The sequence below is a fragment of the Arachis hypogaea genome, chromosome 13 (assembly GCF_003086295.3).
Source record: "Arachis hypogaea cultivar Tifrunner chromosome 13, arahy.Tifrunner.gnm2.J5K5, whole genome shotgun sequence".
In the NCBI taxonomy this organism is placed as follows: domain Eukaryota; kingdom Viridiplantae; phylum Streptophyta; class Magnoliopsida; order Fabales; family Fabaceae; genus Arachis; species Arachis hypogaea.
The window spans coordinates 94473652-94617830 of record NC_092048.1 but is presented as its reverse complement, the minus strand read 5'-3'; the positions used below and the strand labels follow the sequence as shown (position 1 = coordinate 94617830).

The following is a 144179-nucleotide window of genomic DNA, read 5'->3' as shown; positions in this document are numbered from 1 at the left end:
AAATTGACACTAGACTCAAACAAGAAACATCAAATTTTTTATTTTTATGATTTTATTAATTTTTTTTTTGTATTTTTTTTCGAAAATTATTTTGGGAAGAATGAAAAAGAAGAAAAAATTTTTGTATTTTTTGAAAATAAGAAATAAAAGGCTTAAAAATAAAATAAAATTACCTAATCTGAGCAACAAGATGAGTCGTCAGTTGTCCAAACTCGAACAATCCCCAGCAACGGCGCCAAAAACTTGGTGCACGAAATCGTGATCGTTCATTCCTTTGTAATGGTATCAAAGACTTAATACGCACGTTCATAATCTTAGTTCTTTGTCACAACTTCGCACAACTAACCAGCAAGTGCACTGGGTCGTCCAAGTAATAAACCTTACGTGAGTAAGGGTCGATCCCACGGAGATTGTCGGCTTGAAGCAAGCTATGGTCACCCTATAAATCTCAGTCAGGCATATTCAAATGGTTATAGAGTTTTAATAATTAAAAGATAAATAAAACATAAAATAAAGATAGAGATACTTATGTAATTCATTGGTGAGAATTTCAGATAAGCGTATGGAGATGCTTAGTTCCTTCTGAATATACTAGAATAGGATTTAGTAATCCTTTTGCGTCTGTCACTACACCCAGCACTCGCGAGTTTGAAGCTCGTCACAGCCATCCCTTCCCAGATCCTACTCGGAATACCACAGACAAGGTTTAGACTTTTTGGATCTCAAGAATGGTCGCCAATAATTCTAGCCTATACCACGAAGACTCTGATCTCACGATCAGGAGGCTAAGAGATATGCATTCAAGCTTGCTTTCATGTAGAACGGAAGTATTTTTCAGGCACGCGTTCATAAGTGAGAATGGTGATGAGCATCACATAATCATCACATTCATCATGTTCTTGTGTGCGAATGAATATCTTAGAGAAGAAATAGGCTTGAGTTGAATAGAAAAACAATAGTACTTTGCATTAATTCATGAGGGACAGCAGAGCTCCACACCTTAATCTATGGTGTGTAGAAACTCCACCGTTGAAAATACATAAATAAAAATAGGGTAGACATGGCCGAGTGGCCAGCCTCCCATGGAGGTCTCAGAACGTAAAAGTTACATAATTTGTTCCAGAGATGTGAAATAACTCACTAAAAATAGTTTTTATACTAAACTAGTAACTAGGGTTTACAGAAATGAGTAAATGATGCCGAAATCCACTTCCGGGCCCACTTGGTGTGTGCTTGGGCTGAGCATTGAAGCTTTCACGTGTAGAGGTCTTCCTTGGAGTTGAATGCTAGTTTGTAACTTGTTTCTGGCATTTAACTCTGCTTTGCAACTTGTTTCTGGCGTTTAACGCCAGAATAGGGCAGAAAGTTGGCGTTGAACGCCAGTTTGCGTCGTCTAAACTTGGGCAAAAGTATGGACTATTATATATTTCTGGAAAGCCCTGAATGTCTACTTTCCAATTCAATTGAGAGCGCACCATTTGGACTCCTGTATCTCCAGAAAATCCACTTTGAGTGCAAGGAGGTCAGAATCCAACAGCATCTGCAGTCCTTCTTCAGCCTTTGAATCTGATTTTTGCTCAAGTCCCTCAATTTCAGCCAGAAATTACCTGAAATCACAGAAAAATACACAAACTCATAGTAAAGTCCAGAAATGTAATTTTTATTTAAAAACTAATAAAATATATTAAAAACTAATCAAATCATACTAAAAACTATGTAAAAACAATGCCAAAAAGCGTATAAATTATCCGCTCATCAGCAGTCGTGAATTCTAGTACTTCCCGTTTCATCTCTCTTTGCCCTTGAAGAAGAACACCAAAAGTGTCGTGCATTGAAGGTTGAGGTGGATATGAGGGCTCATTACTTGGGAGGAAAGGTTCATGATAAGAGGGTGGTTCATCACTCTCCATCTTTTCCACTTGTTGCACAGCACACTTCAATTCCTTGTTCTCAAGTTGAGATTCTTTAGCCATGAAAGCTTCGAGTGCTATTCGGTTTAACGCTCGGTCCAATTGACGCAGGGTTGCTTGAAATTGATCCATTGTTTCCTTGAGACGATCCCTTGACTCTTGTTCTGCTCGGATATCATAAGTAGGATCATAAGGCTCTTGGATTGATGGATATGGATGTGGTGTATATGGAGGTGGTGGTCCTTGGGAGTAACTGAGTTGGAATTGGGGTGGATCTATGTATGGCTCATATGGCTCATAGGGTGGTTGATATGGTGGATAAGGGTTAGAATCATGTGATGGTGTTTGGTAGTAGGGAGCTTGTGAGTATGGTGGTCCAGAGTTGTGTTGAGGAGGTGGTTCATAAGCATATGGTGGGACTTGTTGGTAAGGGGGTCCACCATATTCATCATCTTGGTACGCTCCCTGGAATGGCTCTTGACCATAGTAATTTAGTGGAGGTTGGTTGTCATGAAGAGGTCCACCATAACTATTGTCTTGGCATGCATTGTAGAGCGGTCATCGTCCATGGTACTTTGGAAAGTGCTGTTGCCGAAAGGGTTGATCAGATCCTCGTGGCTCCTTCCATCTGTGATTGGTTTGACCTTGATGCATGTTCCTATTATAGCTTCCATTCCTTTCAACAATATTTGAACCAAACTCAAAGCGACGGGGGTGAGAGTTCATATTAACTAATAAAAAAATTAAAAACAAAAATAAAATCAAATAAACAAGCAAAATAAAATATTTACAATAACCAATAATAAGGCACACGTTTGCAATTCCCCGGCAATGGCGCCATTTTGAAGATCAGATTCCTGCTAGTAAAGAATTTTATATAAAAATAATCATATTATAGGTATAGTTTCTAAACCAACAGAGAATCCTTTCGTACAAAAGTTTGGTTGTCACAAGTAACAAAACCCAATAAAATTTATAACCGAAGTATTCAAACCTCGGGTCGTCTTCTCAAGGAATTGCAGGGAAGTATGATTTACTATTGGTTATAAAATTGTGTATTTTTAGTTTGAGTTTTTTTTTTAATTAAAGAACAAGTAATTTAAATGACAAGAAAAATAAATAAATTAATAATTATAAAAATCTCTTGGAAGGTATAAAGACTGGAAATCCTATCCTAGTTATCCTTATCAGGTGTGATGAGAATTGTTATTGCTCCCACTTAGTTAACCCTTACTAAATAAAGGAAAGTCAAGTGTATCAATTAATTTGATCCTCAAGTCCTAGTCAACTCCTGTGGAAAGACTAGCTTTAGAGCGATCCAAATCAATCAGCAATTCCAATTTTCAATCTACTGCTGAGTCTGATAACTCAAGTGTTACCAATTACTTAACCAAAGCAAAAGAGAAATTAAATCTAAATTAAATTGAAAGCATCATAAATAGAATAAAACAATCATAAATCTAAAATACCTTAAAATATATTAAATAGAACATTCAAATCTTAACATGAAAAAATTCATAAGCCAATTTAGGAACATTAACAAGTAAAAGCATTGGAATAAATAAAAGTAGAAAATAAATTAAAGGAACATTGAACCTGTGATTGAAGAAAATAAAGGAATCCTAATCCTAAATCCTAAATCCTAAGAGAGAGGAGAGAACCTCTCTCTCTAAAAACTACATCTAAAACCTAAAATTGTGTATTCTGAATGTTGTGTATGTTGTCTGAATGAACGGATGCATTCCCCCACTTTATAGCCTCTAATCTGTGTTTTCTGGGCCAAAAACTGGATCAAAAACAGCTCAGAAATTGCCCCCAACGATTTCTGGTACGTACAGGTGATGCACGGAAAACTTGTCTCTCAACAAATCTCCCATCGGCAAGTGTACCGAATTGTCGTCAAGTAAAACTCACAATAGAGTGAGGTCGAATCCCACAGAGATTAACGGATTAAGCAATCAATGGTTAATTGATTATCCTAGTTAGACGAATCAGATTGGAGTGATAAGCAACAAGAAAATGTAAATTGACAGAAAAGTAAAGAAAGCAATAAAGTGCAGAAAGGTAAAATGGCAAGAAAAGTGAATGTAAGAACTAAAAATAAAATGAACATTGGGATCAAGAGATATTGCAATCCTATGGATCAAGTTCATTCTCATCTCTTCCTCAATCAATGCACTCATTGATCTCCTTGGCAATCTTAAGTGATCGAATTACAATTCCTTGTAATTCAATCTCTCAAATCTTGATCAATAGCCAATTCCTTGGTCAATTGCTCATGAGAAGAGATGAGGTATGGTCACTGATTATACCACATGCATTTTCCAAATCAAGTGTTGGAAGGATTATAGTCACATATCCATCCACACCCAATTTGGTCCAGCATAAGAAAGCATTTCTAGCTTGATCTCTTCATTCCTCTTCCAAGGTTCAGAAGAGATCCAAGTATGAATAGTTTCTTTTCCAAGATAACTACCCAATTGGATGAAGATCGAAAGCTTTCAAGTAAAATTAAGAGAAAAGAAAGAAGAAGAAGAATAAGAACTACAATTGATCCATTGAATCACAATAGAGCTCTCTAACCCAATGAAAAGAGTTAGTTGATCATTGCTCTACCAAAATAGAAAAGAAAGAAAGTGCAGAAGAGTAAAGATGAAGATAAAAACTGAAATTGAAAATTTAACATTCATAAATGAAAATTACAACTAAAAGAAAAACTACTACTAAGAAAAGAAAAGAAGAGAAAAGGAAGAAGAGTGGTTGAGGGGAGGGGTCCGAAGACCCACTCCCCTTGGAGTGTGCCAATTCACAGAAGTTCGAATTGGTCTTCACTCTCTCCCCCTTCCTTCAATTTTCAGAATTCCAGAATGACTTGAATGTAAAAACTAAGGCCTTTATATAGGCTCTCCTAAATTACAAAATGAAATTAAAAGCAAATTACACTTAAATGAAAATTCCTATTCTAGATGCTTCTTGTGGCCTTGGTTGACAATTGTGGGCTTGCTTGCTTGAGCTTTGAAGTGGACTTGAGAGAGAAGTGAGTTAAGTTGAGGTCCAGGTGCTAAAGTTAGTGCTAAAGTTAGCCACACTAACGCTACAAGTGTGACGTTAGTGCTAAAGTTATTGTGGCTAACGTTGCACTTGCTGCCCAGTTGGTGTTTTTGGGGCTTAAAAGGTACCTCTTGTTTGTACTCAAATTTCATGCCCACTATAGAGTATTATATATCGTTGGAAAGTTCTGAATGTCAACTTTCTAACGCAACTGGAATCACCTCAATTGGACCTCTGTAGCTCAAGTTATGCTCCTTTGAAGTGGACATGGTTGCTGGCATATATGCCAACGTTACTGGAAATGTTGATTGCCAATAACGCTAGGGATCAGGGCTTCATTATTGCCAGTTTCTGAAGCTCAAACTTAGTGTCCACCCCATACTATTATACATTGTTGGAAAGCTCTGGATGTCTACTTTCCAATGCCTTTAAAAGCGCATCATTTAGAGCTCTACAACTCGAGTTACACTTCTTGGAAGGTGAAGAGGTCAGTTGACCTTAATACAGGTTGATACCATGTTCATCATTGTACTTTAGGGGCAGGTTTTCTCCCTTAAATTTAGTGTCAACCATGTAGTGCCATATATGCTTGGAAAGCTCTGGAATCCTAGTTTCCAATGCCACTGGGATCACCTCATTTGGAGCTTTATGGCTCAAGTTATGCGTGTTTGAAGAAGGCATGGTCAGGCTGCTAGGTGCCACGTTAACTTCCACGTTAACTAAGTTAACGTGGGAGTTAACGTGGCTCATGGTGGCATGTGTGGCTCCTTCCAACGTTAGTGACAATGTTGGGTGTCACTAACGTTGGCGATCACCTTCTTTTTTTTTTCACGTTAGCTTCCACGTTAACTAGGTTAACTGGGAGTCAACGTGGCTCATTGGGGGCTTGTGTTCTTCCAACGTTAGTGACAATGTTGGGTGTCACTAACGTTGTCGACCACTTTGTTCCTTCAAGTTAGCTTCCACGTTAACTAGGTTAACATGGGTGTTAACGTAGCTTAATGTGCTTTGACCAACGTTAGTGACAATGTTGAGTGTCACTAACGTTGGCTTCCCCCCTTCCTTCTTAACGTTAGAGGCCACGTTAACTTGGTTAACGTGGACTCTAACGTGGCCACTCATGAGCTTGGTCCAACGTTAGTGATAATGTTAAGTGTCACTAACGTTGGCTCCATTTCCTTTCTTCAAAGTTAATGCCACTAACTTTTCTCACTAATGTTGTGGCTTTCCTTCCTTCCACGTTAGTGCCCACGTTAGTGTAACTAACGTAGCCACTAACGTGGCTCTTCTCTTCTTCTTTTGGCCTGAAATCAATCAAACAAAGTGCATCAAATTCTTGCTCTTAATCATGGGATCATGCATCATTCAATTTATCATATAATTCATGCAAAAAATCCTCATGAAATCATGTAAAGTGCACAATGTATGCTTGAATCAAGATGTAAGTGAATATCTACCCAAAACTAGCTTATTTCCTAAGAAAATGCATGAAACTACCTTAAAAACATAAAAAAAAAAAAAGGTCAGTGAAACTGGCCAAAATGCTCTGGCATCAACAGGTCGCTGCAAAGTCACGCAGAAGCGTCGTCCACGCGTTAGCGTGGATTGGGTTTTTGCCAGGTCACACGTCCACGTGATCCACACGTTCGTGTCGCCTGGCTTCGGGGAAGCTATGGCAAATTATATATCGTTGTGAAGCCCCGGATGTTAGCTTTCCAACTCAACTAGAATTGCATCATTTGGACCTCTATAGCTCAAGTTATGATCGATTTAGTACCAAGAGGTCAGGCTGGACAGCTTTAGCAGTTCCTTCAGTTTCTTGTATTCCTTCTACTTTTGCATGCTTCCTTTCCTTCCTCCACGCCATTCCTGCCCTGTAATTCCTGTAATCACTTAACGCACATATCACGGCATCTGATGGTAATAAGAGAGGGTTAATATTAGCAAATATAAGGCCAAAGAAGCATGTTTTCAATCATAGCACAAAATCAGGAAGGAGAATGTAAAGCCATGCATTTTGTATGAACAAGTGTATGAAAGATTGATAAAATCCACTCAATTGACCACAAAATAAACCGTAAAATAGCGGTTTATCAAGTTCATAAATCAAATTGGGAAAATAAATAAACTAAAGTAATAGAATAAATAAAAGTAGAAGAGAAACTAAATTAAAGGAACATTGAACCTGGAATGGAGAAGAAGTAAACCTAACCTAAGAGAAATCCTAAATCCTAAAACCTAGAGAGAGAAGATATTCTCTCTCTCTAGAAACTACATCTAAAACCTAAATTTGTGAATTATGAGAAGTTGTATATGATTCCCCCATTCTGCAGCCTCTATTCTATGTTCTCGGGCTTAGAATTGGGCCGAAAAGGAGCCCAGAAATTGCCCCCAGCGCTTTCTGCAACTTTCTGCACGTGGCGCATGTCACGCGTACGCGTAGGTCACGCGTGTGCGTCATTTGGCGAAATTCCTTTTCACGCGTGCACGTCAGTCACGCGTACGCGTCGCTCATCTTCTGCGCTAGGAACGCGTGCGCGTCGTCCATGCGTGTGCGTCGCTGCCAACTCTTCAAAACTCCATTTTTCGCGTTCCTTCCACTTTTGCATGTTTCTTTTCCATCCTCTAAGCCACTCCTTCCCTATAAAGCCTGAAAATACTTAGCACACAAATCAAGGCATCGAATGGTAATAGAGGATAATTAAAATTAACAGTTTAAAGGCCTAAGAAACATATTTTGAATTATATCACAGAATAAGGAATGGATTGTAAAACCATACAAATTATATGAATAAGTGAGCAAAGAATTGATAAAAATCACTCAAATGAGCACAAGATAAACCATAAAATAGTGGTTTATCAGTCGCCAAACCCAACTTCCCTCAGGTAAGTGACGATGGCGTCCAGGCGTGCAAGTGTGTGACTAATCTGCCTAGGCAAAAAAAGGCGAGGCCTCTGTATAAAAGAATAAGTTTTATAAATATTCTACTTCAAACTAAATTATGTAGCATATTCAAATGTATTCTAAAAAATATAAAATGCAACTCAGGTAAACATCACAATATAATAAACAACATAAAAAATAGTACTTAAAAATCCTTCTCGAATTCAAAACAAAAAAATTAACTAATAAAACCTTTAAATTAACTAATCAAATCAAACCAATAAGTTATTTAGCTTTCAATATGAGTAAACAATTTTTTTTTAAATTGAACAACTGTAGCCATCAGTACAGTTTATAAATACTTATAAATATCTTAATCCCTATTTCTCAACTAACCTATTCTGTGTTACCTAAACATTATTCAGTCTATTCATATATTAAAATACTAACCCCAAAAGTTCACTAGTTAAGCAAATCGCAAACAATTATTAATTTGAACAATAAAAGGTAACACCAATCTCAAAGTCAATGACTCCTGCAATGTGCCTGCTAGCGTTCATGCGATTAATGTCATGGTTACGTTCCATAACGCACTGGGAACTCAGAAATCTCAATAAAATAGCTTGAGGAAGAGAAAAATGAGAGAAATGTGGGTAATGAGTGGGGTTAGGGGAACTGTCAACGAGTTCTATTTATAGGCGTCAATGTGCCTTATCTCGTTTACAATGTAAACAAGATAAGGCACGTGTCATAACACGTGTATAAATGTTATATGTTGAGACGTGTGCGTGCTTTATCTCGTTTACAGTATAAATAAGATATATTTATATTTATCTCATTTACATTGTAAATGAGATAAGGCACATTGTAGAAATACGTTAATACTCACAAAAATGAGTATATGCGCAATTAAAATATTTATTTTATTTATTTAAGAAAATCCTCTATCTTTTAACTATCAATTAAAATTAACAAATTTTTTTTTGGAAGTCTCAATGTCTTTTGGGATTATTATTAGGGGCTATTTAGAATTTTTTTCTGTTTTTTGTTATCTTTCTTTATATACTTTGAGTAAATTTATTGTATACAAACTGAAAAATATTAATGATTTTTTTTTTTATCTATAGAAATTGAATAGAAGATATACATATTAATAAAACAAAAGATATTGCTAATTATTGTTGTTAGTCTTATCGATTTGTTACTAGTTATTTCAAAATGTTAAAATTTGAATATTTAATGTTATATCTATATGATTAGTTGACATAAACATTCTCATTTATTGTATCTATTTTAGATAAAATATTGTGCCATTTTTTTTTCATTATCTATTATATAAAATATAATATGTATTTTTTCTAATAATAATGATTTTATGTAAATTATTATAGTTAATTTAAATTGAGCACACCTAAAACTTAACATAATCTCAATAATATATCTTAACAACTTTTTTAAATAATAATGAAAAGATTAAAAAAATATATTTTTATTCAATTTCTATAAGTACAAAAGAAAAAACTAAAAATCACTAATATTTCTCAGTTCTTATATAATAAATTTAGCCAATGTGTATGAAAAAGGTAACAAAAAATAAAGAAAAATTTTAAACAACTCTTGACAATGATCACCAAAAGATAACGAGGCTCCTAATAAAAAATTCTGTCGATTTTAGTTGGCACTTAATGGACAAATCAATAGTTTAATGTGTCATGTAGGCATGTCGTTAACTCAAAGAGAAAATATTGACAGAGAGACTAACTAGTCTCACGGAGGTGTCAAAAAGGAATTTTTTATTGAGGCCTTTGTTGTCTTTTGGAGTAATTATCTAAGGCTATTTAGGGTTTTTTTTCAGACGAGTGCGATGATGACGAAGAATAAAATACAAATGATGTTGAAGTAGAAGTTTTTTAAACTATTAAGTCAATTTTTTTTTACAATTTTTATTATTGAAATGCACCATTTTTAAACCATAGAGTATATTTTTTGTTTTTAATGTTTTCAAAAATTTTAAAACTATTTATAATATTTAATTTGATTCAATTTTATCTTCAACATTTAAAATTAGCTTCAATTTTATTTCTAACATTAATTTTTTTATTATCAACTATTAGTCAAGTTTATTTTTCTAATTTTATTTCTATCATTAGAATAACTCCAGGGAACTAACTAGCTAACTTGAACAACATTTCAAAATTCTGATTCTTAAATTCCAAAAATTAGGATTAGGTTCACAAACACGTGCCACTGAACACAAACCCTCTAATCTGACCTCCCACTCTAATCACTCTCCCACCCCGATGTCATGACTATTGCACCCCCTCCACCACGTCATCACTCGCCCATGCATCCTCCACCCCCAGCGTTGTCGAATCGGCCCTTCTTCCTCTCCTTACTTACATAAAAATATCGAGTAACATAAGAAACACCTCAAATCGTATACACAAATATATGATAATACTTGAAATGAAACATCTAACAAATAAAAAATGGAACATCTCATATGAAGCCTTCTACGTAGACTCTGAACCCCTAAATAGAAAAGAAACATCCATTAATTCAAAAAAAATCTAACAAATAAAAAAAGAAACATTTCATATGAAACTTTCTACGTAGACCTTGAACCCCTAAACAGAAAAGAAACAACTAACTCGAAAAAGAAACATCTGAAACCCTTTAAAGACATAACCACTTACTCATACAAAAACATCCACTACCCTTTGGAGTGGCGTCACGAAGGAGACGCGGCTCGACACCGTAATGGAGGATACGCAGGGGACGTGACATGACAGAGGAGACACGGCAACACGGAAGAGACGGAGGACGCAATACGACTTGTGATTGTCGTAACGGAGGAAATGTAACGGGTTGGCGTGACTTGCGAGCACTGTTTCTCGCCTAACAGAATCACTGGTGTCTACTGTATGCTCTCGGCAAAGGAAAGGTGGCATAAAGGGCTCTTCGACAGCAATGATGGAGAATGCGGTACCGACGTGCTGTGGTGCAGAGGTTGACAATGCGGTTGAGGGTGTGGGAAAGAAGGGGAGTGCGGCGATTGTGGTATTTTTTTCACTTCAGTAAGAATTAGTCAAGGATCAAATTAGGGTTAGGTTTGGGTAAATGGAGTGGGATATTTTTTTTCTTTAGTGGGCCTTAAGATGTAGTTCAAATGGGAGTTGGCTGAAGTTGTCTACACCCCTAGCTGGTTATCTGGCGGAGTTGCTATCATTATCATCAACAGTTTAACACCGCCACCATCAGGAGTGATGGGAGAAAATGGTTGTAGAAGGTGTAATTATGGTGCTTTTCAAATTTATTAATTTTTTTGTGTAGGTGCATTGGTTCATGATAGGGTAGAGTGGGTGGGATGATGGTTGATGATAGGGATTTGATGAAGGTCGCTGTCGTTTGCCACTGCTTCTCCATCCTTTGCCTTCAAATTTTTGCTTACTCTATTCTTTTACAACTACAAATGTGTGTATGATTTTTTTTGTTTGCAAAATCTCAAATCCTTCCTATTTTTTATACATTTCGTGAGAAAATTGAAAAAAAAAAAGAAACTCTATCATAGTATCATGGATACCCATTTTACTCTCTTTGTTTTGTTCTATGATTGATTGCGATTTGGAATGAAACTCACTACACCGTGAGTGATTTATTTTGTTTTATACATTTATTTGTTGTTATGTTTGGCACCATCTATTTTAAAAGCTAGAAAAGAAAAAAATATACAGGAGATTTCATGAGAGAGACCTAAGCATAGTAGAGAGAGGTTTATGTTTTTAATTTATTTTATATGACTATTGAAAAACATAATGTTGGTATTTGTTTAAGTTGTGTAATTAAAATCCAGTATTGGTATTTGTATTTATTCCATTTATCTCAAGAAAGGGCAGATGTTTTGCATGGTGGGATCTTGTCAAAGATGTGGTTATTGTATGGTGAGGTTGATAAGGATGAGGATGATAAGGATAAAATAGAAAAAATAAAGTTGAATAATAGTTTATCTTTAAGAAATTAATATTGGGGGGTAAAATTAAAATAAATTTTAAACTTTGAGAATAAAATTGGATCAAATTAAATGTTAGGGGATAATTTTAATAAATTTAAAAAATGTTAAGGACTACAAAACACACTTTACCCTTAAATTATTTAACTGTTTTGTCACAATCACACTTGGTATTATTTTAGGTTGCGAGTTAAACCCCAAATTGGTCCCTGAGATTCACAAAATGCACCGATTTAGTTTCTGACTTCCCAATTGCACTAATTACGTCCTCCAGATTGCGAAAAAGGCATCAAGTTAGTCCCTCTCGAATTTTCCGTTCATATGTCTTGCCGGCGGGAGTAACGCGACAAATGATTGTCACGCTGGAGTGTCTAACGGTTGCATGATGTGGCAAATGAAGGTCTATGACCCAATTTGGTCCCTGATCCCTTTTTAAACCCTAACTCAGAAGTAACGCACCACTTCTTCGTCTTCATCATCTTCTTCGTCTTCTTCTTCTTCATCTTCCCTGCTCATTCTTGTAGTCATTGCTCTGCTGGTTGGATGATGGTTGGACGTGCAGATGAAGGAGAGGGAAGTTCTATGCGATCAACGACAAGAAGGCCAAGTCAGAGCAGAGCCTCACGAGTACCAGAGCGGTGTGGGTGTGGGAAACGTCCTGTGCTCCGATGGTTTGGAACGAATACCCACCCAAATAAGCCCTTCTTTGGATGCCCGAATTACAACGTGAGTGTTTCCTGAAGATTTGTTGTTGAGTATTTTGATGCTAACTGTTAAATTTCGTATTCACAGAGTAGTGGAAGAAGATGGTGTGGGTTCTTTCGATGGGCAAACATTGTAGAAGATGATAAAAGAAATTTGGAAGACGCTGCGGCATACAACAATGAAGAAGTGAGCGTCAATCTTGCTTTGAGGATTGGCACTTTGGAGGATGAGTTAAGGACCCAGAAATATATGATACAAATGTTAGGATTGCTGTTTTTTTTCCTATTAATTGTTGTTTTAGTTGTGATGGTAAAAATGTAAGAACTGTGTTTGAAAGCATATGTTAATGAATGTATGGGAACTCTTTAGTTTATTGGTGTGTTCTTTGTAGTTAGATTTTACAAAAATGAAATCCAAACTGAATGAACAGAATAAGTAAATTGATAATAGTAGTTGTTGATTATAAACAAAACATTGTCAATGTAACACACTATTAATTGATCACATAAGGATAAACAAAATGATACAGCCACCAATTCTAAAACAAGAAGACCTTCAAGTTTAAACTCTGTTAAAGTATTTACTACCAGAAAAACAAAATAAACCATACAGTCTGGCTATGAGCTATTCTTGTAGGGAAATAACAAAAAACCAAAAATAATAACCAATGCCCAAATCCCATATATATTCCAAAATCAGCAGCTAGAACATCCAATATCAAGTGTTTTTCTTCCTTGGTGCCTTGAACTATGGTGTTGGAACAAATTTCATGAAATTTTCCAACCTTGAAGATGTGGCCGCACTTGCTCCTTGCATGGGATCAATAGAAGTAGTTACTGGTTGTGGTGAGTTCCTCCGTTTGGTTGGTAATTTATGTGGCCTTTTTGTTGTTGGTGATGGTGCCGAGTTAAGTGTGAGAATTAGTATGAGTTAATGTGAAAAGGGAATTTATGACTAGGAAGTAAAAAACGAAGGTTTTGGACATTTTATACCTCATCTTGTGTTCCACCATAGCTTGGTTAGGATAAGTCAACTTCTTCAGCTTGTGGTGCAGCCACTGGTGGTGGAAGAGTGTTTGTAACACCTGCACCAAAAGGAACGTCAGCTGCTTGTGGTCCCGGAGTGGCAATGTTGCTTGCTTTAGCTGCAGGTGTACTCCCAGTAAAAGCAGCCACAGCAGCTTTGGCCTTGGAAGCTGCTACAACAGCAGTAAGCTCATCAGCTCTCTTCTGTTTACATCCCCTCTTGGTGTGGTCCTTTACACCACAATATGTGCATGTTGATGCCAGGGCATCATTGCCTGTTTTTCTATGCTTTTTCACTAGGTTTTCTGTTTAGTTTCATACAAATTTTGTTGATAAAGGAGCAAAAGCATGAAAAATCTCTGCATTAAGAAAATCTCAAACATAGGTGAATTTTAGTTAATATATAAGGTAAACATGATGAAATAGATCACACTAAGTGAAGTTATGATTTTGAGCATCATTAGCACACTTAGTATAGTAAAATTATCTTATATGTTACTTTGATACACTCATTTGTTTGATGATAGGCAAAATAAAAGCAGAGAAGCAGAGAAAAGCAAGGAGGGAGAACTAATGTTGGTGGCAAAGTTGGAGTAAACGTTGGTGTATCACCAACGTTGGTATAAAGAAAATACTGCACCAACGTTAGAGGGAACGTTGGTAAACCAACATTACCCCCAACGTTCTCGATACCCCTCAAAAACTGGAAACCGGAAGAATCACCATGTGTGCGTACGCACGGAGAAGTGTGCGTATACACAAGCAGAAAATTGGCATGTGTGCGTACGCACAAGTGAGTATGCGTACGCACAAGACAGTGTGCGTACGCACACAAAGAAGTGCGTTGGAGAAGAACGTTTGCATGCTAATGTTGACGCAAACGCTGAAGAAAGGCCTGGGAGCAGAATTTTAATGCTGCCAACACTGCTAAAGACCCGATACACCCCTGAATCATGCAAGCAAGCTGAGCCCATCAAACATCACTCAATCCAAGGCACAAGAAGCATCTAGATTAGGAATTTTAATTCAATTGTAATTTGCTCTTTCATTTTAGTTTGTAAGCCTATATATAGGCAGTAGCTGGATTGGAGAAATCATTCTGGATTGGAGGGGAGTCCAGAATCATGCATCCACATCCCCTGACACACACCTTTCATGCACTTTTCTTTCTTTTCTTTTCTTTTTTGTTTTTCTGGTAGTTTACTTTTAGTTTGTAATTTCCATAATGAATTTGAAGTTTCAATTTCAGTTCTATTTCTTAATCTTCATCTCTATTTTTCTGCACTTTCTTCCTTCTCTGTTAGAATAGAGCAATGAATTAAACTAACTCTTTTCATTGGGTTAGAGAGCTCTATTGTTATTTAATGGATCAATTGTAATTTTCATCATTCTTGCTATATATTTTCTCTTGATTTTACTAGAAAACTTTCGGTCTTCATCCAATTGAACAATTGTCTTGACGGAGAAATTGTTCATAATTGGGTTTTCTCTTATCCTTAAGAGAGGGATGAGGAGATCATGCTAGAAAGACTTTCTCACATTGGATTAGGTTGGGGGTTGGATGGATATTGTGACATTTAATCCTACCAATACTTTGATCTATGAAGGTGTGTGGTATAATCAGTGACCAAGTTTCATCTCTTTCCATGAACAATTAAACCAAGACATTGGGAAATTGTTCAAGATTAGAGAGATTGGTGAGACAAGACATTGGGATCCAATCACCTAAGATTGCCAAGAAGATCAATGAATGCATTGATTGAGGAAGAGATGAGGATGAACTTGATCCGGAGAATTTCAATATCTCTTGATCCCAATGTTCATTTTATTTTTCTTCATTTACTTTATGTCATTTATTTTTCTGCACTTTACATTTATGTCAATTTACTTTTTTGCACTTTATTGCTGCACTTTCCTTTTCTGCAATTTACACTTCCTGTTGCTTATTATCACTCCAATATGAACCGTCTAACTAGGCTAATCAATTAACTATTGATTGCTTAATCCATTAATCCTCGTGGGATCGACCTCACTCTTTAGTGAGTTTTATTACTTGATACGACCCGGTGCACTTGCCGGTAGTTATTGCACGTAACTTTATTTTTTGCGTATCACATGTGAATGGCTTCAGCTGTCTCTTTAGAGTAACAGTCTGCTGCTTAGCTTTCTTATTTACACTAGTACCCTCATCAGCGTCCTTTCTTCTTTTGACCAACTTACTAGCCAACCAAGCTCTATTTGCAGCCCTATTAGAAATTTTTCTTGGACATGTATGATCGTCATAAAAAGTCTTGATTTTCCAGCAAGAGTCCTCATGATCCCTTGAGGCATAAACAACCCATGAGCACTCTTCCACCTGGCACACTTCCCTACACCTGACATTATCATTCTTTACAAACTTAATCCACCTACCCTCTTGAATGGTAAACTCTCACACAGCATCCATGAACTCTTGTTTAGTATTAAACTTCATGCCCACTTGAAGTTTCATCTCACCAAATCTCTAGCCCTTTTGGAAGATGGAAAATTCATCCGATTCTCCATCAGATTCCAATTCATCTTCAGAATTAGGAGGAGTCTTCATCTCCTCCGAGTGCCACGAGTTGGCACCATCAGATTCTGTACTCGGGTCAAGAGCATCATACAACAGTCCGTCTCCTGGACTTCCTAGAAAACCAAGGTCCATCTCTACATCAGATAAGTCTACAACAATTGCATCATCATCTTGCATAATAGTGTCTTTATACATCTTTTCCTTTCCTTTGGCCATGGCTGAGGCATTCTGAACCTTCTTGACCTCTTTCCTAATTGGTTGTGTAACTAATTCATCATCATTGCTAGAGCTGGCCTCTTGCACAGGGACATAAGAGTCATCCTCTGAACTCCCCTCATCACTGGTTGATCCGTTTGTAGTTAAATCCACATGAAGAGTTTGCTTCCCTTTGTTAGCACTCCAATATCCCTTTGCATGAGATCTTGTAATTCTTTAAGTGGGTTAAATTTGGGCTTGGGTTTTGAAGTAAACTTGGGCTTGGGCTTTGGTTGAGTTTTCTTGGACTTCTGATTCTGCTTGGGTTTCTGATTCTGCTTGACAGTTGGGGTTGTATTGGGCTTTCTAGTGGGTTTTGGGTTGGGTTTATGATGGAGTTTGGGGTCTTAGGATCACCCATGGACTTGGGGTCATCGTTGATAGGTCTTGTGGTGGGGGTGTTAGCAGGAATTGGGATTGCAATTGGACTGTTTGGGATGGGGATTGGAGTAGGAGGAACTGGGTCAGGATTTGATTTGTCATCTGGAATTTCATTTAAGGTATCCTCAGGGCTGTTCTTGTTTGAGTGACCACCAGGCTCCTCTTGTGCTCCATAATCTAGACACGGAACAGCTTCATTCCCCTCCATCAGTTCAGGCGTGGAAACTCCATGTTCGAAATAAACATCGAATACTCCATCATTCCTCTGTGCATGGAAGCACATCTCCCTTAATTCATCATTAGTGGTCAGAGCTCTCAATCCAACCTCCAAGCTCCTGTCCGAAACCAGCCACCAGTATTCAACTACCTTGTCATATCCCAACTCCTTGAAATAGTTTCTGACAAAGAAGACATCAAGTGTATCCTTATCTAAATCTCCTAAGCAACTTCTATTGTCAGGTGAGTAAACTAATCTTCCATCAACATTCTTCTTAAATGTTTCACCATGATGGAACATGATATCCAGCAACTTTTCCATCTGCATCGAAAAAAATACAACATTTTATCTAACATATGGAATTAGCAAACAACAACAGATCATATTCCAAAATTTCTTACTAACAACTACTTCAGTGACGTTGCCATTATAGAAATGCCCATATTTTTTGTTCGAAAACAGAGCATTTCGAAAACCCCTACCCACACCACCCAGTGCAAAAAACCCTAGCACATAACATAGCATCTATGGTTTTCCATCAATCTACACCAAATTCCCAAGTAAAATCCATAATGATGGATACCTTACCACTATGGAAAACAGAACAACACTATCTAATATACTGCATGCCTACCTCTGTCACAGGAAATTTCATGCAGAATCTTTGCTTCTTCCTTCACCGATCTTGAGCCAACGATGACCAGGTTCCTTTGAACTCCAAATTGCTTCAGTCTGAAAAGCCTCACCAGGGCTCTCAAATGCCAAGGTTTGGCGCTTTTAGTTCGAAAAAGATGAAGAAGACGAAGTGATCGCTTTGAATATTGGGAGGGGGTTTGAACATTTTGTTACTACTTCCTAGTTGAAACGGCGTCGTCTAGTTATGGGTTTAGTGCCAAAACCCAATACGATGACGTTTCGCATCCTCCAGCATGGCAATCATTCGCCACATCACTCCCGCCGGTAAGACATATGAACGGAAAATTCGAAAGGGACCAACTTGATGCATTTTTTGTAATCTGAAGGACGTAATTAGCGCAATTGGGAAGTCAGGGACTAAATCGGTGCATTTTGTGAATCTCAGGACCACTTTGGACTAAAAAATGTTAAGGACTATAAAACACACTTTACCCTTAAATTATTTAACCGTTTTGTCACAATCACACTTGGTATTATTTTAGGTTGCTGACTGAAGTGCTAAAGCAGCATGCGCCTTCCACTAAAAAAATGACAAACTAGATAGCAAATTGCATATGAAAAATGTTGATATAGGAGGTGTCTTTCATATGAAAATGTGGGGCGTGAAAGTACATTCATTAAGAAAAGGTGAAACTCATGTACAATTGTCTTTTATGTAAAGTTGATAATTGATAATTATTAAATGATAATTTAGTTAATCATGTCAAATTATCTAATGATTTTCAGCTATTATACACTAATATAAGCAACACCTTTCCTAAAAATATACTAATATAAGCAACACATTTTCTAATGACAAGCTTGACCAACTTTATTTTTAAGATTATCATTTACCAAGTTAATCTTGGGAGCTAATCCTCATATCTCCGAATTATAACACAAATTGCATCTCTTTAATATCCTACTAGGTTATAATCTAATTTTCATAAAAGTTCAACCTACTTCTCTTAAAAATAAACATGTTTGGAGGCTCACCATATTATCAATATCCATAATAACTCTCAGTTTTATTTTATTTTATTCATACTTTTCTATCTGACATGACTATTATTTTCTAAGTACAGTTTAAGAGCTACTACTTATTATTACAATACTGATTTATAGGTCAAAAAATTATCTAAACTCAAGCTGTCTTATTCTAAAATATCACCGGGGTTGTGATCTGTTAGGTATAACACAGTTATACTCTTCCTATAAATATGTTATTCTTATAATATATGTATTTTATTTTGTTAGCAAAAGATCAGATAACAACTAAGAAATAGAATCTTACTAAAAGAAGAGATTGTTACAAAAATTAAATATATAATAAATGATGAATGAATTTTTTTTTATTTTTGAGAAAAAGACAAATAGGTCCCTGACCTTTTACCCCGCGGGCATTTTCATCCTTGACCATTGAAAAATACTTTTAAGTCCCTGACCTTCACAAAACTTGGACGGATCAGTCCCTCCGTCCAAATGCCTCCGTCAGACCCAACGAAAAAGTCTGACGTGGCTCCCGTAATGCTTGTCACGCGTACGCGTCGGTCACGCGTACGCGTTGCCTGGCAGACTTTCCTCTCACCCACGCGTACGCATCGCCATGAATTCAACAAATCCCCATTTCTTCATGAATTCTCCACTTTGCATGTTTTTTTTTTCATTTCTTTCAAGTCATTCTTGCCTTCAAAACTTTAAATCACTCAAACAAACATATCAAGGCATCGAATGGGAGAAAAGTAAATTAAATTTAGCAATTTAGGGTGTGTTTGGCTTAGCGTTTGAAGCATCAAACGTAGGTTTAGTTTTTTTTTAAAGTTTCACCTTTTAGTTTGGCTATTTTTTCTTCTTCTGAACGTAAACGTGATTCTGCTCTTCAACCCAAGTTTAGCCAAAGCTAAAAATGATAGCTTTTGCGTTTACATTTTCACGTTAGATTGAAATTTATTTTCTATCTCCCAATTTTGTCCTTCATTGTTCATATGATTAATTTTGTTACTTTTCTTATAATATTATTTTCTAATACTCTCTCATGGATATTATTATTCTTTATAGAATTCTTATTTTTTGTTGTTTATATACATTTTTTACCTATTATTTTTTGTATAGAATAATAATAGTAAAATTATAGCGTACTAAAAAAAAGTACTAAGAGTACTAAAAATATCTATATAAAAATATCATGAAAAACTTTTAGATTTATTTTCATCACTATCAAGATAAATATTTAATTTTTATTATTTTTAGTACTCTCTTTTATAATTGTAATTCTCATGTACTATATTTTAGTGTAATTTTTTTATAATATAAATTATAGTCTCATTAAAAAAGACAAATTAAATAAAAAATTAATCATAGGTAATAATATAATCATAAACGTTGGATTCCAAAATAATATTAAAAATAAGATTATTGAGAGTACTGGAATAAGAGTATGATGTAAAAGAATACTAAATTAACATTTTGATGTCAAAACTCGCAATGCAAAGCTATGATGATGCAAAAAATAAAAAAGAAAAAGAAAAAAAAATCCGACGAAAAATATTACTAACAATGACTTTTAACTTTAAGAGCAGTTTCATCATTGTAACTTTCTTTAATCATGTAGAGGCTGTATCATTCTTACTTTTCTCCCATTCGATGTATTGATATGTTTGTTTGAGTGGTTTAAAATTTTGAAGGCAAGAATGACTTAAAAGAAATGGAAAAAAGCATGCAAAGTGGAGAATTCACGAAAAAACTGGGATTTGTTGAATTTATGGTGACGCGTACGCGTGAGAGGGAAGTCTGCCAGGCGACGCGTACGCGTGACAAGCATTACGGAAGCCACTTCAGACTTTTCCGTTGAGTCTGACGGAGGCATTTGGACGAAGGGACTAATGCGTCCAAGTTTTGTGAAGGTCAGGGACTTAAAATTATTTTTCAATGGTCAGGACGAAAATGTTCACGGAGCAAAAGGTCAGGGACCTATTTGTCCTTTTCTCTTTTTTTTTTCATCCTTTTAAGCATGAATTGACATGGATACCAAACAAGTAATAATACCTAATATACAAACATATTGATATTGATTGTGTTATCTTTTGTTTATTTAAATTGAGAAAGTATTTTGTACTAGTGACTAATTTATTATCTGTTTTTGTGCCATAAATTATATCTAAGAATTGATATTTGATTAATCATTAATATATTTTTTGGAAACATGCATTTAATTTTTTATTTTTATAATTTTATATTTTTATTTAATTATGACCAGATTAACCGAATAAATCAGTGACCCATTAGTTAAACCAGTGACCAGTTGTATGACCGGGTCCATTACCGGTTCGATTCACTATGCTTTACAAGTGTTCGCCGCCACCATTCCTCATGAAGTCGACATATATCTCATCCGTCTCAGGCAAAGGCAAATTCAATCTCTAAACTGTAAACTGGACGAGTTATATCTCTCCCCAGACTTCCTATGTAGATACACAACCATTGATAATAAACTATAAGTACACCTTAATTAACTAAGTTGCACCTAAAAAATAATCTATAAGTCCTATAAACTAGTAAAATTGTAACAATTAGAGAGAATGTGTGTATTTATAAGCAGAGGATATCTAACTTATAGAGAGAGAAGTTAGAATGAGGAGGCCTCGGACTCTCTGGTTTAAACCTTTTTCAGCAAGCACCTTCCATGTTAGAGGCGTCTTCTCGTCCAGCGTCGGTGACTAATATTTTTTGTCATATATAATAGTGGAATTTGTTCAATGCACCTACGACTGATTAAAGTTGGTAGAAGAACGTTCTAACTTCAAAACTTTCATTGTTTGTAATCCCAATCCACATTATCATGCTCGTCGAACATTTTTAGTTACTCAAATGAGAGAAATACATGAAAGACATAACACGTGGTTTTAGAAACCAGCAATTTAAATATTTTTTACAGATCTCGTGTCCACGATGATAAACCTCCGGGAAGAACAACTTTTGAAAATGGGATGCCCACCCAACAAAACTAGGAATATTATATGATTGGGGGAACATATACAAATCACAAATATATGTGAACCCAGCACTTCAAGGACCCATCCCAAAATAACAAAGGATAATACGAACTTAAAGCAACTAGTTTGAAATTGCATGTCAATCCATTTGAAAACATAGTTAGAAGCCGATATCATGCCACCCATGTAAAAGAAAAAAAAATCTGGAAGGCAATTCAATGAGGTACTTCGCAGAAGTAACTTGTAGCAGAGAAGCAATCAAAGAATAACGCGAAGAATCAACCGTTACTACACATTTCAAATATACTAAAATATGCGTTTGATTCCAGAGCAGAAGCCAATCTATATTCAGGAGTGCTGGTACAACAGTCCTACTTCTGCAGCCCCTGGAGTGGTCTTCAATGGCAAGTCACATGAAAATTTTAGCTCAAAGGAATTTAAAATATAAAGACTTTTATTAATAGAAATTTGTAGATAAGTTATTTTGTATTTAAATTTTTAGTTATAAAAATACTTATTTTTAAGTTATAGCGTTTGGATAAATAACTCAAAAAATATAATTTTTTTTACATAAAAAAATAAATATTAAAATAACAATGATAACAAATATTTTTTAATATTAAATGTTGATTTTATATATCCTAATCACTAAAATTACAATTGATTCTTTATTTGCTCTCTTATTAGTTTCATTTTTAATTGGTTCTTCCCACGTAATATTATTAAAAATTGATTTTTCTACTCCACCTTCACCCATAGCGGTGTTCTTGTATGCGATGAAGAGTAATAAAATTTTAATATATATTTTGTTGTTTTTTTTTTTCCTATTAAAACTCCCTCCTCTTCTATTGGGATCAAAAACTTGCTATAACTAACTATAAAAATAATAACAAGCTATATAAAAATAAAATCACATGTGAAAAAAATAAAATTAGAACTGAATTTTCATACCACATAATATTAAATACAAATTTAATAATAAAAATAGAGTAATAAAATGATAAAAAAATTAAAATAAATATATGCAATAAGTGAATCATATGAGGTGGTGGAAGGCCAATCCTTCCATCACATGGACATTGGGCGAAAATGATGGTGGAAGGCCAGTATATAGAATCTTGGAGGGCCAATATTTCCAGCAAAAACAAAAAACATTTTTACCAAGAATGAAAGTAAATCCTTTTTGTTTTGAAGTCAAGTTTTTCGGAAGTGATAGAATAACTTATCGAAGTCATATATTTCTACTTCTTCAAAAAGTTGGGAATTAACTTTTCAAAAAGTTAAATTTTTTTTTTTAAAATGGTACCAAACACGCGTATTGTGACTTTTCACAATTCAAAAGTCAAAAAGAGTAGCTTCTGCTACTTCCCAAATGGGCTCTTAGTCTGGCTTGAAAAATCTTTCCATTAGACATCTGCCTCACAAATCGTGCAAACCGATCCCAATTCTGGGTTTCAAACATTCTTTTGTTCATTCTTACAAAGTTGAATGCAAAGGGCCGCTTTTCAATCCCATCCGAGTAAAACTTTGACATCTTCAGCACTTGGGAGAATGCATCATCATCTAAATCAGTTGTAAAATTTTGACCTTCAAGTGATATGTCACAAAGCCTAGCAGCCAGCAAAAGCTGTTTAAGAAATCCTTCAGGGCTACCACTAGGGTTTATCTTTTGCATTGTGGCATCTTGCATTTCAAAACAAGAGCAGCAAATTGCAAACCCATACTTACTAAACAGGCGAGCAATGGGCAAATATCCATCCCTGTCGAAAGTATTATAATAGCCTGCGGTTAACTCCGATGGATGGGATTGAATGGCGTAGTGCCAGTGAATGGCAGCTACTTCTGCAGATATAAGGACTTCTGTACCCCTAAATATAGTTTCAGCTTCCCTACAAATTCTCTCTCCATGCAGCAGCAGCATATTTGAGTACCATTCAAGGAAAAATTTACCATATGGTGTGTTCCAAGAGCCACCCTCATTTTTAAAGAAATCAGTATGCTCAGGATTTTGCGTCAAACTTCCCGCACCAAATGGACCACCATCTCCCCATTCACGCTTTCCAATTTTTCTCGCACAGGCATTTAGAGAAGCTAGCATGTACTGGAAGGTTCAAACAAAAGAAAAGAAAAGTTAAACTTGATGCTTATCATATATACAAGTACACAACAGTCTCCTATAAGGCAATGCATGCAGCTCCACACCTTAATAGCTAAAGCTAAACTTACCTTATCATAGCATTGGAACTCTCCAAGTCCACCAGATGAAGCCACATTTGGCTTCTGGAAAGAGAATGACGGATATCTTAGTTCACCACCAGGACCCATGCCAATCTGTACCCTCTGCAAAACAGATGAATTTCACCAAACTGCTATCAACATCCACTAATGATGACTGGAATTTCCAAACTTCATTGCTATAAACATCCCAAAATCATCAAGAACCTTACTGTAATGGTAAGGCCAAGAGAAGGCCTGAAAGTCTCCCTGAAGTCTCTCATAAAATCTGCATATGCTTGAATAGGAGTGCGTCCACGCAGCACAGGAAGAGTATCACATCCTAGGGAAATGTATTCAATATTTCTTCTTCCAAACCGGTCAGAATATGCTAACTCTGGATCTTTGTTTATCTCATCAAGCACCCATAGAGGAAGCGGTATCCTACACAAAGGGGACAAACTTCCAGAGTATGAGGCTATGTCTAGGACACAATACCTACCTACAAAAATAGTAGTAATTCACATAAACAAACAATCAACACTGCACCAAATCAGGACTAGTAAGAGTTCCAAACACTATTTGAATATAAAATATGTACAAGGCAGGAATAATTATCTTCTCACTAACTGTAAAAAATATTATTTTATTTCTTTAAAGCTACAGTATACATGGAGAAATTTGTCCATGTGAAGGATGAACAATCTTATTCATAACAACATCATAGCATTTTCGGACTATGCAAAACTGACTAAATTGATAAATGTCATTTAGGATTTAGCTCAAAGGATACAGAAAAGTTTTATGTTAATATTTGCTAACTGCCAAACCCAACCCTTCCCTTTTATCTTATTTTAAAATTATGAATAGGAGAATGTTTAGTTTGTTACTTGTTAGGAGGATAAATCATTTCGCAAAGAAAGAGTATATCTCTGGAGCAGCATTGCATTGCTCGTCTACACAGCAAAAAAAGATATTACAAGGAAGCCTCATACGCTTACATAAATAGTTATATTAAAATTCCCAAACCTGTAAATGCCTAACCAACTCAATTTCAAGGGCCAAACAGTAACTAAAACGAAACTTCACCATATCAAATATCAACAGAAAAGGCAAAGGAAACAAAAAGGCGAAATTAGCAAGAACCTTATCAATACAAAGAATGAATCAAATTTCGAATCAATTAGCAAAGAAACATACTGATTAGGATCATCAGGGCCTGTGCCGTACTGATGGAAAGCAAGAACAGCACGAACCTTGAGGCCACACATGCAAGCCATCATCACGAGCTCACGATAGCCTCGCCAATCGTAAACCCTAGGTTCTTTCCTCTCAATAATTCCCCACCAAAACTCAACCACAACGCCCTCCACGCCCGCGGCGGCGAGCGCCTTCAGCGAGAACATCATGGCCCTCGGCCTCGATATCTTCCCCTCAGGGCCCACTGTATTCACCGGCAGCGTCACGAATACCGGCGATCCCCTCGTCTCGCGCTGCGGCGAGAAATCGTGGTGGAGCTCGTAGGGCACATCACCGTTGTCGACGGAGCCACCGGCGCCGGAGGACCTGGACGAGTTGAGGCGGGAGGAAACGGCGAGTCTCCGGCGAGTGGGAAAGAAGGTTCGGTTGTAGCAAAGGTGAGCGAGAGCGAGGAAGGGAGAACGAGTGGTATCGGAGGAAGTTGAGATTAGGAATGAAGGCGAGAAGGTTGTTGCTGTTAATTGTGAAGCGAACATCACCATTGATCGGAAGGTGAAGAGAAGTTATGGAGTTAGGGTTCGGGTTTGAACGTGATTGAAATCAATAAGGTCATTTATAGCGTACAGAGGTTAATCTGTACAGAGCTAAAGATATTCTCTTTAATTAAAGGGCGTGTTGACAAGTGGCATGGTGCTCTTTGCAGGGGGAGCTTGGCAGAGATGGCTCCGCATTGAGTCTTCATGGAGCTTGGCAGAGATGGCTCCGCATTGGTGTCCGTTTTTTTTGTCATGGTATGGGCCGGATAGCCCGACCCACACCCACACACTAACCAACCCTAACCCAACTACTAACATTAATATTACAGAACCTGACTCTCCCTTCATAAATCTCCAACTAACATTTATCTACCCATATTAACAAAAAAAAAAACATTTATATACCCAAATTCAAAATAAACCACAACAATCCGCGCTCCTCGTCACTTTTTATATAACCAGAGCAACTCGGTGAAGAAAAAGAATGCTCCGAACTATCACTTCCGCAATCCGCAATGCGTACAGAGTGTTGGCTTTCCTAATCCCTATACCCTACACAACTAGTCCAATTTTGTCACACCGATCACCGATGGAATAAATAAGGCACGTTGCACAACATTTTCAACAAAATCTTCAATTTAATTCACAGCATGTACAACTTAGGCAACAAGCAGTCAGCAGAGTCATCAACGATCATCAAGCAGTGACACAGGAAACCTAATCACCCAGTGATACAATGCGATGAATTGAGCAGACCAGGAAGAAAGCTAAGCAACCATTAATATTACCTGCGATGAAGGCGGAGAGCAGAATACGGGGAAGGACGGTTCGAGGCAACGGACGACGACGACAGTGAACACCTCGAAGACCGCCACGACAGACACAACGAGGAAGAACCCTCTTTCCCTTTCCCGGAACTCCGGCGACAGGTCAATCACGGATGGGTTAGCTACTCGAATCACGAATACCAAACGATGCCGGAAGATCCAGAGCACGACAACCGAGTCAGTACCGCGGATGACGACAACGGCCGCCGATCTGTATGAATAAGGTGCGGCTGGTGACAGTTTGCGCTGCGGAACGAGATCTTGATAGCAAAGACGAGACAAGGAAGGAAGCTCCGCAGCGCAGACGACGGCGGCAGTGTTTACCTCCTACTAACGATGGTGGTCGCAAGGTGGATAGGGTTTCCTTTCCCCCTGAGGTTCAAATTCCGAAGAAAGAAAGAGAGAGAAGGGGGACGAGCCTCTCCTTCCTCTTTTGGATTTTTTTAAGAAACTCAAATGGCCCATTCTAATTCGAAACTATTCTCTTCGAAAATATTTCACCACCAGATTTGCAAAAATGGGGCCCAGCCCAATACCATCCCAGAAAAAATAAAGGGGCCACGCATACCTAACTAAGCCAGGATGAAACGGCTCGGCTATCTGTGCAAGCCAGAATGACCGTACAACATCTGATCCTGGTCTCTCATGCTAGACAGTAGACACCAAGGACACGTGTCGGCTTGCCATCCACAAACCCACCTCTTACGTCTATACCAACTTGGTTCTTTTGCCATAATATTTCACCTAGGGTGCAGTGATGAATGCATACTGGAAACACACACTACACTACCGTACAGTACTCCCAGGCTGTGGCTTTTGGTTGTGGTGGAGCAATTATATGCCTTTTTATTTATCTTTTTCGCTTTTTCTTGTTCTTGATCTTGCAAGAAAAAAAAAAGTTATTATAATTTTTAAAAATATTTATACATCAAAATTAGTTATCAAAATTAACTATAAATATATATTTTTTAATTTATTTTTTAATATATATTTATATTTCAATATATAATTATATTAATAATTAATTTTAATAACTGGTTTTAATATATATTTAGCCTTTGGTATTATTTTACAGCTTCTCCAACAGTATTGTTGCCATGCGAGTAATTTTTTAACGGATGCGTGCAATCCCTTCCACCACATAGAGAGCAGCAAGGGTTAACATTTTATTTAATTAATTTTATTAATTCACATTAATATTTTTTAATAAAACTATAATTTTAAATTAAGTCATTCTAAATAACATTTAAAATATCCTGTAAAATTAAACCTTAAACCTTTTCTTTTTTGCTTTTTAAGAACTAATCCTACGTAAATTTAAACACTATTAAAGTGTTGATATATTATGATTTTTGAATAAACCTAAATACTTCATGATTCCCTTAAATTCTGCTGCTTATACATGTAAAAACTTTAATAAATAAACCTAAATACTTCATGATTCCCTTAAAAAATTATTTAAGCTTTTGTTCTACCCAAGAATAACATAAGCATGCAATTGAGTTAACTTTTACATCCACAAGGAAGATTAGTTCTTACAAGAGTAGTTCTTTACAGGAAAATATTTTTACATCCACGATCAGCCTCTTTACCTGTGTCCGAACTAGTGGAATTGCACGATGTATCAAAATTCTACTACTCCCAAGTCTTAAAAATTTGTTTAGCTACCAAATTTCAATCATGTACATAATAAATATTTCACAAAATATTAACTGCGAGGAAACTTGGAGAAGCCCTTGAAGAAAAACTATAGTACGGCCGATGAAATTTATAGACTCATGGCAAATAATAATTAAAAAATTGACATTGGAGACACAATGATTTGAATAATTTCAAGGAACGGCTAATATGTTGTTGCATTACCTATTCCAAACACATGGAAGGACGAAGACGATTGTTTCGCTCTACAGCCAATAGTAAAAAGGTTAAAAAATGAAAAAAAGACATAATGTATTCCCCCTTCTACCCCCCAACCCATCATTATCTAAAAGACTGACCCCCATGAAACTCAAACAACCCAAATACGGGCGCAAGCCCCATAGAGAAGGCAATGTTTGCTTGTTCTTCCCCCATCGTGAAAATACCGGGTTTTTCATCTTTCCTTTAAACCGCAACTTTTCTGCCAAGTTAGCAGATAGATCGGTCATCACCCACCGACCTCCTCCCATTGCAATGCAGAAAGATAAATTTAAAAAGGGAAAAAGAAAGAAAAACGCAGACTCCAAGCTACTGACATGAAAATGCAGACAGCAAAAGGACCTACTGACTGAAACACCTTTGCCCAAAAATGGTGATGACCCGACTCATGGGATGCAGTTGAGACCTCCACGCAACAGATGCAGATATGTATGCAAGAAACAAGGACCTCTGAAACAGCAATAAAAGCCTCAAAATGAAATTGCTCGACTGATTGCCAACTTGGCCCATTCGGCAGATTCCTTGATCAAATGATCATCAGATGATAAACACTCTTTGAGGAAGTCTTTGCTGGACACAGATTGCTGGATCAACGGACCAGCACTACTGCCCAAAGTATCAGCTAGGTCGCCAAGCACGCCAATTGCTGTCTTAGTCACAACATCATCCCTGAAAGGAACCAGAGATGCCAATGGATTAAAATAACATAAATTACTAAATCCACAGAACCAATTCATAAACAGAAAATTCCAATGTATACTTACATGTCTTTCTCCATATACAAACTGTCCAAGAATTGCAGTACATGAGGAGCATAAGGCATCAGAAGCTGGGTCTTCGGGGAGCCCTTAAACCCTTGGAAGATACCTGAGTAAGCCTCAAGGATTCCATTTCTCAAAGAATTAGTGTACTCTGTCATATCATCATCAGCTCCAGACGTATGGGCTGATAGCTCGGCAGCACTCTGAAGCATGGGCATAGCATATAACAAGTACTTTTCAAAGTTCTCTCCAATCGCCAAGGCAATGTCGCCAAAACAAGAAAAAATGGGAGGCTTCACAGACCTATGCAACTGATTACTGGACAAATCTTTAAGAAGTTGGGTCATTATCCCATCACAATAGGGGAGTATTTTTTCCTCCAACGCCCTGCATACATCACCAACCACACCCACTGTGATGGCACAAACCTGGTAGTCTTCAAAATTTTGGAGACCCATCTCCAAGTACTTGTAAAATTCTGTCATATATTTAGCAAAATCAGGACCGGTTGCATAGGCTAAAGCTCCAATTGCAAGCATAGCCTCCTCATGAGCTGTCGCACTACGTGAAGCAAACACTCTTAGAAACAAAGCCATAATTTGGTCAGCATACTGCATGAAATGATACTTCGTTGGTTCAGATGAACCCAACTTCTGAATGATGACCTGCAAGCAACCACACAGAAGGCCTTGTAACTCATTTTGCCTCTCATCAGATGAGACCTTCTGATTCTCGAGAGTGTTGTGGAGCTCCAACATAATGAGAGGCGCAAGCTGTACCACCATTGGAGCTGTTTCATCATTAGAACACCTCACTACTTCATTTAAGGCTTCATAGGCTGCTGTTCTAAGGCGTGATTCTACAGCATCCTCTCTGTGAGTTACAGTGAGGAGAGCTTGAACGATATCTTGAAAGTATGGGGTCAATGGAGAGGATGCAGATCCAGCATCCTCATAACCTTGGGCAAGAAAATAGAGAGCACCACACGCCTTCTCAGCAACGTTAGGTACATCTTTCATGCTTTGGATCAGCACAGTAACAATCTGTTGGCAGTTTGCTGGTGTGATGATTGGTGTATCCAAAGCTGTGCCGTGCAAGAACTCAAACATACGTCCAAGAGTCCATGCAGTAGTGTCCTTCACATGATTACTTGGGTCTTTCATCAGTGCAGTAAGCATGAAGTTCAAAGCCATGGTCACAAGTGGCTCAAGCTTTTCAGGGGATGGACCTTCAAGAATGGAGCCGAAGGCATAAGTGGCTGCTTCTCTCTGCCTCCAATCTGGTTTAGATATATTCTCTTGAATAAATGGCATAACCAGAGGCACAATGTCATCACCAACTGTTCGTGCAACCAACCCCAAGCATGTGCCTCCAGCCATAGCAATGTTCCAAGCCCCTTCATCTTGATCTTGATCCTCGTCTTGCTTCAGCAGTGTTTCCAATAACATAGGAACAAGAAATGAAAGAGCCTGCTTAATAAAGTAAAAGCAAGGAATATCTGAATCTGCACTAAAATCACCTCCATATTCTTCTAATATATCAATCTCTTCATCACATATTGAGCTCCAAAACTCAATAGCCTGAAGTGCAACTTGCTCCTCATCCTCCTTCACAGCCTTGGCAGTGATGTTGAATATATCTTGGATATATGGAGCCAATTTTTCATAGTACGTTGAAGAAATAGCTACCAAACACTCAAAAGCTGCTCGTCGAATCTTCACATCAGGAGAGAGAGTTGTCTCACAAACTATTCTCATGATGTAATCACGCTCCATATCATTAGAAAAGTTTGCCTGAGCAAAACCAAGGGCGTTGTACAATGCTCTTACAGCAGCAAGCCTAACATCATTGTTTTCTTCTGTAGAATTCATTCCCTGAACAACCGCAGTGAGTATCTTATTTACATGATCCTGGTCTACCACATCTGGTGAGACTTCTTCACAAATGTACCCAAGAGTCTCAAGAGTTGCCTGCCTCGTAGGAGCAGGTAGCTGATGAACATTTGATAAGAGGGATCCTATCAATTCAGGCCACTGCTTGTGAGGCAACTCTATACCAGCGACCTTTGCAATAACTTGTGATACAGTTGAACGAGCATCTACAGATGGAGAGGAAAGGGTCCTCAACAACAACGCTTTAATTTGGGCTTTCAAAGTTGGGTCCAATGACAGCCATCTTTGAACCAATTCTATCTTTCTGTGTTGTTCCTTTGCATCAAGAGCATTCTTGAGAATTAGACCAGCTAGCTTCCGACTCTCAGCAGGCTTCTCATCATTTGCCAATTCCCCAGCAAGAGAATACAAGAAGCTTGGAAGATTCTGCTCCTGAAATTGTTTCAAATTCTCTTCTGCTTGTTTCCTAAGCGCTCCATCAACTGCTTGCGCATTTAAAAGAATTTGAGTAACCTCCATGGCCATCTACACCTGAAGAATACATGTATAACCACATTAAAAGGGAGCACTAAAGTGCACCTAACAGACTAGCAACAGCAATTTATCAGGCACGTGAAGATGCTATAATAATTAATAGATAAAACACTACTTAACCACACAAAAAAAGTTACAAAAAAAACGGTGAGCAAATTAATTTCCAGGGTGCACCAGATTAGAACAGATTCAGATTATGTCTGGCAACAAAAGATAGGTAATTATTTAAACACATGGCGTGCCAGGTGTACCACGTATGGAATACGGCTAGAACTAGGTGAAACAATCAAAACCAACTTCAGAAGAGAAACAGTAATACAAGTAGTGTCCCACTGAGAAGGGCATGTATCATTAAGTATACAACAACATCTACCAAAACGCTTTTTTATAAAAAGTAATCTTTAGCACACTGGACGACTGTTTCGCACATGTTCCAACAGACCGAAAAAATGCAAGGAGGAATATAAATTCGAATCCATTTTCCACATTCCCTGAGCAAAACTAATAGACCATAACTAACTCAAAAACATTCTGATTCAAATAATCGGCCAACGAACAACACAGAAGAGGGAAAAATTAGGAAAATCAAAATAGAACTGGTTCTGATCAGAAATGGAAGCATACCATACAAATTAGTCAAATAAAATACAAAAACGAAGACTGGATCACTACCACGGATCAGAGTTCGAACTAGTAATAACAGGAATAATAATGAAACAATAACAAACCAAAGTAACGAAAAGCTTGTATTTAGGGATTAGAAGACAGAATGAATGATGCGAACTCACGGCGAGTTGAGAAATGGAATCGGCTGAGGGGAGAGGAGTGAGGAACCAGTTGAACTCGGAAGAGGGGGCGCGGCGACTCTGAAACCCTAGCAGAGTGTGGGAAAAAGCAAAGACGAGAAACTGTGTTAAAATTTTGTTTCTTCAATACGCCTTTTTTATATTCGTTGTACGACACTCCTGGACTGATGCTAACTAATATCCGCCGTTGATTCAAATAGGATTGATCTCAGCCCTCCGTTTCTCCTATCAACGGCTCAATTTTGAATTGCTTACTGGATCTTGATATTCCTGCCAGAACCTTAGGATTTTAATTTTGTTAGTGCGAGCGGTGTCGAGTGGTGCCACGCGACGATCGGCGCGCGTGTTCTGCGTGGGGTTTCAAAATGAATACCATATGATATGGGCTGGAAATTTTGCATAGGTTGATTTTTTTTTCTACGCGCTGTGTCAATGGTGTCTGATTTTTGTAGTGACTACTGACTAGTGTGATCTGGAGATTAATAATTGCTATCATAGCCATGTCTTTTTCTAAAATTATTTAGTACCTACTGTATCATCACCGCTATTACTCAGATGCTTTTTATTTTTTTTAATTAATAATTAATTTTTAACCACAAAAGATTCAAAGCATTAGATAAATATATCCATGAAAAAACAAAATTAATAGTGTACCCACAAAAAATATATTCCAGTTGACAAGGTTAGTTAAAATCTAAAAAATTATTCAAAATTTTTAAATTATTTCTTTTTTATTAAATTTAATTTCATAACCTTTCTTTCTCTTTTTCTTTCTATTCCACCACCGCATTTACCTTCAACTTGACAAGTTCAACTTCGTTGTCTTCTATCAATTCACCCACCATCTTTCCCACCTCCATTGCTTCCATCTTTTACTTCGGCAACTTCCTCGTTGTTTGATTCACCACCAACACTACTTTCATCGACTCCAAAATCTCCTTCCGCTTCCTATCCTCCACGCCTCCATCTCTTCAATGGTTTCGACGCTATTGTCTGGGGTCCATCACGGCCAATCGTAACGCCTTTTTACAATATTCGAAAATAGTGATAATTTGCTAATTTTAAATGGAAGCCACATCTTTCTGTGACAATTGTTCGACCATCCCACCAATACACTTGTTCCTTCTCAAAATTTCAGTTTCGGTTAGAATTTAAGATCTGATTTTTACTCTTTTATCCTTTAGAATAAGAAAAATTTAATCCTAAATTGAAACGGTAGCATACTATAATAAAATTAGTGTTTTGAATTTTTCTGTGAATATTGTGTGCAGCCTTGTTTTGACATTACAATAATATAATCCATAGGAGGATATTGTAGTTATTATATCAACTCTTTCTGGCACACGGACAATAAAAAGAATAGACTCAATAGAGTTCATTGGTGGTGGTGTCAGAAGTGAATGTTACGGTGGCAATGAAAAGGAAAGAAAAAAGATTGTGGAATTTGGGGGGAAAGTGACGGAGAAATGTTAAAAATGATAATTTAAAAATTTTGAATAATTTTTTAGATTTTGGTTAATTTTGTCAAGTGAAATCTATCTTTCATAAATATAACATTAGTATTTTTTTTATTGCTAAATTTGTCTACGTCTAAATCTTTTCTGGTTAGAAGTTGTTATTTACTCATTTTTTTTCATATTTCCTTACTTTGGAATAATTATCACAAATATATTAAAATATAGGATTTAACTAATTAATATTCTAAGGGCACAAGTTAAAATTGCTATTAATAAAATTTTTTAAATATTTTACTTTAATAAATGACACAATAAATATATTGAAAATTTAAAATTTATATTTTTTATAATTTTTTAATTAATAATTTTATTATGTATTTTAAAGACGAATGTTAGCATCCTATAAATAGTTTTATCTAGTAATTTTTTACATTTTGATATCTCTCTATTATAAAGGTTCATTTTATTTTTTGAAGTTATGACTACTATAATTAAAATTGGGCCATGAGGTTGTAAGATAGTAATTTAGTTCTTAAGATCTATTTAATTACTCTTAGGATGTGTATAAAGTTCAAAAAATATTTAAAAGAAAATGTTACAAAAATTGGAAAGAAGGGGATCAATGAAAAGTGTATAATTGAAGAATTAGTTATAAGTTATTATATTATCTAAAAGTTACAACATAATTATACATTATAAAAAATTACTTATATTTTAAATTTTTGTATTCCTCTACTTTATTTTATTTTGTATTTTGGTCTTATATTACAGTCACGTACACTAATTAATTAACAAAAGATTTTGAATTATCTGTGGTATTCTATTTTAGAGAAATGAGGCTAACACTTAAAATTATAAATTGTCATTATCAGGCTAACACTTAAAATTACAAATCGTCACTATCAGTATATGATAAAATTATTCTTCTACAATCATCATTTATAATAGATCGCAGCTCACTAGGAAATTGATTTAAAAATTAAAAATTTTGATGAGCTTTGAAGTTCTCTTTTGTTAACCAATCAGCACACATATTTCTTTTCCTACAGTTATATGAAAATTTTAGGGTGCACTTGGTTTATATTTTTATTTTCAATGTTTTTTATTTTTTAAATTTTGTGAAAAAAATAAAAATAATAAAAATAATAAATTTTATTTTCTATTTTGACCTCTTATTTTTATTTTTTATTTATAAAAACTAAAAATTAAAAAATACTAAAAAAAATAAAAACACAAATTAATTATACCCTTAGGTAGCGTTTGTTTGCAGAGACTGAAACTGATACTGGGAGACAGAGACTCAATATTATGTTTATTGAGCTAGATACTGGTACTTAAATTTCTGTCTCCATCTTCAAAATTTCAGTATTTCAGTACCTCCAAAAAATAAGGACACTGGAGACAGAAGATTTTAAAGACGAGGACAGAAATTTTAATTATAATTTATTCTTGAATTACCCCTATTTTAATTCAATAATTCCAACATTAACCCTAATGTAAATCACCCTGTTCCTCCCCTTCATCAGCTTGCTTGCTAGGCACACTCCAATTTTTTCGTCTCGTCTTCTCTCTAGTACACGCAGTTGTAGTTCTTGTCATCTGCGCCCTTGTGTGTCCTCACCGTGTGAAACAGCTCGTACTTGGATCTCGCCCTATCCCGCCGCTTGTTCGACAGAAGCACGGCAGCGCCGCCCATCCTAAAAATACAATTGCAGAGGAGCATGGACCGCTCATTCCCGAAGTACCAGTTCAGAGTTATGTTATCCGTGCTCACCACCACCGCGTATGAGTTGGGGTTCGCCTTGAGGAGATCTTTGGCGAGGTCGATGGAGATTAATCCAGCGCTGCATCCCATGCCGCTCAGGTTGTATATTTTGCTGTTGGTCCTAAGCTTGTAGTGGTTGACGATCATGGCAGAGAGGGAAGGTGAAGGTTGTAGAAGGCTTAGAGAAAGGGGGGTTGAATCTATGGCCTTCTTTTACTTTAATGAAATAACATTTTAAAACAAACTTTCTTTCTGAATCTGTTTGAACTCAGCAGCAGAAAATTTATGAAACAATTTCATTTTGTCTCATGAATATCAGAAAACAGAACAGAGTAGGGAAGTAAGAAGTTGATACCATCATGTATCCTGGTTCGGTTGCCTTATGCAATGCAACCTACATCCAGTCTCCACCACAACAGTGGTGAAATTCCCACTATAGTTAAAGTATTACATACACCAATTCCACAAGATTGACACAATCCTTTCACACTCAAGTTCTAACCTAACTTGACTTGGTTATACTAATACCTAACTCTTCACTCTTAGTGCTAACCCAACTAAGAAAGGGATACCTCATTGGTACAAGATACAAGACACAGAATCAACCTAAAAAAATTTGAAATTACTCTAGGCTTTTCACTCAAGTGTATCACTCTGCCTCTTTTCACTCTTAGGCTTTTATTTGAGCTCTCTCATTCTGCCTTTTACCTCAAGAAATTACAGAAAGATAAACATTAAAAAGAAAATTACAATCTGTAAAACATGAAGGAGATTAATGCTTCAACAGCCTCTTTGCTATGTGATGAACCAGATTTGCTTGCCTCTGATTTAGTTCCTCATTCTGGCGGAATGCTCCTTTGACTTGGAAGCACTGTCCAAGTTGATGAACATCTTTGGAGAACTCTTCTCAGAACACAAAACCTCAAAACACTGGTTATCTCTCATTGGCTTCTGAATGAAAAAATCTTCTTTTATATCTCCTTGCATGTTGTTCAGTTGCTCTCTCCTAGATTAACCCTCGAGTTGTGTACTTCACCAACTCACCACATCACCTTTTCCAGTTAATCCTCAAATTGGAATTTTTAATCTGACTTTTTCTTGCTTGACCGAAAGCCTCAGGGAAGCATAAAGAAACAGTCTTTCAATGGTAAACCAGATCTGAACCATTGAAACACTACTTGGTCCCCAAGACACACATTTGACCATAGATTCACAGCAGTATTGATCAGAGGTAATCTTTCCCATGTATCCCAATTTGGACTGGCAGAGAGTTGGGGAAGAGGAGAAGAAAGCACGATGCATGCAAGAGGAAATAAGTTACCTTTAACTTCTGCCTTAGCTTGATTTGGTTTGATTTGGGTGATTTGACCTCTGCCTCTCTTGCTTAATGCTTCTCTTTCTTGCTTCTTTGGTGAACAGCTTAGGGACTAAGCTTTCTCAATCTTTCTCTGAGTTCTGACCGAAGAAAAAAAGTGAACGTTGCTTTACTGAAAGCAAATTGGAGGGATCGGCTTGAGAGATATCAAATCGGGCTTGGGTTGGCTTAGATTCAATTAGCCCGTTTGATTTCTTTGTTTTGTTTCCTTTTTGGCTTCCTTTGGATTGTCAGCCCACCAGCAGGTTCAATTTGTTCCATAATGGGCTGCAGCTTTATATATTGATTTTTGGCCTGCATCACTCAACCAAAATAATCAAAGCTAATTTGGTAATTAGCCCAATAATCTATTGTTTGTTATCATCAATTATGTTCGTTAATTTCTTAACTCAACAATCTCCCCCTTGATGACAAACATAATTGAAACAATGATCAAAAGGAATTCAGTTTGAATAGAATTAAGAAACTTCCCTTTGAATGTTGTCACTTGCTTTTGTGTTGCTCCCCATTTCCTTTTCAAGAGTATCTCCCCCTTGATATATGCTCTTATCTTTCTTCCTGTTTATTATTCTTATAGAGAATACAAAAAGAGTTACACATAGTTCAATTTGACTAAGGGATATTACACAATCAGCAACACAAATCCAGCCAAGTACTGAGCATGTCATAACAGCACTTTTAATCAAGTGTTTATTTCAGAAGCTGCTAAAAAAAATTCGAACAAGAACAGAGCTTCAAGATTGACCAAGACATGGCAAAACACCAAAATCAGTTCAAGTTTTGATGCCCAAAACTAAGTAAGACATATCAGCTTATCATGTAAGACAGATTCATAAACTGAAATTTACATTCAAAAATCACATGACTGCAGCTAATTTAAGATTATCGCAATGGCGTCAATCAAGATTCACAAAAAATTCAGCAGCAATAAAAAAATCACAAATCATGCTATTACTCCCCCTTTTGTTATCAAGGGTGGAAAATAGTCAAGATCAAGTAAAATCCGCATCTTAAAACCTACAAGAAAGTGTTAATGCACAGTCTAAAACACCAAATTAATTTAAAGTAAATGCAACATTAGTTAAAGTATTACAGTCATCCGGAATAACAGAAAGCAGTTCAAAAAACACAAGAGAAACAATTTTCATGAGACAAAAGCGAGCAGACAGCAGCAGCAACATGAGACAAATCTAGGCATTTGAACCCTTTTCCTCAGAATCAGCTTCCTTTTCAGCATCAGTGGCATGATCTTCATCAAGATCATGCTTGTTGAAGATTATCAATAAACTTCATGAAGACAGTCACTCTGTCTCTTGATTTTCAGAGGAAGTTCTCATGCTTGCTTGTCAGTTTTCTTTGTTCCTTACTCATGTCGATCATATGATTGGATTGAGAGACAAATTCTTGGACCATCTAGAACAACATTAAACAGAGCAGATTTTTGTCCAGTGGAGATGGAAGTGCCCTTAGTGGAAGGAGGAGGAGATTCCTCAGGAATGAACTCGTCATCTTCATCATCTAGAACCACTCTCTCAGAACGAGTAGGTCCTTTTTTCTGTTTCACTGCACCACCTCCCTTTAGATATGAATGTCTATTTTCATAATCCTCATTGGACAAGTCAATACCAAAATGCTCAAAAATACAAGTTAGAAACATTCCATAAGGAAGGGCTTTGTCTTTCTCACTTCTAACAGAGTCAAACATGTATCTTACCATCAAATAAGCAAAAGAAATTTCTGTTTTAGTGAGCAGGGCATACAAAACAAGAGTGTCAGTATAAGATACCCTTTGATATGAATCACTCTGAGGAAGTATAATGTGATTTACAATACGGTGTAACTGAGCACGTTCATAACCCAGGGCTTTATGAGTAGGGGTGATGCCATCAATAAGAGAAACATGTTTACAAATATGAGCTAAAGCATCATTGAAAGAGATACCGACTCCTTCATCCCACTTAACAGAAGTATAAGCACAAGCCCCAACATCAGTGTATTTCAATGAATCACTGAAGGTTTCATTGTTTAGCACAATGTCTCGGCCCTTGACATAAGAATGAATACTGCCCTCATGGTATGTCATGTTAGCATAAAACTCTTTGACCAAAAGAGGATACACTTGTTTTTTAATGTTAAAAAGGTGATTCCAGTTTAGAAATTCTAAATTTTCAACAAAAGGAAAATCTTTATTTTTTCAAAGTTAGTAAATCAGCAAGAAAAGAGGGACACAGGGTACGGTACTTAATAACTCCTTCATAAAAATCATTATTCATGGCAGACTTAAATCTGTAAGGGTTATAGTTGGAGTGAGATGTCATGAAGTGGGATTTATGTGCAAAGGGATCAATATCTGGTTCTTTAACAGATTTAAGAGGAAGTCGAGGTTTACCTCTCTGAGAACGCAAGGGAATATACCTTGTCTTAGGTTGAGTGGGCTCAAAGATAGGTTCGGTAGCAGCTGGGCATTTCCATTTTGAAAAGCTTGGCTTCGATGAACCAGGTTTAGAAGGAGGTTCCTTTGGTAGTGGCATCTGCTTGGCTGAAGGTGGAAACCTTGAGGGGTTCTTAGTGCGAGTCACTGGATCCGACCGAGGAGGTGAGGTAGGAGGAGAAGGAGAGGGAGTGAAGGTTCGGTCTTGAGAGTGGGTAGAAGGTTTTTGTTTTGCAGGAAGCTTGAAGATCTTTTCACGTGGAGGCTTTTGTGAAACAATTTTCTTCCTCATTTGGGTGGTTTCTGGTATTAAACAAAGAGAAGCAATAAAGGTAGTGGAGGAAATCAAAGAGTTTGAGGAGGAGTTATGAGGGGAGAGGAAGGAATGTTGGTAACCATACCCAAAAGAAATTTTCTTAAACCATGCAACAGCATCACCTCTGATTTGACTTGAAAGGACTTGACATCACAAAAAGAAAGATTTGATTTTATTAAACAATTAAAATGGAAATTAATTTCAAAATTTGAAACCTTTTGGACTTAAAGACAAAAAGAGGAAATAAAATAAAGCAAACAAGCAAATATAAAACAAAAATCATGTAGCACTCATATTGGGCCCAAAGGTGGTTTGGATTAAGAAAACATATAGGACCACCCATGTTCTGATTTTTGAGGTTGGCCCAAATGATTCAGCATGTGCAGTGGGGCCTAGAGAGTGCTGATCAGAGAAGGTTCTTCATATGCCCAGAATTGTCTCATACCTGTTTATGAGACAAAAACTCCAACAAATACATCAGCAACTTTCAAGCAGTGAATCATAGCTTATAATCCCTAGACTAGTCCTAAGTATGTAAAATCTGTCCTCAGCTAGCGGTTTAGTGAAAATATCAACTAATTGCTCCTTTGATTTAACAAATTGAATGCTAATATCTCCTTTTTGAACATGTTCTCTTATTGAGTGAAATCTCACTTCAATATGTTTAGTCCTAAAGTGCAAAACTAGATTTTAGAAATATTAATGGCACTCATATTATCACACAATAAGGAAATATTTTCAACATTTAATTTGTAATCAGCAAGCTGTATTTCTAACCACATAAGCTGAGAACAATAAGAAGAAGCAGCTATATACTCAGCCTTTGCAGTGGATAAAGCCACTGTTGACTGCTTCTTACTTGACCAAACGTTTAAGGACTTTCCAAGGAAGCAACATAAGCCAGATGTGCTCCTTCTATCAACTTTATCACCAGCAAAATCTGCATCACAATAACCAACTGCAGAAAAATCATCAATCTTAGGATACCATAGACCAAAATTTGATGTGCCATGAACATATCTAATGATTCTCTTAACTGCAGAAAGATGAGACTCTTTTGGTTTTGATTGGAATCTTGAACATATTCCAATACTTTGCACAATATCAGGTCTAGAGGAAGTTAAGTACATAAGAGAGCCAATTATTCCTCTATACCTAGTCTCATCTACATCTTTCTCAGTTTCTCCTTTATCTAATTTTGAATTAGGGTGCATGGGAGTTTCCATGGATTTGGCATTTTCCATACCAAATTTCTTAACTAGTTCCTTGGTATACTTCTCTTGATGAATAAAAATACCATTTTTAGTTTGCTTAATTTGAAGCCCAAGGAAAAAATTAAGTTCACCCATCATACTCATGTCAAATTCACTTGTCATGAGCTTTCCAAATTTAGAACAAAAGATTCATTGGCTGATCCAAAAATAATGTCATCAACATATATTTAGACTAGAATAAAAGAATCATTAGAATTCTTGATAAATAGAGTAGTGTCTGTGGTGCCTCTTTGAAAACTATGTTTCAAAAGAAAAGAACTAAGTCTCTCATACCAAGCTCTAAGAGCTTGTCTTAAACCATAGAGAACTTTTGATAATTTGAAAACATGGTTAGGAAATTCTTTATTTTCAAAACTAGGTGGCTACTCCACATACACTTCTCTATCTATCACACCATTTAAGAATGCACATTTTACATCCATTTGATATAATTTAAAACCACAAAAAGTAGCATAAGCTAAAAGAAGTCTTATGGCTTCCATTCGGGCAACAGGGGCAAAGGATTCATCAAAGTCTATTCCTTCTTCTTGGTCATATCCTTGTGCCACTAGCCTTGCTTTGTTTCTTACAATACTGCCATCCTCTCCTAGCTTATTCTGAAATATCCACTTGGTACCGGTTACTTTTCTTCCATTCGGCCTTGGAACCAATATCCAAACTTGGTTCTTCTAAAACTCATGAAGCTCATCCTCCATTGCCTTTACCCAAGAAGGGTTATCAAGGGCTTCCTTGACATTCTGAGGCTCCATTTGAGAGAGAAGAGCAATGTTTGACTCTTCACTTGCCTTTCTAGTTGAAGACCGAGTTTTAACACCATGAGAGACATTCCCAATGACAAATTTTTCAGGATAATTCTTCAAGAATCTCCATTCACGGGGTCTGGTGGACTTGGAGACAGATTCAGTCACCAAGGGATTCAAGGGACTGTTGGTTTCAGGATTTCCTTCAGATTCATGAGACAAAACGGAATTGTCTCTTGTTGGATTTCCAGCAGCTGCAGTTTCTGGTTCATCTTGTCCAAAATTTTTATTTTCATGATTCAGTGCAGTTTTATAATCCTTTTGAGCTTGATTTCCTGCATCATAGTCTTTTTCATCATCTCCAAAGGTCATAAAACTTCCATCATACTTGTTTAGTTTGATGAAGAAAGCTGACCTTCCAGTCATGTGCCTTGAGCATCTACTATCTAAGTACCACATATCCCTTTTGTTCTTGGATGCTAGGCAAATCTGCAATAAAAACTTCAAGTAACCTTAGGTATTCAACCATAATTTTTGAAAACTTTTGGACTTTTTGAATATGAGGTTTTGTTGTAAAATGGTAGTTTTTTGAAAGCAACCTCATTATTTGAAATGTATCCCAGACCTGACCTATTTGATGTAGGTTCGGTTCTTGGTGATGGCTCATTTTTACTGGTGTAAACTTCATCAAATTTCTTCTCATGTGTGGGAACATATCCAATACCAGATTTGTTGGATGTGGATTTAGGTTTTGATGAAAAAGCCACAAATTTTACAGAGGAATCATAAAAAACTGCACTTTCCTTGGTTACATAACCTAAACCAGATTTTTCAAACAATGGTCTTTGACTTGCAAGTAATTTGTCCAAGTTACTAGAACTTTGAGCAAATTTTGCTAAATCACCATTCAATCTTTTAATCATTTCATTTAGTCTTTCATTTTTAGCAATAAGCTCTTGAGAAGGATCCACAATGTGCTTTCCCTTTAAATTTTCAAGTTCAGATTTTAAAAATCCGTTTTCTTCAATAATCTCCAAGGCACATTCATTTTTCTTCACCTTTTCTCTCAAAAAATCATTTTCAGCTTTCAACATATCCTTTTCAGATTTACATTTAGTGTACTTATCCAACAGTTTTGAGGAATTTAGTGTAAGATCATCAATTATAGCATGTAAATCATCTATGGATAAGTCATAATAATTTACCTCATCAAGATGATCATTACCAGCCATGAACCAGATTTTATCTTCACCTTTAGAATCTTCTTTCTCATTCGAGTCATTCTCAAGTTCCTCCTAAGATGCCATGAGCACTCTTTTCTTTTCTTTCTTCCCTTTGTCCTCCTTCTTGAGCTTCGGACAGTTGAACTTAAAATCTCCAGTGATGGGGGGTGGATATCAGCCAATTAAGAAATCAATATAGAATTACGTTGTAAGTATAGTTCTTAATCAGCAAAAATCCGCTTATCAATTTAGAAAGGTTGTCACAAAAATTATAATAAAAATACTGGGAGTATGAGTCCCAGGTCATCTCCCAATGAGTTGACAAAAAGGTGCTATCTTATTAATCAGGAGTTTTTTGAGAAATTTGAGAGTTGAATGACAGAAAATAAATAATTATAACTTAAAAGAGAATTATATATTCAGAATAAAAAGCCTTGATTGGGGGAATGATTAATTGGAAGTTCTATCCTTGTTGGAATACTCTCAAGTGTAGTATAAAGAGGTTGTTATTTTCACTTAGTTAACCCTTACTAAATAAAGGAAAGTTAAGTGATTAAGCTAACTCTTATTCGTAAATCCTAGTCCTCTTCCTTGGGAAGGTCTAGCGTTAGTAAATAGAGAATTAGCCAACAACTTCCAATTTAACTATTCACTTGAGCATTCCAACTCAAGTGTCTCCTTTTAATCAACCCCCATGTCAAGTAGGGAATCTACTCCATTGACATGGGTATTACTTGCACAGAATTGAAAAGGGAATAAAAGGACGACATGATAGACAATAACTACAAATTAATTAAAAGTAAAAGTAATCCTTTGCATTAATAATTTCTAAAAATAATCCAATTGTAACTCTAAACAAGAATTAAGAATATGGAATAGTAAGGGAATAAGGAAACAAACTAGAATAGTAACTTCAACGGAGGTGATAACTCTTCAATATCCAAAGCAAAAGCATAAAACTAAGAATATGTGAATGTAAAAGAAAACCTAGAGGAAGAGTAATTTCTCTCTAGATTCAGATCTAAAAACTAAAACTATGCTAATGAGAATCTCTGTTGAGTCTCTGCATGTTCCCTGGCTCTAGTCTGTGTTTCTGGGCCGAAAACTAGGTCAAAATTCGGCCCAAAATCGCCCCCAGTGTTTTCTGTTATTTTTGCAGATCGCGCATGTCACGCGTACGCGTCAGTAACGCGTACGCGTCGCTGGCTGTCTTGGCGTCTCACGCGTATGCGTCATCCACGCGCACGCGTCTTTGTGCAAACTCCAATCCATGCGTACGCGTCAGGCATGCGCACGCGTCGCTGCAAATTTCTCCATGTCGCGCACACGCGTGAGCCATGCGTGCGCGTCGATGATCACTGGTTATCTCCTTAGTTTCTTGTATTTCTTCCATTTTTGCAAGCTTCTTCTCCATTCTCTAAGCCATTCCTACCCTATAAAGCCTGAAACACTTAACACACGGATCACGGCATCGAATGGTATAAAGGAGAATTAAAATACACAAGTTAAAGACTCTAGGAAGCAAGTTTTCAACCATAGAATAACACTAGGAAGGAATTGTAAAATCATGCAAATCATATGAATAAGTGGGTAAGGACTTGATAAAAACCACTCAATTGAGCACAAGATAAACCATAAAATAGTGGTTTATCAACCTCCCCACACTTAAACATTAGTATGTCCTCATGCTTAGCTCAATGAGATTAAAAGACTAAATAAGGGAAAGTAAGACTCATGAAATGCAACCTATGTATGAATGCAACTATATGCTAAGATGATTCTGCCTACTTGGTTAAAAGTAAATAAGTTCTTCAAGACAAACATAAATCGGATATCACTAATTAAAATCATACAGTAAAAACAAGTAAACTTGTAAGAAGACAGCTCATGAAAGCAGGGAACATATATATATAGAATCAAGCATTGAACCCTCATTGATAGTATATGTGCACTCTAATCACTCAAGTGTATAGGGTAATCACTCTACTCTTCTCTAGTCATGCTTTCTAAACTTTGTTCTTCATCTAACCAATCAACAAGTATTTAATGTACCAATGCAAACATCATGAGGTCTTTTCAAAGTTGTAATGGGGCTAAGGTAAAGGTGAGGGTATATATATCGCTAAGTGAGCTATAAATTGAATCCTTGATTAACCTAAGCTCTTACCTATACATACACTCTTTATACTTTTAAAATCATGCCTAGCTACCCAAAGTTCCTACTTTTGCATATTTCACATACTCATGCATCAACTTTTCTTTTAAAATTTTTTTTTATCACATATGCATTGATCTTTTATTAAACTTAGCATTTGGGGTAATTTTGTCCCCTTATTTATTTATTTATTTATTAAATGTTTTTGGTTTTTTTTTCACATTATCAATGCACATGGATTTTTAATTTTTCTGGTCTTACATGAGTAGGTGCCCAAATTCCTAATATTTTATCATAACACATTTCCTATTAACCCATGTTCCCATAGTTTTCTCATACTTGATTGACACACAATCTCTATCTTAACCTAACTAAAGATTCAATTGGGGTGATTACTTGTTTTTCCGCTTAAGACTAGTGATGTGGTAAAATATAGAACAAATGGGATTAAAAGGCTCAAAGTGGCTAACAAAGGTAAATGGAAGGGTAGGCTATTTGGGATAAGTGAGCTAATAATCAAATAATGGCCTCAATCATATGCATGCATATAAACACATTAAACATTGGACATATACGATGGAACAAAATAAAAATTATAATCATAGAGAAGAAAACACACAAGAATAAAATATTATGGTTAAATAGTTGGTATGCGAAATTGTTACTCTGCGGTTGTAAAATTTGTTGTTCGTTCTCTCCCTGGTAATGGGGCCAACAAACTGGTGCACAATACCATGGTCCAAATATAACTTTACAACTTCGCACAACTAACCAGCAAGTGCACTGGGTCGTCTAAGTAATAAAACCTTACGTGAGTAAGGGTCGATCCCACGGAGATTGTTGGTATGAAGCAAGCTATGGTCATCTTGTAAATCTCAGTCAGGCAGATATCAAATGGTTATAATATTCGAATAATAATAATAAATAAACAGAAAATAAAGATAAAGGTACTTATGTATATCATTGGTGAGAATTTCAGATAAGCGTATAGAGATACTTTCGTTCCTCTGATCTCTACTTTCCTACTGTCTTCATCCAATCAGTCTTACTCCTTTCCATGGCAAGCTTTATGTAAGGGCATCACCGTTGTCAATGGCTACAATCCCATCCTCTCTGTGAAAAAGGTCCAAATGCTCTGTCACGACATGGCTAATCATCTGGAGGTTCTCGATCATACTGGAATAGGATTCACCCTCCTTTTGCGTCTGTCACTACGCCCAGCACTCGCAAGTTTGAAGTTCGTCACAGTCATTCAATCCCTGAATCCTACTCGGAATACCATAGATAAGGTTTAGACTTTTCGGACTCTCATGAATGCCGCCATCAATCTAGCTTATACCACGAAGATTCTAATTAAGAGATCCAAGAGATATTCATTCAATCTAAGGTGGAACGGAAGTGGTTGTCAGGCACGCGTTCGTAGGGGAATGATGATGATTGTCACGTTCATCACATTCATATTGAAGTGCGAATGAATATCTTAGAAGCGGAATAAGTTGAATTGAATAGAGAAACAGTAGTACTTTGTATTATTTCTTGAGGAACAGCAGAGCTCCACACCTTAATCTATGGAGTGTAGAAACTCTACCGTTGAAAATACATAAGTGATGAAGGTTCAGGCATGGCCGAGAGGCCAGCCCCCAACGTGATCAATATGATCTAAAGATGAACTAAAAATCATAAGATGTCTAAAAGACTAGTAAAAAGTTCTATTTATACTAAACTACTTACTAGGGTTTACAAAAATAAGTAATTGATGCATAAATCCACTTCTGGGGCCTACTTGGTGTGTGCTTGGGCTGAGCTTGAAGTTTACATGTGTAGAGGCTTCTTCTGGAGTTGAACGCCAAGTTGTAACGTGTTTTTGGTGTTCAACTCTGGTTCGTGACGTGTTTCTGGCGTTTAACTCCAGACTGCAGCGTAGAACTGGAGTTCAACGCCCTTTTGCATCGTCTAAACTCGGCCAAAGCATAAACTATTATATATTGCTGGAAAGCCCTAGATGTCTACTTTCCAACGCAATTGGAAGCGCGCCATTTTGAGTTATGTATCTCTAGAAAATCCACTTTGAGTGCAGGGAGGTCAGAATCCAACAGCATCAGCAGTCTTTCTTCAACGTCTGAATCTGATTTTTGCTCAAGTCCCTCAATTTCAGCCAAAAAATACCTGAAATCACAAAAAATACACAAACTCATAGTAAAGTCCAGAAATGTGAATTTAACATAAAAACTAATAAAAACATCCCTAAAAGTAACTAGATCCTACTAAAAATATAGTAAAAACAATGCCAAAAAGCGTATAAATTATCCGCTCATCACAACACCAAACTTAAATTGTTACTTGTCCCCAAGCAACTGAAAATCAAATAGGATAAGAAGAAGAGAATATACTATAAATTCCAAACTATCAATGAAACATAGCTCCAATCAGATGAGCGGGACTTGTAGCTTTTTGCCTCTTGAATAGTTTTGGCATCTCACTTTATCCATTGAGGTTCAGAATGATTGGCATCTATAGGAACTCAGAGTTCAGATAGTGTTATTGATTCTCCTAGTTCAGTATGTTGATTCTTGAATACAGCTACTTTATGATTCTTGGTCGTGGCCCTAAGCACTTTGTTTTCCAGTATTACCACCGGATACATAAATGCCACAGACACATAATTGGGTGAACCTTTTCAGATTGTGACTCAGCTTTGCTAAAGTCCCCAATTAGAGGTGTTCAGGGTTCTTAAGTGACAAACCCCATTTGTAGGGTTTATCTTGTATTGATTTTTGGGGATTTTATCAACTTTTACCCACATTTATTCAATGAAATAGCATGATTTTATAACTTCTCCCTTAATTGTGCTTAAGAGTGAAAACATGCTTTTTAGGACTTAAAATAGCTAAATTTAATTTACCTTGATTCCATTAGATGCTTCGATATGTTTGTTAAGTGATTTCAGATTTAGGAGGCAAAGATTGGATTAAGGGAATGAAGAAAAAGCATGTAAAGTTTGAGAACTCATGAAGAAATGATGGAACCAAAAAGCTGTCAAGCCTGACCTCTTCGCACTTAATTGACCATAACTTGAGCTACAGAGGTCCAAATGATGCAGTTCCAGTTGGGTTGGAAAGCTAACATCCGGGGCTTCGAAACGATGTAAGATTTGCCATAGTTGCATCGCGCATAGGGGCGCGCACGCGCACGGTACGCGGACGCGCCGTTGGTGGCATATGACTCACTTGATGCAACACGTGGCCAGCGATTTTAGAAGCCTTGTGGGCCCAATCCAACTCATTTCTGATGCTATTTAAGCCAAGGATTGAAGAGGGATCAATGTACTTTTAATCATTAGTCATAGTTTTAGTTTTAGAAGTAGTTAGAGTTAGAGAGAGAAGCTCTCTCTTCTCTCTAGAATTAGGATTAGGAATTAGGGTTAGATTAGGATCTCATAGTTCTAGGTTTAATTCAAGTCTCCTTCTACTTCTACCTTCAATTGATGATTGCTACACTTTGGTTCTTCTCTCTATCCCTATTCTCTTGTTGTAATTTCTCTTATTTTGTTTCTAGGTTTTGTAATCATGATACTCTTGTTCTCTTTATTTTCTTTCAATAATGCAATTTGAGGTAATTCATGATAATTGTGATTTCCTTGATTGTTGTTGTTAATTCTTTACATTCAATTGTAGTTAGAATTCATTCTTGTTGTGATTGACTATACTTTTCTTTTGTGCCTTCCAAGTGTTTGATTAAATGCTTGAAAGAATTTTAGACTAGAATTTTATGTTCTTGGCTTGAGAAGGTAACTTAGGATTTCTTGAGTCACTAGTGTCCAATTGATTGATAGTTGATAGCCATTAACTCTAGCCTTCATTAATCCAATTAGTGGAAAGCTAGGACTTATGGACTAGGATTGATATAACTCACTTGACTTTCCTTTGTTAATCGATTTAAGGATGACTAAGTGGGATTAATCCTTGCAACTACCATACTTGTGGCTAGTGATAATGATGAAGACCCTTGACAACCAAACCTTGCCAAGACCATTTTGTGAATGAAGTTTTCCTACCATTTACTATTCACATTCCTCATCCAAAACCCCAAAATAAACAAGTCCATAACCAATAACAAGAACACTACCCTGCAAGTCCTTTGAGAGACGACCCGAGGTTTAAATACTTCGGTTTATAGATTTTAGGGGTTTGTACTTGTGACAAACAAATTTTTGCATGAAAGGATTATTGTTGGTTTAGAGACTATACTTCAACGAGATTTCATTTGTGAAATTCTATACCGACAAAAATCTATTCGTCAAAATGGCGCCGTTGCCGGGGATTTGCAATGGTGTTGTGTTATTGGTTATTGTACATATGTGAATATTGTTAATAGGTTTATCTTTTGTTGTTTCTTAATTTTTGTTAGTTTTATTTTGTTCTCTCATTATGAATTCTCACTACTTTGGCTTTGAGTTTGGTTCTAAGTGTGTTGTAGGAAATGTGGACTTTAATGGCAACATGTACCATGGATGGAACCAACAAAGATGGGAAGAGCCTCAAGGAATTGATCACTCCTATTGGCAACAACCTCCGGATACTTATAGGTATAATTTCCATCCTAATGCATGCCAACTTAGCGACTATGATGATTCTTTTTGTGACACTCAACAACCACCATCATATGCCTATGAATCTCATCCTCAACATGACTTTGAACCACCTTACTCACAAGCCTCATACCACCAAACACCTCCATATGATCCTAATCCCTATCCACCATACCAACCACCTTATGAGCCATATGAACCATACATGGAACCACCACCATTCCAACACAATTACTCTCAAGAACCACCTCAAATGTATGAAAATCTCCAGCCACAAGATGAATACCACTTTCCACCACAACCTCCCATGGAAGAATACTCATGTCCTTCAATCCAAGAGTCATATGATCCTACCCATGATATCCAAGAAGAACAAGAGTCAAGGGATCGTTTCAAGGAGACATTGGATCAATTTCAAGCAACCATGGAGTGTTTTGTGCAACAAGTGAAAATAATAGAAAATATTGAACCACCACAACCTTACCAAGATGAACCACCTTCCAATTATGAAACTTCCCTCCCAAATAATGAACCTTCTTTTCCACCATCACCTCCCGATGAAGCCCCCACGCAAGAATTGAGAGATCTTGAATCTCATATCTTGAGGCCACAAGAGGAGGATGAAAAGAAGTTTAAGGAGCTAGGAGCCAAGATGGCTATCCTAGTGGAAGCCGTTAGCAACATGGCCTCCTCCCAACTAAGCAATCAAGGAACTCACATTGACGAATGTGGAGAAGCAACCAAGGAGCATAGTGAGGGAGTGAGTTTAGAGCTTCAAGGTGAAGAAAAGGTGTTGAAGCAAGAATTGCCACAAGGGGAGGAAGTTACGATAATTGAGCCGGAAGAAGTGGTTGAAGCCTTTGAAGAGGTTGACCAAGAGATGGATTCAATCATTGAAGAATTCTTATGTACAATTGAATCCTCTCCAATTGGGTTTGACATAGAGGGTAAGGAAGAAGATACCTCACCTCTCATGCCTTTGGTGAGCAATGAAGAAGAAATTGAAGTGGAAGCAAGCCACCAAGAGGAAGAGGTTGAAGCTGAGGAAAGTTGTAAAGAGGTGGAGATAGTCAAGGAAGAGCACAAGGGAGTGGAACTTGCAAGATTATTGGAACCACCCCTTCCTAAGTCACCATCCTACACAACATTCAAGTGGGTAAAATTCTTATCCATAAGCTTTACTTTCCCACGTGAATATGGTTTGATTGAAAATGATGGTCAACTTAGAGCTCTTTGTGGAGTTAAGAGTAAGAGAGAGTTGTGTAGTGGTTGGAAACATCATTCCAAGTTCATGATGGTTGCATGCTCAAAGTTGAATGGCAATGGTTGGTGTAAAATCAAATGGCATGGGTCTAGAAGGTTGTTTGGAAGCTTCTTTGAGAATTCTAAGGTCATGACACCCAATTGGAGCTATGATGATCAACTCGAAGATGGGTGCAAAAACAAGATTTGGGATCCGGGAATATATGAGGATCAATTTTGGGAGCTCATATCTTGGGAAGAACCTCACCCAAGCTTGGTGGAAATGGTTGGAAATTCTGACAACCAATTGAAGAGCAAGCATCCTTGGAGATTCAAGGATGAGTACAAACATAAGCCACCATGACAATAAGCTCCTCAAAATGTCCAACTTAAGGACTTAAACTAAAAGTGCTAGGTGGGAGACACCCCACCATGGTAAACTCTTTCCTTCCTCTTTTAGTTTTGTTTAATAAGTGATTAGAGTTGCCATTGTAGGTAGATTTTCATTTCATATTGATTTGTTTGTAAAGATTGGTTGTTAGTATGTTGTATTCATTAGTAGTAGATGAATAAATCCTAAAATCAAATTGCATTTTTGTGAATTGTTTGATATTTGATTGAATAAAGAAGAGTTTTGGACATTATAGGGAGCTCTTGGGCATTTTTTCTGCTTTTTGGGCAAAAAAAAAAAAGGGGGCATCGGCGCGTAAGAACGATGTGCGCGCGCGCGCGGATTGCACTTCCGCAACTTCTGGTACAAAAACCAGAGAGTTGTGCGCGCGTTGTGCCAGCATTGTGCTTGGAGCACAAGCTCATCCACGCGTAAGCGCGATGTGCGCGCGCGCGCGGATCGTCCCTGCTGCATCCACGCGTAAGCGCGATGTGCGCGCGCGCGCGGATTGTCCCTGCTGCATCCACGCGTAAGCGCGCTGTGCGCGCGCGCGCGGATTTGCACCCTGCTTTTCTCCTCCCTCCTTTCTCCTTCTTTCCTCTTCTCTTCTTCTTTCTTTCTCATTTTTTTTTCTTCTTCCTCTCTTGAAAATTTTTTTTTTCTTTTCCCTTTTAATGTAAATAAAAAAAAATTAATAATAAAAAAACAATATATAATAATAAATAAATAAATAAATAAATAAATAAAATACTAAAAAAAAATTTTTTTTCTCTCTTCTTCTATTTCCTTTTGTCTATTACATTTGCATTCTTTTCTTCTTTGCATTTTCATTCTATTTGTTCTCATTTTCTTTTCTAAATTTCTCATTTTAATAATGGTGTTGAATTCTCTCACCCAATTGTTGAGAATTTCTTGCATTTGTTTTGGTGCTTCATGACTTGTTACATTAATTGTAATATTTGTCAACACACAAGATTAGTGCTTTAGTCCTTCCTAATTCATTACCCTTTGTTTTTTTTTCTTGTACCGCTTCATCATTGAGTTAGGATAGAATCAAATGCTTTCATGCGTATCACTAATCTTGTTTGTGTCAATTCTTATTTGATCTTGATGCTCAATATACTCTCCATGCTTTAACTTTACTCTTACATCAAGTATCAGTTGATATGCCTTTTGCTTATATTGATTTCTCACTCACATGTTGTAGCTACCATGTAGTAGAGAATCATACTCTTATTTGGCATTAGCCCCCGCCTATGTTCTATTTACTTTGATATCTTTGTTGTAGGCTTAATTTTCTTTCTTTTTCTCCCCTTTTAGGCTGGCCACCAAGAAAGGAGGAAACGGAAAAGCTTTTAAATGGGGCAACGAACACGTCATCCGCACAACCTTTCGAAGAAGCTCATCAATTGTAGCAACCCATCCACCTTGCTCTCCTTTGCATGCACCGAGGACGGTGCAATCTTCAAGTGTGGGGAGGTCATTCGACCGATCTCCATGGGTAACAATTTCCTTTTTCAACACCAAATTTTTTTTCATTTTTCTTTGTTAGAGTAGCTATTGCATTGCATGATAGGTTGCATGTTAGTTAGAATTTGTACATATTCTTACCACTTCTTTCATATTAGAACTACTTGGTTATGGTGATGATTTTCTTTCCAAGAAACCGTTTTAGGGCAACCTACCAATTTGAAAATTTTTGTTGAACTTGCTTGAAAGAATTTATTTTGGAACATGATTTTGAGCTAAGAACACAAGCTTGTGAGATTTGAGCCTAATGGTGTGGTTACATCTTATAACCACTTATTTTCCTTCGTGCGTGTAATTGTTCTCTTTCTATGATTGTAATCTTTGGTTTGTTTGAATCTATATGTCCCATTATTCCTTGTATTCATGCATTTATATGATTGAGGCCATCATTTCATTAGCTCACTCACCCAAACGGCCGTACCTTCTATCTTCCGTTGTTAGCCAAACTTGAGCCTACGATTAACCCACTTTGTTCTTAATTTAGCACATTACAAGCCTTAAAGCGGAAAACAATAAAAGTCCTTATTTGGATCTTTGATTAGCTTAGGCTAGTGTGTGTGAGTATCATTCAAGTGTGGGAACCTTGGGACATTGGGTGAATAAGAGGGTATTTTGTATTATTATTGAAAATATTGGGGAATTGGTACATACTCATGTATTGATTAAATGTATAGACCTTATGCATTGATGTTCTTGTGTATAGTTTGAAAGAAAAAAGAAAAAAAAAATGAAAAGAAAAAGAAATAAAAGTGAAAAAGAAAAAAAAAGAAAAAGAAAAGAAAAATGTATATAGAAAAAGAAAGAAAAAAAGAAGAGCAATAAAGGGGACAAAATGCCCCAAAGTGAAGCTCAATAAGAATCAATGTATAAGTGTTGTGAAATGAAAAGAAAATGCATGAGTATGTGAAAAAGTGAGGAATGGGTAGTTAGATTAGTACTTAATTGTATAGGCCATTATATAGGTTAGGTGGGAAAGTTTAAGTTAATCAAAGATTCAAATCCTTAAGTCCACTAGCCATATATGATCCTACCTTGACCCTAGCCCCATTACAACCTAAAGAAAAGACCTCATGATACATGTATGCATGCATTGAATAATTGTTGATTGTTAGAAGAAAAACAAATCTTGGAAAGCATGATTAGGGGAGAATTGAGAGAATCAACCCCAAACACCGAGCGACTAGAGTGCAAACACTCCGGTGAGGGTTCGATGCTCAATTCCTTGATTCCCGGCTTTCATGAGCGTTCTTCTCGCAAGTCTACTTGAACTTCATTTTGATATTCGAATTGGTAGGATTCATGAATCGTTATATGATCTTGACCCTACTTGCACGTATGACTTGGAGGATTGATTTATTTTTAACCAAGTAGGTAAAACTATTTTGCATTTAGTTGCATATAGTTTAGGTTGCATATAGTTCATTTACATGGAATAAATGTTGATACTCTTTGTTTCTCTCTTGGCTTAAGCATGAGGACATGCTTGGATTAAGTGTGGGGAGGTTGACAAACCCCATTTGTAGGGTTTATCTTGTATTGATTTTTGGGGATTTTATCAACTTTTACCCACATTTATTCAATGAAATAGCATGGTTTTATAACTTCTCCCTTAATTGTGCTTAAGAGTGAAAACATGCTTTTTAGGACTTAAAATAGCTAAATTTAATTCACCTTGATTCCATTAGATGCTTCGATATGTTTGTTAAGTGATTTCAGATTTAGGAGGCAAAGATTGGATTAAGGGAACGAAGAAAAAGCATGTAAAGTTTGAGAACTCATGAAGAAATGATGGAACCAAAAAGCTGTCAAGCCTGACCTCTTCGCACTTAATTGACCATAACTTGAGCTACAGAGATCCAAATGATGCGGTTCCAGTTGGGTTGGAAAGCTAACATCTGGGGCTTCGAAATGATGTAAGATTTGCCATAGTTGCATCGCGCATAGGGGCGCGCACGGTACGCGGACGCGCCGTTGGTGGCATATGACTCACTTGATGCAACACGTGGCCAGCGATTTTAGAAGCCTTGTGGGCCCAATCCAACTCATTTCTGATGCTATTTAAGCCAAGGATTGAAGAGGGATCAATGTACTTTTAATCATTAGTCATAGTTTTAGTTTTAGAAGTAGTTAGAGTTAGAGAGAGAAGCTCTCTCTTCTCTCTAGAATTAGGATTAGGAATTAGGGTTAGATTAGGATCTCATAGTTCTAGGTTTAATTCAAGTCTCCTTCTACTTCTACCTTCAATTGATGATTGCTACACTTTGGTTCTTCTCTCTATCCCTATTCTCTTGTTGTAATTTCTCTTATTTTGTTTCTAGGTTTTGTAATCATGATACTCTTGTTCTCTTTATTTTCTTTCAATAATGCAATTTGAGGTAATCCATGATAATTGTGATTTCCTTGATTGTTGTTGTTAATTCTTTACATTCAATTGTAGTTAGAATTCATTCTTGTTGTGATTGACTATACTTTTCTTTTGTGCCTTCCAAGTGTTTGATTAAATGCTTGGAAGAATTTTAGACTAGAATTTTATGTTCTTGGCTTGAGAAGGTAACTTAGGATTTCTTGAGTCGCTAGTGTCCAATTGATTGATAGTTGATAGCCATTAACTCTAGCCTTCATTAATCCAATTAGTGGAAAGCTAGGACTTATGGACTAGGATTGATATAACTCACTTGACTTTCCTTTGTTAATCGATTTAAGGATGACTAAGTGGGATTAATCCTTGCAACTACCATACTTGTGGCTAGTGATAATGATGAAGACCCTTGACAACCAAACCTTGCCAAGACCATTTTGTGAATGAAGTTTTCCTACCATTTACTATTCACATTCCTCATCCAAAACCCCAAAATAAACAAGTCCATAACCAATAACAAGAACACTACCCTGCAAGTCCTTTGAGAGACGACCCGAGGTTTAAATACTTCGGTTTATAGATTTTAGGGGTTTGTACTTATGACAAACAAATTTTTGCATGAAAGGATTATTGTTGGTTTAGAGACTATACTTCAACGAGATTTCATTTGTGAAATTCTATACCGACAAAAATCTATTTGTCATTAAGCACACTCTTCTTTTGCTTTGGACCTTGATTTTAACCGCTCAGTCTCAAGTTTTCACTTGACACCTTCACGCCACAAACACATGGTTAGGGACAGTTTGGTTTAGCCGCTTAGGCCAGGATTTTATTCCTTTAGGCCCTCCTATCCACTGATGCTCAAAGCCTTGGGATCTTTTTTATTTACCCTTGCCTTTTGGTTTTAAGGGTTATTGGCTTTTTGATTTTGCCTTTTGGTTTTAAGAGCTTTTGGCTTTTTCTGCTTGCTTTTTCTTTTTTTTTTTCCTATTTTTTTCGCTATTTTTTTTTCTATTTTTTTCTACAAGCTTTTGTATTCACTGCTTTTTCTTGCTTCAAGAATCATTTGTATGATTTTTCAGATTATCAAATAACATGTCTCCTTGTCATCATTCTTTCAAGAGTCAACATATTTAACATTCTTAAACAACAACTTCAAAAGACATATGCACTGTTCAAGCATTCATTCAGAAAATAAGAAGCATTGTCACCACATCAATATAATTAAACTAAGTTCAAGGATAAATTCGAAACTCATATACTTCTTGTTCTTTTGAATTAAAACATTTTTCATTTAAGAGAGGTGATGGATTCATATTCACTACTTTAAGGCATAGACACTTAGACACTAATAATCATGTAATAAAGACACAAACATAGATAAACATTTAACATCAGATAACGAAAAACAGCAAATTCAAGAACAAGGAATGAGTCCACCTTAGTGATGGTGGCGTTTCCTTCTTGAGGAACCAATGATGTCCTTGAGCTCTTCTATGTCTCTTCCTTGTCTTTGTTGCTCCTCCCTCATTGCTTTTTGATCTTCTCTAATTTCATGGAGTATGATGGAGTGCTCTTGATATTCCACCCTTAGTTGTCCCATGTTAGAACTTAGTTCTCCTAGGGAGGTGTTGATTTGCTCCCAATAATTGTGTGGAGGAAAATGTATCCCCTGAGGTATCTCAGGGATTTCTTGATAATGAGCTTCCTCACGTGTTTCTTGAGCTCCATGAGTGGGCTCTCTTGTTTGCTCCATCCTTTTCTTAGTGATGGGCTTCTCTTCCTCAATGGGAATGTCTCCTTCTATGAAAGCTCCAGCTGAGTAACATAGATGGCAAATAAGATGAGGGAAAGCTAGCCTTGCCAAGGGGGAGGGCTTTTCGGCTATTTTGTAGAGTTCAAGGGAGATGACTTCATGAACTTCTACTTCCTCTCCAATCATGATGCTATGAATCATGATGGCTCGATCCACAATAACTTCAGATCGGTTGCTAGTGGGGATGATGGAGCGTTGGATGAACTCTTACCATCCTCTAGCCACAGGCTTAAGGTCCAGTCTTCTAAGTTGAACCGGTTTGCCTTTTAAGTCAATCTTCCATTGAGCTCCTTCCACACATATGTCCATGAGGACTTGGTCCAACCTTTGATCAAAGTTGACCCTTCTAGTGTAGGGGCGTGCATCTCCTTGCATCATAGGCAAGTCAAACGCCAACCTCACATTTTCCAGACTAAAATCTAAGTATTTCCCCCGAACCATGGTGAGATAATTCTTTGGGTTCGGGTTCTTACTTTGATCATGGTTCCTAGTGATCCATGCATTAGCATAGAACTCTTGAACCATTAGAATTTCAACTTGTTGGATGGATTTTGTTAGAACTTCCCAACCTCTTCTTTGGATCTCGTGTCGGATCTTCGGATACTCATTTTTCTTGAGTTTGAAAGGGACCTCGGGGATCACCTTCTTCTTGGCCACAACATCATAGAAATGGTATTGATGAGCTTTGGAGATGAATCTTTCCATCTCTCATGACTCGGAGGTGGAAGCTTTTGTCTTCCCTTTCCCTTTTCTAGAAGATTCTCCGGTCTTAGGTGCCATCAATGGTAATGGAAAAATAAAAAGCTTTATGCTTTTATCACACCAAACTTAGAATATTACTCGCCCTCGAGCAAGAGAAGAAAGAATAGATGAAGAAGAAGAAGAAAATATGGAGGAGAGGAGGGAGAGGTGTATTCGGCCAAGAAGGGGAAGAGAGGGTTGTGTTGTGTGAAAATGAGGAAGAATGGAGGGCTTTATATAGGGAGGGGATGGGGTTTAGTTTCGGCCATATAGGGTGGGTTTGAGTGGGAAATTGATTTTGAATTTTGAAGGTAGGTGGAGTTTATGAGGTAGGTTTATGGGGAAGAGTGGATGGATGTGAGTGGTGAAGTGGTGATAGGGAAGAGAGATTGAGGTGATTGGTGAAGAGTTTTGGGGAAGAGTGTTTATTGGGAAGAGAGGATGAACATTGAGAAGAGGGAAGAGAGTGAGTGGTGGTAGGTGGGGATCCTGTGGGGCCCACAGATGCTGAGATGATCCTGTGGGGTCCACAGATCCTGAGGTGTCGAGGAATTGCATCCCTGCACCAATTAGGCATGTAAAATGCCTTTGCATGCAATTCTGGCGTTTAAACGCCGAATTGATGCTTGTTCTGGGCGTTCAGCACCCATCTGCAGCATATTTCTGGCGTTGAACGCCAGCTTCATGCTTGTTTCTAGCGTTCAGCGCCAGCTTTCCTCAGTGTTCATTCCTGGCGTCTGAACGCCAGGATGCTGCTTGTTTCTGGCGTTCAACGCCATATCCATGCTCTATTTTGGCGTTGAACACCAGCCAGATGCTCCTTACTGGCGTTTAAACGCCAGTAAGATCCTCCTCCAGGGTGTAATTTTTCTTCTGCGTTTTTGATTCTGTTTTTAATTTTTATATTTATTTTGTGACTCCACATGATCATGAACCTAATAAAACATGAAATAACAATAAAAATAAATTAAAATTAGATAAATAAAAATTGGGTTGCCTCCCAACAAGCGCTTCTTTAATGTCAATAGCTTGACAGTGGGCTCTCATAGAGCCTCACAGATGTTCAGAGTATTGTTGAGACTTCCCAACACCAAACTTAGAGTTTGGATATAGGAGTTCAACACCAAACTTAGAGTTTGGTTGTGGCCTCCCAACACCAAACTTAGAGTTTGACTGTGGGGGCTCTGGTTGACTCTGTTTTGAGAGAAGCTTACTGTGCCTCTTTTCCATGTTTACAGAAGGATGTCCTTAAGTTTTAAACTCAAGGGAGTCCTCATTCAATTGAAGGACTAGTTCACCTCTGTTAACATCAATCACAGCTCTTACTGTGGCTAGAAACGGTCTTCCAAGGATGATGGATTCATCCTCATCCTTCCCAGTATCTAGGATTATGAAATCAGCAGGGATGTAAAGGCCTTCAACCTTTACTAATATATCCTCTACTTGTCCATAAGCCTGTTTTCTGGAATTGTCTGCCATCTCTAATGAGATTTTAGCAGCTTGTACCTCAAAGATTCCCAGTTTCTCCATTACAGAGAGTGGCATGAGGTTTATTCCTGACCCAAGATCACATAGAGCCTTCTCAAAGGTCATGGTGCCTATGGTACAAGGTATTAGAAACTTTCCAGGATCCTGTTTCTTCTGAGGCAATCTCAGTTGATCCAATGCATTTAGTTCATTGGTGAACATGGGAGGTTCATCTCCCCAAGTCTCTTTACCAAATAAATTGGCATTCAGCTTCATGATTGCACCAAGGAACTTAGCAACTTGCTCTTCAGTAACATCCTCATTCTCTTCAGAAGAAGAATACTCATCAGAGCTCATGAAGGGCGTAAGGAGGTTCAATGGAATCTCTATGGTCTCTAGATGAGCATCAGAGTCCTTTGGTTCCTCAGAGGGAAACTCCTTATTGATCACTGGGCATCCCAGGAGGTCTTCCTCCTTGGGATTCACGTCCTTCTCCTCTCTTGTGGGTTCGGCCATGATGGTTATATCAATGGCCTTGCACTCTCCTTTTGGATTTTCTTCTGTATTGCTTGGGAGAGCATTAGGAGGGGTTTTAGTGATCTTCTTACTCTGCTGGTCCACTTGTGCCTCCAAATTTCTAATGGAGGACCTTGTTTCATTCATGAAACTTAGAGTGGCCTTAGATAGATCAGAGACTAAGTTTGCTAAATTAGAGGTATTTTATTCAGAGTTCTCTGTCTGTTGTTGAGTGGATGATGGAAAAGGCTTGCTATTGCTAAACCTGTTTCTTCCACCATTATTAAAGCCTTGTTGAGGCTTTTGTTGATCCTTCCATGAGAGATTTGGGTGATTTCTCCATGAGGGATTATAGGTGTTTCCATAGGGTTCACCCATATAATTTACCTCTGCTATTGCAGGGTTCTCAGGATCATAAGCTTCTTCTTCAGAAGATGCCTCTTGAGTACTGTTGGATGCAGCTTGCATTCCATTCAGACTCTGAGAAATCATATTGACTTGCTGAGTCAATATTTTATTCTGAGGCGTCCATTACTCACAGGATTCCTCTCAGAAGTATACATAAACTGGTTGTTAGCAACCATGTCAATGAGTTCTTGAGCTTCTGCAGGCGTTTTCTTTAGGTGAATGGATCCACCTGCAGAAGTATCCAATGACATCTTAGCTAATTCAGACAGACCATCATAGAATATGTCCAGGATGGTCCATTCTGAAAGCATGTCAGAAGGACACTTTTTGGTCAGTTCCTTGTATCTCTCCCAAGCTTCATAGAGGGATTCACCTTCTTTCTGTTTGAAGGTTTGAACATCCACTCTAAGCTTACTCAGCTTTTGAGGAGGAAAGAACTTGGCTAAGAAAGCCTTGACCAGCTTATCCCAAGAGTTTAGGCTATCTTTGGGTTGAGAATCCAACCACACTCTAGCTCTGTCTCTTACAGCAAATGGGAAAAGCATAAGCCTGTAGACCTCGGGGTCAACCCCATTGGTCTTAACAGTATTACAGATCTGCAAAAATTCAGTTAAGAACTGAAAAGGATCTTCAGATGGAAGTCCATGAAACTTGCAGTTTTGTTGCATCAGAGAAACTAATTGAGGTTTAAGCTCAAAATTATTTGCTCCAATGGTAGGAATTGAGATGCTTCTTCCATGTAAATTGGAATTAGGTGCAGTGAAGTCACCAAGCATCCTCCTTGCATTATTATTATTTTCGGCTGCCATCTCTTCTTCCTGTTCGAAAATTCCTGTAAGGTTGTCTCTGGATTGTTGTATTTTAGCTTCTCTTAGTTTCCTCTTCAGAGTCATTTCAGGTTCAGGGTCTGCTTCAACAAGAATGTTCTTGTCCTTACTCCTGCTCATATGAAAAAAAAGGAAACAGAAAAAAAAAATAGGGATCCTTTTTACCCAGGTATAGAGGTTCCCCAGTGTGAGTAGAAGAAGAAAAGAATGTAATGTAAAGAAGGGAAGAAGAGAAAATTCGAACACAGATAGAAGAGGGGGTTCAAATTTGGGTGAGATGAAGTGTTAGTAGATGAATAAATAAATAGAAGGAGATGAGAGAGAGGGAGAATTTTCGAAAATAAAATTTTGAAAAGGGGTTAGTGATTTTCGAAAATTAGGAATGAAATCAAATTAAAATTGAAAATTGAAATAACTATTTAATTAAAAAGAATTTTTGAAAAAGAGGGAAGAGATTTTCGAAAATTAGAGAGAGAGAGTTAGTTAGGTAGTTTTGAAAAAGATAAGAAACAAACAAAAAGTCAATTAGTTAGTTGAAAAAGATTTGAAAATCAATTTTGAAAAGATAAGAAGATAAGAAGTTAGAAAAGATATTTGAAAGTCAAATTTTTGAAAAAGATAAGATTTTTAAAAAAAAAGATATGATAGGAAGATATGATTAGAATTAGTTTTGAAAAAGATTTGATTTTTAAAATCATAATTAATGACTTGACTCACAAGAAATCACAAGATATGATTCTATAATTTAAAGTTTGAATCTTTCTTAACAAGTAAGTAACAAACTCGAAATTTTTGAATCAAAACATTAATTGATGATGTGATTTTCGAAAATATGATATAAAAATAAGAAAAAGATTTTGAAAATATTTTGAAAAAGATTTTTGAAATTTTCGAAAATAAATAAAAAAATGGAAAAGATATGATTTTTGAAAAAGATAAGATTTTTAAATTGAAAATTTGATTTGACTCATAAGAAACAACTAAGTTTTAAAAAGTTTTGAAAAAGTCAACTCAAATTTTCGAAATTTATGAGTGAAAAAGAGAAAGATATTTTTTTTTTTATTTTTGAATTTTTTTTATGATGAAAGAGAAAAACATGAAAAGGACTCAATGCATGAAAGTTATGGATCAAAATAATGAATGCATGCAAGAATGCTATGAATGTCAAGATGAACACCAAGAACACTTTGAAGATCATGATGAACATCAAGAACTTATTTTTGAAAATTTTATATGCAAAGAAAACATGCAAAATACCAAACTTAGAAATCTTTTATGTTCAGACACTATGAATGCAAAAATGCACATGAAAAACAAGAAAAGACACAAAACAAGAAAACATCAAGATCAAACAAGAAGATTTACCAAGAACGACTTGAAGATCATGAAGAACACTATGAATGCATGAATTTTCAAAAAATACAAAATGAATATGCAATTGACACCAAACTTACAATTTGACTCAAGACTCAAACAAGAAACATGAAATATTTTTTATTTTTATGATTTTCTAATTTTTATTGTATTTTTTGAAAATTAATTTGAAAAAGAAAAATAAGGATTCCAAAATTTTTTATATGAATTCCAGGAATCTTGCATTCTTAGTCCAAAGCTTCAGTCCAGGAATTAGACATGGCTCACTAGCCAGCTAAGCTTTCAATGAAAGCTCCGGTCCAAAACACTAGACATGGCCAATGGCCAGCCAAGCTTCAGCATGTAACTCAGATATACTGCTCATTAATTATCAAATTAACTTGCCTCTATGAAAATGGTTTGGAAGCCTCAGTCCAAAAGAATTTAGACATGGCTTTACAGCCAGCCAGGCTTCACATGCTTCATGAAACTCTAGAATTCATTCTTAAAAATTCTGAAGAACATAATATAATTTTTTTTGAAAATAAAACAAAAAGAAAATTACCTAATCTGAGCAACAAGATGAACCGTCAGTTGTCCAAACTCGAACAATCCCCGGCAACGACGCCAAAAACTTGGTATGCGAAATTGTTACTCTGAGGTTGTAAAATTTGTTGTTCGTTCTCTCCCTGGTAATGGCGCCAACAAACTGGTGCACAATACCATGGTCCAAACATAACTTCACAACTTTGCACAACTAACCAGCAAGTGCACTGGGTCGTCCAAGTAATAAAACCTTACGTGAGTAAGGGTCGATCCCACAGAGATTGTTGGTATGAAGCAAGCTATGGTCATCTTGTAAATCTCAGTCAGGTAGATATCAAATGGTTATAATATTTGAATAATAATAATAAATAAACAGAAAATAAAGATAAAGGTACTTATGTATATCATTGGTGAGAATTTCAGATAAGCGTATGGAGATACTTTCGTTCCTTTGATCTCTGCTTTCCTGCTGTCTTCATCCAATCAGTCTTACTCCTTTCCATGGCAAGCTTTATGTAAGGGCATCACCGTTGTCAATGGCTACATCCCATCCTCCCTGTGAAAAAGGTCCAAATGCTCTGTCACGGCATGGCTAATCATCTGGAGGTTCTCGATCATATTGGAATAGGATTCACCCTCCTTTTGCGTCTGTCACTATGCCCAGCACTCGCGAGTTTGAAGTTCGTCACAATTATTCAATCCCTGAATCCTACTCGGAATACCACAGACAAGGTTTAGACTTTCCAGACTCTCATGAATGCCGCCATCAATCTAGCTTATACCACGAAGATTCTGATTAAGAGATCCAAGAGATATTCATTCAATCTAAGGTGGAACGGAAGTGGCTGTCAGGCACGCGTTCGTAGGGGAATGATGATGATTGTCACGTTCATCACATTCATATTGAAGTGCGAATGAATATCTTAGAAGCGGAATAAGTTGAATTGAATAGAGAAACAGTAGTACTTTGCATTAATTCTTGAGGAACAGCAGAGCTCCACACCTTAATCTATGGAGTGTAGAAACTCTACCGTTGAAAATACATAAGTGATGAAGGTTCAGGCATGGCCAAGAGGCCAGCCCCCAACGTGATCAATATGATCTAAAGATGAACTAAAAATCATAAGATGTCTAAAAGACTAGTAAAAAGTTCTATTTATACTAAACTAGTTACTAGGGTTTACAGAAATAAGTAATTGATGCATAAATCTACTTCCGGGGCCCACTTGGTGTGTGCTTGGGCTGAGCTTGAAGTTTACACGTGCAGAGGCTTCTTCTGGAGTTGAACGCCAAGTTGTAACGTGTTTTTGGCGTTCAACTCTGGTTCGTGACGTGTTTCTGGCGTTTAACTCCAGACTGCAGCGTAGAACTGGCGTTCAACGCCCTTTTGCATCGTCTAAACTCGGCCAAAGTATAGACTATTATATATTGCTGGAAAGCCCTGGATGTCTACTTTCCAACGCAATTAGAAGCACGCCATTTTGAGTTCTGTAGCTCTAGAAAAGCCACTTTAATTGTAGGGAGGTCAGAATCCAACAGCATCTGCAGTCATTCTTCAACCTCTGAATCTGATTTTTGCTCAAGTCCCTCAATTTCAGCCAGAAAATACCTGAAATCATAGAAAAACACACAAACTCATAGTAAAGTCCAGAAATGTGAATTTAACATAAAAACTAATAAAAACATCCCTAAAAGTAACTAGATCCTACTAAAAACATACTAAAAATAATGCCAAAAAGTGTATAAATTATCCGCTCATCAATAGTATAACCATGTAATTAGGCTAAAAAATCTCCCTGGGTTGTGTGTTCTTAGCTGTCATTCATGTTCCAATTTACAGTTTTCAAACAAGTTTAACACAAATTTTTCAATTTAAATTAGTGAAATATTATAAAATAGAGTTTTGAAAATAAATTTATTACTTTAACCAAGCAAACATACATGCAACCTATTATTATCATGTAATCTATTCTATCTAACAAAAGAAAAACTAAAATATTGATGTTAAGAAAAAGCATTTACCTCTGGAAGTCAGGTACTGACCGACCTCCCCACTCTTAAAGCTTGGCACCATCCTCGGTGCCATCAGTCAAGAACAAAGGGAGGCTGGTAGCAGCATCTCCATAGTCAGAATTGTCATGGCTTCCTGTGCTAGTAGATGAAGTGGTGTCCGGGGTGTCTGGTTCTTCTTCAGGTGGGTGGTTGCCAACAATCATCTCCTTGAGGTATTTAAATTGGCGCTTGTTACCGCGCTCCATTCGCTTTGCCTGCCGGTCAAGCCGGTCCAACCTCTGAAGTATCTGTAGGAGCAGCTAATTTGTTGAATGTGCTTGTGATGCAAAAGGGGAAGGGATATCTCCGGCCGGGTCTGCGGTCTGGCTGATAGTGGCTGCTGGAGGTCTGATGTATTTCCCGTTGGGGACAATCTGATCATCCCGCAGAAGTATGGTCTTGGTGTCCCCAGCTCTGTAGGAGACTCCGGCTGCCGAGACTAGATCTGAAACTAGGGCGGGAAAGGGTAGGTTGTCCGCAATCTGTACGTGTCCCATGGCATCCCGTAGGTGTCTTGGTAAGTTGAGAGGCTGGTCTGTAAGGACACACTAGAGAAGAACAACCATATCTGCAATGAAGGAGGACTCGTGAGTACTCGAAAAGACGTAGTGGGACATAATCTGTGCCCACACTCGAGCCTCCAAGGTTAGTGCTGAAGCCAATATTCCCTTAGGTCGGGAGCAATGGGGACTTATTTCTAATGGACAAAGACAGACTACAGGGTTGGCATGTGAAAATTGGAGTAGAATTCAACTACCCATGAAAGGTTAACCTGCCGTGGCTGTCTCCGTAAGAATCCCCATTGTCTGCGCTCAATGTGGGGCTCAACAAATTCAACAATGTCGGTCGGGAGGATAAGTAGGTGCTCATTATTATAGTTTCGCTCAGCCAGGATGGGGAACATCTGCTCAAAGTAGCGGTTAGTGAACCGCGTAATGTCCTTTGCTGGAAAGGCTTTCTCTTTTTTATCGACCTTGATGATCCTCTTGACTCGCTTTGTTGAGGGCTTTACTGATGTTGAAGATGGTTCCGCAGCTACTGCTCTTTTTGTTCCTCTCCTTGCCGGTGGTTTGGGAGTAGCTTTCTCTTTACCTTTCTTAGTAGCCATCCTGAAAAGGGAAAAGAAAAGTAACATGTAAAGCTAAGGGTTAAAGCAAGGAGGAGGACAGTACAAGTGATAAGCACTGCATCGTAAAAAAGGATGTCGTTAACACATGGTCGCGACTACGTGTGATAAGTTCATCAATGGGAATATAGCAAGTGCATGTTATGGCAAGTAGATGCAAGATGTTTATTAGCATGCCAGCAAAGGCATGGGTAGCATAGATCAAGCATCAAAAACTAAATTGTATTATCACTCGTAATAAGCTAACCATCACGTTCGTATTGACAATTATATTCAATTAATAAAATATTTAAAGGGTTTTGTGAAAAAAAAATAGGCATTAGAGTAGAAGGATAGAATAATTAAAAGTGCACAATGCCATACGGACTTTTTCACAAACACTTAGTATGCATGGTAGATATGTTATTGAAAGTATTAAATTTGAACATGTAAACAACCCAAAATAATTATTGATAATTGTCAAACAACTCCTTAATAATCCACAAGAAAATATAGAAGAAAATAATTACCCAATTAAATTTCTAACACCAAGTAAAAAGGATGTAAAAAGAAAAAGAAAGACTAAGAAAACATAGATTATGAAATTAAAAAGAAAAAGAAGAAGGGAATATAAATTAAAGTAATAATGGAAGAGTAAAAGGGGAAAGAAGAAAAGAACCTTGATGAAGGGGATGAAGAAGGAGGGAGAAAGTAGTAGAAAGTAAGAAAGAATAAAGAAGAAAAAAGGAAGAGGAAAGAATTAGGATTGGGGATGAAAAGATAAGAATTCTGGCGCAGATCTAGTTAAACTGTGCGTCGCATGCGACGCGTACGCGTGCTTCACGCGTTCGCGTGGGTTGCGCTATTTTCAAGTGATGCGTACGCGTGACTTGAATTGTGCTATTGGCACGAAGGCAGCCTCGCGTACGCACAACTCTTTGTCCCATACACACTATTGCCAAAAATTCAACTGACGCGTGCGCGTGAGGGACGCGCACGCGTGGATGGTCTGGAGGGGAAAATGACGCGTTCGCGTTAGGGACGCGCACGCGTGACGTTCCTTGTGCTCCTAGCACCATTCCAGCATCAAGCAATCACAACTCTCTGCCCAAACCTTGTTTACGCCGATCTGCAGGGTCACACGGATGCGTAAGCGACGTGTACGTGTGGGCTGGGGTTTTCGCAAGCGACACGTACGCATTAGGGATGCGTACACCTGGGCGTCTTTGTGCCTAAGGCACGCCTCTAGCCATGCTCCCGCGTAACTTTCTGTTTCATTCTTCTTTGTTTCGTATGCACATATGACGCGTATGCGTCAACGACGCTTGCACGTCGTGTGCTTTTTTTTTTTAATACAGAATGCAGATGCAAATGCAGACTATATGTAGAAATTATGGGAAGAGTCACTAAGAAAAATAAAGTAGAATAAAATAAAATAAAACTAAGACTGAAACGTCCTTAAGTAGAAAAATAAAGTAGAAATTATGGTGGGTTGTCTCCCACCTAGCACTTTGCTTTTACGTCCTTAAGTTGGACGGTCTTCAGGCTCATTCTGCTTCTGTTGGTGGGTCTTTCAAGAGGAAGACCTCTAGCTCTTTGTGTTCCTTTATCTTCTCACCATGATAAAGCTTTAGGCGGTGTCTATTGACCTTGATGCAATTGGAACTTGAAGGATGACACAGGTGGAAGACTCCATATGGCTCTGCTTTCTCCACCCTGTAGGGACCTTCCCATCTGGATCTTAGCTTGCCTGGCATGAGTCTCAGCCTGGAGTTGTAAAGGAGAACCAGATCTCCTGGTCTGAACTCTATTCTTTTGATATGCTTGTCATGCACGACCTTCACCTTCTCTTTGTATAATCTGGAGTTGTCATATGCTTCGAGTCGAAGGGTCTCCAGTTCTGCTAGTTACAGCTTCCTTTCAGCACCAGCTTTCTCGAATCCCATGTTGCATTTCCGCACAGCCCAGAAAGCCTTGTGTTCCACCTCTACTGGAAGGTGGCAAGCCTTTCCGTACACTAAGCGGAAGGGACTCATCCCAATGGGTGTCTTGTACGCTATCTGATACGCCCATAGCGCATCAACAAGTCTGGTGCTCCAGTCCTTCCTATGAGGCTTTACTATCTTCTCCAGAATACGCTTTATTTCTCTGTTAGATACCTCTGCTTGCCCATTGGTCTGGGGATGGTATGCTGTTGCCACTTTGTGAACTATCCCATGTTTCTTTAGTAATCCTGCTAATCTCCTATTACAAAAGTGAGTGCCTTGATCACTCACGATTACTCGTGGTGATCCAAAGCGACATATAATATGGTTTCTAACAAAAGAGACAATAGTGTTAGCATCATCAATACGGGTAGGAATTGATTCCACCCATTTAGAAACATAATCTACAGCTAACAGTATATAAAGGTAACCACTAGAGTTTGGAAATGGACCCATGAAGTCAGTAGCATCCTTAAAAAAAGTGGGCCACCAGAATCCACAGTCTAAGATTTTTCTAGCTGTTCTTTGAGGGCCAAAATGTCCTCTACTCTCAGAAGAGTGGCAGGCCTCTAAAATGGACTGGAATTCTGATTGAGGCACACACCTTCTAATTACCTGGTCAGCACCATACCTCCATAAATATGGGTCATCCCATATATAATATTTAGACTCGCTTTTCAACTTGTCCCTTTGATGCTTAGTAAAATTAGGAGGGAAAGTATGGCTAACTAGATAATTAGCTACAGGTGTATACCAAGGAACTACTTCAGATACTACGTGCAAGCTATCAAATGGAAAAGAATCATTGATAGGAGTGGAGTCATCCTTAATGTGCTCAAGGCGACTCAAGTGGTCTGCCACTAAATTCTGGTTACCACTCCTATCCTTAATTTCTAAATCAAATTCTTCCAGCAACAGTATCCAACGTATCAACCTTGGTTTGGACTCTTTTTAAGCTAATAAATACTTTAGAGCTGCATGGTCTGAGTACACTACCACCTTAGTACCAAGTAAATAGGCTCGAAATTTATCCAGAGCAAAAATAATAGCCAGAAGCTCTTTTTCAGTGGTAGTATAATTAAACTGAGCAGCGTCTAAGGTCTTAGAAGCGTAAGCAATTACGAAAGGATCCTTACCTTCACGCTGAGCCAGCGCTGCTCCTACTGCATGGTTGGAGGCATCACACATAATCTCAAAAGGCTGACTCCAGTATAGTCCTCTCACAATTGGAGCTTGAGTTAGGGCGATTTTCAGCTTATCAAATGCTTGCATGCAATCCTCACTGAACTCGAACTCAACATCTTTCTGCAGCAGTCTGGATAAAGGCAATGCTACCTTACTGAAGTCCTTGATAAATCTCCGGTAGAAACCTGCATGGCCAAGGAACGAACGGACTTCCCTCACGGAGGAGGGGTAAGGTAAACTAGAAATGACATATACCTTTGCTGGATCTACAGAAATACCAGTATTGGAGACAACATGTCCTAGAACAATCCCTTATTTTACCATAAAGTGACATTTTTCAAAATTCAATACAAGGTTTGGACTAACACACCTGTCTAACACTCTAGCTAAACTATCCAAGAAAAGGCTAAAGGAATCACCATATACGCTAAAATCATCCATAAAAATTTCCATACAGCTCTCGATAAGATCTGAAAAGATACTCATCATGCATCTTTGGAAAGTAGCTGGTGCATTACATAAGCCAAAAGGCATCCTCTTGTATGCATACGTTCCAAAGGGACATGTAAAAGTTGTCTTTTCCTGATCTTCAGGAGCTATATGAATTTGAAAATAGCCTGTATAACCATCTAAAAATCAGTAATGGGATTTACCTGACAGGCGATCAAGCATCTGATCAATAAATGGCAAGGGGTAATGATCCTTGCGAGTAGCTTGGTTGAGATGCCTGTAATCAATGTAAACTCTCCATGAATTCTGCACTCTAGTTGTTAGGAGCTCTCCATGCTCATTCTTTACTGTTGTGACTCCAGACTTCTTGGGTACCACTTGTACTGGACTGATCCATTCACTGTCTGAGATAGGGTAGATGATATCTGCTTCAAGTAGCCTGGTCACTTCTTTCTTGACAACTTCTAAGATGGTGGGATTCAATCTTCTTTGGGGTTGACGGACAGGTCTTGCTCCCTCTTCTAAGAATATTCTGTGCTCACAAACTTGAGGGCTGATGCCTACTATATCCACCAAGTTCCACCCAATTGCTTTCTTGTGTTTTCTCAGCACACTGAGCAGCTGCTCCTCCTGTTGGGAAGTGAGTTTCCTTGTAATGATAACTGGGTGCTTCTGATTATCCTCAAGGTAAGCATACTTGAGGTGGGGTGGAAGGGGCTTTAATTCCAATATCTTCTCATGGCTGGGCTCTGGATTATCTGGAGCTAGTGATAATGGCAAAGGGTCCTCATTGTGTTCAGAGGGTGTCCCCACACTTGGGTCTTGCTCCATGTGCCTCTCTTCTACTTCTTCTTGATGAACTACAGCTACAGTTTCATCAATGATGTCACACTGGAAGATGGAATGATCTTCCGGAGGGTGCTTCATAGCTTCATTCAAATTGAAACTCACTGCTCTGCCATCTATCTTAAAGGAGTAAGTTCCTGAGAAGGCATCCAGCTTGAACTTTGAAGTCTTCAGGAATGACCTTCCAAGCAGGATTGATGATGGTCTTCCTGAGTCATTAGGGGGTATTTCCAAGATATAAAATTCAATGGAAAATGTGAGCCCTTTAATGCTTACCAGCACGTCTTCAGCAATTCCAACCACAGTAATGATGCTTTTATCTGCTAAAACAAAACGAGCTGTTGACCTTTTTAAGGGAGGGAGCCTCAAAGCATCATATATAGACAATGGCATAATACTCACGCACGCTCCTAAATCACACATGCAGTCAGAAAACATTACACCCTCAATGGTAGAGTTAACCATGCATGGACCTGGATCACTACATTTTTCAGGTATACCTCCCATTAAAGCAGATATAGAACTACCTAAAGGAATAGTTTCTAATTCATTAATTTTATCTTTATGTATGCATAAATCTTTCAGAAACTTTGCATATTTAGGTACTTGTTGAATAACATCAAAAAGGGGAATAGTTACCTCAACCTTTTTAAAGATTTCTACCATTTTGGGATCAAGTTCCATCTGCTTCATGGACTTCCTTGCAAGGTGTGGAAATGGAACAGGAATGGCGCCACTTGCAGCTTCTGCATCCTTTGGTGCTCCATTCCTTGGTTGTGCTACTTTTTTTTCAACCATGTCTTGTGCTTCCTCTTCCTCCTCAGCATCTTCCACTTCAACTATGTCTTCAACTGGGGCATGTTCTTGTGGGCTCGGCTCCTATTGATTCCTCTCTTTCAGTGTGGTTCCGGACCTCAAAGTTTTGGCATTAATGCCACCCTTGGGGTTGGATCAGGGTTGAGAAGGAATTCCATTGGAGCATGAAGGCTGATTATTGGAAGTATTCATTGATCCAATTTGTGAGGCAAGAGCTTGTACAGCAGAGGTCAGACCGTTCAAGGTGGAGCTAAGTGTGCTCTCCATGGCCTTTTGTCTTTGCTCAATAGACTGAAGCATTTCGTCATGAGAAGAAGAAGATAGGTAAATGATCTGAGGGGCCTGCTGTTGGTTGTTCTGAGGTGCTTGGGACTGCCTTAAGTGAGGTGCTTTGTAGGGCAGGTTTTGGTTCTGCTGTCTGTTGTTGTTATTCTACCTCTGATTTCCATTGTTGTCTCTGCCTCCTTTGTTGTAGTTGTCCCTCTAACCTTGGTTGGAATTATCCCTCCATCCCTGGTTGGAATGGTCTCTCCATCCCTGGTTGGAGTTGTCTTGTGATGCGCATAAACTAGTTATGCTACGATTTAGGAAATTGCACGATCGGCAAAATTCCTTCCGGCAAGTGCACCGGTTATCGTCAAGTAAAAACTCACAATAGAGTGAGGTCGAATCCCACAAGGATTGGTTGAGTGAGCAATTCGGATTAGAAGTGTGTTCTAGTTGAGCGGAATCAAGATTGAGATGAGTATTGCGGAATGTAAAAGTGGCGGGAAAAGTAAATGACAAGAAATTGAAATGGCGGAATCTTAAATTGCATGAATTAAAGAGCAGAAACTAAATTGCTGAAATTAAAAGGGAATGGGGGTGATTGCATGAATTGAGTAGCAGAATGTAAAGAGAAAGTGGAAATCAGAATTGGGGAATTCATTGGGTTATAGGAGATATTGAGATCTCCGAATCAAAACATGTTTATCTCTTCCTCAACCAATGCGTTCATTGAATTTTGCTTGGCAATCTTATATGATTGGATCCCAATTCCTTGGCTCACCAATGCTCTCTAAAAACAAACAAATTCCCAATCCCTTGGTTTAAATGTTCATAAGAAGAGATGATGCTTGATCACTGATTATACCACACAATTTCATGAACCACAATTTGGTAGGATTACATGTCACAATATCCATCCAAACCCCAATCCAATCCACTGTGAGAAAGCTTCTCTAGCATGAATCCTCCATTCCTTTCCCAAGGCTCCGAAGGATTCCAAGTATGAGTAGTTTCTTTCCCAAGACAACTACTCAATGGAATTAGATCGAGAAGCTTTCTAACAAAATTCAAGAGAAAAGATTGAAGAAGAAGATAAACTATTATTGATTCATTGAATTACAATAGAGCTCCCTAACCCAATGAAAGGGGGTTTAGTGAATCATAGCTCTGAATTCAATTACAAAGAAAAGGGAAACTAGCTAAAAAGTGAAAGTAAAAGTCAAAGGTCCCCATCAGGGGCTGGATTCCCCTTCAATCCCCCCTCTTTTCAAATGCAGAAACTAAGGCCTTTAAATAGGCTCCCTAAATTACAAAATGAAAATGAAATTCAAAGGAAATTACAATCAAATGAAAATAAACTATTCTAGATGATTCTTGTGGCCTTGATTTGGTGTTGTTGATGGGCCTTGCTTGCTTGAAGGGCTGAGTGACATAATTGATCCAAAAAGGATAATGATCCATTAAACTACACTCAAATGTTGCACCCCCTTTCTTGAGTCGTCACTTTGTTCTCTTGTCAACCTTGCCAATTTGATGCCAAATATAGACTATTATACCTCGTTGGAAAGCTATGGATGTCAGCTTTCTAACGCAACTGGAAGCACCTCAATTGGATCTCTACAACTCGAGTTATACTCCATGGAAGGTGAAGAGGTCAGCTGGCCTGATTGCATGTTGGTACTATGCTCTTCTATGCACATTACGGGGCTGTTTTCTCCCTCAATTTTTAGTATCCACCATGAATGCCATATATGCTTGGAAAGCTCTAGATGTCTTCTTTCCAATGCATTTTGAATCATCTCATTTGGAGTTTTGTAGCTCAAGTTATTTATGTTTGAAGAAGGCATGGTCAAGCTGTTCCATATAACACGTTTAAGCTTCAGTTTAAGGTTAAACTGAAGCTTAAACGTGGAAATGGAAGAGGTAGCCCTGGAGGTCGAACACGTTTAACCTCCAGTTTGAGGTCAAACTGGAGGTTAAACGTGGAAGCTTAGAATGGTAGCCCAGGAGGTGTCGAACACGTTTAACCTCCAGTTTGAGGTCAAACTGGAGGTTAAACGTGGAAATGGCTCCCTGGTGCTCTTCCCACTCCTGGCGTTTAACCTCCAGTTTAAGGTTAAACTGGAGGTTAAACGTGGAACTCCTTCCTGAGTGGCATTATCATTCTGGCGTTTAACCTCCAGTTTGAGGTCAAACTGGAGGTTAAACTTCAATCCCAGCATTTCTTATCCTTCATGATTTTGGCGTTTAAGCTCCAGTTTAGGCTTAAACTGGAACTTAAACTCCACATGTGATATTCAAGCTTCCTTTATTGATTTTGTTGCTTCCTTGCTTAGCCTCTTCTTCCCTGAAATCATCCAAACAATTGCATCAAAGTCTTGCAAAATTTCATGAGAACTCTTTCATTCATAGCATTTAAGTAATATAACTAAAACTCATGGAATTTGCATCAAAATCATATTGTTTGGATGGTTCATTACTTTGTTCTTCATTTAACCATTTTTGGTTACTTTAAGCTCAAGAAAATGCATAAAACAACTAAAACTAACAGAAAAATGCTAGTGAAACTAGCCTATGATGCCTTGGCATCACAACACCAAACTTAATACTTGCTTGTCCCTAAGCAAGTCCTGAGTTATTTGAGAAGAAAGTATGAAACAGAAAGCAATTACATTGGCTATATTAGCAAGCATTTGAAGTTCATCAGAAGGGTTTTATGCAGAAAGTTGCAGCATCACTTTTTCATACTTATCAGGTAGGATTATCACTTTTTCATTGCATCCATCAAAAATTGCTATGGCCTCTTGTTATTCTTATGTCTTTGGCACTTTTCTCTTCTTTGTTTTTCTTTTCTTTTTCTTAGAGCTTCTTTTGCTCCTTGTTTGCTTAGTGTCATGTGTTGCACAAGCCTTTGGCATTTTCTTTTTCTTATCAGTGCACTACACATATCCACTTTAGGCATTTTAGTTCACATTTCTTCTTGAGACATTGGTGCCCAGCACCTCTTTGTGTGACTAAATGTTTTGTATTTAGGTTGCTCTTGATAATGGACTTTTGGTTGATAATCCCGGGTTAGTTAACCCAAGTTACCAAGTGTTGAAACACTCCTCAGAACCTATTCATCCAAGCATATCCTTAATACATAAACACCACAGGCATTTGTCTCAGAAGTTCAAACCATTGGTACCTAGCTTATTTTCTCAATTTTTTTTTTTTGCTTTTTGGTTGCCTTTTTCCGTGGCTTTTTCTTTTTCTTTCTTTTTCATGGCCAAAGACATTTATTCATCAAGATCCATAGACAATTTTTACTTTCTACATAAAAAAAATGATAATTCTACACTCTAATTTTAGTGATCTGACTACACAATCAAGCATGCATACCACCACTTAATTCTACTTGATTTGTCACTAATTTAGCCAAGTTACTTTTGTTCAAACTTTTCTTTTATTTTTGGAAACAGAACAAGCATGGCACGCACTTGTTTAAGAAGGTGAAGTTATATCCAAACATCTAGGCATTCACTTTATTCAAAGCAATTAACAAAAAAACTACACATTCCAGAAAGATTCAACATTTACAGTTTAAACCAGAACACGCATGCTTTTGTTTGCCCTTTTTAAAGAATTATCAAGGAACAATACCACCTTGTGAAATTCCTTGTTTTCTCTTTGTTGTCAGGAAACACTTTGATTTCTCCTTCTTCTTCCTAAATGTTGCTTCATGCTTTAAGGTTCTTGTTTCCTTTCCTGCAAAGAGTAATGAAGTTGCTTGCTTCTCAAGCACTTGAGTGGTTAGCTCAACTATGTGTGGGTAAGTATCGGATTCTTAAGTTGGTGTGTGAACACCAAACTTAGTCTCCCACTTACTTCTCTCTGTTCTTTGAATCCTTGAGTTATCTTGGAATGATGTTGCTACTAAGGGTTTTAAGCATTTCTGTGACTGCTTAGAATAGTTGTTCCTTTCATATAATTCAAAGGTTGTTGTGTTCAGTTGATCTTTATGGTGGAACACCAAACTCAGAGTCACACATTCCCCTTTGACTTATTGATCCATGAATTCATTGTTTGGTGTGAAACACCAAACTTAATTCTTTGCAATGCACAGAAACTACTTTACCCTTTTTATTGAAACAAATAAAAGAAACAGCAACAAGGTATTACCTCAGGTTGGGTTGCCTCCCAACAAGCGCTTCTTTAACGTCATTAGCTTGACGGTTGTCCCTTGTTAGGGTGGATTGTAGTGCTTGACGTCATCTCCTCTCACTATGAAAACGTCCCCACTTGATTCATTCATGACCTCTAAATGTTCCATAGAAAGAACTTTCCTGATTGTGAACACTTGAGGGAGCTGGGAAGGAATGGTTTTGAGGCCAGGTGGGATTGGCAGATAATGACTTGATATCACGTTATCTCCCGAAGAAAAACCTTCAGTGGGAATTTTCTTGTTTCTCCATCCTCTTGGCAATCTCCCTATCACTCTTCCCTTTCTCTTGAGGATTTCTTCATTGACCTTTATGTCAGGAGGATCCTTCTGATCTGTTTCCACTGATTCTTGTGGCTCTAACTCTTGCAACTCTTGTTTGCCTTCCAATGACTGTTTTAGAGTCTCAGCTGCTGGATTACTTTCCTCCAAACACGGATGGCTACTATCATCTTTAGGCTTTTCAGGTTCTGGTTCAGGCTCAGATGCAGGTTTGAAGACTTTGAAAATGAGCTGTTCCTCATGTATTCTCAGAATTAGCTCTCCTTGTTCTACATCTATGAGCGCTCTAGTAGTGGCTAGAAATGGTCTGCCCAGAATGATAGGGTGTAAGTAGCTTTCCTCCATGTCCACAATGACAAAGTCTGTGGGGAAATAATAATCCCCCACTTTCACCAGCACATTTTCAACTACCCCTTCAGCTTGCTTCTGAGTTTTGTCAGCCAGTTGTATGATTACATCAGTGGATCTCACCTCATTCAGTTGTAGCCTCTTCATAAGAGTTAGAGGCATCACATTTATGCTAGCTCCAAGATCACAGAATCCTCTGTCAATTTTTGTTTCCCCTATGATGCAAGGGATATGAAAACTTCCTGGGTCCGTTTTCTTAGAGAGTGTGTCCTTCTTGATGAGAGCACTGCATTCTTTGTTCATTGTTACCGTTTGTCCTCCCTTCAAAACTCTTTTCTTGCTTAACAATTCCTTTAAATACTTGATGTGTGTGGGCATTTGATGAAGAATCTCAAGAAAGGGAATATTGACATGCAGAGAGTTAAATGTCTCTAGAAACCTTGAATAGGTTTTCCTTTTTTCACCTCCTCCTAACCTCTCAGGAAATGGTGCTTTTGGTTGGTATACTTCCATCATGCCTTTTTGCAGTTCCTTGGCTTGCTCAGTTCCACCTTCTTGCTTAACTTCTTCCACACCTTCCTTCAAGATTTCTGGTTCCTGCTCTGAGGGCCTGATTCCTTCTTCTCCTGAGACTTCCTTCATTATGGTGATGGCTTTGCATTCTTCCCATCTTACTCTCTTTTGTTCCCCTTTAGGATTCTTTTCTGTGTCACTAGGGAACACTGCAGTTGATTTGGGTGCCTGTTGAGATAGCTCTCCTACTTGAGATTCCATCCTTTTGAGTTTTTCACCATGGTTTCTTAAGGTAGTTCTCACATCATCCCTGAAGCTCTTCAGTTCAATGATGTCTTGACTCATGGTTGCCATAATTCCTTCTATCCGGTTTAATTGATCTTGAAATTGTTGGTTCGGATTAGGTTGGGTATGTTGATTATTTTGGCCATGATATGATGATTGGGGGTAAGTGTTTTGTGTGGCTTGGTATGATCTTTGGTTGGAGTTTTGGTATGTGGAATTGTTATGTTGGTGGTGGTTGTAAGGTTTGTGGTTTTGTGGTTGGGTTTGTTGGTTTCCCCACCCAAAGTTTGGGTGGTTTCTCCAGCCTGGGTTGTAAGTGTTGGAATGTGGATCATATGATTGCCTTTGTTGGTTTCCCACATAGTTAGCCTCATCCCAATCAACCTCCTTCAATGCCTACTTCCTCTTGATCTTGTGTGTGTATTGCAGCCACTTGCTTTGTTTCTAATTGCCTGGTAAGCTCTGCTAGTTGCTTGGCAAACACCTTGTTTTGGGCTAGAATTGTATCAACCTAGTTCAGCTCCATGACTCCCTTAGTGTTGTGCCTTTCTGATGCATAGTAGTACTCATTCTCAGCCACTGTCTCGATCACTTCAATGGCTTCTTCCACAGTCTTTTTCCTGTTCAATGAACCTCCTGATGAATGGTCTACAGCCTTCCTTGATTCATAAGAGAGCCCATCATAGAAGATGTGCAGTTGCACCCAATCATGGAACATGTTTGGTGGGCATTTCCTTGTCAAGTCCTTGAATCTCTCCCATGCCTCGTAGAGAGTTTCACCATCTTATTGTCTAAAAGTCTGAACCTCAGATCGAAGCCTATTGACCTTTTGTGGAGGGTAGAAACGTGCCAGAAACTTGCTTTCCACCTCATCCCATGTTGTTAGACTCCCCCTTGGGAATGATTCCAGCCACTTAGCTGCTTTGTCCCTAAGTGAAAATGGGAACAAAAGCAGTTTATAGGCATCTTCCTGGACTCCATTGGACTTCACAGTGTCACAAATTCTCAGGAATTTTGTGAGATGTTGGTTTGGGTCTTCATTAGCACTTCTTCCAAAGGAACAATGATTTTCCACAAGTGATATTAGCTGTGGCTTGAGCTCAAAATTGTTGGCCTGAATGGGTGGTTTCTGGATGCTACTACCACAATTCCCAGAGGTTGGGTTTATGTATGAACTAAGAACCCTCCTCTCAGGGATGGCATCGTTTCCATCAGCTCTCTCATGGTTGTGAACTTCTCTATCCATGTTGAGATCTAAAGCTTCCTCAAAATTGTCCTCAGATTCTCCTTCAGATTCCTCTTCTCCCACTACTCTCTTCCCTCTTGCTTCCCTTCTAAGTCTATGAAGGGTCCTCTCTGGTTCGGTATATGGAGGAGTTGATGTCTCTCCTCTCCTACCTGTCATACAAGAACACAGCTCAAACACAAACAAGTGAAATACTCTTGGTTAATGGAAGAGTATGGTTAGCTCAATTGAGGAATTAATTCAAACAGTTAGTGAGTCAGTGAGTTAGTTGCATGAATTTAAAGGCATAAAGAAGGAAAGCATGTAACCAAGTGCAGAAATTAAAATTCAACAAGTATCTAGAACAGAATTAACAAAGCAAGAGAAAATTGCTCAATCTAGTTAGCTTCCAATTTGAGAATTGTCAATCGAAAACCAATCCCCGGCAACGGCGCCATAAACTTGATGCGCATAAACTAGTTATGCTACGATTTAGGAAATTGCACGATCGGCAAAATTCCTTCCGGCAAGTGCACCGGTTATCGTCAAGTAAAAACTCACAATAGAGTGAGGTCGAATCCCACAAGGATTGGTTGAGTGAGCAATTCGGATTAGAAGTGTGTTCTAGTTGATCGGAATCAAGATTGAGATGAGTATTGCGGAATGTAAAAGTGGCGGGAAAAGTAAATGACAAGAAATTGAAATGGCGGAATCTTAAATTGCATGAATTAAAGAGCAGAAACTAAATTGCTGAAATTAAAAGGGAATGGGGGTGATTGCATGAATTGAGTAGCAGAATGTAAAGAGAAAGTGGAAATCAGAATTGGGGAATTCATTGGGTTATAGGAGATATTGAGATCTCCGAATCAAAACATGTTTATCTCTTCCTCAACCAATGCGTTCATTGAATTTTGCTTGGCAATCTTATATGATTGGATCCCAATTCCTTGGCTCACCAATGCTCTCTAAAAACAAACAAATTCCCAATCCCTTGGTTTAAATGTTCATAAGAAGAGATGATGCTTGATCACTGATTATACCACACAATTTCATGAACCACAATTTGGTAGGATTACATGTCACAATATCCATCCAAACCCCAATCTAATCCACTGTGAGAAAGCTTCTCTAGCATGAATCCTCCATTCCTTTCCCAAGGCTCCGAAGGATTCCAAGTATGAGTAGTTTCTTTCCCAAGACAACTACTCAATGGAATTAGATCGAGAAGCTTTCTAACAAAATTCAAGAGAAAAGATTGAAGAAGAAGATAAACTATTATTGATTCATTGAATTACAATAGAGCTCCCTAACCCAATGAAAGGGGGTTTAGTGAATCATAGCTCTGAATTCAATTACAAAGAAAAGGGAAACTAGCTAAAAAGTGAAAGTAAAAGTCAAAGGTCCCCATCAGGGGCTGGATTCCCCTTCAATCCCCCCTCTTTTCAAATGCAGAAACTAAGGCCTTTAAATAGGCTCCCTAAATTACAAAATGAAAATGAAATTCAAAGGAAATTACAATCAAATGAAAATAAACTATTCTAGATGATTCTTGTGGCCTTGATTTGGTGTTGTTGATGGGCCTTGCTTGCTTGAAGGGCTGAGTGACATAATTGATCCAAAAAGGATAATGATCCATTAAACTACACTCAAATGTTGCACCCCCTTTCTTGAGTCGTCACTTTGTTCTCTTGTCAACCTTGCCAATTTGATGCCAAATATAGACTATTATACCTCGTTGGAAAGCTATGGATGTCAGCTTTCTAACGCAACTGGAAGCACCTCAATTGGATCTCTACAACTCGAGTTATACTCCATGGAAGGTGAAGAGGTCAGCTGGCCTGATTGCATGTTGGTACTATGCTCTTCTATGCACATTACGGGGCTGTTTTCTCCCTCAATTTTTAGTATCCACCATGCATGCCATATATGGTTGGAAAGCTCTAGATGTCTTCTTTCCAATGCATTTTGAATCACCTCATTTGGAGTTTTGTAGCTCAAGTTATTTATGTTTGAAGAAGGCATGGTCAAGCTGTTCCATATAACACGTTTAAGCTTCAGTTTAAGGTTAAACTGAAGCTTAAACGTGGAAATGGAAGAGGTAGCCCTGGAGGTCGAACACGTTTAACCTCCAGTTTGAGGTCAAACTGGAGGTTAAACGTGGAAGCTTAGAATGGTAGCCCTGGAGGTGTCGAACACGTTTAACCTCCAGTTTGAGGTCAAACTGGAGGTTAAACGTGGAAATGGCTCCCTGGTGCTCTTCCCACTCCTGGCGTTTAACCTCCAGTTTAAGGTTAAACTGGAGGTTAAACGTGGAACTCCTTCCTGAGTGGCATTATCATTCTGGCGTTTAACCTCCAGTTTGAGGTCAAACTGGAGGTTAAACTTCAATCCCAGCATTTCTTATCCTTCATGATTTTGGCGTTTAAGCTCCAGTTTAGGCTTAAACTGGAACTTAAACTCCACATGTGATATTCAAGCTTCCTTTATTGATTTTGTTGCTTCCTTGCTTAGCCTCTTCTTCCCTGAAATCATCCAAACAATTGCATCAAAGTCTTGCAAAATTTCATGAGAACTCTTTCATTCATAGCATTTAAGTAATATAACTAAAACTCATGGAATTTGCATCAAAATCATATTGTTTGGATGGTTCATTACTTTGTTCTTCATTTAACCATTTTTGGTTACTTTAAGCTCAAGAAAATGCATAAAACAACTAAAACTAACAGAAAAATGCTAGTGAAACTAGCCTATGATGCCTTGGCATCACCTTGCCAACTTTGGTTGTAGTTTCCACCTTGATTGTAATTGCCGCCTTGTTGATTGTACCCTTGATTCGGGCAGTCATAGAAATTATGAGTAGCTGCTACGGTGTTGTCCTCTTGTTGGAGCTGTGGACACTCATCAGTGTAATGAATATAATCAGCACATATCCCGCATACTCTCTGAGGGACTAACTGTTGACTTTGTTGTGGTGGGGGAGGCTGAGGTTGTTGTTGATTTAGCTGTATTTGCTTCAGTAGGTTGGTCATCTAACATATGCTCTGTGTAAGAGCAGTAGTCTCAATGCTAGAGGAAACCTCTGCAACAGCCTTTGAGTGGCTGTTTCTGTGCCTATGATTTCGAGTGGACTCAGCTAGGTCGTTGATCAGTTGCCACGCTTCATCTGCGGTCTTGTACTTTTTCAGAGAACCATTACTAGCACCATCTAATGTAGTCTTATCCCGAGGCTTCATGCCTTGAGTGAAGTAGCTGATCAACACTAACTTGTCAATCATGTGATGGGGCATGCGTCTAGAAGATTCTTGAAGCGCTCCCAGTACTCATAAAGAGTCTCTGATTCTCCTTGAATAATGCAAGAAATCTCTTTCCTTAATCTGTCTGTAACTTCAGCTGGAAAGTATTTTTCCAGGAATTCTCTCCTGAGCGTATCCCAGTTAGTAACGGTCGCTTCAGGTTGAGTGTAGTACCACTCCCTCGCCTTTCCCTCAAGAGAAAACGGGAAGGCGGTTAGCAAAATAGAAGTTTCATCTGCACCATGACGCCTAACAGTAGAACAGGCTGTCTGAAAATCCCTTAGGTGCTTGATAGGCTCCTGAGTAGGTAAGCCATAAAACTTGGGCATCAAGTTGATTAATGCAGTCTTCAGTTCAAAATCTGCAGCCAGATTTGGATGACGCACTTGATACGGTTGCAGAGTAAAGTCTGGGGCTCCTGCCTCTTGGAGAGTGATCCTCCTGGGTACCGCCATGTTACCTGCACGTAAATCAATTGAATTAGTAGTAGAGGAGCTTGTTTCTTCCTCAAATGGCAGTTCAGATTCGTCTTCAGATGAGACTGGTGAATCGATAACAACCACTTCACCACCCTCAGAGACTAACCTACGCCGAGCTCGCCTAATACATGAAAGAGTTCTTTCAATTTCAGGATCAAATGCGGCTAAGCTCGGATCAGGCAGTGAATGCATCATTCAATAAAAGAAACATACAACTCATGGTAATAAAATAAAATAAAATATGCAAAAATAAAAAATATGTACACTAACTAATAATTTAGCACACAATTGTTACTCCCCGGTAACGGCGCCAAAAATTGATTGGGGGGTGGGGGGCGGATATCAGCCAATTAAGAAATCAATATAGAATTACGTTGCAAGTATAGTTCTTAACCAGTAAAAATTCGCTCATCAATTTAGAAAGGTTGTCACAAAAATTAGAATAAAAATACTGGAAATATGAGTCCCAGGTCAGCTCCCAACGAGTTGACAAAAGGGTGCTATCTTATTAATCAGGAGTTTTCCGAGAAATTTGAGAGTTGAATGACAGAAAATAAATAATTATAAATTAAAGGAGAATTATATATTCAGAATGAAAAGCCTTGACTGGGGGAATGATTAATTGGAAGTTCTATCCTTGTTAGAATTCTCTCAAGTGTAGTATAAAGAGGTTGTTATTTTCACTTAGTTAACCCTTACTAAATAAAGGAAAGTCAAGTGATTAAGCTAACTCTTATTCGCAAATCCTAGTCCTCTCCCTTGGAAAGGTCTAGTGTTAGTAAATAGTTAGCCAACAACTTCCAATTTAACTATTCACTTGAGCATTCCAACTCAAGTGTCTCCTTTTAATTAACCCCCATGTCAAGTAGGGAATCTACTCCATTGACATGGGTATTACTTGCACAGAATTGAAAAGAGAATAAAAGGAAGACATGATAGACAATAACTACAAATTAATTAAAAGTAAAAGTAATCCTTTGCATTAATAATTTCTAAAAATAATCCAATTGTAACTCTAAACAAAAATTAAGAATATGGAATAGTAAGGGAATAAGGAAACAAACTAGAGTAGTAACTTCAACGGAGGTGATGACTCTTCAATATCCAAAGCAAAAGCATAAAACTAAGAATATGTGAATGTAAAAGAAAACCTAGAGGAAGAGTAATTTTTCTCTAGATTCAGATCTAAAAACTAAAACTATGCTAATGAGAATCTCTGTTGAGTCTCTGCATGTTCCCTGGCTCTAGTCTGTGTTTCTGGGCCGAAAACTAGGTCAAAACTTGGCCCAAAATTGCCCCCAGTATTTTCTGTTATTTCTGCAAATCGCGCAAGTCACGCGTACGCGTCAGTCACGCATACGCGTCGCTGGTTTTCTTGGCGTCTCATGCGTACGCGTCATCCATGCGCACGCGTCTTTGTGCAAACTCCAATCTATGCGTACGCGTCAGGCATGCGCAAGCGTCGCTGCAAATTTCTCCATGTCGCGCACACGTGTGAGCCATGCCTGCGCATCGATGCTCGTTGGTTATCTCCTTAGTTTTTTGTGTTCCTTCTATTTTTGCAAGCTTCCTCTCCATTCTCTAAGCCATTCCTGCCCTATAAAGCCTGAAACACTTAACTCACGGATCACGTCATCGAATGGTATAAAGGAGAATTAAAATACACAAATTAAAGACTCTAGGAAGCAAGTTTTCAACCATAGAATAACACTAGGAAGGAATTGTAAAATCATGCAAATCATATGAATAAGTGGGTAAGGACTTGATAAAAACCACTCAATTGAGCATAAGATAAACCATAAAATAGTGGTTTATCATCCAGCCTCCTTGCAATGATGACAAGTCACCTTGCTCAAGTCTTTCTTGTAATCCTTTGAGTTTGAACCCTTGTATTTGCCTTTGCTCTTCATTATCCTTCTAAGTCTCCTAACAAAAAACACAATTTCATTATCTGAAATATCATCACTGGACTCACTCTCTTTTGATTCTATTTTTGACTTAAGGGCTATTCCCTTTTTCGTTGAGTCTGGATTTGTGTGTGTGGCTTCATAGGCAAGGAGTTTTCCTCTCAGCTCATCATAGGTTATAGGGCTTAGGTTATTGCTCTTGGCTAGGACATTGGTAGTAGTTTCCCATTCCTTTGTGAGGCTTCTAAGGAGTTTCCTCACTAGGGTTTGTTCTGAGTAGGTTGTTTTCATAGCATCAAGGTTGTTGATTATGATTGAGAGTCTCTCAAACACTTCATCAATGCTTTCTCCATCCTTCCTATTAAACATCTCGTACTCTTTTCACAGCATGTCAATCCTCATTTCTTTGATCTGTTTAGTGCCTTCGTGTATAACCTTGAGTTTCTCCCAGATTTCTTTGGCTGTCTTGCATCTAGACACCTTTCGGTACTCTTCAAAGCTGATAGCACAGTGAAGAAGGTTGATGGCTTTAGCATTCAGCTCCAGTTTCTTCTTGTCGTCATCATTCCATTTAGCTTCTACTTTTGGAATCACCACTCCATCAACACTTATTTTTGTTGGAATCTTGCGACTGCTTACAACAATTTTTCATATGTTGTAGTCAATAGATTGAATGAAGATTCTCATCCTCTCTTTTCAGTAAGCATAGTTCTTCCCGTTGAAGAAGGGAGGCCTATTGTTTGACTGGCCTTCAGTTAGAGTGTAGGCAACCGTGGTTGTGCCCAAGTTGTTCGCCATTGGACCTTTGCTCCAAGCGTGAAGCTTGATTCTTGAGACCAAGGCTCCTGATACTAATTGAAGGTTGTAGAAAGCTTAGAGAAGGAGGTTGAATCTATGGCATTCTTTTACTTTAATGAAATAACCTTTTAAAACAAATTTCTTTCTGAATCTGTTTGAACTCAGCAGCGAAAAATTTATGAGACAATTTCATTTTGTCTCATGAATATCAGAAAATAGAACAGAGCAGGGAAGTGAGAAGCTGACACCATCATGTATCCTGGTTTGGTTGCCTTGTGCAATGCAATCTACATCCAGTCTCCACCACAACAGTGGTGGAATTTCCACTATAGTTAAAGTATTACATACACCAATTCCACAAGATTGACACAATCCTTTCACACTCAAGTTCTAACCTAACTTGACTTAGTTATGCTAATACCTAACTCTTCACTCTTAGTGCTAACCCAACTAAGAAAGGGATACCTCACTGGTACAAGATAAAAGACACAGAATCAACCTAAAAAAATCTGAAATCACTCTAGAATTTTCACTCAAGTGTATTACTCTGCCTCTTTTTACTCTTAGGCTTTTACTTGAGCTCTTTCATTCTGCCTTTTACCTCAAGAAATTATAGAAAGATAAACATTAAAAAGAAATTTACAATCTGTAAAACATGAAGGAGATTAATTCTTCAACAACCTCTTTGCTATGTGATGAACCAGATTTGCTTGCCTCTGATTTAGTTCCTCATTCTGGTGGAATGTTCCTTTGACTAGGAAGCATTGTCCAAGTTGATGAACCTCTTCAGAGAACTCTTCTCAGAACATAAAACCTCAAAACACTGGTTATCTCTCCTTGGCTTCTGAATGATAAAAAATCTTCTTTTGTATCTCCTTGCATGTTGCTTAGTTGCTCTCTCCTAGGTCAACCCTCGAGCTGTGTGCTTTACCAACTCACCACATCACCTTTTCTAGTTAATCCTCAAATCGGAATTTTTAATCTGACTTTTTCTTGCTTGACCGAAAGTCTCAGGAAAGCATAGAGAAATAGTCTTTCAATGGTAAACCAAATCTGAGCCATTGAAACACTACTTGGTTCCCAAGATACACATTTGACCATAGATTCACAGCAGTGTTGATCAGAAGTCATCTTTTCCATGTATCCCAATTTGGACTGGCAGAGAGTTGGGGAAGAGGAGAAGAAAACACGATGCATGCAAGAGGAAATAAGTTACCTTTAACTTCTGTCTTAGCTTGATTTGGTTTGATTTGGGTGATTTGACCTCTGCGTCTCTTGCTTAATCCTTCTCTTTCTTGCTTCTTTGGTGAACAGCTTAGGGACTAAGCTTTCTCTCTCTTTCTCTGAGTTTTGACCGAAGAGGAAAAAGTGAACGTTGCTTTACTGAAAGCAAATTTGAGGGATTGACTTGAGAGATATCAAATCGGGCTTGGGTTGGCTTAGATTCAATTAGCCCGTTTGATTTCTTTGCTTTGTTTCCTTTTGGGCTTCCTTTTGATTGTCAGCCCACCAGCAGGTTCAATTTGTTCCATAATGGGCTGCAGCTTTATATATTGATTTTTGGACTGCATCACTGATGAACGGATAATTTATACGCTTTTTGGCATTGTTTTTACATAGTTTTTAGTATGATTTAGTTAGTTTTTAGTATATTTTTATTAGTTTTTAAATAAAAATCACATTTCTGGACTTTACTATGAGTTTGTGTATTTTTCTATGATTTCAGGTAATTTCTGGATGAAATTGAGGGACTTGAGCAAAAATCTGATTCAGAGGCTGAAGAAGGACTGTAGATGCTGTTGGATTCTGACTTCCCTGCACTCGAAATAGATTTTATGGAGCTACAGAAACCCAATTGACGCGCTCTCAATTGCGTTGGAAAGTAGACATCCAGGGCTTTCCAGCAATATATAATAGTCCATACTTTGCTCGAGTTTTGAAGACGCAAATTGGCGTTCAAACGCCAACTTCCTGCCCTATTCTGGAGTTAAACGCCAGAAACAGGTTGCAAATCAGAGTTAAACGCCAGAAACAGGCTACAACCTGACGTTTAACTCCAAAAAGAGTCTCTACACATGAAAGCCTAATGCTCAGCCCAAGCACACACCAAGTGGGACTGGAAGTGGATTTCTGCATCATTTACTTATCTCTATAAACCCTAGTAACTAGTTTAGTATAAATAGGACTTTTTGCTATTATAAGAAAAGAGAATCTTTTAGATCATATTGTATACATTTAGAGGGCTAGCCATTCGGCCATGCCTAGACTACTTTCACTTATGTATTTTTTAACGGTGGAGTTTCTACACCCCATAGATTAAGGTGTGGAACTCTGCTGTTCCTCATGAATTAATGCAAAGTACTATTGTTTTCCTATCCAATTCAAGCTTATTCTTATTCTAAGATATTCGTTTACACTTCAACATGATGAATGTGATGATCCGTGACACTCATCACTATTCTCCACCTATGAACGCGTGCCTGACAACCACTTTCGTTCTACCTTAGATTGAGCGTGTATCTCTTGGCCTCCTGGTTCAGACCAGAGTCTTCGTGGTATAAGCTAGAATTATTGGCGGCCATTCTTGAGATTCAGAAAGTCTAAACCTTGTCTGTGGTATTCCGAGTAGGATCTGGGATGGGATAATTGTGACGAGCTTCAAACTCGGAGTGTTGGGCGTAGTGACAGACGCAAAAGGGTCAATGGACCCTATTCCAACATGATCGAGAACCGACAGATGATTAGCCATGCGGTGATAGCGTATTTGGACCATTTTCACTGAGAGGACGGGAAGTAGCCATTGACAACGGTGATGCCCAACATACAGCTTGCCATGGAAAAGAGTATGAATGATTGGATGAAGGCAGTAGGAAAGCAGAGGTTTAGAAGGAACAAAGCATCTCCATATGCTTATTTGAAATTCCTACCAATGAATTGCATAAGTATCTCTATCCTATTTTATATTTTATTTATATTTTAATCATCAAAATTCCATAACCATTTGAATCCGCTTGACTGAGATTTACAAGGATGACCATAGCTTGCTTCAAGCCGACAATCTCCGTGGGATCGACCCTTACTCACGTAAGGTTTATTACTTAGACGACCCAGTGCACTTGCTGGTTAGTTGTGCGAAGTTGTGAAGAAGAATTGAGATTATGATAGTGCGTACCAAGTTTTTGGCGGCATTGAGATCACAATTTCGTGCACCAATCACTCAACCAAAATAATCAAAGCTAATTTTGTAATTAGCCCAATAATCTAATATTTGTCAACATCAATTATGTTCGTTAATTTCTTAACTCAACAGAAGGGGTTGGGTTGAAGAGGCTGCAATTCCTGAAAAACTGAATTTGGATTTGGGATTAGGGTTGCATACAAAATTAAAGGGTATTTTTTGTAAATTTAACAATTTCAGTATCTAATTTTAATTCAAACCAAATAGAATATTGAAACAAAATTCAGTTCTGTACACTTCTACGCTAAACATATTACTAAGACTTTTTTAAGTTTCTATCTCTCAGTTATTGTCTCTCAGTCACGGTCTCTCATTCTCTATCTCGCAAACAAACGCTACCTTAGTTTTCAATCCTTTAGAGGTATGTTATAACGATCCTGCTTACATTATATGGATGCTCCTCCATTTTCGTTTGTTGCTTCAATAAAGCTATAATTACCTTATAACTAGATACAACTATTAATTTTCAGAATTTAATGTCCCAATCTATTTTAAGATTATGGATCAATTTGGAAAGCATTGTATATCCCATATTCATCATATAGCCTGCAATCAATCGCTTGTTATAAAACAAACTCCCACAACCCACATCTCTAGGTTAACTGATGTTGTCCCATTAGTATTCCATTTAATCCATTCATTTTGAGTAGTTTAGGATTTAAAATTTATTATGTATTGATGAAAGAATAAGATATTCTATGAGTGTGTCAACGTTTTAGTTAACTAGCTTTGTATGTTTTTTGTCAAGTTGGGTTAAATAATCCTCACTTTCGAACATTACAACATTACAATATTCACGCACACTATATATTTATAAACTTAACATTAAGGATTTTTGTAACAATTCAATTCTTGATAAACAAATTTTTCTAGTTATTTTAAAATTTATTTCACAACATTTTTAATCACGGCCCAACAAAAAATTGTGACGCTAGCCCAATGATAAAAAAAATGAAAATTAAAGAAAAAAATAAAAAATTAAATAAAAAAAGATAGTTAATAAAGTCAAAATTGACTTTATGAGGATAATTAATCTACCTAAGTCATGTTTGACTAGTAAATAATAAATATTAGCTTACCATTGATTTATTTTTCTCACTAGAGATTTTTTGAGCCAAAAATTCACTTTTAGTGACGGTTTTTGCGTGCAACGAGAAAAATTCTTATAATCGAAAACTTCGAAACTAGTGGTAAAAATAATTTCTACCTTAGTAATTATGTTCCGAGATTAATATTAGCCATCCATTCATGATTTATTTCTTTAAGAATAAATCTTAGCCATTAATTATTTTACCACACGGTAAAATTTATTCCGAACTGAATTTCTGACTAGTATTTCGCAAACGATTTCTAGAGACCCCAAATCTTCTTACTTGCCACCTGATGCCAAGGCATCATAGGCTAGTTTCACTAGCATTTTTCTGTTAGTTTTAGTTGTTTTATGCATTTTCTTGAGCTTAAAGTAACCAAAAATGGTTAAATGAAGAACAAAGTAATGAACCATCCAAACAATATGATTTTGATACAAATTCCATGAGTTTTAGTTATATTACTTAAATGCTATGAATGAAAGATTTCTCATGAAATTTTGCAAGACTTTGATGCAATTGTTTGGATGATTTCAGGGAAGAAGAGGCTAAGCAAGGAAGCAACAAAATCAATAAAGGAAGCTTGAATATCACATGTGGAGTTTAAGTTCCAGTTTAAGCCTAAACTGGAGCTTAAACGCCAAAATCATGAAGGATAAGAAATGCTGGGATTGAAGTTTAACCTCCAGTTTGACCTCAAACTGGAGGTTAAACGCCAGAATGAAAAGCCTCACTTAAGGAGCATTCCACGTTTAACCTCCAGTTTGACCTCAAACTGGAGGTTAAACGCCAGAATGAGTATGCCACCCAGGGAGGAGTTCCACGTTTAACCTCCAGTTTGACCTCAAATTGGAGGTTAAACGCCAGAACCAGGAAGAGTACCAGGGGCCATTCCACGTTTAAGCTCCAGTTTGACTCAAACTGGAGCTTAAACGTGTTCGATAGTTTTTTCACTCCAGGGTTGCTCTCTCCATCTCCACGTTTAACCTCCAGTTTGACCCCAAACTGGAGGTTAAACGTGTTCGACACCTCCAGGGCCACCATTCCAAGCTTCCACGTTTAACCTCCAGTTTGACCCCAAACTGGAGGTTAAACGTGTTCGACCTCCAGTATGCCTCCACCCTTTTCCACGTTTAACCTCCAGTTTGACCTCAAACTGGAGGTTAAACGTGTTCGACCTCCAGGGCTGCCCTTCCTATCTCCACGTTTAAGCTTCAGTTTAACCTTAAACTGAAGCTTAAACGTGTTCGACTACATGACTCTCCAGGGCTACCTTCTTCCATTTCCACGTTTAAGCTTCAGTTTAACCTTAACTGAAGCTTAAACGTGCTTCTACAAATGGCCTCACTGGAAGTGTCTGGCGTTTAAGTTGCAGTTTAAGCTTAAACTACAACTTAAACGCCACTCTTGAAAAGGGTTTCTGGGCCAAAAATATTGTGATTTAAGTTAGTCTTTGAGCACAAGTATTAACTTAAACTTACTTTGGTATGAAACCCAATTGAATATCATGGTTTATGGGATTGGGCCTGAAGGATTGATGAGTTTGAAATCTCAATTTATTGAGTCATGTGTCATTATTTGATTATCACTAAGTTGGCTCAATAAATGTTACAGGATCTGGATCAACAACCTCATCAAGATTATGGATCATAAACCCAAAGCAAAAGGAAAGCAAGGAGAGGCCTCAAAGCCCAAGAAGCACAACTGAAGCTCAATATAGAAAGTGTATAAATAGGATAGAAGTTAAGTTAAAAGAAAGAAACTTTTACTTTCACTTTTAGCTAGTTTCTTTTTCTTTGTAATTGAATTCAGAGCTATGATTCACTAAACCCCCTTTCATTGGGTTAGGGAGCTCTATTGTAATTCAATGAATCAATAATAGTTTATCTTCTTCTTCAATCTTTTCTCTTGAATTTTGTTAGAAAGCTTCTCGATCTAATTCCATTGAGTAGTTGTCTTGGGAAAGAGACTACTCATACTTGGAATCCTTCGGAGCCTTGGGAAAGGAATGGAGGATTCATGCTAGAGAAGCTTTCTCACAGTGGATTGGATTGGGGTTTGGATGGATATTGTGACATGTAATCCTACCAAATTGTGGTTCATGAAATTGTGTGGTATAATCAGTGATCAAGCATCATCTCTTCTTATGAACATTTAAACCAAGGGATTGGGAATTTGTTTGTTTTTAGAGAGCATTGGTGAGCCAAGGAATTGGGATCCAATCATATAAGATTGCCAAGCAAAATCCAATGAATGCATTGGTTGAGGAAGAGATTTACATGTTTTGATTCGGAGATTTCAATATCTCCTAAACCCAATGAATTCCCCATTTCTGATTTCCACTTTCTCTTTACATTCTGCAATTCAATTCTTGCAATCATCCCCATTCCCTTTTAATTTCAGCAACTTACATTCTGCTCTTTAATTCATGCAATTTAAGATTCAGCCATTTAATTTTCTTGTCATTTACTTTTCCCGCCAATTTTACATTCCGCAATTCTCATCTCAAATCTTGATTCCGCTCAACTAGAACACACTTCTAATCCGAATTGCTCACTCAACCAATCCTTGTGGGATTCGACCTCACTCTATTGTGAGTTTTTACTTGACGACGATAACCGGTGCACTTGCCGGAAGGAATTTTGCCGATCGTGCAATTTCCTAAATCGTAGCATAACACGTTTATGCGCATCAAGTTTATGGCGCCGTTGCCGGGGATTGGTTTTCGATTGACAATTCTCAAATTGGAATTTAACTAGATTGAGCAATTTTCTCTTGCTTTGTTAATTCTGTTCTAAATACTTGTTGAATTTTAATTTCTGCACTTGGTTACATGCTTTCCTTCTTTATGCCTTTAAATTCATGCAACTAACTCACTGACTCACTAACTGTTTGAATTAATTCCTCAATTGAGCTGACCATACTCTTCCATTAACCAAGAGTATTTTACCTGTTTGTGTTTGAGCTGTGTTCTTGTATGATAGGTAGGAGAGGAGAGACATCAACTCCCCATATACCGAACCGGAAAGGACCCTTCATAGACTTAGAAGGGAAGCAAGAGGGAAGAGAGTAGTGGGAGAAGAGGAATCTGAAGGAGAATCTGAGGACAATTTTGAGGAAGCTCTAGATCTCAACATGGATAGAGAAGTTCACAACCATGAGAGAGCTGATGGAAACAATGCCATTCCTGAGAGGAGGGTTCTTAGTTCATACATAAACCCAACCTCTGGGAATTGTGGTAGTAGCATCCAGAAACCACCCATTCAGGCCAACAATTTTGAGCTCAAGCCACAGCTAATATCATTGGTGGAAAATCATTGTTCCTTTGGAGGAAGTGCTAATGAAGACCCAAACCAACATCTCACAAAATTCCTGAGAATTTGTGACACTGTGAAGTCCAATGGAGTCCAGGAAGACACCTATAAACTGCTCTTGTTCCCATTTTCACTCAGGGACAAGGCAGCTAAGTGGCTGGAATCATTCCCAAGGGGAGTCTAACCACATGGGATGAGGTGGAAGGCAAGTTTCTGGCACGTTTCTACCCTCCACAAAAGGTCAATAGGCTTCGATCTGAGGTCCAGACTTTTAGACAACAAGATGGTGAAACTCTCTACGAGGCATGGGAGAGATTCAAGGACTTGACAAGGAAATGCCCACCAAACATGTTCCATGATTGGGTGCAATTGCACATCTTCTATGATGGGCTCTCTTATGAATCAAGGAAGGCTGTAGACCATTCATCAGGAGGTTCATTGAACAAGAAAAAGACCGTGGAAGAAGCCATTGAAGTGATCGAGACAGTGGCTGAGAATGAGTACTACTATGCATCAGAAAGGCACAACACTAAGGGAGTCATGGAGCTGAACCATGTTGATACAATTCTAGCCCAAAACAAGGTGTTTGCCAAGCAACTAGCAGAGCTTACCAGGCAATTAGAAACAAAGCAAGTGGCTGCAATACACACACAAGATCAAGAGGAAGTAGGCATTGAAGGAGGTGATTGGGATGAGGTTAACTATGTGGGAAACCAACAAAGGCAATCATATGATCCACACTCCAACACTTACAACCCAGGCTGGAGAAACCACCAAAACTTTGGGTGGGGAAACCAACAAACCCAACCACAAAACCACAAACCTTACAACCACAACCAACAAAACAATTCCACATACCAAAACTCCAACCAAAGATCATACCAAGCCACACAAAACACTTACCCCCAATCATCATATCATGGCCAAAATAATCAACATACCCAACCTAATCCGAACCAACAATTTCAAGATCAATTAAACCGGATGGAAGGAATGATGGCAACCATGAGCCAAGACATAATTGAATTGAAGAGCTTCAGGGATGATGTGAGAACTACCTTAAGAAACCATGGTGAAAAGCTCAAAAGGTTGGAATCTCAAGTAGGAGAGCTATCTCAACAGGCACCCAAATCAACTGCAGTGTTCCCTAGTGACACAGAAAAGAATCCTAAGGGGGAACAAAAGAGAGTAAGATGGGAAGAGTGCAAGGCCATCACCATATTGAAGGAAGTCGCAGAAGAGGAAGGAATCAGGTCCTCACAGCAGAAACCAGAAATCTTGAAAGAAGATGTGGAAGAAGTTAAGCAGGAAAGTGGAACTGAGCAAGCCAAGGATCTGCAAAAAGGCATGATGGAAGTATACCAACCAAAAGCACCATTTCCTGAGAGGTTAGGAGGAGGTGAAAAAAGGAAAACCTATTCAAGGTTTCTAGAGACATTTAATTCTCTGCATGTCAATATTCCCTTTCTTGAGATTCTTCATCAAATGCCCACACACATCAAGTATTTAAAGGAATTGTTAAGCAAGAAAAGAGTTTTGAAGGGAGGACAAACGGTAACAATGAACAAAGAATGCAGTGCTCTCATCAAGAAGGACACACTCTCTAAGAAAACGGACCCAGGAAGTTTTCATATCCCTTGCATCATAGGGGAAACAAAAATTGACAGAGGATTCTGTGATCTAGGAGCTAGCATAAATGTGATGCCTCTAATCCTTATGAAGAGGCTACAACTGAACGAGGTGAGATCCACTGATGTAATCATACAACTGGCTGACAAAACTCAGAAGCAAGCTGAAGGGGTAGTTGAAAATGTGCTGGTGAAAGTAGGAGATTATTATTTCCCCACAGACTTTGTCATTGTGGACATGGAGGAAAGCTATTTACACCCTATCATTCTGGGCAGACCATTTCTAGCCACTACTAGAGCGCTCATAGATGTAGAACAAGGAGAACTAATTCTGAGAATACATGATGAACAGCTCATTTTCAAAGTCTTCAAACCTGCATCTGAGCCTGAACCAGAATCTGAAAAGCCTAAAGATGATAGTAACCATCCGTGTTTGGAGGAAAGTAATCCAGCAGCTGAGACTCTAAAACAGTCATTGGAAGGCAAACAAGAGTTGCAAGAGTTAGAGCCACAAGAATCAGTGGAAACAGATCAGAAGGATCCTCCTGACATAAAGGTCAATGAAGAAATCCTCAAGAGAAAGGGAAGAGTGATAGGGAGATTGCCAAGAGGATGGAGAAACAAGAAAATTCCCACTGAAAGTTTTTCTCCGGGAGATAAAGTGATCTCAAGTCATTATCTGCCAATCCCACCTGGCCTCAAGACCATTCCTTCCCAGCTCCCTCAAGTGTTCACAATCAAGAAAGTTCTTTCTATGGAACATTTAGAGGTCATGAATGAATCAAGAGGGGACGTTTTCATAGTGAGAGGAGAGGACGTCAAGCACTACAATCCACCCTAACAAGGGACAACCGTCAAGCTAGTGACGTTAAAGAAGCGCTTCATGGGAGGCAACCCATGTTTCTTTTAGTATCCTTAATCTTTAGTGCTTTGCTTTACATCTAATAAAGCATGGTTTCTTATGCATGAACTTGAATCCTCAGGACAACTATTGATTAAGTGCACTAAACCGTGCATGTAAATTACAATTGGTCTCTAAGTTTGGTGTGCCTGATGGCACTCCCAAATCTTACTCAAATTGAATTCCATCTTTCATTCAAGGTGCACAACCAAACATTAAGTTTGGTGTTCTTTTTGAACACAGTTTATGAAAAGCAAGAAGTTCCTCTGGATTGCAAAATTCATGACAAGTATACCATTCACATGTTTTAATGCTTTAGTTTCAATTACTTAGGGTAGTCACTTTGTTTAGAATCAAAGAGCCAAGGTGACTATGATTTATTAGAAATATGCACACTCATTAAGGACAACCAATATGGATTTCATGTCATCAGGAGACTTAACCAAAAACTAAGTTTGGTGTCCAAATAATAAGTGTGCATACATGTAGAAGTCACGGCTATAAGCTCATAAAGACAAGCATTGATTTACATGTGCAAATACTATTCATAATTCACATGGACCGAAAAATGATAGCAAATTTGTTTGTTTGTGCAGGTACAAAAGAAAAGACAAAAATGGAGGAAAAAGACAAAGGGAGGTACGTGCTTGGTCAAAAAGAAAATTCATAAATCTTTGAAACTAACACATGGGAAAAGGAAGTTCTGCAAGAAAAGAAAGCTACATGTACAACCTAATGCATCCAGAATACTTCCAAGAAAATGAAAAGCCAATCGTCCTTATCTACAATTCATATATTTACCATCAAGCCACCCTTCACAAACCACCCTAGCCGTTCATTTTTCACTCATGGGCACTATAAAGAACCACTTGGGGAACGAGTCCCACACCATCAATCCTCCTTCATACACTTTTTCCTTCATCATAGCATAACCATCTCTTGCCGAAAACAATCTCACCACACCTCCAACAACACTTCTTGCTTCACCTTGTCAACTTTAGTTGTCACTTACCAAAATGGCAGCTTCATCTAGCCACAAAAGAAGAAAAGACAAGCAGCCAATGGAGGAAAACAGGGGATTCGATGCATGGAGATACAGATCAGTGTTCCATGAGATTCAAGCCGAATGGATGAGACCTAAAACGGTACTAGCTGAGGTCCCCTTTGAACTTGAAAAGGATGAGTTCCCAGGTGTTTGGGAAAAGATCAAAAAGAGGAAGTGGGAGCTCCTAACTAAGCCAATCACTAGAATCAACATCAACTTGGTGAAGGAGTTTTATGCAAATGCAGTAAGGGAAGATCAAACCAAGAACCCCACATACAAAAGCTATGTGAGAGGGGTGGAAGTTGACTTCAGTCCCAAAGCAATCATGAAAACTCTTGGCCTGAAAAACATACATTTCAGCCAAGCAAGTTATGAAGAAAGGATGAGAGGAGAACCTGACTATACAACTATTGCTGAAGACCTTTGTGCCATCAGAGCTGAATGGGTGAGAAAAACAAGAGGGGCTCCAAGAGTCTTGAGAAGAGGAGACCTAACACCTGAAGCTAAAGGGTGGTATGCAATAGTTAGGAGATCCATCCTACCCACTGCAAACTCTTCAGAAATAGTCCCTAAAAGAGCCATCTTGCTACATTGCATTATGGTTGGAGGAGAGATCAAAGTTCATAAACTCATTGCTGAACAGATACAAGAGTTTAGTGAGAAAAGTGACCCTGAATCCTGGCTTCATTTCCCTAGCACCATCATTAGACTATGCATCGATGCCCAAGTACCACTTGAGGATGAAAGACCTAATTGGCTATATCCTGGGCTGGCCATAACTGCACACAGAATGACTCTTGGCCCAACTCCTCCAAGACATACAAGAAGAAGAAATGAAGAAGGTCAACAAGTGGAAGCCGAGCAAGAAGCAGAACAAGCAAGACAGGAAGGAGAAGAAGAGCAAGAAGAGCAAGCAACTCCTGAAAGAAGACAACGAATTCCCAGAGACCCCATGGATATGAGCAGAATGCAGGAAATCATGGAAGGAATGTCTCAACAATACATGAGGTCTCAGGAAAGACAAGAAGACTTTCATCTAAAAATGATGGATATGCAAAGGAACTTTGAATCAAGATTCTTTGATCTGCAAAGGGAACAAAATCTACACTTACAGGAATCCTTCAGCCACATATGCCAACACCAAGATGCCAATGTCTTGGCAATCAAGGAAGCCACTACTTTACAGAATGCAAGATACTCAGTCCAAGCTGACTACAACATCAGTTCGCAAATCAAGCTTAACTACATAGGGGAACATCTACACAAGATGGACCCAGCATTCCCAGCTTATGATGAGTATTTCAAAGGGAGGAAAGAAGGAGAAATAAACAAGGCAATGATCCTTGAAAAAGGAGTGGAAGAAACGATGAAAAAGGCTGGATTCTGGAAAAAGCTCATAAGAAAAGACAAAGGAAGCACAAGTGGTCAAAAAGAGGCAGGAAGCAAGAAGAAGCAGGATCCCAAGAATTAAGAAGAACCAAGCAATAAATAAGAGGTGGTCTCGTTCCTTAATAATCAAATGATAATTGGTGACTTGTCTTTATGAACGTGTTTTCATCATAAGTCATTTAAGTGTTAGGTGGAGTCTTTTTTTTTATGAGTCGTTTTTTTAGTATGTGTGTTTGTTAAGTGCTTTGAATAAAGTGAATGCCTAGAGGTTTGGATATAACTTCACCTTCTTAAACAAGTGCGTGCCATGCTTGTTCTGTTTCCAAAAATAAAAGAAAAGTTTGAACAAAAGTAACTTGGCTAAATTAGTGACAAATCAAGTAGAATTAAGTGGTGGTATGCATGCTTGATTATTTAGTCAGATCACTAATATTAGAGTGTAGAATTATCATTTTTATGTAGAAGTAAAAATTGTCTATGGATCTTGATGAATAAATGTCTTTGGCCATGAAAAAAAGAAAGAAAAAGGAAAAGAAAAAGCCACGGAAAAAGGCAACCAAAAAGCAAAAAAATTGAGAAAATAAGCTAGGCACCAATGGTTTGAACTTCTGAGACAAATGCCTGTGGTGTTTATGTATTAAGGATATGCTTGGATGACTAGGTTCTGAGGAGTGTTTCAACACTTGGTAACTTGGGTTAACTAACCCGGGATTATCAACCAAAAGTCCATTATCAAGAGCAACCTCAATACAAAACATTTAGTCACACAAAGAGGTGCTGGGCACCAATGTCTCAAGAAGGAATGTGAACTAAAATGCCTAAAGTGGATATGTGTAGTGCACTGATAAGAAAAAGAAAAGGCCAAAGGCTTGTGCAACACATGACACTAAGCAAACAAGGAGCAAAAGAAGCTCTAAGAAAAAGAAAAGAAAAACAAAAGAAAAGTGCCAAAGACATAAGAATAACAGGAGGCCATAGCAATTTTTGATGGATGCAATGAAAAAGTGATAATCCTACCTGATAAGTATGAGAAAGTGATGCTGCAACTTTTTGCATAGAACCCTTCTGATGAACTTCAAATGCTTGCTAATATAGCCAATGTAATTACTTTCTGTTCATACTTTCTTCTCAAATAACTCAGGACTTGCTTAGGGACAAGCAAGTATTAAGTTTGGTGTTGTGATGCCAAGGCATCATAGGCTAGTTTCACTAGCATTTTTCTGTTAGTTTTAGTTGTTTTATGCATTTTCTTGAGCTTAAAGTAACCAAAAATGGTTAAATGAAGAACAAAGTAATGAACCATCCAAACAATATGATTTTGATACAAATTCCATGAGTTTTAGTTATATTACTTAAATGCTATGAATGAAAGATTTCTCATGAAATTTTGCAAGACTTTGATGCAATTGTTTGGATGATTTCAGGGAAGAAGAGGCTAAGCAAGGAAGCAACAAAATCAATAAAGGAAGCTTGAATATCACATGTGGAGTTTAAGTTCCAGTTTAAGCCTAAACTGGAGCTTAAACGCCAAAATCATGAAGGATAAGAAATGCTGGGATTGAAGTTTAACCTCCAGTTTGACCTCAAACTGGAGGTTAAACGCCAGAATGAAAAGCCTCACTTAAGGAGCATTCCACGTTTAACCTCCAGTTTGACCTCAAACTGGAGGTTAAACGCCAGAATGAGTATGCCACCCAGGGAGGAGTTCCACGTTTAACCTCCAGTTTGACCTCAAACTGGAGGTTAAACGCCAGAACCAGGAAGAGTACCAGGGGCCATTCCACGTTTAAGCTCCAGTTTGACTCAAACTGGAGCTTAAACGTGTTCGATAGTTTTTTCACTCCAGGGTTGCTCTCTCCATCTCCACGTTTAACCTCCAGTTTGACCCCAAACTGGAGGTTAAACGTGTTCGACACCTCCAGGGCCACCATTCCAAGCTTCCACGTTTAACCTCCAGTTTGACCCCAAACTGGAGGTTAAACGTGTTCGACCTCCAGTATGCCTCCACCCTTTTCCACGTTTAACCTCCAGTTTGACCTCAAACTGGAGGTTAAACGTGTTCGACCTCCAGGGCTGCCCTTCCTATCTCCACGTTTAAGCTTCAGTTTAACCTTAAACTGAAGCTTAAACGTGTTCGACTACATGACTCTCCAGGGCTACCTTCTTCCATTTCCACGTTTAAGCTTCAGTTTAACCTTAACTGAAGCTTAAACGTGCTTCTACAAATGGCCTCACTGGAAGTGTCTGGCGTTTAAGTTGCAGTTTAAGCTTAAACTACAACTTAAACGCCACTCTTGAAAAGGGTTTCTGGGCCAAAAATATTGTGATTTAAGTTAGTCTTTGAGCACAAGTATTAACTTAAACTTACTTTGGTATGAAACCCAATTGAATATCATGGTTTATGGGATTGGGCCTGAAGGATTGATGAGTTTGAAATCTCAATTTATTGAGTCATGTGTCATTATTTGATTATCACTAAGTTGGCTCAATAAATGTTACAGGATCTGGATCAACAACCTCATCAAGATTATGGATCATAAACCCAAAGCAAAAGGAAAGCAAGGAGAGGCCTCAAAGCCCAAGAAGCACAACTGAAGCTCAATATAGAAAGTGTATAAATAGGATAGAAGTTAAGTTAAAAGAAAGAAACTTTTACTTTCACTTTTAGCTAGTTTCTTTTTCTTTGTAATTGAATTCAGAGCTATGATTCACTAAACCCCCTTTCATTGGGTTAGGGAGCTCTATTGTAATTCAATGAATCAATAATAGTTTATCTTCTTCTTCAATCTTTTCTCTTGAATTTTGTTAGAAAGCTTCTCGATCTAATTCCATTGAGTAGTTGTCTTGGGAAAGAGACTACTCATACTTGGAATCCTTCGGAGCCTTGGGAAAGGAATGGAGGATTCATGCTAGAGAAGCTTTCTCACAGTGGATTGGATTGGGGTTTGGATGGATATTGTGACATGTAATCCTACCAAATTGTGGTTCATGAAATTGTGTGGTATAATCAGTGATCAAGCATCATCTCTTCTTATGAACATTTAAACCAAGGGATTGGGAATTTGTTTGTTTTTAGAGAGCATTGGTGAGCCAAGGAATTGGGATCCAATCATATAAGATTGCCAAGCAAAATCCAATGAATGCATTGGTTGAGGAAGAGATTTACATGTTTTGATTCGGAGATTTCAATATCTCCTAAACCCAATGAATTCCCCATTTCTGATTTCCACTTTCTCTTTACATTCTGCAATTCAATTCTTGCAATCATCCCCATTCCCTTTTAATTTCAGCAACTTACATTCTGCTCTTTAATTCATGCAATTTAAGATTCAGCCATTTAATTTTCTTGTCATTTACTTTTCCCGCCAATTTTACATTCCGCAATTCTCATCTCAAATCTTGATTCCGCTCAACTAGAACACACTTCTAATCCGAATTGCTCACTCAACCAATCCTTGTGGGATTCGACCTCACTCTATTGTGAGTTTTTACTTGACGACGATAACCGGTGCACTTGCCGGAAGGAATTTTGCCGATCGTGCAATTTCCTAAATCGTAGCATAACACGTTTATGCGCATCACCACCCAAGTAACTTGTCTCTCATTCTCAGCCTTTGGACTGAGACTATCTCAGCCTTTCATCCCTCTCTGCTGTGTTTTTAACCTCGAGTAACTAACTGCGATTAACTGTGGATAAGCTCGACACGCAAGCACTGAACAAGCTTCCTTATTTTCACGCCCCTTCTTCATTAAAGCCCAGTCCTTGACCACAAAAAATTCAGCCTCTTTTTTTTTTTTATCATAAATTCAACAAGACTTTGATTTTTTATTTAAGAAAGCATTGACCACAAAATTCACAAAACACTTTACACAATTTTACACTTTTTTGACTGAATTCTTGAGAGAGAAATAGAGAAAATTCTCGCATTTGTTCTCTGTACCCCAGTCCCTATTTCAACTCTTCTTCCATTGTTCTTTATGTGTTTTTCAAGTACTCAATCCATACAAATACAAATCCTTGCCCGATTTCGCTAATTCTTGTGTTTATACCGAAATTTCGACAAGGTAAACTCTTGTTCTTTCTCCTTTTCTTTTCTTTTTTTAAAAAAATAGTAGCCATGATGAATTATTACTCTCCTCGTATAGAGAACTCCTCTTAAAGTACCCATGGAGCACGCCTAAGGAGTTAGAGAGATTCGAGTTCAAAGTGGTTGAATTTTGATGTTTTGTGACACTTTCGGCCAAAAACAAAACTGCACCATCACCAGCTGTGCTTCTATCCTTGTGTGCACATTTTCTAGTATGTGAAAGGTTTAATAATTGAATTACATAAGAGATAAGGGTTAGAATTAGTTAGAATATATTTGTGCTTGTTTTCGGTATTCATATAAGCCACTTTGTGGTGATTTTGTGCTTGATTTTTAATTATAAAATTTCAGTGATGCTTCTCTATTTTTGGACTGTTATTTAAGTGATATATAAACCTTAGTTACCTCTGGAAACTGTATGAAACTACTGAAATTATTTGGAGCACTTAGAGTTAAACTTTCAAGCCTTAAGAGTCTTAAAAGTGGATAAAAATAAAAAAATTGTATTCCTGAAAATTCAACCACTAAATGATTATGAAAGTCACGTATATAAAGATAAAAAAGAGGTTTGAAAACTAATTTTAATCCTATGAAACAAAGGTGTAAAAGTAAAAAGGGTGTTATGGTTATTTTTGGGTGAAAAGAAGGTTAAAAATATAATTTAATTAAAAGATAAGTAAAATTATGAACTTAGTATCATCAAGAATAAATTAGTAATTATATAAATTAATTGGGTTAAAACTATATTACAATAAAATTTTGGACCTAAATCAAAGTTTTAGTAAAAATTAGAAGTAAAACAGTAAAAAATGGTAACTAGAATAAGTAAATAAATTAATAAAGGGTAAAATGATCTTTTAGATCTCCAAGGGTAGAATTGGCATTAATTAAAAGTATTATAAATAATTTGGTCATAGAAAAAATTAGGATTTACCTGGTAACATTTTGACGCTAAATCAGGTTAAACGGTAAAATTAGAGTACTTAGGGGCATATTAGTAATTTTAGGCATAAAGTCAAATTAAAAATTATTAGTTAACTTAATGAAGGGTAAGAAGGTCTTTTAAAAAAAGTAAGGGTAAAATAGTGAAGTAATAATACTAGTGGTAAAAGTGTCACTAAAAGCCTAAAAAAAACTAGAAAACTAAATTATGTACAAAAAGGGTAAAATTGAAAACGTACTAAAATACCAAGGGTAAGATGGTAAAATATGTGATAAGGCTGATATATTTTAAGAAAGGATCGGGAATAAGTTTTCAGAAAGAAGGGCAGAAAAGTCCCTTAAAGATAATTTTTACTAAGATGTACTACGGAAAAAGAACTGTAAATCTCAAGGTGCTTGAGGTTGTTTGGAGGTGGGTATTACCCACTGACTGCTAAAACTTTGCTTTCCCTTTGTATGTATATTATGGCGTCAAGTTTTGTGACAATTTCCTGTTGTCACGGACTGGTGGTATTCTTAACCACATCGACACGTATGCACGGACGGACACAAATCGGGAGACCATATCTAGGACAAGTTCCTAGGTAATGTCGGGTTACGGGATGTAAATCGATATGTGAGCTCATGGCCTTGATGAGTATTTTGGTGGAAAAATGAATTTCTCCCAAAACACACAAATCTAACCGGCAAGTGCACCAGGTCGCATCAAGTAATAAAAACTCACGGGAGTGAGGTCGATCCCACAGGGATTGAAGGATTGAGCAATTTTAGCTTAGTGGTTAATTTAGTCAAGCGAATCAAGATTTGGTTGAGTGATTTGTGATTTGCAGAAATTAAATTGCATGGAAAGTAAAGGGAATGGGTAAATTGCATGAAGTTAAAGAGAGCAAGAAATTAAAGTGCTAAATCTTAAAGAACAAGAAATTAAATGGCAGAAACTTAGAATGCAAGAAATGTAAATTGCGGAATCTTAAAGTGCAAGAAATGTAAACGGCTGGAATTGTAAAGGGAATTGGGGATTGGATTTGCAGAATTTAAACAAGGAAAAGTAAATTGCATCAAACAGAAAAGTAAAAGAGGTTTGGATCAAATCGGATCTCAGAACAGAAAAGTAAATGAACATTGAAAACAGTAAACAGAGAATGTAAAATTGGGAAATCAGATCTCAGGACCCAGAGACTAGAAAACCAAGTCTAGATCTCAATGCCTTCCTAGATCCAACAAGAACAATTGCAAGGGAATTGTAAATTGCAAGGAAAGTAGATGAAGAGCAATTAACAGAAATTAAATTCAATCAAGCAGTAAATAAAACAGAGAGATCCAAGGATGAGATTGAAACAGAATTTCTTCAATTCTCCAACCCAAGATCCAAGACAATTGTAATTGAAATTGAAAGCAATAAAACTAAGAGGAAGAGAAGTGAATTCTCCTTCCCCAAGACTAAGAAATTAAAGATCACTCAATATCCAAAGCTCTCCGAAAACTATTATGAAAATTCAAAGGGAAAGCTCTCCGAAGAACTTGAATTCTATCCTATTTATACACTTTCTTCAAATGATCTTCAAGCCTTGAGTTGGGCCTTTGCTCTTGGTGGAATTGGGTTGAAAGAGGCCTTGGTTGATTGCTCTTGAAGTTTGGAGAAGAACCAAAGTGAACCAATTGAACCGGGTTGGAGTTTTGCAAAAGTTGGACCAAAAGTTGGAGCAAAAGTTAGGGTCTAACTTTTGGTCCAACTTTTCATATCAGCCAACACAATTTGCTGATACTCACGTTGGTGCAAAAGTTAGGGGTCTAACTTTTGCACCAACGTTAGCCTTCCTTGGTGCACTTATGGCGCCAACGTTAGCCTCAAAGTTAGGGGCTAACGTTGGCGCAAACTTTTGCTCCTCCCCTTGTAGATTTCATGTGCCAACGTTAGCCTCAAAGTTAGGGGCTAACGTTGGCGCAAACTTTTGGTGCCCAGGGAGTGTTTTTCTCATGCCAACGTTAGCCTCAAAGTTAGGGGCTAACGTTGGCGCAAACTTTTGGTGCCCAGGGGTGATTTTCATGTGCCAACGTTAGCCTCAAAGTTAGGGGCTAACGTTGGCGCAAACTTTTGGTACCCAGGGAGTGATTTTCAAGTTCCAACGTTAGCCCAAAAGTTAGGGGCTAACGTTGGGGCTAACTTTTCACCCAAAAGTTTGTGCAAAAGTTTGAGGCTAACTTTAGGTCCAGCTTTTTGCTTCCTGGTTCAATTTCACTTATTCCATTGTCTTCTCTTTACTCCTAGCTATTCCTTCTTGCTTCAACCTTTCTCCAAGCTTTCTTCACCTATCATTAATCAACCAAACACATCAAAGCTATGCTTAAAATCATGAGATATTCATTCTTTCATAATATGTGACAATTATAGTATAAAACCTCATGAAATAGCATGAATTCATACATGGTTGATTAAATCAAAGGAAACATGAAAATCTACCAAATTGGCTTGCTTAGAGCTCAAGAAAGTGCATAATTCTAATGAAAACAAAAGAAAAAGACTAGTTAAAATAGGCTAAGATGACTTGTCATCACAACACCAAACTTAAAGCTTGCTTGTCCCCAAGCAAGAAATGAATTATGCTCAGAGACTCTTTCAATTAAGATGGATTGAGGAACACTTGTAAAGTGCAGTGAGTGAAGTGATCAAGTATCAGTGGGGTGAACTCTAAATCATATGCTCATGCAAGGGCTTCAGTGCTCACTAGTCCTTACATATTGGGAGTCGTAGGTCTTAGGATTTTCATCCAAATGGTACCATGGAGATCTCTTTATATGTAATCACCTTGAAGCAGCTTATAGTTTCTGTGCTTTGGCCTCGACTCTAAGTATCATGTCTCAAAGCGACTCTTTAGATAAGCTTTCAATCAATACTCCTAAACCAGTTGGTTTTAAGGTATTAGGTGTTAAAGCACCCCTAAGGATTTACTTGCTCAAGCCTCTTTCCTTGACACACTTCAACCACAAGCATTTACTAGGATAACAACTCTTTGAGTTTTTGTTTCTTTCTTTCTTTTTCTGCCTAGTAATTGATGCTCAGAGCCTTGGGCCATGTTCTTTTTGCTTTTGTATTTTCTTTATTTTCTTTTGTTTTGTTTGCTGCTTCTTGGATCAATAGATTTTTGAGAATCTCCACAATACTTCTTTGAACTTCATGTCCCGCCTATGAGCTCCCATGCAAGTTTTCACAAGCATGCAACCTCAATACATAATCATACAACTAGAACCACCACTTCTCCTAATCTTTTGCTTGCCTCAAAATTGTTTAATTCCTCAATCCTTCTTTTCAAAGAACTTTCATGTGATGCATTCTTGAAAATTGAGTGCAAACAAGTTTTGAAGATAAGAATGTTGTGAATGATCAAACATCTTGCTTATTGAATTATAAAGAAAAACTATGCTATGCATGCAGGCAGGGGTATATAAAAAAAACTATACTATGCAGACAGGCAGGGCAAATAAGGATACAATCCAACTTGCAATAGCAGCAATATTTGATGTAAACAATCACTCAACAATACAACCTGTTGGAGTTCACTTGCTTTCCTTCTCATCACCATTCCTGGCCTTTATGTTCATCTTTTGTTTCTTTGGTTGATGATTCTTAATCCCTCCAAAGGTTTGTATGATGCTCTGCAATGATATTGGAAGTTGCTTGTTTCCCAAGCACTTAGAAACAATGGTTAGCATGCAGGATTTATTTGTGGGCCTTTGTACTTACTTTGGTGTGAGAACACCAAACTTAGTACCTTGCCAATGGTTCTTGTGCATCAGATTAACCATGTGTAAAACTCTTTTTCAAAAATGACAAAACTGAAAACTAGGAAATAGCAGAATAGTTAACTAGTTCATCCAACATGCTTGAAGCCAGCATTATGCAGAAAATGAGAATGTGTTTTATGATGGGATTTTGGTGAAACACCAAACTTAGAATCCTTCATTCTCCCTTATATTGTTTTGGTGTGCAACACCAAACTTAGCTTCTTGCAATGTAGATAAACTAATTAACCTTTTTATTGAAATAGCTATGAAAGGAAAACTACCTCAGGTTGGGTTGCCTCCCAACAAGCGCTCTTTTATTGTCACTAGCTTGACATCCTCTGTGCTTGCTTAGTTCAGATTCTGGGCTTCCTTCTCCTTGTCCCCTTGTCCTCCTAAGTGAGGCTTTGCTTTGTGATGCTCATTCTAGATGAGTGATTCTTTTCCTTTTAGCCCTTTTCTCACTCATTTCTGTGAGATTCTTAGCTAGTTGTTCCATTTGCCTCTCAATTCTCCCGAGTGAGGCCTCCTGGTATTTGCTTATCATCCCTTGATGTGTCATCATTTTCTCTATTAAGATCTCCAAATTGGTGATCCTATGATAGTGTTGTGAAATTTGTTGGTTGTGAGGTATCTGAGGTTGGAAGGGTGGGCAGTGTGGTTTTTGCAAGTTTAGGAAATGGTTGTTGTAGTTGAAGTTCCTTGGTTCCTGATGTTGAGGTTCCCTCATTCTTAGATAAGAATGTGGCTTCCATGGTGGGAACTGTGCATTCACTGTAGTGGAGTGGAGAAAATCAAGTTGTCTAGCCATTGACTCCAATTGTTGCTGAGTTTGCTGATGTAGCTGTTTGCTTTGATTCATGACTGCCTTCATTCCTTCAAGATTCATTGTATCTTTCTCTGAAGTTGCATTCTGTGGTGTCTCAAAGGAGTGTTGGTTGTTGGTTCTCTTGTCATTGAACCTTGCAGTTCCTTGACCGGTTGCTGTTGTTTCGAGTAAGTCATCTGAGAAGTGATCCACCGCTCTTCTCGTTTCTGGGGATAATCCTTCATAGAATGCTTGGAAAGCCACTTTGTCATTTGCTTTCTTGTATCTTTCCCATGTTTTGAGCAATGGTTCTTCCTCTCCTTGCATGAATGGATGTGTTCACTCTTTCATCTTGATGTTTTGTTGGGATGTAGAGAATTTGGCTAGAAATTTGGCAACCAAACCATCCCAACTAGTGATACTTCCTTGGGGAAGAGTTTCAAGCCATTGTGCTGCCTCATCCTTTAGTGAGAAAGGGAATAGCAAGAGCTTATAGACATCATTATTGACAACATCACAGATTCTCAGAAAAATAGATAGATGCTGTTCAGGATCCTCCAATGGATTTCCACCATAGGAACAATTGTTCTCTATTAGTGTAATGATTTGCGGCTTCATGTTGGCATGTTCTTCTTTCTCAGAAACTTCATTTTCAATGATATCCTTTCCTCTGGCTGCTCTTTTTTCCTGCGACATAAAAATCAACAACGGAACACACAGTGATACTCTTGAAAATTGAGTGTAGTCAGTTGAGACAAAACTTCAAACAGTTAGTGGGTTAGTCAAAAATTAAAGAAAAAGTGCTTGATCTAGATTACCACCTCACTTAATCATTGTCAATCTAATCAATCCCCGGCAACGGCGCCAAAAACTTGATGAGTATTTTGGTGGAAAAATGAATTTCTCCCAAAACACACAAATCTAACCGGCAAGTGCACCAGGTCGCATCAAGTAATAAAAACTCACGGAGTGAGGTCGATCTCACAGGGATTGAAGGATTGAGCAATTTTAGCTTAGTGGTTAATTTAGTCAAGCGAATCAAGATTTGGTTGAGTGATTTGTGATTTGCAGAAATTAAATTGCATGGAAAGTAAAGGGAATGGGTAAATTGCATGAAGTTAAAGAGAGCAAGAAATTAAAGTGCTGAATCTTAAAGAACAAGAAATTAAATGACAGAAACTTAGAATGCAAGAAATATAAATTGCGTAATCTTAAAGTGCAAGAAATGTAAACGGCTGGAATTATAAAGGGAATTGGGGATTGGATTTGCAGAATTTAAACAAGGAAAAGTAAATTGCATCAAACAGAAAAGTAAAAGAGGTTTGGATCAAATCAGATCTCAGAACAGAAAAGTAAATGAATATTGAAAACAGTAAACAGAGAATGTAAAATTGGGAAATCAGATCTCAGGACCCAGAGACTAGAAAACCAAGTCTAGATCTCAATGCCTTCCTAGATCCAACTAGAACAATTGCAAGGGAATTGTAAATTGCAAGGAAAGTAGATGAAGAGCAATTAACAGAAATTAAATTCAATCAAGCAGTAAATAAAACAGAGAGATCCAAGGATGAGATTGAAACAGAATTTCTTCAATTCTCCAACCCAAGATCCAAGACAATTATAATTGAAAGCAATAAAACTAAGAGGAAGAGAAGTGAATTCTCCTTCCCCAAGACTAAGAAATTAAAGATCACTCAATATCCAAAGCTCTCCGAAAACTATTATGAAAATTCAAAGGGAAAGCTCTCCGAAGAACTTGAATTCTATCCTATTTATACACTTTCTTCAAATGATCTTCAAGCCTTGAGTTGGGCCTTTGCTCTTGGTGGAATTGGGTTGAAAGAGGCCTTGGTTGATTGCTCTTGAAGTTTGGAGAAGAACCAAAGTGAACCAATTGAACCGGGTTGGAGTTTTACAAAAGTTGGACCAAAAGTTGGAGCAAAAGTTAGGGTCTAACTTTTGGTCCAACTTTTCATATCAGCCAACACAATTTGCTGATACTCACGTTGGTGCAAAAGTTAGGGGTTTAACTTTTGCACCAACGTTAGCCTTCCTTGGTGCACTTATGGCGCCAACGTTAGCCTCAAAGTTAGGGGCTAACGTTGGCGCAAACTTTTGCTCCTCCCTTTGTAGATTTCATGTGCCAACGTTAGCCTCAAAGTTAGGGGCTAACGTTGGCGCAAACTTTTGGTGCCCAGGGAGTGTTTTTCTCATGCCAACGTTAGCCTCAAAATTAGGGGCTAACGTTGGCGCAAACTTTTGGTGCCCAGGGGTGATTTTCATGTGCCAACGTTAGCCTCAAAGTTAGGGGCTAACGTTGGCGCAAACTTTTGGTACCCAGGGAGTGATTTTCAAGTTCCAACGTTAGCCCAAAAGTTAGGGGCTAACGTTGGGGCTAACTTTTCACCCAAAAGTTTGTGCAAAAGTTTGAGGCTAACTTTAGGTCCAGCTTTTTGCTTCCTGGTTCAATTTCACTTATTCCATTGTCTTCTCTTTACTCCTAGCTATTCCTTCTTGCTTCAACCTTTCTCCAAGCTTTCTTCACCTATCATTAATCAACCAAACACATCAAAGCTATGCTTAAAATCATGAGATATTCATTCTTTCATAATATGTGACAATTATAGTATAAAACCTCATGAAATAGCATGAATTCATACATGGTTGATTAAATCAAAGGAAACATGAAAATCTACCAAATTGGCTTGCTTAGAGCTCAAGAAAGTGCATAATTCTAATGAAAACAAAAGAAAAAGACTAGTTAAAATAGGCTAAGATGACTTGTCATCAGGCCTGCATAGGACCAGGCATGCATTATACTTGGTTGCTGCATTTATCTGTGATTGTGATTTATCTCTACTTCCTGTACTTTGTGTTTGTTTATTATTCTGCTATATACTTGTGCTTGTACTTGTTTGTGTGACTTACCGACCTAACTGCGCGAAGTCTTAAATTTAGGATGCGGAACTCCTTAAGATTCCTGTGTAGTACCCTGCTTGGAACATTAGGTTCTCACCCCTTACTTCCTTGTTCTGCAGATGCAAACTGGTGAGATCTTCTTTGAGTTTCCAACCTTGGGACCAGCGAGCAACAGTAGCATTACTAGAGGGTCAGAGCAACTTCTTTTACTTCCACACAGCACTTCCGTGTTTCTTCAGCTACCAGGAATCGATGACCAGCAGTAGTTATAATAGTAGCAGTAGTAATAGTAGTCTTTGCTATCACTCTGTATAGACTTTTAGAGGGTTAGGTGCTTTTGTAAATACCTATGTAAACAAGTTAAAACAGGTCCCGAACTAGAGTAACTCTTGTGAGTTGAGGCCTGTTAATATAAAATATGGAGTCTGTAAATATTTTCATGAATAAATAACGACATAACCTGATGTGAATTATGATGTAAAATGTAAGCTAGCATTGATCATGACATGCTAGAAGAGTAGAAGCTAGGTCGTTACCATCTCCATCCACAATTAGTATCAGCAAATCTCAAACTCAGATCACTATTAAACGTGTCTTGTGTGCTATTTTTGTCTCTTTGCTTTTTTTTGTTTGGTCATACAAACACACTCATACACACTAACCTATCCACCAACCACGGCTAGGATTCGAACTTGTGTGGCTTTGATTTGAGGCAAATACTTTTGCCACTGGATCACATGCCTCAGCCACGTCTCTTTGCTTTATTTTTCTTGTCCCTCCATTCTCTTTTTTTCTTTCAAACAAATCCACTCTTGTGCGAAAGAATGATACAAAAGATTTTTCATTTTTGGACGATGATATAAAATAACTTTGTGGCTTTTGCTTTTGTGAAAACTTTGTATAATAGATACACAGTAAACATAATACTTTTGTTCTACAAAAATAATTTATAGACTACATATGCTTTATAAATATTAATGCTACACAATCCCTTTCTTTTCTTAGCCTTTCTCTCCAGACTAATAAAACCCACGTAACAAACACTTTAGAATAAGGGGCGAAAAAGAATTGGCCCACATAATTGATGGTCTTGATCTAGCCTATAATTTTTAGACTATAATCTTTGTTTAAGATATATTAGTCGCAGCAGGAGCCTAGATAGATGACATATTTGTATACCTCTCTAATACTGCACCCGAATTTAAATTCCAGCTAAAGCTGGATGTAGTTTAAGAACTCATAGTGTGTGAATAGTGTATAATAACAAAAAAAAATATATTAGTCCAACATAAAAAAAAAACTTAATTTCACGTTATTAGTGCAATTCAAAAATTAAACAACTTAAAATGTCTTTCTCTCAATAGGAGAGTGCTCTCCTTTATTAAGAGAGTTTGGTGGTATTTACCTTGGTCCTTTATAATTTTTGTCTAATATAATTAATTTTTTTTATAAAAATATCCTTAACCTATTATTACAACATCAATATTATATCTCTTCTTTATTACAATAATAACTCAATATTAACAATTTACCGTTATATCTCTAATTTTTTATTGTGTCATTTAAAACTATATTAATGATTAATTTAAATATCAAATAAAATAATTAGTCTTTTAAATAATAAGACAATAGAAACCTGAAACCTCTTAGGATTCACATGGAGCACTCATATTTTACTGGAGGCAGCGATGGCGGTTTAGACAGTGGCACAGAGAAGTGCGACCACCAGTAAGTCCTCTTTAATGCATGAATATTGTGTTTTATCACAGTTTCTTCTTCCTTTCACATTAATAGTTCTCTGTTCATTTTTTTACAGATTTAAATCTATTTCTTGCACATAGTTGTCAATATTTCTTGCTTGCATATTAATGTTTCTTCTTCCTTTTGTTGGGAATATTCAATGACCACAAATACGAGTTCTCAAAAAGAAGAATAATGATTTCTGGGCTAAGCTTTGGAGTGAATAGCATGGAGATTAATATTTTTGCATATTTAGTTATTATTTGAAAAATTTGCTTTATTTCTCAATTATGAATGAGATTAGTGACATTTATAATTTATTTGTTGAATTATTATTTTAAATGAAAAAGTTCATCTAGTCTAAAAACTTTGGTAAATTTTTATATTGGTAATAAATACAGAGATCAATAATATTTTGCTATCTTTATTTTTTTCAGTGGAACATGTGTATGAGTTTGCGTAAGAATAGATATCATGGTATATTAGGTTTGTGTATTAATTTGGTTATTAGTGTGAGTAAATAATTGTAACTTTATGCTCACCCATTATCATCTAAACAGTCTGTGCCAAGAATAAATATTATGATCATAGTATTTAGATATCTAGGAATATATTCATCATGCGTTCTTTTAATAGGAATCCAAAAATTCATAAGGTACCATCAATAAAATTACATCAATTACCAATTCTCATATTACATCCTAAGATAGAATTTTGGTAAAAGTTAGTCACGTTATAATAATCGTCGTAAAGATGGCCATAAAAATATTGGAAGCACTGGTCTTATAGATCAATTGGAAATAATTCATATTCTGCTGATCATTTTTGAGACACAAATCTCAAGTTAAAAATGATTAGCTAAAATTTTTAAATGCAAAATCTTAGTTTTGGAGAACATAAAATTCTGCATGCATGTGTGTGTACCGAACAAGTTTATTTTGAGGAAAAAAAAAGATGTAAGATAAGAATTAAATATTCACACACGATTCTTTGCCATTCCAGCATTCATAAATTTGTGTCTCAACAAATACATAACTAACCGTCATAATACCCTCATACCATAACTAGGAAGCCTTTCATGTATCATGCACATATTCTTCTAATCCCATTTCATACCAAAATGAAAATACACATGTTTTATTTGTGAAAGAAACTTTGAAATTCATAAAAAAATTTTCATTTTGAAATCCAAAATTAAATACACGACATTTCATGCATCATGCACATGTTCCTCCAATATAAGCAAATTATTATATAGCAAGCCAAATTCTACTGCATGATGCCCAGAATTCTATTCACCAAGTTTTATTCGTCAAAACAAATTCAGAGATCTATTCACCAAGTTCTATTCAATTATCAAATTCATCATAAAAATTCATACACAAAGTTCTATTATCCAAGTTCTATTCAATTAGCACATAATAAAAATGATGTAATATTATAACAAGAACTATTCACTAAGTTCCATGTCGACACTTGCATCAAAACTTCTTGCCTAAAACTCTTGTTTTTCATAAATAATAAGGGATGTTTCTAGGCTTTTCACGAAAACATGAGTTAACTATTAAAATCAACCAAGTTACTATATAAGAAAACACCCTTCACTTATAAATAAGGATGTTTCATTATTCTCATTAATGAACTCTTTAGAAAGAGCTATGATAATTTTTTATTATACAAGCACATATTATATTTATCACAACTATCTCCAAAGACATGCAAATTTATAATACAATTTTTCTCACTCAATTCTAATAAAATCACATTTTCTTTATCGTTATTCTAACCACAGTGCTAACATCTTTCTAAGATTCTCTTTGCTTTAATTTTTTTCATTAGTTTCATAATTATTTTACCACATACAAACAAAATAAATGAGTGAATACAAACAATCTGATACATAAAATAGGACAATATATGCCATACTTGAGATAAAACTAAAAACTGACATAATACTAAATGATTTATATATTTACCCCGTTAAGTAAGTTAAATTATTATCATTAATTAAATCTTTTTAAATAGATATGACTATTCTCATGAATGTATTTTTAACACCAATTAGTTATTAAAAACAAAAAGTTCCTTAACAATTCTTCACTCACTCACTCTAATTAACAACACAGTTTAATTATGCCTGCTCAATCATAAGTTTCAACAAATATATTGCGATAAGAAAAATGTAAGTTTGCTTACTCACATTTTTTGTTTCATGGCTAGATTTATTCTATTAGCTTATAGTTGGTCTCATGCATATGTTTTTATTGATTTTTTGTGTGGCACATCATCAATTTTAGACTTCTGAAAAAGGAGCAATTTCAATTGATGCTAATTCAACAACAATATCGTTATGTCCTGAAACATTATTTCTGAAAATTGCAAAATAATAATAATAATAATCTCATTCACTTTATTCTTATTTTTTCTATTATTTAAAAATAAAATAGTGCAATATATAATAAACATAAAAATATTATAAAATCACACTGCTGCAGATCTGTTGATGAAGAAGATTAAAAAATTAAAGAAATTGCAAGAAAATAAATATATTTTTTCTTTTTTGTTATTCTAAAAAATGAAAATAAAAATATTGTAAGAAAAAAAGAAAAAAAAAATGGAAACCTTATTTGGAGAAGTGAGAAACAACTCTGATGGCTTGAGAAATGGCTAGAAGTCTTGGGTCTCCCTTGAAGCCATTCTCTTCAGCGAATATTTTCTTTTCTTTTGTTTCTTTTTTTTTGAATTTTTATCTCAAGTGTGAAGTGTGTGTCTCTATGTATGTATGTGTGGCAGTTTAGATGAAGAAGACCTCCTTCTCTGAGAATACTACACGACATCGATGACCATAAAGACGAGAGGAAGATCACAAATTTTAGAGGTGGAGTGGGCAGAGGTGAGGGGTAGTCTCGATCCAGGCCCTTGCATGCATTCGTGGGTAGTCTCGATCCAAACCCTGGTAGTTGTTGCTAGCGCCGGTCTTCATTGCGGTGGTAGAGAAGAAAAAGAAGAGGAACAAGAGACCCCATCTGCAAAAAAAAAAATAATAATAAGAAGAAAAGAATCATTTGTAAAAATATTAAATATTATGGAGTATTTAATAAAATTAAACATATACATTTATATTTAATCTATACTGTTAGATATAATAATAAAATGATCTAATAATATAAGTTAAAAGTCATACTAAGAGACTAACATTAGTCCTAAAGATAATTAGGACCAACAAATCAGCCACCAAAGAATTCCATTAGAATATTTGGTTCTTCTCTAATAAGGAGGTTTCTCAATCTTATTTACACGAAAAAAATAAAATAGCAGCTAATATACCAATAAAAGGAACATTCAAACAGTTCCATTGTGCCACCTAAAAGGAACATCAACACAAGATTAGCAACAACCTATGGATTCTATGGAAGGCAAGATCATCAAACTGGGTAATAATGTGAATTATGGCTACAAAAGGATTGCTTGAACGTGGTAGAAAAGATAATTAATGAGAAAGAGATCAGTTTCAGAACTTACAAAATGCATTGCTAGGAATGTGGGGTAACCCATAAGGAATTGTTATTTTTGAGGTGGGTCTAAAAAAAATTCTATTTAGCTTCAAAGGTTAAAAGAGAGGACTCTAAATACTCTAGAATGGCCCTTGGTTCAACTATGGACTGAGGGAGAAATAGTTTATGAAGTAGATCATGACTATATGGAGTTCTGGATACAAGTTCATGATATTTCTCTTAATCATATGAAAAAAATTTGGCAGAATAATATGAGAGATGTTGGGAGTTCTTGCAGAGGCTGAACACCCCAAGGTGGATGGTGTACTTAGGAGAACTTGCCTAAAGATTAGAGTTGGCATCAATATCCAAAAAACCATTACCAACTAATTTCTGGATTGACAAGGAGAAGCTACCAAATTTGTAAGAACCGCGATTAATTAATCGTTAAATTAAATTAAATTAATTACCCAAAATAGGATCCAAAATTTAGAATGAGAATTAGAAGATATAGATGTGATATTTGGACTCAGTGGATTTTTCTGAGTGAAAATATAATTTTTACGAAAAATCGAGTAAAACCACGAACCGGCAGATGAACCGATCAAACCGGTTTAAGTCTGCCCGGTACTATCAGAGAACAATTAAAAACAGTAGAAAACCTTAGGAAAATATTTAGAATAAAAAATCAGACACTAATTTTAAAAGTTTGGCCCAAAATTGGGCCGAACGGACCAGAAACACTAACAGGTAGGACCGGGTCCAAGTTGGGCCCAAGCCGAACATATATAAGTTCATTAAATAAACTCATTCAGCCTCATTTCACACTCAAACACACTAAATACAGCTGCAAGTTGAGAGTGAAGAGGGGAGAAGAGTTACTATTCACCCTCTTCTTCAATCCACCATATCTCGAGCTACAGTGCTCCGATTCACGTGCCGTCAGCGGCTACGCGAAGCTCTTGCCGAGCCCATTAATTCTATTCCACTTGTTTAGGTAAAATATCGAAATTTCATCTCCTTCCTGATGCCCTAAGAATTTCGAATTTGTGGGTTTTGGTTTTGAGTGAAATTTGTGTTTTGGTTATTTAGGTACCAACCATTAGTGAGGAATTGTTGGGGTCTAACGCAAATTTCTGTGGATAAGGTAAACTCACCCTTATCCCTTGTGAAATTGAATAATTCAGAACCTTAGGTACTAATTTATTGTACAGTAATGTGTATAGCTTGGAATATTGATTGTTTATGCTTGTTGGAGATTAATTGATGGCTAGATTGAGTTTGAGAACTTGTGGAAGCTTGGTTGAGGCAAATTTGGTGATTTTGTGCATATTCAGAATTGGCCAAGGTATGGTTTCAATTTTCTCTATGTAATATATATTATTTCTAGACACTTAGGCTGGTGACCCATAGGATAGGTTGGATTGATATGGCTTGTTGAATTGTTGAATGATGATGTATGATGCATGGATGACTTGATGATTTGGATGAATAATATTGTTGAGGTTGATAAATAATGTTAGAAATTGATATGGTTAATGATTGAGATTGGCTATTATGATTGGAAATGTTAGAATTAATAATTGTTGAATGTGTTGGTTGAGAAATGATTATAGTGTTATATAATTGATTTTTGGGTTTGAGGAGTATATGATATAAGTAGTGGATTGTGACACACATGGTAAAATCTAATGTGGGATGGAGTTGATGTGGTTTTGGTTTGGTTTTGGTTGTGAAATTTGAAAGTTGAGAACCTTGTGAATTTTGGTAAAAACCAATTTAAACTTTGACGGATCATAACTTGAGCCTCAGCTTTCAAAATTTGGTGAAATTTATTTTAAATTAAAGTTCATTGAATTATCTTTAAATTGATATAAAGTTTGTAAAAATTAGATTTTTGTAGAGGAAGTTATGAACGTTTAAAGTTTTAGGTTTAAAATTAGTTTCTGTAACTCTGCAGAATTTTCTAAGTTTGGGATTGCATGTGTACACATACACCCCCTATGCATACGTTCAATTCTGTTTGGTATTCATGCATACGCGAAATGGGTAAATTTGGAGGTGTATGCGCACGCGAAATACCCCATACGCATATGTGCAATTTTGTTTGGCACCTATGCGTACGCGAACGCTTGCATGCATACACGAAATGGGCAAAGTTGCATGCATGCGTACGCATACATAATGCATGCGTACGCATAGACCCTGTTTTTCAGAAAAATGCTTTTTCTTCGTTTCCAAGGGTTTTCTAACTTTCTAAACTTCCTTCCATGCTGTTTTAAGAGTACAATCTAATCCTTAAGATTTAATACTACTAAAGATAAGTTAGTAAATTATTTTAGAGAATTTTGGTAAGAATTTAGAAGATGGAAACTTAGGTTTCTGGTGTACTGAGGATGAATTATTTAAGAGAAATGACGGATGCACTGTAATAATGATTGATATAGTGAGTTGTGGAACTTATGAACTGATAGTGGTTAAGATGAGTCTAGGACTCCGAATGGAATGATGGAGTATTGATATACTGAAATAAATGATTTCTGAGAACCACTTATGTGATAATTTAAAACTGAGATTTGTTGAGACGCTATGCGCCTGGCAAGGACGGTGGTTAATCCTGCTTGTCGAGGTCGCAGCGGCGGCATAAGGATGGTGGTTAATGCCGCTTACATTGAGATGTGAGGTCCATGGCAAGAGTATCCCGCTCGCATCCTTTCAGAATCACTAGTGTGTAGGCACAAAATCCTGGACTATGATCCAGGCACGATATCCTGGGAATCCCAATATGAGACCGAAAAGCGACGTCTCTATAGAGATATGTCGGGCTGGCAGTTGATCCGATAATGTGATATCACAGCCAATAGGTTAGACATTCATCATGTGCATCTTTTCTCTGTTTGCTTGCTTTGCCGACTTGTATTGCTTACCTAATTGCAAAACATGCCTAATTGCCTACCTGAATTACTTGATATACATGCTATTACTTGTGCTTTACTTGAATTGCTATTATCTGTGTATTCTACTGGGATTGAGGAGGTTTGGAGGGCGATGGCGATGGGATCGCATGGCGGTTAGGCTGGCGGAGGCCGTGGGACGGCAGTGAATTGTTAGTTTAGAAATTCACTAAGTTAGATTACCCTTTTCATTATGGTTTTAAGTTTAATGTTAAAGTTTTAAATTTATTTATGTTTTAAGCTTGAATCTCATGATGGATATGAAGCTATAGGATTGCCTCTGGTGTCCAAGAGTCTTATATCCTACATCACTGGGCACTGTTACCTTACTGAGAACCTCCAGTTCTCATACCATATTCTGTTGTTGTATTTCAGATGCAGGTTGCAACCCACCTCGGTGAGTTGCTTGACGGTGACTGATGAACTGAAGATTGATGGTTTAGAATTTACAATAAATTCTCGTTGCAAGTATAGTTTCTAAACCAAGCAATCATCCTTTCATACAAAAGTTTGGTTGTCACAAGTAACAAAACCCAATAAAAGTAAATAACTGAAGTATTTAAACCTCGGATCGTCTCTCAAGGAGTTATAGGGCTGTATGATTTATTATTTGTTATATAAAAAGATGTGTTTTTGGGTTTTTTAATGTATAAGATAAAAAGCAAGAATAGTAAATAGCAAGAAAGTAAACTATTGGAATTAATTTAAATAAATAATAAAACTCTTGGCAAGGTGTAAGAAATTGAGGTCCTATCCTAGTTATCCTTATCAGGTGTGATGAGAATTGGATTCTGCTCCCACTTTAATTAACCTCTAACTATGAAGGTAAGTTAAGTGGATGAATCAATTTGATTCCTCAGGTCCTAGTCAATTCCTAAGAAAAGACTAGAGTTATTGGAATTCAAATCAGTCAGCAAAGAATTCCAATTTTCAATCAACAGCTGAGTTTGACAACTCAAGTGTTGCTAATTACTTAACCAAAACCAAAAGGGGAAAATAAATCTAAATTGAATTGAAAGCATCATAAAATAATCATTAATCTGAAATACCTAAAATTGCATTTAAACATAAATTCAAATCCTAACATGGAAAGTTTGTAAATCAATAATGAAAAGATAAATGACAATTAAAGTAATGGAATAAATGAAAGTAGAAAAAAAATTTAAAGGAATATTGAACCTGTGACTGGAGAGAAATAATCCTAAAATTGAGAGAAATTATAATCCTAAGAGAGAGGAGGGAACCTCTCTCTCTAAAACTACATCTAATCCTAAAATTGTGAATATTAATGTTGTTCTATCTATATCTCTTGATTTCTCCCTTCTCTGGCTTATATTATGTGTTTCTGGTTTGGATTTGGGCCGAAAAAAGGGTCCAGAAATCGCTGGGGGTGTTTTCTGCAGATTCCTGTACGTGGCGTCTGTCACGCGTTCGCGTGGGTCAAGCGTTCACGTCATCTGGGAGTTTTCCTTGTCACGCGTACGCGTACGTGTCAATTGCGTTCTGCTGAAGGCGCGCGTCCGCGTCATCTACACGTTCGCGTCGCTGTATTTTCGCGCTAGTCACGCGTTCGCGTCGTCCATGCGTTCGCGTCGCTGCCTTTTCTTCAAAACTCCATTTTTATGCTTTCCTTCCTTTTTTGTGTGTTTCCTTTTTGTCCTTTAAGCCATTCCTGCCTTATGAAACCTGAAAATACTTAACACACAAATCACGACATCGAATGGTAATAAAGGATAATTAACTTTAATATTTTTAAAGCATAGAAAACATGTTTTTCACATATATCACATAATAAGGAAGGAAAGTAAAACCATGCAATTTACATGAATAAGTGGGTGAAGGATTGAATAAATCACTTAAATTGAGCACAAAATACATCATAAAATATGGGTTTATCAACCTCCCCACACTTAAATAATAGCATGTCCTCATGCTAAATCCAAGAGAAAGGGTAAAGTTAGAATGGTGGAATCTCATGCAATGCAATCTATTCTAAATGTAAACTACCTATATGAATCATGCAATTTTAATTATCATCCACCTATATATATAGAGCTTACATGTGGTTAATTTGTTTCATATTTTCAAGGAATAATATATGCATAGCCAAACCTAGATCATGTTAAAGCACTTTCACAATTGAGTTGGGTAAAAATATTTCACAAACTTACAAGACAATACAATTAAGCAGAGATATATGGTGATGAGCTATGAACCCTCACTGGATTTGTGTTTACTCTCTAGTCGCTCAGTATTTGGGGTTAATCACTCTATTCTTTTCTATTCATGCTTTCTAAAATTTTATTCTTCATCTAACCAATCAACAAATATTGAATACAGACATACAAAAATCCTGAGGTCTTTCTCAAGGTTGTAATGGGGACAAGGTAAAGGTAGGGGTATATATAAGGCTAAGTGAGCTATAAGTTGAATCATTAATTAGTCTAAGGTCTCACCTAACATATACATATTCTATATAATTTATAACTTCCTTAGGGTTCCCAATTTTTCTCTTTCTTAATACATACTCATATACCAATTTCATTTTGATTCTTACCTCATGTGCATTGATTTCTTCACTAAACTTATTATTGGGGTAATTTTGTCCCCTTATTTACTTATTTAACTAAAAGAATTTTTTTTAACATGACATTTTCAATGCACATGGTGTTTTGGTTTAATTTGATTTCACATGAGCATGCTCCCAAAATTCTTATTATCTTATTGAATTAATCATTTCCTATCAACCCATGTTCCCATGTTTTCCCACACTTAGTGGATACACAATCTCTATCTTAAGCTAACCAAAGATTCAACTTGGGATTTTTAATTTGTTTTTCTGCTTAAGGCTAGTAATGTGATTATAGAACAAGAGGGGATTAAAAGCTCAAGGGGGCTAACAAAGGTGATGTAAAAGGTAAGCTTATTTGGGATAAGTGAGGAAAAATTTAAATGATGGCCTCAATCATCTCTTGGTATGTATCTATATTCTATATTGGACATATAGATTAAAACAAAGTAAAGATTACAAGCATAGAAAAGAAGTGCGAAACACACAGGAATGAAATTTATGGTTGAATGTAACCATACAATTAAGCTCAAAAACTCACAGGCTGTGTGTTCTTTGGCTCAAAAACCATATATCAGTTATATATGTCATGCAAGTAGAAATCAAAGGTTCCCATTATTCTCAATGTGAATCTTAGGGTGGCTCTTAAAATCTTAGCGTTCTTCCTTGAAAAATGTTGTGTAAATTAACCAATCATTTATTGCTATATATATACAGTGTGTGGATTGTTGTGATTCTGTTATACTAAAGTCTTTAGTTTACTCTTTTTATTTCCAATTAATCCAAGTTATCGTATGCTAAAAGGGTAAACTAACTAATTAATCTATATATTCTATATCACAGCTTAATAAGCTAAAATTGCAACTAGACTAAACTGAATATCTAGGATATATATAAACTAAAGTGCAAAATGTAGAAATACTGTAAAAATACAGCAAAATGTGCAAGTACTGAAAGATAAATAAGATAAGATAAAATAAAAATAAAAATAAAAATACAGAAAAATAAATAAAATAGGATAAAGAGAGTCTGAAAAGTGGTTCACCAAAATAAAGTACGCCAGAGATGGCAACCTCCCAACACTTAAATAATAGCATCGTCCTCGATGCGCAGTCAAGTTGGGTTGAAGAAGTGTCATCTCCGAAAGGATGTGCAGTAGGTGTCTCTGCGGTAGGCTGAGGGTCTGCAGTCTGGATAAGTGCCGGAGGGTCTGACTGCTGCAGTGGGGGCTCTGACTGTAGAGGAATCTCGGGGTCAGCCGGCTGTATCTGATGTGGCTCCTCATGGTGTGGTGCAGCCTGCTCCGGTCCTCCCTGCTCATTCTAGGCATATGCCTCCTCCTCATGATCATTCGCCTCCACATCAGATGGCTCAGAAGCGGTGTCAGGCTCGGAGGGGATGTCGCTGTCGGATCGGATCATCAACTTTAGGTGCTCATAGCGTCGCTTGTTGCGACGTTCCATGCGATCCCAGCGTGCGAAGAGTCGGTGCACGAGATGATAGATGGGCTCTGAGGCAGGTGGAGATGCAGTGGATGAAGCTGGTGCAGCAATGGATGCAGAAGGGGTAGCTAAAGATGTGGCTGCCTTACCCGAGGCAGTGAGAAAAGGAGGTCTGTACCCTAATGCTAGAAACTTCCTGCTGTGAGGAATGATCTTCTTGCAGTCTGCAGCAGTTGGCTTCTCATCAGCAAGCTCCCAAGGCACGTCAGCTCGACGGCTGATAAACCCCAATTTTGTGGTTTATCTTGTGCTTATTTTGGGGGATTTTATCACCTTTTCTCATATTTATTCAATCAAATAGCATGGTTTTGCAATTCTCCCTTGATTTGTGCTTAAAAGTGAAAACATGCTTTTTAGGCCCTAAAATTGGTGATTTTAATTTACTTTAATTCCATTTGATGCCTTGATGTGTTTGTTGAGTGATTTCATGTTCATAAGGCAAGTATTGGATGGAAGGAGTGAGGAGAAAAGCATGCAAAGTGGGAGAACTCATGAAGAAATGAAGGAACCGTAGAGCTGTCAAGCCTGACCTCTTCGCACTCAAATGACCATAAATTGAGCTACAGAAGTCCAAATGAGGCGGTTCTAGTTGCATTGGAAAGCTAACATCTGGGGCTTCAAAATGATATAAAATTTGCCATATGTTACTTCGCGTTCAGGGGCGCGCACGCGCCATATATGCGCGCGCGCTGATGGAGCACGTGGGTCCACTAAAGAGAAATCGTGGCCAGTGATTTCTAGTTCATTTTGGACCCAATCCAACTCATTTATAATGCTATTGAACCCAAGGATTGAAGAGAAAATGAACCAAGTAGTCATAGTTTAGTTTTCATCATGTTTTAGGCTAGAATTCTAGAGAGAGAAGCTCTCTCTCCTCTCTAGAATTTAGGGTAGTTTAGATTTAATTTTCTCTTGGATCCAAGTTATAATTCTTGTTTTGACATAGTTCTTCCTTTTAATTTCTTGTTATTACATATCTATTCTTCTAGTTTTACTTGTCATTTTCTTTATTTTGCCATTTTTTATGATTATGAACAATTGTTGGATCTTAATTTTTTTTAATGCAATTTTATGTTTCCATGTTCTTTTATGTTAATCTTGCTTACTATTATTGATTTCTTGCTATTGATAGTTATGTGTTTCATTTAATTCTTTCATTTTGTTATGTTTACTTTTCTCGCATTCTAGGTGTTTGATAAAATGTTTCCTCTAGTTTTTGAGTAGTTCTCTTGACTCTTGGCGTAGGCTAAGGGAATTGAGTGACCTTGAGTCATTGGGTCTCATTGAATTGGTGATTTGAGAACCCTTGGTGATCAATTTGATACTCATTGACGCCAACCCACTACTAATTTAATTAGTAGGTAGGTTGGGACTTATGGGTTGATGTGATCAAGCCTATTTGACGTACTTCGCGTTTAGGGGCGCGCACGCGCCATGTATGCGCGCGCGCTGATGGAGCACGTGGGTCCACTAAAGAGAAATCGTGGCCAGTGATTTCTAGCTCATTTTGGACCCAATCCAACCATTTATAATGCTATTGAACCCAAAGATTGAAGAGAAAATGAACCAAGTAGTCATAGTTTAGTTTTCATAATGTTTTAGGCTAGAATTCTAGAGAGAGAAGCTCTCTCTCCTCTCTAGAATTTAGGGTAGTTTAGATTTAATTTTCTCTTGGATCCAAGTTATAATTCTTGTTTTGACATAGTTCTTCCTTTTAATTTCTTGTTATTACATCTCTATTCTTCTAGTTTTACTTGTCATTTTCTTTATTTTGCCATTTTTTATGATTATGAACAATTGTTGGATCTTAATTTTTTTTAATGCAATTTTATGTTTCCATGTTCTTTTATGTTAATCTTGCTTACTATTATTGATTTCTTGCTATTGATAGTTATGTGTTTCATTTAATTCTTTCATTTTGTTATGTTTACTTTTCTTGCATTCTAGGTGTTTGATAAAATGTTTCCTCTAGTTTTTGAGTAGTTCTCTTGACTCTTGGCGCAGGCTAAGGGAATTGAGTGACCTTGAGTCATTGGGTCTCATTGAATTGGTGATTTGAGAACCCTTGGTGATCAATTTGATACTCATTGACGCCAACCCACTACTAATTTAATTAGTAGGTAGGTTGGGACTTATGGGTTGATGTGATCAAGTCTATTTGACGTACTTCAAGCCTAGGAGTAGATATTACGTACTTAAGGCTTTGGAAGTAGACTTAATAGGTTGGCCTCTCATAATTATCAATATTTGGTTTGTAGACAAGGATGGTGATCTCAATTACCTAGGTCTAGCCAAGAGTATCTTTTCCTTTCTTTTATTAGTTAATTGTTCATTTACTTTCTTGCCAATTATCAAATCAAAGCCCCTTACCCCCCTTACATCCTTCATAGCCAATAATCATACACTTTATTGCAATTCCTTGTGAGATGACCCGGAGTCTAAATACTCCGGTTAATTTTCATTGGGGTTTGTACATGTGACAACCTAAATTTTTGATTGGGAGGATTGTTTGTTGGTGTAGAACTATACTTGTAACAAAAATTCACTCATTTTGTGTGAAATTCTATACCGACACGACAAATTTTCTCTCATCAAAATGGCGCCGTTGCCGGGGAGTTGCAATGGTGCTATATTATTGGCTATTGTGAATATTGTGAATATGTTTGCTTTTTGCTTATTTCTTAGTTTTTGTTAGCTTTAGGACTTTGTTGCTTATTTTTGTTAGCTTTTGTTTTTATTCTCTTTTGCTATTATGAATTCTCATCCTTTTGGCTATAAGTTTGGCTCAAATTATGTTGTAGGTAATGGGAACTATAATAAGGATGTGCATCAAGGATGTAATAATCAAAGATGGGAGGAGCCTCAAGGGATTGATCACCCTTCTTGGCAACAACAACCTCCGGATTCTTATGGGTATAACTCTCATCCTAATTCATATCAATCTAATGGATGTGGTGACCCTTATTGTAATTGTCAACAACCACCACCTCATGCCTATGAACCACCCCCTCAACATGACTTTGAACCACCTTACTCACAAGCCCCCTACCACCAAACACCTCATTATGACCCTAATCCTTATCTACCATACCAACCACCTTATGAACCATATGAACCATACATGGAACCACCACCATTCCAACACAATTACTCTCAAGAACCACCTCAATATACACCATCTCCATACCCTTACCAAGATGAACCAACTTCTAATTATGAAACTTCCTTCCCAAACAATGAACCTTCTTTTTCCACACCACCTCCAATGGATGATTCTCTTCAAGAATGTGTTAGTTCTTATATTCAAAGGCAAGAAGAAAACCAAAAGGAGTTTAAGGAGCTAGAAGCCAAGATAGCTATCCTAGCGGAAGCCGTTAGCAATATGGTCTCCTCCCGCCTAAACCTAGCAATCAAGGAGCATAGTGAGGGAGTGAGTTTAGAGCTTCAAGGTGAAGAAGAGGAGTTGAAGCAAGAATTGTCACAAGGGGAAAAAGTTGAGATAAATGAGCTGGAAGAAGTGGTTGAAAACATAGGAGATGTTGGAAGTCTATGGGAATGTAGAATTAGAGAGTCCTCTTCCAAGATGCTTGATGTTGATGTTGAGGAGGGTGTACAACCTCCAAAACATATCTTGATTGAAGACTTTGAAGAGGTTGATCAAGAGATGGATTCAATCATTGAGGAGTTCCTATCTACAATTGAATCCTCTTCCATTGGGCTTGAAATTGAGATAAAAAAAGAAGATACCTCACCTCCCATACCCTTGGTAAGCAATGAAGAAGAGATTGAATTGGAAGGAAGCCACCAAGAGGAAGAGGTTGAAGTTGAGGAAAGTTGCGAAGAGGTGGAGATAATCAAAGAAGAGCACAAGGGAGTGGAACTTGCAAGATCATTAGGACCAACCCTTCCTAAGTCACCATCCAATACAACATTCAAGTGGGTAAAATTCTTATCCCTAAGATTTACTTTCTCACTTGAATATAGTTTGCTTGAAAATGATGGTCAACTTAGAGCTCTTAGTGGAGTTAAGAGTAAGAGAGAGTTGTGTAGTGGTCGGAAACATCACTCTAAGTTCATGACGGTTGCATGCTCAAAGTTGAATGGCAATGGTTGGTGTAAAACTAAATTGCATAGGCCTAGGAGAATGTTTGGAGGTCTACTTGAGAATTCGGATCACTTCTCACCCAATTGGAATCATAATGATCAATTTGAAGATGGGTGTCAAAACAAAGTGTGGGATCTCGGATCGCACAAGGAAAATCAACTTTGGGAGCTCATGGTTTGTGAAGAACTCCATCAAAGCTTGAAGATATTAACATTGAAGAATGGAGTTTATTGGAGATTCAAGCATTGGTGGATGTTCAAGGATAGCTTCAAGTACAAGCCACCTTAAGAGGAGCTCCCCATAAGTCCAACTTAAGGACAATAAACAAAAGTGCTAGGTGGGAGACACCCTACCATGGTAAATTCTTTTCATTTTTCCCTTTTGCACATATTGGTAATTAGTTTAATTCCATGTTTTGTTTTGTTTGTTGAGTCTACTTGGTAGTCTAATATGTTAAATAAGGTTTTATGGTGTTTGGGTAGCTGTTTGGAGGTTTAGAATGCTTGGATTGGTGCAAGAACTTGGAAAAATTTTGAAAAACAAAACACCAACCCGCGCGTGCACGCACATGGCGCGTACGCGCGCCTCAAGCATTTTTGACCATCCACGCGGGTGCGCCATGTGCGTGGACGCGTGGATTGAAAAATCTCACCCCTCCATACATTGACCCGAGAGTTGCGCCTACACTGCGCCAGCACCATGCCTGAAGCACAAACCACCCGCATGTGCGCGCACCTGGCGCGTACGCATCGTTGACTCTAATTGCGCAATGCGTGCACACGCACGTTGTGCGCGTGCGTGCCGATAGCGCCACCTGCCCTCCTGGTACATGTTCCAGAGAGTTATGCCCAGTTTGTGCCTATTCTGTGCCTACAACCCACGCGTGCGCGCACCTGGCGCGTAAGCGTCCTTTGGCCAACTACGCATCGGCGCGTACGCGTGCATGACGCGTCCGCGCCGGTAAAAAAAAACATAAATTTTCTTTTCTTCCATTTTCCTTTATTGCATTTGCTTATTTTCATTCCATGCATTTTAATTTTGTTTTCATAACTTGTTCTTATTTTCTTTTCTAAGTTTCTTATTTGAATAATGGTGTTGAATTTTCTAACTCAATTGTTGAGAATTTCTTGGTTAATCTTGGTGCTTCTTGACTCGTTTGATATTGATGGGTAATGAAATTTCTAATTCAATGCTTAACCCTTGATGATCCTTGTATCCTTTGTGCATTGATATGAGCTTACATGTCTTTCATGACCCACTCTTTTTAGTTAAACTTGATGCTTTTGAGTGCTCTTCATACTTTAACTTTGTTCTTGCATCAAGTATTAGTTAATATGCCTTTGCTTGAATTGCTTTTTCACTCACATGTTGTAGCTACCATGTAGTGAGGACCCTATTCTTATTTGGCATTAGCCCCCGCCTATGTTTTATTGCTTTGATATCTTTGTTGTAGGCTTAATTTTCTTTCTCTTTCTTTCCTTTTAGGTTGGCCACCAAGAAGGAAAGGAATGAAAAAGCTTTTAAATGGGGCAACAAACAAGTTCACCCGCACAACCCTTTGAAGAAACTCATCAATTGTAGCAACCCGTCCACCTTGCTCTTCTTTACATGCACCGAGGACGGTGCAATTTTCTAAGTGTGGGGAGGTCGTCCGACCGATCTCCATAGGTAACAATTTCCTTTTTCAACACCAATTTTTAATTTTTGTCTTTTTTAGATTAGTTGTTGCATTGCATGATAGGTTGCATGTTAGTTAGAATTTGTACATATTTCACCATTTCTTTTTATGTTAGGACTACTTGGTTAGGGTGATGATTTCTTTTCCAAGAAACTGTTTTTAGGGCACCCTACCAATTTGAAAAAAAATTTTTTGTGATAAACTTGCTTGAAGAATTTATTTTGGAACATGGTATTTGAGCTAAGAACACAAGCATGTGAGTTTTGAGCCCAAATTGTGTGGTTACATCTTATAACCACTTATTTTCCATTCTTGTGTGCATTGTTCTTTTTCTATGATTGTAATCTTTGATTTGTTTGATTCTTTATGTCCATTATTCCATGTATACATGCATTTATATGATTGAGGCCATCATTTCATATAACTCACTTACCCAAATAGCCTATCCTTCATCAACTATTGTTAGCCAACTTTGAGCCTATTTAATCCCTTTTGTTCTTAATATTAGCACATCACTACCCCTAAGTGAAAAACAATAAATGTTCCTTAATTTGGATCTTTGATTAGCTTAGGCTAGTGAGGTGTGTATCAATTGGGTGTGGGAAACTTGGAACATTGGTTGAGGTAAAAGTGTAATTTTTATTTTTATTGAAAATTTTGGGAATTGGGTACATGCTTATGCATCAAATATGTAAAACCATATGCATTGATACGTTTCTATATACTTTAGAAAAAAAAACACACACACATATATATATATATATATATATAAAAGAAAAAAAATAATAAAAATAATAGAAAAAGAAAAAAAGAGAAAAAGAAATAAAAAGGGGACAAAAATGCCCCAAGGTAAAGTAACAATAACAATGCATATGGAATGTGAATTAAAGAGAATGCATGAGTATGTGAAAAAGTGGGAATCATGGGTAGCTAGGTTGTGTATTAGAATTGTATAGGTTGTTATATGTGTTTGGTGAGAGCCTAGGTTAATCAAAGATTCAAATTTCAAGCTCACTTGACCATATGCATCCTTACCTTTACCCTAGCCCCATTACAACCTATGAATAAGTCCTCATGATGAATGTATGCATGCATTGAATAATTATTGATTGTTAGATGAAAAACAAATAATGGAAAGCATGATTAGAAGAGAATTGAGTGGATCGACCCTATACACTAGAGCGACTAGAGCGGATACACTTCCGGTGAGGGTTCGATGCTTAATTCCTTGTTCCCGGCTTTCATGAGCTTTTCTTCTTGCAAGTCTATTTGTACTTCATTTTGATATTTGAATTGGTAGGATTCATGAATCATCATATGATCTTAGCCCTACTTGTTCATACATGCTCTTGGAGATTGATTTACTTTTGACCAAGTAGGTAGAATCATTTTGCATTTAGTTGCATGCATGTAGATAGGTTTATATAGTTTATTTGCATTGAATAAATGTTCATACCCCTTTTCTTGTCCTTCTTTATTCTTAGCATGAGGACATGCTTGGTTTAAGTGTGGGGAGATTTGATAAACCGCAATTTTGTGGTTTATCTTGTGCTTATTTTGGGGGATTTTATCACCTTTTCCCACATTTATTCAATAAAATAGCATGGTTTTGCAATTCTCCCTTGATTTGTGTTTAAAAGTGAAAACATGCTTTTTAGGCCCTAAAATTGGTGATTTTAATTCACTTTAATTCCATTTGATGCCTTGATGTGTTTTTTGAGTGATTTCATGTTCATAAGGCAAGTATTGGATGGAAGGAGTGAGGAGAAAAAAAATGCAAAGTGGGAGAACTCATGAAGAAATGAAGGAACCGTAAAGCTGTCAAGCCTGACCTCTTCGCACTCAAACGACCATAACTTGAGCTACAGAGGTTCAAATGAGGCGGTTTCAGTTGCCTTGAAAAGCTAACATCTGGGGCTTCGAAATGATATAAAATTTTCCATATGTTACTTCGCGTTCAGGTGCGCGCATGCACCTTGTACGCGCGTGCGCCGATGGAGCACGTGGGTCCACTAAAGAGAAATCGTAGCAAGCGATTTTTAGCTCATTTTGGGCCCAATCGAACTCATTTCTGATGCTATTGAACCCAAGGATTGAAGGGGGAATGAACCAAGTAGTCATAGTTTATTTTTCATCATGTTTTAGGCTAGAATTCTAGAGAGAGAAGCTCTCTCTTCTCTCTAGAATTTAGGGTAGTTTAGGTTTAATTTCCTCTTGGATCCAAGTTATAATTCTTGTTTTGACTTAGTTCTTCCTTTTAATTTCTTGTTATTACATCTCTATTCTTCTACTTTTACTTGTCATTTCCTTTATTTTGCCATTTTTTATGATTATGAACAATTGTTGGATCTTAATTTTCTTTAATGCAATTTTCTGTTTCCAATAGTTTTACTGATGAGCGGATAATTTATACGCTTTTTGGCATTATTTTTAGTATGTTTTTAGTATATTTTAGTTAGTTTTTATTATGTTTTTACTAGTTTTTATTCAAAAATCACATTTCTGGACTTTACTATAATTTTGTGTATTTTTTGTGATTTCAGGTATTTTCTGGCTGAAATTGAGGACCTGAGCAAAAATCTGATTCAGAGGCTGAAAAAGGACTGCAGATGCTGTTGGATTCTGACCTCCCTGCACTCGAAGTGGATTTTTTGGAGCTACAGAAGCCCAATTGCCGCGCTCTCAATTGCGTTGGAAAGTAGACATTCTGGGCTTTCCAGCAATATATAATAGTCTATACTTTGCCCGAGATTTGATGGCCTAAACCGGCATTCCAAGTCATCATAAAAATTCTGGCGTCAAAACGCCAGAACTGGCATAAAAGCTGGAGTTAAACGCCCAAACTGGCATAAAAGCTGGCGTTTAACTCCAAGAAAAGTCTCTACATGTGAAAGCTTCAATGCTCAGCCCAAGCACACACCAAGTGGGCCCGGAAATGGATTTCTAGACTAACTATCCTAGCTTACACATTTTCTGTAACCCTAGGTCACTAGTTTATTATAAAAACCACTTTTAGTGATTCATTTTACACCTCATGACACTTTACACGTTTCATATTGTATCTTTGACGGCATGAGTCTCTAAACTCCATGGTTGGGGGTAAGGAGCTCTGCTGTGTCTCGATGAATTAATGCAATTGCTACTATTTTCATTTCTATCACGCTTGTTTCTATTCTAAGATATTCACTCGCACTTCAACCTAATGAATGTGATAATCCGTGACACTCATCATTATTCTCACCTATGAACGCGTGCGTGACAATCACCTCCATTCTATCTGCAATAGCTTGAGTGCATATCTCTTGGGTTTCTAATCTAAGATTAGAACCTTCGTGGTATAGGCTAGAATTATTGGCGGCCATTCCTGAGATCCAGAAAGTCTAAACCTTGTCTGTGGTATTTCGAGTAGGATCTAGGATGCGATAATTGTGACGAGCTTAAAACTCACGAGTGCTGGGCGTAGTGACAAACGCAAAAGGATCAATGGATCCTATTCCAACATGAGTGAGAACCGACAGATGATTAGCTGTGCGGTGACAGCGCATTTGGACCATTTTCACTGAGAGGACGGATGGTAGCCATTGACAACAGTGATCCACCAACATACAGCTTGCCATGGAAGGAGCCTTGCGTGTGTGAAGAAGAAGACAGTAGGAAAGTAGAGATTCAGAAGACAGAGCATCTCCAAAACCTCAACCTGTTCTCCATTACTGCATAACAAGTAATTATTTCATGTTCTTTTACTTTTTACAATTAAAACTAAGAATCATTACTGATATCCTGACTAAGAATTACAAGATAACCATAGCTTGCTTCAAGCCGACAATCTCCGTAGGATCGACCCTTACTCACGTAAGGTATTACTTGGACGACCCAGTGCACTTGCTGGTTAGTTGTGCGGAATTGCAAAAGTGTGATTGTAATTTTGTGCACCAAGTTTTTTGCGCCGTTGCCGGGGATTGTTTGAGTTTGGACAACTGATGGTTTATTTTGTTGCTTAGATTAGGAATAATTTATTTTTGTTGGTTTAGAGTCACTAAATTTGAGTCTTTTATTTGAGTTTAGTTTCATATTTTAAGTTTGGTGTCAATTGCATGCTTTTATTTTCTTTCAATTTTTCGAATTTGCATGTTCTTAGTTCTTTCTTGATATTTAAAAATTCTAAGTTTGGTGTCTTCTTTGTGTTTTCCTTTAAAATTTTGAAAATTTGTGTTTGATTTTCTAAAAATTTTAAGTTTGGTGTCCCTTGTGCTTTTATTTACTTAAAAATTTTTCAAATATTTGTTCTTGGTGTTCATCTTGATCTTCAAAGTGTTCTTGGTGTTCATCTTGACATTCAAAGTTTTCTTGTTTGTTCTCTTTGTTTTGATCTAAAATTTCTAAGTTTAGTGTCATTTTGTTATTTTTCTCTTTCCTCATTAAAATTCAAAAATTAAAAAAAATATATTTTCCTTATTTTACTCATAAATTTGGAAATTTTGCATTAAATTAGTCAAAGATTTTCAAAATCATATCTTTTTTTTTAGTCAAGTCAAAATTCTAATTTCAAAAATTGATCTTTTCAAATCTTTTTCAAAAATCAAATCTTTTTAATTTCTTCAATCATATCTTTTCAATCATATCTTTTTTTTTTTAATAAATTGCAATCATATCTTCTCAATCATATCTTTTTCAAAATAATTTTCAATCATATCTTTCTGATTGCTAATTCCAAAATCTTTTTAATTAATTAATTTAGTTTTCAATTTGCTTTTATTTCATTTTCTTCTAATTTTCGAAACTTTTATTTTATCTTCCATTTATTTTGTTTTATTTTATTCGGTTACTTTTAATTAAATAAAATAAAAAAATTTTTAAAATATAATTTATTTGCAATTCATATCAATTCCCTTTTCTCCATCATAGACATAAGTGCAAATGAACAGTCCAGAAGGACTCTGGGGTCATATGCTAACCCCATTACAGCTGCATATGGGAGTAGCATCTGTATACCTCCCATCAAAGCAAGCAGTTTTGAGCTAAATCCTCAGCTCATTATCATGGTGCAGCAAAATTGCCAGTGTTCCAGTCTTCCACAGGAAGAACCTACTGAGTTTCTGGCACAGTTCTTACAAATTGTTGACATAGTACGTGATAAAGAAGTAGATCATGATGTTTACAGATTATTACTGGTTCCATTTGCTGTAAAAGATCAAGCTAAGAGGTGGTTAAATAACCAATCCACAGCAAGCATAAAAACATGGAGACAGTTATCAGACAAATTTCTGAATAAATTTTATCCTCCAAAAAGGATGACACAGCTAATGATGAACATCCAAGGCTTTAAACAAGACGATCATGAATCCCTTTATAATGCCTGGGCGAGGTACAGAGGGATGCTAAGGAAATGTCCCTCTGAAATGTTTTCAGAGTAGGTACAGTTAGACATCTTCTACTATGGGCTTACAGAAAGAGCTCAAATGTCTATAGACTACTCAGCTGGTGGATCTATACACATGAGAAAGACGATTGAAGAGGCTCAAGAACTCATAGATACAGTTGCTAGAAATCAAGATCTGTACTCGAACAGTGAGTCCTCTATAAAAGAAGAGGCTAGGACAGTAACTACTGATCCTAATCCTCAAGAACAGATTGTCGAACTTAATGAGCAATTACCCCTTATGACAAAACAATTAGCAGAATTTAAAGAGATGCTCCAAGACACTAAAAATGCTAACAATAATATGGAAGCACAATTGAATCAGACAAGACAGCAGCTATCTAAACAGATAACAGAAGAATGCCAAGCCGTTCAACTAAGGAGCGGGAAGACATTGAATAAATCAGCTCAAAGTAGCAGAAAGCCAAGAAAGGAACAACTGACAGAGGATGACCAAACCACTACCCAAAATCCCTCTGAGGACAGCAAGAGCCCAGAGAGGAATAAATCTAGCGTTCAAACGCCAAAAAAGGGTGAAAGATTGGCGTCAAACATCCAGTGGATGCCCACTTCTGGCGTTCAAACGCCAGAAAAGGGAGAAAAGTTGGCGTTGAACGCCCATTCCTTGCCCACTTCTGGCGTTCAAACGCTAAAAAAGTGAGAAAAGCTGGCGTTAAACACCCATCCAGCACCCAATTTTGGCGTTCCAACGCCAATGAGGGATCAGACACCTGCAAGTGCTGATAGTAATCCCTCTAAGAAGGCTTCTCCAACCACCACTGTAGGGAATAAATCTGCAGCAACTAAGGGTGAAGAATATAAAGCCAAGATGCCTTATCCTCAGAAACTCCACCAAGCGGAACAGGATAAACAATTTGCCCGCTTTGCAGACTATCTCAGGACTCTTGAAATAAAGATCCCGTTTGCAGAGGCACTTGAGCAAATACCCTCTTATGCTAAGTTCATGAAAGAGATCTTAAGTCATAAGAAGGATTGGAGAGAGACTGAAAAAGTTTTTCTCACTAAAGAATGCAGTGCAGTCATTCTGAAAAGCTTACCAGAGAAGCTTAAAGATCCAGGAAGCTTTATGATACCGTGCACATTAGAGGGTACTTGTACCAAGACAGCTGTATGTGACCTTGGGGCAAGTATCAATCTAATCCCTACATCCACTATCAGAAAGCTTGGCTTGACTGAAGAGGTCAAACCAACCCGGATATGGCTTCAACTTGCTGATGGCTCCATTAAATACCCATCAGGCATAATTGAGGGCATGATTGTCAAGGTTAGGCCATTTTCCTTTCCCACTGACTTTGTAGTGCTGGAAATGGAGGAGCACAAGAGTGCAACTCTCATTCTAGGAAGACCCTTCTTAGCAACTGGACGAACTCTCATTGATGTCCAAAAAGGGGAAGTGACCCTGAGAGTCAATGAAGATGAGTTCAAGTTAAATGTTGTCAAAGCTATGCAGCATCCAGACACATCAAATGACTGCATGAGCATTGAAATTATTGACTCCTTGGTGGAAGAGATCAATATAACTGAGAGTCTCGAATCAGAGCTAGAGGACATCTTTAAAGATGTTCAACCTGATCTGGAAGAACCAGAGAAAATAAAAGAACCTCTGAAAATTCCTGAGGAAGAGGATAAGCCTCCTAAACCCGAGCTCAAACCACTACCACCATCCCTAAAATATGCATTTCTGGGAGAAGGTGACACTTTTCCGGTGATCATAAGCTCTGCTTTAAATCCACAGGAAGAGAAAGCACTAATTCAGGTGCTGAGGACACACAAGACAGCTCTTGGGTGGTCCATAAGTGATCTTAAGGGCATTAGCCCAGCAAGATACATGCACAAAATCCTATTAGAGGATGATGCTAAGCCAGTGGTTCAACTACAGAGGCGGCTAAATCCAGCCATAAAGGAGGTGGTGCAGAAAGAAGTCACTAAGTTACTAGAGGCTGGGATTATTTATCCTATTTCTAATAGCCCCTGGGTGAGCCCTGTCCACGTTGTCCCCAAGAAGGGAGGCATGACAGTGGTTCATAATGAAAAGAATGAACTGGTTCCTACAAGAACAGTTACAGGGTGGCGTATGTGTATTGACTACAGAAGGCTCAATACAGCCACCAGAAAGGATCATTTTCCTTTACCATTCATAGACCAGATGCTAGAGAGACTAGCAGGTCATGAATACTACTGCTTTTTGGATGGCTATTCAGGTTACAACCAAATTACAGTAGATCCTCAGGACCAAGAAAAAATAGCATTCACATGTCCTTCTGGAGTATTTGCTTACAGAAGGATGCCCTTTGGTCTATGCAATGCACCTGCAACCTTTCATAGGTGCACGCTCTCTATCTTCTCTGATATGGTAGAGAAATTTCTGGAAGTTTTCATGGATGACTTTTCAGTATTTGGAGACTCATTCAGCTCCTGTCTTGACCATTTAGCACTTGTTCTGAAAGGATGCCAAGAGACCAACCTAGTTTTAAACTGGGAAAAATGTCACCTTATGGTAACTGAAGGAATTGTCCTTGGGCATAAAATTTCAAACAAGGGAATAGAGGTGGATCAAGCTAAAGTGGAAGTAATTAAAAAATTACCACCACCTGCCAATGTTAAGGCAATCAGAAGCTTTCTGGGGCATGTAGGATTCTATAGGAGGTTTATAAAGGATTTTTCAAAAATTACAAAACCTCTGAGCAATCTGCTAGCTGCTGACATACCATTTGTGTTTGACACAGAGTGTCTGCAGGCATTTGAAACTCTGAAAGCTAAGCTAGTCACAGCACCAGTTATTTTTGCACCAGACTGGACATTACCATTCGAACTAATGTGTGATGCTAGTGACCATGCCATTGGTGCAGTATTGGGACAGAGGCATAACAAGCTTCTGCATGTCATTTATTACGCCAGCCGTGTTTTAAATGACGCACATAAAAATTACACAACCCCAGAAAAGGAGTTGCTTGCAGTAGTTTATGCCATTGACAAGTTTAGATCATACTTAGTAGGATCAAAAGTGATTGTGTACACGGACCATGCTGCTCTTAAATATGTACTTACAAAGCAGGATTCAAAACCCAGGCTCATAAGATGGGTGTTGCTTCTGCAAGAGTTTGATATAGAAATAAGAGACAGAAAAGGGACAGAGAACCAGGTAGCTGATCACCTGTCCCGGATAGAACTAGTAGCAGGGGCATCCCTCCCTCCTACTGAGATCTCTAAGACCTTTCTGGATGAGCAACTCTTTGCCATTCAGAAAGCACCATGGTTTGCAGACATTGCAAATTATAAAGCTATGAGATTCATACCCAAGGAGTATAGCAGGAAGCAAACGAAAAAACTAATTTCCGATGTAAAGTACTACTTATGTGATGAACCATATCTCTTTAAGAGATGTGTAGACGGAATGATCCGCAGATGCGTGCCCAGAGAAGAGGCACATAAGATCCTATGACATTGCCATGGATCACAATATGGAGGACATTTCGGAGGTGAGCGAACAGCCACTAAGGTCCTCCAATGTGGGTTCTACTGGCCTACTATCCATAGAGATGCCCGAGAGTTTGTGCGTAACTGTAACAGTTGCCAGAGAGCTGGTAACTTACCTCATGGTTATGCCATGCCTCAACAAGGGATCTTAGAGATTGAGTTATTTGATATATGGGTTATTGACTTCATGGTCCTTTCCCACCATCATACTCAAACACGTACATTCTGGTGGCAGTAGACTACGTATCTAAATGGGTAGAAGCAATTGCCACACCCACTAATGATACTAAGACAGTGCTGAAGTTCCTCCAAAAACATATCTTCAGCAGATTTGGTGTTCCCAGAGTACTAATCAGTGACGGGGGCACTCATTTCTGCAATAAACAGCTTTACTCTGCTATGGTCCGATATGGAATTAGCCATAAAGTAGCAAATCTATATCATCCACAGACAAATGGGCAGGCTGAAGTCTTTAATAGAGAACTAAAAAGAATCCTGGAACGGACTGTAATTGCCCGTAGAAAGGATTGGGCAAAAAGCTTGGATGATGCTCTGTGGGCATACAGAACAGCATTCAAGACTCCTATAGGAACCTCTCCATACCAGATTGTGTATGGCAAGGCCTGTCATCTGCCCGTGGAACTGGAACATAAAGCCTACTGGGCAACCAGATTCCTAAACCTGGATGCTAAGTTAGCTGGAGAGAAAAGATTGCTCCAGATGAATGAGCTAGAGGAATTCAGACTCAATGCTTTTGAAAATGCAAAAATTTATAAGGAGAAAGCAAAAAGGTGGCATGACAAGAAACTGTCATCTAGAGTCTTTGAACCAGGACAGAAGGTTCTACTGTTTAACTCTAGGCTCAGATTATTCCCCGGGAAATTGAAATTCCGGTAGAGGGGACCATATGTGATTACAAGTGTGTCACCATATGGATATGTTGAGCTTCAGGATATTGACTCTGACAAAAAGTTCATTGTTAATGGACAGAGAATCAAACATTATCTTGAAACCAATTTTGAGCAAGAATGCTCAAAACTGAGACTAGAATAAAGCTCAGTCAAGGTCCAGCTAAAGACAATAAAGAAGCGCTTATTGGGAGGCAACCCAATGTTCTTTAATTATATATATTTATTTTCCATTGTTATTTTATATTTTCTTTAGGTTGATGATCATGTGGAGTCACAAAAACAATTGAAAAAGCAAAAACAGAATGAAAAACAACATTAAAAATAGCACACCCTGGAGGAGGAGCTTACTGGCGTTCAAACGCCAGAAAAGAGCACCAGACTGGCATTTAATGCCAGAAAAGGGCACAAAGCTGGCGTTTAAATGCCCGAAAGGGAAGAAAAGCTAGCGTTGAACGCCAGAAATGGGCAGCAACCTGGCGTTTAACGACAGGATTGGCACTCCAAGGGACGTTTACACGCCAACATGGTGCAGGGATGAAAAATCCTTGACACCTCAGGATCTGTGGATCCCACAGGATCCCACCTTGACACCTCAACTCTATCTCTCTCTTCTTCACACCTTTCCATAACACCCTTCCCAAAATACCCCTCACCAATCACTTCCACCCACTCTTCCCCAAAAACCCCACCCACCACACAATTCAAATTCAAACCATTTCCCTCCTAAACCCATTCCATCTCCTCAATTTTCTTCTTCTTCTAATCCCTTTTTCTTCTTTTGCTCGAAGACGAGAAAATCTTCTAAGTTTGGTGTGGTAAAAGCGTTTGTTTTTGTAACCATTTATGGCACCTAAGGCCGGAGAAACCTCTAGAAAGAGGAAAGGGAAGGCAGTTGCTTCCAACTCCGAGTCATGAGAGATGGAGAGATTTATCTCAAAAGCCCATCACTAGAAAAAGGATGGAGCAAACAAGAGAGCCCATTCATGGACCTCAACAAAAGCAACCCATTATCCTCCATAAAATCATAGAGGAGCAACAAAGGTAAGGAAGAGACATTGAGGAGCTCAAGCACTGTATAGGATCTTAAAGAAGGAGAACTATCCGCCATCACTAAGGTGGACCCGTTCTTTAATTTCCTTGTCCTTATTTTTCTATTTTTCGATTTTTACGCTTGATGTTCTATCTATGTTTGTGTCTTTACTACATGATCATTAATATCTTAGTGTCTATACCTTAAAGCTATGAATGTCCTATGAATCCATCACCTTTCTTAAATGAAAAATGTTTTTAATTGCAAAAGAAAAAGAAGTACATGAATTTCGAATTTTAAAACAGTTTAATTATTTTAATGTGGTGGCAATACTTTTTGTTTTCTGAATGAATGCTTGAACAGTGCATATTTTTGAATTTGTTGTTTATGTATGTTAAAATTGTTGGCTCTTGAAAGAATGATGAAAAAGGAGAAATGTTATTTGATAATCTGAAAAATAAAGAAATTGGTTCTTGAAGCAAGAAAAAGCAGTGAAAAGCTTGCAGAAAAAAATATATGGCAAAAAAAAGGGCAAAAAAAAAAGAAGAAAAAAAAAAGCAAGCAGAAAAAGCCAGTAACCTTTTAAACCAAAAGGCAAGGGTAAAGAGGATCCAAGGCTTTGAGCATTAATAGATAGGAAGGCCCAAAGGAATAAAATCCTGGCCTAAGCGGCTAAACTAAGATGTCCCTAACCATGTGCTTGTGGCGTGAAGGTGTCAAGTGAAAAGCTTGAGACGGAGCGGTTAAAGTCGTGGTCCAAAGCAAAAGAGTGTGCTTAAAAGCTCTGGACACCTCTGATTGGGGACTCTAGCAAAGCTGAGTCACAATCTGAAAAGGTTCACCCAGTTATGTGTCTGTGGCATTTATGTATCCGGTGGTAATACTGGAAAACAAAATGCTTAGGGTCACGGCCAAGACTCATAAAGTAACTGTGTTCAAGAATCAATATACTGAACTAGGATAATCAATAACACTATCTGAATTCTGAGTTCCTATAGATGCCAATCATTCTGAACTTCAAAGGATAAAGTGAGATGCCAAAACTGTTCAGAAGCAAAAAGCTAAGAGCCCTGCTCATCTAATTAAGACTGATCTTCATAAATGTTTTCAGAATTTATTGTATATTCTCTTCTTTTTATCCTATCTTATTTTTTGTTGCTTGGGGACAAGCAACAATTTAAGTTTGGTGTTGTGATGAGCGGATAATTTATACGCTTTTTGGCATTATTTTTAGTATGTTTTTAGTATATTTAGTTAGTTTTTATTATGTTTTTACTAGTTTTTATTCAAAAATCACATTTCTGGACTTTACTATGAGTTTGTGTGTTTTTCTATAATTTCAGGTATTTTCTGGCTGAAATTGAGGAACCTGAGCAAAAATCTGATTCAGAGGCTGAAAAAGGACTGTAGATGCTGTTGGATTCTGACCTCCCTGCACTCGAAGTGGATTTTTTGGAGCTACAGAAGCCCAATTGGCGCGCTCTCAATTGCGTTGGAAATTAGACATCCTGGGATTTCCATCAATATATAATAGTCCATACTTTGCCTGAGATTTGATGGCCCAAATCGGCATTCCAAGTCAGCATAAAAATTCTGGCGTCAAAACGCCAGAACTGGCATAAAAGCTGGAGTTAAACGCCCAAACTGGCATAAAAGCTGGCGTTTAACTCCAAGAAAAGTCTCTACATGTGAAAGCTTCAATGCTCAGCCGAAGAACACACCAAGTGGGCCCGAAAATGGATTTCTACACTAACTATCCTAGCTTACTCATTTTCTGTAACCCTAGGTCACTAGTTTATTATAAAAACCACTTTTAGTGATTCATTTTACACCTCATGACACTTTACACGTTTCATATTGTATCTTTGACGGCATGAGTCTCTAAACTCCATGGTTGGGGGTGAGGAGCTCTGCTGTGTCTCAATGAATTAATACAATTACTACTGTTTTCATTTCTATCACGCTTGTTTCTATTCTAAGATATTCACTCGCACTTTAAACTGATGAATATGATGTTCCGTGACACTCATCATTATTCTCACCTATTAACGCGTGCCTGACAACCACCTCCGTTCTATCTGTAATACCTTGAGTGTATATCTCTTGGGTTTCTAATATAAGATTAGAACCTTCGTGGTATAGGCTAGAATTATTGGCGGCCATTCCTGAGATCCGGAAAGTCTAAACCTTGTCTGTGGTATTTCGAGTAGGATCTGGGAAGGGATGACTGTGACGAGCTTAAAACTCACGAGTGCTGGGCGTAGTGACAGACGCAAAAGGATCAATGGATCCTATTCCAACATGAGTGAGAACCGACAGATGATTAGCCGTGTGGTGACAGCGCATTTGGACCATTTTCACTGAGAGGACGGATGGTAGCCATTGACAACGGTGATCCACCAACATACAGCTTGCCATGGAAGGAGCCTTGCGTGTGTGAAGAAGAAGATAGTAGGAAAGCAGAGATTCAGAAGACAGAGCATCTCCAAAACCTCAACCTGTTCTCCATTACTGCATAACAAGTAATTATTTCATGTTCTTTTACTTTTTATAATTAAAACTAAGAATCATTACTGATATCCTGACTAAGAATTACAAGATAACCATAGCTTGCTTCAAGCCGACAATCTCCGTGGGATCGACCCTTACTCACGTAAGGTATTACTTGGACGACCCAGTGCACTTGCTGGTTAGTTGTGCGGAATTACAAAAGTGTGATTGTAATTTCGTGCACCAGTAACCGTCAGGTTGATCTGACTTAGGCTGAAGCCAGAGGATATCCTCAATAGCTTCTTCAGTGACTAAAATCTGTTTCCCTCTGAGGTGCACTGCATCCAGGGAGGTCTTGAAATAGTTACAGTAAAATTTTCTGACCCATGATGCGTTGACCTCTGTCAAGTTCCTTTCCATGAAGAACTAGCCTATTTGTTTTATCTGTTCGGAAGTGTACTGGGTGAGTTCTTCTAAAATTTTAAGAGTTCTCTCCAGGTAGAGGTTCCTGGTAGTGGCAAACACTGGAAACTTTAGCTCACAGTATTTGTTTGCGAATTTGACTTGATCTGTGGCAGTGAGGAGCTGGTCGGCCTTTTCCTGCGGGGTAAAGTTCTTTTCCCGCCAGGAATCGTCGTGAAGGATATCCAGGATAGAGGTAGAAGATTCTCCTCTTTTCCGTTTGCCTGTAGTTGCCTTGCTTTTTTCCTTACTTTTGGGATCAGACATCCTGAAAAGCAGAAGTAGCAGGATATAATTGAAGAACTAAAGCAGGAAAACAAGTTGGCAAGTAGGATTTTGTCAATGTAAGCATAAAGGCAAAAAGAACAATAGGAGCATGAAATGAGGTAATTATATGTACATTTTGGATTGAATTCGAGTTAAAATCTGAGAGTAAAAATCACAATCCAAAATGTAATAGAAGTAGAATTCAAGTTAATTTGGAAAAACAATAATCATGCCTTGAGTTAGAAAGTTAAAGTAGTTAGGTAAAAACAAAAAAAAAAGAGAAGTTAGAAAGCTAAACTGGTTAGGAGTTAAAAAGGAAGTTAAAGTGAGTGGCATGAGAATGGTTTTCCTAGTTACCAAAAAATTCACAAACTTGAAGAACAATCAACTCATATGCAAGCAAGGATTGCAGTTTATTGATGATAATTCCTATAAATAAAGTAAGTTTAAAATGAAAATGAATTCATCAATAAGCAATTTATTACTCAGGGAACCAAGAGGAATAAGAATGCTAGCCCGTGCATTCATAAATTGGTTTGGTTGTAGCCAAATAATGCAAAACACTGAATTTCAAACCAATACATGAATGTGGATAGATTGAACCATAAATTTGCAAAAAATTTGGGCAGCATTCCGGCTAAAATTGGATGTTCTCGGGTAGTAAACAGCAGGAAAAATCAGTTCATATGAAATTAAATAGTGCTGGAAAGATTAACAAATAGCAAGAATATTAAAGAACAGTTCAACAACAACATCAAATATAAAGAACAACATATGAACATAACATCATCACATCAAATTCAGAATTGCGAATCAGATAAGAACAGTTAGCATGAACGGTGCAATTATCAGGACTAAATCCACTAACCACATCCTAGCTACCTAACCACCTAAAATCCACTACAATCATGCATCTCTAACTATCCTATTTCGAACAAAAACTGTAAAATATGCAACTAATTGACTAATTGGAAAACAAAATCAGTGTCTAGCGGAACCTGGTATGTAGAAACAGAAAGTAGGCTCAGAGAGATGGTGGCGGTATGGTGGTGACGCAGTGACGATTGGTGGCGGAGCGGCAGCGGTCCGTGGTAGAGGCAGGGGCGGTTTGGTGGTTGTGGGTGGATGAGGGTTAAGGGGGGGAAAGAGAAGGGGTAGATGGTTGTGTTGTGGTGGCTGGTGGTGGCGCGGTGGTGGCGGCTCGGTGATAGGGCGGCGGCAGTGGGGTTTGGTGGTTGTGGAGGGAGGAGGAAGGGGGAGAAGGGGAAGGGAAGAAGGGGAGGGAGGAGAAGAAGAAGGGGGGAGCGTCGGCAGTGTAGTGCGGCAGTTGGGATGGCGGCGCGGCGGTCGGGTCTGGGCGGCCAGGAGTGGTGGTGGTTGGGGGATGGGAGAAGAGAGGTTGCAGAGGGGGGGTGGGGGAGGGGGTTTGGGTGACGCGATGGGTAAGGTTTCGCATGAATGGGGGGTTAGTATTTTTGAATCCACACGAACGCGTAGAGCACGCGATCGCGTGATTTGGGCGAGAAAGTGGTGTGACGCGGTCGCGTCGTTGATGCGATCGCGTGAATTAGGTAAAAGGGTAAGGGACGCGTACGCGTGGAGCACGTGAACGCGTCGCTGAAAATTGTGATAAACGCACAGTTCCAACGTCATTTTGATGCAAATCTCTGTTTCCAAAATGGTCCATAAAATCCATGCGACGCGTACGCGTTGCTCACGCTTTCGTATGGGATGTGCGTAGTGCAGTGACACGTTCGTGTCAGGGATACGAACGCGTTGGCCAGTTTGTGCTAAAGGCACACCAGCCGCACGATTCCAGCCCAACTTTCTGGGCGTTAGATCTTTACGCCGATTTCCTGTCGACGCCCACGCGTGGCCTGTGCGCTCGCGTGGGTGATATTTTTTTTTGTGAAATTATGCAGTATGCTATATGCAGTGCTAATATGGATGCTGCGACTAATTCCAGGTTCAATAAAAATAGAATAAAAATAAAATTTAAAAACAAACAAAACGAAATA

The 144179-nt window shown here is 37.6% G+C and overlaps 2 protein-coding genes and 3 non-coding genes across 6 annotated transcripts; 2 read left to right on the top strand and 3 right to left on the bottom strand.

Moving 5' to 3' along the window:
- Positions 1–22575: 22575 nt before the first annotated feature.
- On the bottom strand, positions 22576–26903 carry LOC112732401 (beta-amylase 3, chloroplastic). 2 transcript variants are annotated; one of them, XM_025781114.2, is made up of 4 exons: positions 25073–26903; positions 24106–24316; positions 23885–23998; positions 22576–23759 (listed from the first exon to the last, which is right to left on the bottom strand). In XM_025781114.2, exons 1-4 carry the CDS (start codon positions 25612–25614, stop codon positions 23001–23003), a joined length of 1626 nt encoding a protein of 541 aa, XP_025636899.1. In that variant the 5' UTR covers positions 25615–26903; the 3' UTR covers positions 22576–23000. The 2 variants fall into 2 exon arrangements, with proteins under 2 accessions (XP_025636899.1, XP_072068253.1); XM_072212152.1 differs by having other exon boundaries at positions 24106–24370; positions 25073–26902.
- A 1353-nt stretch (positions 26904–28256) lies between these two features.
- Positions 28257–32798, bottom strand: LOC112732400 (importin subunit beta-1). Its single transcript, XM_025781111.3, has 3 exons — positions 32328–32798; positions 29117–31536; positions 28257–29021 (listed from the first exon to the last, which is right to left on the bottom strand). Exons 2-3 carry the CDS (start codon positions 31528–31530, stop codon positions 28823–28825), a joined length of 2613 nt encoding a protein of 870 aa, XP_025636896.1. The 5' UTR covers positions 31531–31536; positions 32328–32798; the 3' UTR covers positions 28257–28822.
- Positions 32799–60444: 27646 nt separating this feature from the next.
- LOC112739160 (small nucleolar RNA R71) lies at positions 60445–60552 on the top strand. The gene has a single exon (XR_003170098.1). It is a non-coding gene; the product is annotated as a small nucleolar RNA R71 (small nucleolar RNA).
- Positions 60553–77916: 17364 nt separating this feature from the next.
- Positions 77917–78020, top strand: LOC112739486 (small nucleolar RNA R71). Its single transcript, XR_003170422.1, has one exon. It is a non-coding gene; the product is annotated as a small nucleolar RNA R71 (small nucleolar RNA).
- Positions 78021–92788: 14768 nt separating this feature from the next.
- Positions 92789–92892, bottom strand: LOC112739781 (small nucleolar RNA R71). The gene has a single exon (XR_003170721.1). It is a non-coding gene; the product is annotated as a small nucleolar RNA R71 (small nucleolar RNA).
- Between the last annotated feature and the right edge of the window lie 51287 nt (positions 92893–144179).

What these genes read in the sequence shown, in the direction of transcription:
- LOC112732401 (XM_072212152.1), bottom strand. Translation starts at nt 25,614, where the DNA reads ATGGTGATGTTCGCTTCACAATTAACAGCAACAACCTTCTCGCCTTCA. An exon ending in GGCCCTGATGATCCTAATCA is followed by an intron (nt 24,371 to 25,072) that starts GTATGTTTCTTT and finishes TTTTGTAGGTAG; the next exon opens with GTATTGTGTCCTAGACATAG. An exon ending in CTCTTGGCCTTACCATTACA is followed by an intron (nt 23,999 to 24,105) that starts GTAAGGTTCTTG and finishes TCTGTTTTGCAG; the next exon opens with AGGGTACAGATTGGCATGGG.
- LOC112732400 (XM_025781111.3), bottom strand. Translation starts at nt 31,530, where the DNA reads ATGGCCATGGAGGTTACTCAAATTCTTTTAAATGCGCAAGCAGTTGAT. An exon ending in TTGTATATGGAGAAAGACAT is followed by an intron (nt 29,022 to 29,116) that starts GTAAGTATACAT and finishes GGTTCCTTTCAG; the next exon opens with GGATGATGTTGTGACTAAGA.